The sequence below is a fragment of the Notolepis coatsorum genome (assembly GCF_963971535.1).
Source record: "Notolepis coatsorum genome assembly, chromosome: 7".
NCBI lineage: Eukaryota > Metazoa > Chordata > Actinopteri > Aulopiformes > Paralepididae > Notolepis > Notolepis coatsorum.
This window is the reverse complement of record NC_140171.1, coordinates 127,997,900-128,142,078: the sequence shown is the minus strand read 5'-3', so window position 1 is coordinate 128,142,078 and position 144,179 is coordinate 127,997,900. Positions and strand designations below refer to the sequence as shown.

General features: G+C 45.3%; 3 protein-coding genes across 3 annotated transcripts in view; all 3 read left to right on the top strand.

Moving 5' to 3' along the window:
* The window catches only part of LOC311232166 (TBC1 domain family member 24-like), a 14,826-nt gene extending 14,336 nt beyond the window's left edge, over positions 1–490 (top strand). The window contains exon 11 of the mRNA XM_084318866.1: positions 9–490. Coding sequence (XP_084174992.1) covers positions 9–181 — 173 coding nt within the window. The 3' untranslated portion in view covers positions 182–490. The remainder of the gene's footprint in view (positions 1–8) is intronic.
* Positions 491–45,393: 44,903 nt separating this feature from the next.
* LOC311232268 (uncharacterized protein) lies at positions 45,394–57,532 on the top strand. The gene is made up of 3 exons (XM_084319011.1): positions 45,394–45,482; positions 50,643–50,704; positions 53,374–57,532. The coding sequence occupies exons 2-3, from the start codon at positions 50,656–50,658 to the stop codon at positions 54,495–54,497; spliced, it is 1,173 nt and encodes a 390-aa protein (XP_084175137.1). The 5' UTR covers positions 45,394–45,482; positions 50,643–50,655; the 3' UTR covers positions 54,498–57,532.
* A 6,634-nt stretch (positions 57,533–64,166) lies between these two features.
* On the top strand, positions 64,167–116,973 carry LOC311231758 (cilia- and flagella-associated protein 52-like; the record flags this gene model as incomplete). Its single annotated transcript, XM_084318381.1, is given in 15 exon segments — positions 64,167–64,227; positions 64,596–64,795; positions 67,657–67,768; positions 67,771–67,792; positions 68,380–68,508; positions 68,676–68,775; positions 73,190–73,306; positions 77,323–77,423; positions 78,047–78,217; positions 84,688–84,830; positions 85,813–85,958; positions 86,823–86,974; positions 88,772–88,874; positions 105,193–105,304; positions 116,747–116,973. Coding segments are annotated over 15 exon segments (1,896 nt in total).
* Positions 116,974–144,179: the final 27,206 nt, after the last annotated feature.

Sequence of the window (144,179 nt, the reverse complement as noted above, 5' to 3'; positions counted from 1 at the left end):
TCCTGCAGGTGGCGCTGGGGGCCATGCACTCTGCCTACAAGCAGACCTACAGGAAGGATACACAGAGCGATGTGACACGTTTGAGAGCACCCCTCTCTGCAGGGGGCACTTCAAGATCCAGTCCCTGGAAGTGTGGGGTGTCCAGAACTCTATTTCATTCTCACACTACTTCTCTCGATAAAGACAGCGACTTTAGCTCAAGGTCGACGTTGAACAGTTTTCCTTTTCCTCGATATTGAAAATGTTAAGAATGGACTTCATTAAAATGTGTATCGTTCACATTGTACACTGTGCACACTTCATGGAGCACTTGAATAATAGGGTACCTTACCCAATTTATCTTGTGTGAGGAAAATTATATTTTATCAACTATAACTTTTGTAATTATTTTCTATGCCTTATACTGTCTTATGATATTGTTTCACAATTCACCACATATTTGTTAAATAAACGACATGCAATATTACATCATGATGATCATTGCATGCCTATTTCCATATTCTCGTCTGGTGTGATGTTCAGTTTTTTTACTTCATTCTGAGGGATTCTTACATGTTTATGTAAACATTTCATAAAGAATATTATTTCCCTGGGTAATGAAACAATAGAAATAATGAAACAGTTTTGTATTTTGCTCCATTGTGAACTCTTGTGCACAAGCACTCCTATTTGACGTTGCCCTCCTGGTTATCTGTGGTTTTATTACTTGCGTTAGTCTGTGTGTATGCCTGCACATACTGTATGTGGCTTAATTGTTTACATTAGCACAGGAAGGTACGATTTTTTGTAACATTCTATATATATAGGGAGGATAGAAGCCTTGCATCACGTGTCCCCTCCAGGCTCCGATACACGAGGAGGCAGCCTGTCACATCTTTTCACCTGCCAGCGCGGACTCTCATTGGCGAGGTGTAACGTGTGGGAGGCTCACACTACCCCCTCCATTTCCTGTCTCTGCTGTGCAGGCGTCCCCCAACCGACCCATAGGAGTCGCTGTCCACAACGTCCAGATTACCACCCATCGACTTCCACCCGCTAACTCTGCCAATTGAGTTAGTATGACGGCCGGCCCAAGCCGGAGGCAACGCCGACAGCCGGATTCGAACCCGGTGTCTCTTGCGTTGGTGACGAGCGCAATGTCCGCTGCGCCACCCAGCCGCTGCACTTGGGCGATTTTTAACCTTAATCCTATCGTTCTGTATTATGTGATGATCAGACATGCAACGTGTTCTGTGTCTCGAGAGCTCATCAGCACCCCAAGGAATTCCTCTGGGTGATGTCACAGAGCAGTGGTGTCGCGTGGGTAAAATAACAGGATGCCAAAAAAATTATTTATAAATGTATTTTTTATTAATACATTTTTTTTTATAATTTCTTTTCCATATTTAAGCCAAATAATATATATAATATATTTCTCCCTCCCTCGCTCTCTCTCTCCCTCTCTTTCTGAATATTACACACACAACACAAATATATATATACACACACACACACAGTGGTTGCCTGCAGGAGGTCTTGTTTGATTATGAATCAGAGAGAGAGAGAGAGAGAGAGAGACACAGAGAGAGAGAGGGACAGAGAGAGAGAGAGGGACAGAGAGAGAGAGAGATCATTTAGGTTCTAGGTTGAAATTAATGAATGGCCTGATGTCGCCGTCGGAGCGTTTCAGCGTCTTGCAAGATATTGCTGACATGGCAGAACATACATGTATACAGTAGCCTATGGCTCGGCCCATCAAACACAAGCAGACCAGTACAGTATGACACACACAGCGGCATCACTTATGAAAAGTTATTAGGTACTCACCATTGTTGCAGCTGACGCGCCTTGGTCCAAATTAAGTAAAGTAAAGCAACTCGTCCACAAAGTTCTCCAAGTCCTGTGGGTATTCAGGTATTCTCCTAAACTTTTCTGCAGCTGAGCGAATTTCAGGTCTCCTCAATGAATTAATCCGAGAGAGGAATCCGAATTGCTGTTTGTTTAGACATTAAGACTCACATAACGTTAGCTAGCTATCTCCGGGGTTCCCTCGTATTGTTGTTTTGATTCGAACGTGGCCTCGAGGCATGTATATTTTCCCCAACACAGTTTCACTTCTGCGTTCGGTTTACGCAGCCGCGAGGCCGAGGCGATGACGTCGTCACGTTTAGCTTTTAATGTGATTTGATTGGTCAATCAGTGGAAACGTTCTGGACTGGCCCGCCTCCAGAGCGGCAAATTTGAAGACGCTAGACTACTTGGCTGTCAGACTGCCCCATGTTAAGGCGTGGGAACCCCTTTATTAAGCACAAATCTTATTGGCTAATAATTGGTTGTGGAGTCCACAACCAACCACAATGTGGACGCTAGAAAAAGACACCTCCCCCTCTGCAAATGTTCTCTATTCTGCCTGAGCTGCAGTGACTGCCAGGCCCTGTCTCAGTGAGTCTGACAGAGTGTTAGAGAGAGTGAGAAGGTGTTATGGTTTGTAAACAACCCCAACAGCACGACACAGACAGGTAGTTCAGAGTTAGCCAAAAACTAAGGGCGTATTTATTCACAAACAGAAAGAGCGAAAAAACAACATAAAGCATTCAGGGGGAATGTCCTTGAGCAGAGTAGGCTCTGCGGCTCTGCAGCTCGGCCCAGAGCAGAGTTGGCTCTGTGGCGCTGAGGCCTCTGGCTCTGCAGCTTACTGTCTATCCACTCGGAGAGGAACAGAGAAACAGAGGAATGTCAATAACCGAACGCAGGGATTACGAGGCAGTCCAGTAACATAGCTGAATCCAGAAATAACAAAAGGCGATACCTCTTCAGTGTTAACGAAACACACAAAAAACAGAAAGGTCTTGAGTCCAGGAAAAACGAGGAAAAACAGAGCATCAAAAATATACTTCCAAACTCACCAAGGGGCAAAGTGAGATACGGGGCACGGGTCCAGTGAGATACGGGGCGCGGGTCCACGGGAGCAGAGAAGAGCAACAGCGGCAAACTCCAAGGCGTACTGGAGAAACAAATGGAGAACAACACGGGAGGAACAAGCTGCAGGCGGAGGTAAGCAAAACGACCCCACAATGAACCTTCAGAAACCCTGAGTATATAAGGGCTCCCTTCGAGCTGATTCGAAACTCCCTTCAGGTGTGTGGAGGTAATTGGTACCTGGAAGCGTGTGGTAATGGACCAATCCTCACAGAAGGAGAAGAGGGAGACATTTCAAAAAAAGAAATTATAACACAGAGATGAAAAATAATGATTTTTTTTTATTATAATTGTAAACTATATAACAAATATATATATTATTTGTATTTAAAAATGTATTTTTTTATTTTTTTACTGTTCATATTTTTGGGGAAGCCTGGCTTCCCTTGGCTTTCATGAATATTCGCCACAGAGGAGAGCAGACCTCTAGCGAACTGCAGACACTATTTCCTGAACCATTTCTTCAATTTCCCTTCAGTTTGGCCTCGACTACAGTTGGGTCCCGAGGAATTTCTCGGGTGCCAAATGCCAATGCGGCTGAGCTCTCGAGAGACAGAACATGTTGGTGAGTTATACCACAGGTCCTCCTCACAACAGAACAATAGCATTGTTAAAAGTCGACAAAGTGCCCCTTTAAAAGTTGGTTTGTACGTCTTGTTGTGTGGTAAACTGCCACAGGAAATCTCACAACCACCATGGGAGAAACCTCAACCTTTTCTCCACCTCCGTTCTTGTAGTTCTAGCTTCCCACCCACTTCCTGAGCCCTATAGACCACTGCACTTCCGCGTTACATTGAGCTCATGGAGGAGAGAGCGGGGGGAGAAAATGAATGAATGTGGATGAGAGCCTTGACATTAAGTGGTTGTAGCTACGGCTGTCGGGGTGCTGGAGACATGATCCAATAAACGTGTATACGCCTGAGTCTCCTGAACACGAAGAGACCAATCCCAAGTTGATCGGCACTTTCTCGGCTATAGTCACTTTTCCCACCTACTCCCGAACTCTGCATGCGCAGATTGATAAACCTAGATCTCTGGACAATCCAGAGAGACTCTGTGGACAATCTGCGCATGCGGAGTTCGGGAGTAAGTGTGGAAAAGTGACTATAGCTCAGCCGAGAAAGTGCTGATCGACTTGGGATTGGTCTCTCCGTGTTCAGGAGACTCAGGCGTACAGTATACAAGTCTATTGGATCATGTCTCCAGCACCCCTACAGCCGTAGGTACAACCACTGTTAAGCCCTAGCCCTATTTTCTGAAAATTCGCCTAAAGATACATACCTAAGTAAATGGAAGATTGCTCCACTTCTACAAGAACCATTAGCATGTTCTCTGTATCTAGGGACATCTATGGATCTCAGGGAATGTATTCCCAGTGTCAGAAATATTGTGTCTGTTACTAGGCTTGAGTAAATTGTGATGAAACAAAGGAGAATATAAATTATGATTTTTCTTTTAATCTTTGACAGTGAATAACACCATGCTAAAAATGACAAGACATGAAAAACTGCCACTGAGCTCATTCAGCACCTTCTTGAGATCACCTGTACAGAAAATCTAAGGAAAGTAATAAAGGGAATATGATTAAACAGAAGGTTTTGTAGATACAGTACTGAATTCTGCCATCCGGACGCAATTTGAAATATTTTATTTAACCTTTATTTTACCAGGTAGTGAATGAATGAATGAATGAAAACTTTATTTAACAGATTGCAGAATGGGTACAAAACAGTACGGCTCAATACATACAATTGTTAAGGGGATGCAGACCTGAGAAAGACGTTTGTCTTGTTTCCATCAGGGTCCCCCATTTTCAATTCATATAGACATTTATGACATACACAACATACATGACATTTATGGCATAGGGACATATAGGTATTTAGTACTGATACATTTGTGACATAAACGGTATTCCAATATACAGTACTGTTACCCCTAGATCCTGACAGAGTATATACATATGATGGGGAGGGGACTGTACATTAGGAGGGGGTGGGTGGGTGGGAGAGAAATATACATATGGCGGGGAGGGAATATATACATGCGGTGGGGAGGAGACTGTCTATTAGGAGGTGGTGGGGGTTTTGGGCATTTACGGTGGCCAGTTTCGAATTGCAGCCTCCCGTAGGTGCTCTTTAAGAGCGGTTTTGAATGTGGGCAGGGATTCACATTCCTTTACAGCTTTGGGTAGGGCGTTCCACATTGTTGTGGCATAATTGCGAAACGTGTTTAGTCCCTTGTTTGAGCCGAATCTGGGTTTAACATGATTTGTTGAGCTTCCTCTGGTGTAGTGGTTGTGGTATTCACTGACCTTTGGGAAGTATTTTGACATGTACATGGGCACCCCGGTCGTATAGTGTATCTTGTAGACCAGGCCCATTGCAAGTTGCTGTACTCTGTCGTCTACTCTAAGCCATTCTAGGTTGTCAAAGTGGGCAGGGGTGAGGTGGGTTCTGGGGTTCAGGTCAAGTAGTAGTCTGACCAGTTTGTTTTGTGATGTTTGTAATTTTGTTTTAAGCGCCTTTGAGGTGCTTTGGTACCATGAGGTGCACGCATAGTCATAGTACCCTTGAATGAGTGCTCCTGCCAGAGTCTTCAGGGTATTCTTGTTTACCAGAGAGGAGATCCGGTACAAGAATCTAGTTCGTTGGTTGACTTTTTTTATTACATTGGATGCCATTTTGTCACAGGAAAGATTTGCCTCTAGGATGGAACCCAGGTAGGTAATTTCGTCTTTCCTTGTGACAATATTGTCACCCACTGTAACTGAGAAGCCGTCGGTCTTGCTGAGTTTGTTATTTGAACCGAAGAGAATGGACTCTGTTTTGCCCATGTGTAATGATAGTTTGTTATCAGCGAGCCATATGCAGATTTTGCCTAGTTCCGAGCTGAGGGTTTTTTCAACCTGCAACTTGTTCTTGTCAGAGACCAGCAGGGCTGAGTCGTCCGCAAACAGGAACAAGTTGCAGTCACAGGCTGACGACATGTCATTTGCATAAATTAGGAAGAGTAGCGGTCCTAGTATGCTTCCTTGTGGAACACCACAGCTCACTGTGAGGGGGGGGGGGGGGGATAGAGTACCGTTTACCTCCACCATCTGTTCTCTCCCCTCCAGGTAGGATTGCATCCAGCTCACTGATAAGCTATCAAAACCAATTGCTTTTAGCTTGTCCATTAGAATGGAGTGATTGACAGTGTCGAAGGCCTTTTGTAGGTCCAGCATGACCATGCCGCAGTATTTGCCCGCGTCCACCTCTTGTTTGATGTGGTCGTTCAAATAGAGGAGGCATGTGTCAGTGGAGTGGGACGTTCTGAAGCCAGATTGGAATTATTTTCCGCCAGGTACTTTTCGACCTGTTCGTAGACTATTTTCTCCATGACTTTCGAGATGGAGGTAAGAATAGAAACAGGGCGGTAGTTGCCTGGGTCTAATTTGCTGCCCTTTTTGTGCAGAGGGGTCACTCTCGCAATTTTGAAGTCCTTGGGGACGTGCCCCTGTTTTATAGAGAGGTTTATTATGTGTGTGATGACTGGGGTGATGGCGGCTGCTGCGTCTCTGAGGAATTTGGAGGGGATGTTGTCATGGCCAGTGGCCTTGTTAGGTTGGAGGGCGCTCAATTTTTTGAGTACCTCATCGGTTGTTACCATTTCAAGTTTGAAGTCGTCTTTGTGGACCCCTAGGTTTTTGTAGTATGCTCATAGTCACTTGAGATCAATGATCTCTTTTTCGAGCAAGACCTGATAATTTTCAGCATAGCTTGACTTAAGCCAGACCTTTCGGTTCCCCGAAGTCGGATTTTCTAAATCACCATGGTAACAGATCAGAAAGTTTGAACCTGCTCCGGAGCAGGGTTAAGTTCAGTTAGCTGGATGAACCATAGCCACGCCCTCGCAAAAAAATGCCAGCTCGCTTCCTGAAATATTTCTCACAGTCTAGATCCCATTATACCATTCTGAATTATGTTTTTGTGCTTCGTTTTCCTAGAGGGGGCTTTTGAAATGTATAATAATAGAACTAAATGCTGATAATAAATCATATTCAGCCTATAGATTTACTTTGTCCTAAATAAAATAATGCACGTCATATACGGTGCTCGGAGTCGCGATACACGCTGCATGTGGTTATTTTAATAACGGCGCATTGCTGTGAATCCTGCGGGATTTTTAATGGATGAAACCTATCGGCCGTTTGGCTCTGATTAGTTTCATATATTCTCCGCTGTAGATTTGCTTAACGGAGCGCCTGGATTGTGTTTCATTCAAGCATAAAATTGAAGTGTCTATGCGTGGATTGTGGTTTTTGTGGATTATGAATTACGAGGAATCTGAGGATTGTTGAATTGTATCATCACTCACACGTTATTGTGATATTGTAACTGGGATTAAAATGTCTGATGAGATGCGCTGTTTGACGGATTTGAGCAATTGAATGAGCCGTTGACGTCACATTAATGCATTTGAGAATAAAGAGATAAAACTTCATTCAAAAGAAAAATATTCGAAACACGGGTCTCTTGTCCATTGACGGATACACAATTGATATATCCCGTCTGGCACAGTGGTGCAACGGCTAGTGCTCACTCCTGTCAAGTGGACGACCCTAGTTCGAAACCCCGTGTTTCCAATATAATTTTTTTGGAATATAATATTTGTTGTGAAGGGCCAGATTAAACTGAGAATCTACCTTTATTGTTTGATATACTTTGTATATTATTTATATATACACGGAATATCCCTTTACCTGCGTTCAAACCAGAGTAATATTCGCTCTCCTTATTGGACAGCGCCCCTAGGCGCCAGCTCGCAGGCCCCCAACGTCAGGTTCAAAGACAAGTTCAGGCATGTCAGAACATGCCCGGAGACAGCGGATTGATACCAGACAAAGACTGCGGTTTGGGACTAGATAGTCACTTAAGTATATATACAGCGCAAGGTGCGCGCAGCAGTACCTTACCCCACCTTACCCCGAGCACCTGCTTGTCCATCTAAAACAAGCCAACGTAGTTCATCGTGGTGAAGTGAGCAACTCGTGCGTTGAGAACATGTGCGAATAGAATAGTAAAGTGTCAGAGTTTAATGTGAAGTAAATAGTTGTTCATTTATTGTATATCGTGCGGCCACAGTTCGTTCGTGTGTAGCATTACCCAGCGGTTCGTCGTGTTTTAGCTAGTGTACTTAGCCAGGGTGTGTGGCCTAAATACGTCGCCCACACCCGAGGAGGCCTAGTCGGAGAACCGTTGGACATGTGCACAGGAGAACCGGCGTTGGCGATTGCAGAACCATTACCGGTTGGATTATATTGATTTGGAACGTGTTACCCGGAGAAGAGCATCATTGATTTCCACTATCGTTTGGGATTCAACCTCATGAGGATTACAACTCGGGCTGGCCTCGTGGACGGAGGCTGGCTAGCTGTCATCAATGCTATCGAGCATTTGGATTACAATTATTGCTTTGCTGCTGATCAAGGGATTTACAAGGACCGACTCCTGTACCTGGAGTCTCTTTATTCCTTATTGAATCAGACTGAGTATCCGAACATTCCTCTACCCTCCAGGCCTTACACCCCGGAGGGAACCCATTGTCTCCAGGCGGTACCAGCGTTGCCTTATATAGTTGCTATTATACGACAGGTGGTGTCAACTTAGACCCATCGTAGGATTCCTGCTATTCTTAGTGACTCATGCTATTGACTGACTTTACGCATATTCTTCGCCATACAAGCGCGACCCTAATTCTCATTCTGTAACCTAATGTTGCATAATAATAAAATACCCTCAAATACTATTTCTTTGTCAATGCCGTGTTCTTGTGGGTGTTCACCATCTATATTTGATGTACTGTCTGGCCAGTAATTAAAGTACATAACTAGCAGTGGTTTAATCTATCACAATCTTTAATACAGTCAGGGTTTTGTAACCCCTCAGTTACAATTGGTCCTTCGAGCCGGAGGGTATCAGTGTAATATTTAATATAATATTAATATTGACATGGCCAGCGGTGAACAATCTCCAAGCGGCTCCCCTAAGCTAGAACGCCCGCAGCGCAAACGTCAGCTACCTCCATATCTGGAGGACTTCGCTTTCGTTCTACCCCCTAGCTTATCTAAACAGACGTTAAATACGGATAAATCGGATAGTTTAAGCATGTTCAATCCTATCGACTTGGCGACCCTGCCAGTAGAGACCCCAGTGGGTTCAAACGAAACTGACTTAGCTCACGGGGGGGACCAAGTGGGACATGACGTGACTATACCTCCAGACAGCGTCACCGGGATAGACCCCGGAGCGCTCCAGGATAAAGAAAGCGCTCCAGGGATAGAACCCGACACACAACCAAGAGAAGAGTACCGCGCCCAGGAGATAGACCTCAGAGCGCGCCAGGAGAACAGATCTCCAACAAGCCCTGTCAGCACCCGATCACCTCCGTCAGTGTCATCCCCCAGCGAGGCGGACCAGAGACTGGCGCAAGCCTTGATCGCCACGCTGACAGCCTCAACCGAAAGAGACCGACTCCAGGGTGAGCGCGACCGGCTTCAAGCAAAGACGCTTAGTGAGCGCGAACACTCTGCCACGGAAAGAGAGCGCCTCCATGCGCAACTCCAAGCGCAAGCCCTTAGTGAGCGCGAACACTCTGCAGCGGAACGAGAGCGCCTCCGGGCGCAACAATTAAGTGAGCGCGAACACTCTGCCGTGGAACGAGAGCGCCTCCAGGCTCAACAAATGAGCGAGCGCGAACAACGAGATCGCCTCCAGGCGCAACAATTAAGCGAGCGCGAACACTCTGCAGCGGAACGAGAGCGCCTTCACGCGCAACTCCAAGCGCAAGCCCTTAGTGAGCGCGAACACTCTGCAACTGAACGAGAGCGCCTCCAGGCGCAACAATGGAGTGAGGATGACCGCATCAGACTGGAGGAGAGGCGCCTTCAGACGGAAGAGAACATCGAACGAGACCGCGCCAATGCACAGCGCGACGCCGCCGATGCACAGCGCGAAGCAGAGCGCGACGCCGCCAATGCGCAGCGCGAAGCAGAGCGCGACCGGCTGCAGGCGCAGATGATAGAACAATTGATCGCCAGGGCGACACCCCCTCTCTCCGCACGGAGCTCCCGGAGATCATCACGACAAGGGTCTAGGGCACCTTCCCCTACCCGACAAAGCTACCCGGGACCCGGCCAACAGGAGGAACCTGTCTACGTCTCCGAGCCCCCTCCCCGACCGGTCCATACGAGACCCAGCCAACGGGAAGAACCGGCCTACGTCGCCGAGAGACTAACTAGAAGACTCCAGGACCTAGAAGAGGAAGAGGAGGAATATCAAGCCCACCAGCACGAACATACTTTGGACCAGGAGGCCCAGTACAGCCCCGACTTCACTGCACTACAAACCCCCGACCCAACTCAAGGGTGAGTTTGACATACAGTCAGCACCGAGGAACAGCACCTGGGGACCCGGCCTCTGGTACCCACCAAGTACTAACCCACGACCACACGTACGGGGAGACTCGCCCAGGAGGCCTCTTCCCCTACGCTCACCAATGTACCAGCCATCCATGGCATCTTACCTTGGCACACCGACGTTCCCAGACTTTACGCGCGAGGACAGAGCACAGTACACGGAATTACGCATGTGTTTGGAGACTATGATGTCCGATGTCCACGACGAGTCGTACAAATATGCCATCCTCCTCAAGCATCTCAAGGTGCCCAGAGCGCATAACATAGCGCTGGCATATTCCAACTCAAGCACCCCATACTCCGCGGCTCTGGTGGCCCTCGACCAGCGCTATGGACGCATATGGGATTACGTGATCCAAGAAATACGGGATATCGACCGCCTCCCCCCAGCCAAAGACAATAGAGCACTGGATGACCTCTCTATCAAGGTACAATCCCTCGTGGGGATGCTGGGGTCCCAAAAGGAGAAGGGGAGATATGAACTGTATGCAAATTCTAATGTGGAGCGGATACTGGAGAAGCTCGCTCCAGCCCGCCAAGAGCGTTTTCGGCGGCAGAGAGACCACCGTGACCCCAACGGCCCAGAGCCATCCCTCCTAGACCTGGCTGCTTTCCTCGCAAGGGAAGTTAGCAGTCTACGACTGGACACATTCATGTGGAGTGGCTCTAGCCCAAGAGATGGACCTCGGAGGTCCAACGATAACCGCCGGTCAGTGACAGTTATGCACCAGGCCGAGTCAGTGCCGCAGCACAAGAACCACAGCACCCCCCAGACCAAGGGGAAGTGGAAGATTGTATGCCAGTACTGTGAAAATGAACATTGGCTGTCTCAATGTGACACCTTCAAGAAGCTGACCGCTGACGAGGTGAGTCAGTGGATCAAAGCCAACCGCCACTGCTTCCGCTGCGCGCGCAGCCATATGGCAGCTGAGTGCCGCCTAAAGAAAAGATGCAGCAAGTGCGACGGCGCCCACTTGGAGGTCCTACACGACGGCAACAAGAAGAAACCCGTACCCCCAAGCAGCTCGAGAGTGAACGTCATGTACATAGACCCTGCGAAGAGCGGGAGCTCCCGAGTGCTCTTGAAGGTGGTCCGAGTGCTCTTAAGCTACGAGGACAAGGTCATGGACACTTACGCCGTCCTAGACGATGGGTCAGAAAAGACTCTCCTCCTCGCATCCGCCGCAGCCCGGCTGGGTCTGCGGGGGAACGAAGAAACAATGACAATCCGTACCATTAGAAGAGACCTGAAGACCATAAAGGGTGAAAATGTCTCCTTCACGATAGCAGCGGTCGAGCAGCCCGAGAAGCAGTATAGCATCACTAACGCCTTCACCAGCCACGACATAGGCCTGTCACGGTACACCTACCCCATCCCAAAGCTGATGGAGAAATACGTGCACCTACGTCAACTACCTATACCGCTCATCGACGACGCCACCCCGACCCTGCTCATAGGATCCGACCACACACACCTCATCGTCCCAACGGACCGGGTCCACATCGGGCCCAGAGGCTGTCCAGCAGCGGTCGAGACCCGCCTGGGTTGGACACTACAAGGCCCCCTCTCCGGGTCTTCCAACCGACCGACAGCCCCTCGCTGCCTCTACACGAGGATAAACGAAGACGACACCACCCTCTTGCAGCACGTCGAGAGGCTATGGACATTAGACGCGATGCCCTTTAAGAATGAAAAGAAACTCGTTCGCTCAAAGGAAGACACTTATGCCATAGCCCTCCTCGAGCAGAAGACAAAGAGAGTCGAGGTCAGCGGAGTGATGAGATACGCAACTCCACTCTTGAGGCGAGAGGGTATGCCCACCCTCCACGCCTCAAGAGAAGCGACAGAGCGATATCTACTGAACACCGAGCGGCGTCTAGCCAAAGACCCCACTCAAGCCACTGTGTACTGCGCTGAGATTGACAAGCTGATCACAGCGGGACACATAAAGAAAATTGACATTCAAGAGGCCGACCAGACGACTGAATCCTGGTACGTGCCCCACCACAAGGTCCACCACAACGGCAAGGATCGCATTGTATTCAACTGCAGCTACCAGATCGGACTACAGAATCTGAATAAAGAACTCTTGCCCGGCCCGACACTCGGCCCCTCTCTCCTCGGCGTACTACTACGTTTCCGCCAAGACAAGGTGGCCATCAGCGGCGACTTCAAAGGGATGTTCCTGCAGGTGCGACTAGTGGAGGAGGACAAGCCCCTGCTGCGGTTCCTATGGAGAGAGAGGATCAACGATGAGCAACCATCCATCTACCAATGGGAGGTCCTCCCCTTCGGCACCACATGCAGCCCATGCTGTGCTACGTTCGCACTTCAAAAACATGTGACAGAAGACCCTGAAGCTGACGAGGAGGTCAGACAAAGTGTAGAGAGGAGTTTCTACGTGGACAACTGTCTGCAAAGCGTCTCGACGCCAGAAGAAGCCGAAGCCCTCCTACTCAAGCTCCGCGCCTCACTGATCAAAGGCGGCTTTGATCTCCGGCAGTGGGCCAGCAGTGACCCTCAAGTACTTCGCAGCCTCTCCCCAGAGACAAAGGCAGCAAGCAGCGAGACCTGGATGGCGACCACCCCAGGTGAAGCACAGGAAATGACATTGGGCCTAGTCTGGCGCTTCAAAACAGACTCGCTCCATTACAAATACACACCCCTGACCCCGGAGCAGGGAAGGTCGACCCCTCTACCGACCACCAGACGGAGCGTATACAGAACACTCGCAAGTCAATACGACCCGCTGGGGTGTATCCTACCTTACACCACTCGGGCGAAAATGATTGTACGAGAGCTGTGGGACAAGGAACAGGGCTGGGACGACCCCATACCCGACCACCTAGCTTCCACCTGGAGAGAGTGGGAGAGAGAACTCAGCTCGCTCCAAAATGTGAACATACGCCGGAGCTACTTCCCACCCACAGTGCGGCTGGAGATGTGCCAGATGGACCTGCACGTCTTCAGTGACGCCTCGGAAGTAGCCTACGGTTCGGTGGCCTACTTGCGGGCCCGAGAGGAGGGAGGAGAAATACACACAGCCTTCATCCTGGCTCGCTCAAGGATAGCCCCCCGCAAGCAACAATCGATCCCGCGTCTAGAGCTCTGCGCAGCTCTGGTAGGCGCGCAACTCGCCACGTTAATCCAACGTGAACTCACCATCCCGGTTGTAAAGTGTCACAGCCAACTAAGTGACACTGGGTAGTATGACATCCTGATCTTATATATGATTATGGGGAATGTCTGTAGATTCTTCCTGGACAATGGAATCATGTGATATGCCTTCTGGCTGGTAAACGCCCAGTCAGAAAGGAATTGAGTAGAAACACATTATGTGTAAACACATGTTAAGTGCCACAAGTCAACGAGTGACACTTTGTATAGTGTTCTTGTGTTTGTTGTGTATGATTGGAGCTATGTATGTGACCTGTATATTCTTTATACACTTTAAAACTATGTTACAGTTAAATGTGCAGTCAGAATGGAGGCAGAAGTGCAGTCTCTGTTAGAGGGGGGGGAATGGGCTTCCCTCTATCTGTGGCCTTGAGTGAAGAGCAGGCCTGAGCTGAGAGCAAGTCGGCACAGTTTAACCCTGTCCTGTCTGCACAGAATAAAACCAATGATTGGTACAGGTGTATTGTATATTTATATATATATATACAATATATACAATGCAATATACAATATATATTGTATGTTGTATATAGTACAGGTATATTGTGTATTGTAGGAACACAGGCCAGTTATTCCCTCTCGATAATGACTACAGCCCAGAGGAATGTACGGGGCCTCTCTGCTCCAGAAGGGACTTTCCACAGCAGAGACAAAGGGAGGAGTGCACCATATCGTACTCTGTTCCAGCAAAAATGTTACAATTACTTTTCAAGTTACGGCCCAGTGGAGTAGGATGGGAGGAGAGCTAGTCCCTACGTATTGTGCATTGACTGGCTAGTGAAATGACATCACAGTGACATCACTGTATTTGGACCAATAAGCAAAGAGATCTGGGGCCCTTTATAAAGGCCAACTTGCCAGATCACAGTCAGATTTTGGGATTTGAGATTTTGAAGACTTGCTTGCAGACACCAGGCACAAGCCGTGTTAGGCCTTTGATGTTTTTGTTTTATACTTCTTTTAACTGAGTTGGATATTTCCAATGAAGTCTCATTTGTAACTTGCTTTTTCTAAATAAAAACAGCTTTTTATAATATATCTTTTGAGTCCTTGGACTGATTTCCAATAGCAATGTGCCCCGATGCCAGCCGACGCCCTGAGTTCCAATGGAGGGTGACTATACATGTACTGTAACTTAATAACAGATTGAATCAACTGACTGGTTAATGCTTTTCAGCTAAAAGATATATATATATATATATATGCTATGTACTTTATAAATACTATACATGGAAATGTGTGTTGTTTGCACGTTCCGGTATCTCTGTGTCCAGACGGACTCTGTCGAGTTATGTGGGACCTCGACCGTCTGAATCACTGCAGGGTTAGACGGTCGGTTCCGCTGACGGAGGAGGAGGGGGGAGACAGGAGATGCTGGGGCGTGCAAACAATGATTACGAGTTAGTACAGTGGTAATACTTGTCAACAAAGTAGTAATACAACCAAGCTTTCAATTGAGCAGTATTACAAGCCCTTTCGTAAAATAATAATGATGATGATGATGATAATAACAAAATAATTGTTTTTATATGCTATAAGAGTTCTCCAAAGACATACATTCGGTTTATTTCAAACAAGAAGAGATTAACAACTCTTCATGATTACATTTCATATCAACTGGATATAACTAGACCAGTGACTTGAAGTAATCTAGACAAAAATAGTAATTGACTCGAGAACTTGGCGAGTTTAGCACCTCGCCGGGGGATATCGAGCGGCCACGGGTTTTATATCTCGAGTAGGTGATTGAGATATATAGAGACGACCTGTAGCTCTTTTCATGGCGTCCCTTGGGTTAGGGCTGAGATCGGTAAGATAACAGCCAAAATAAAATAAAATAGAAATATTGAAAAACGGAGAACCGAGCTTTAGAATACACCAGTCAAAGGATATTGATCTGTATGGCCCTCGGTGGAAGGCAGTGGCAAATTAAAGGCATCTGCATAGTGGGGGCATTGCTGTTGGAGCGGTCGAGGCTACGTGACGCTAGCTAAAACGGCGCGTTCACAGGAATGCAGGCTAATTAGCCACAAGCTAACTGAATGCTAACTGGATGGCTACCTAGCCCAAGGCTACGTGACACGCTGCCAAAACGGCGCGTTCACAGGAATGCAGGCTAATTAACCACAAGCTAACTGAATGCTAACTGGATGGCTACCTAGCCCAAGGCTACGTGACACGCTGCCAAAACGGCGCGTTCACAGGAATGCAGGCTAATTAGCCACAAGCTAACTGAATGCTAACTGGATGGCTACCTAGCCCAAGGCTACGTGACACGCTGCCAAAACGGCACGTTCACAGGAATGCAGGCTAATTAGCCACAAGCTAACTGAATGCTAACTGGATGGCTACCTAGCCCAAGGCTACGTGACACACTGCCAAAACGGCCGTTCACAGGAATGGAAGCTAACTAGCTCACCATCGGCTAACGAGCCAGTGCTAACACCCATGAGCTGGCCCCAGCCAGACGGAAGCTAACTAGCTCACCATCGGCTAACGAGCCAGTGCTAACACCCATGAGCTGGCCCCAGCCAGACGGGAGTTAACTAGCTCACCATCGGCTAACGAGCCAGTGCTAACACCCATGAGCTGGCCCCAGCCAGACGGGAGCTAACTAGCTCACCATCGGCTAATGAGCCAGTGCTAACACCCATGAGCTGGCCCCAGCCAGACGGAAGCTAACTAGCTCACCATGGGCTAACGAGCCAGTGCTAACACAAATGAACTGGCCCTAGCCAGACAGGAGCTCCCAACAGGCTAACAAAGCCAGGAGCTGATTGATGGCTAACTAGCCAAAAGCTAACTAGCTCACCACAGGCTAACAAAGCCAGGAGCTAACAGCAGGCTAAATAGCCGGAGCTAGCAACCAACGCTAGCTCAAGAGAAGCTAGCACAAGAGAAGCTAGCACAGCAGACGCTAGCTCAGAAGAAGATGGCGCAGAAGGAGTTAGCTCAAGAGAAGCTAGCACAACAGATGCTAGCACATCAGACACTAGCTCAAGAGGAGCTAGCACAACAGATGCTAGCACATCTGATGCTAGCTCAAGAGAAGCTAGCACAACAGATGCTAGCACGGAAGACGCTAGCACAGCAGATGCTAGTGCAAGAGACGCTAGCTCAGGAGGAGCTGGCGCAGCTGATGCTAGCTCAAGAGAAGCTAGCACAAGAAATGCTAGCACGGAAGACGCTAGCACAACAGATGCTAGAGACGCTAGCTCAGGAGGAGCTGGCGTACAGAAACCGGACAGTCTGTCCCTCGGGAACACCAAGGGAAGCAGTGAGTCACTCAGACCAGAGGGCTCAAATTACGTGGCCCCGGTCAGGACAAGGAAGGATATATGAGGAAACAGGCCGAACACTGCCCGCTCCCACTTCCATGTATATGGATAAGAGGGCTCCGCCCTCAATGAGAGCCCCCTCTGGACACGAAATGGGAGAATATACACTCAGGGGACACCTCCCGACACTGGGGGGATCAACCACACCAGGGCGAGATCACTCCCTGCAGTGCATAAGCCCAGGACCAAGTGTTCACGAGGAAGTAAGGCAAGCGAGAGCAACCTATATATCTCCCTGTGGTGAACACTCAGGGGTGAGAGTGACATCTACAAGGTCTCACAGACAATCACCAAACATAACAGTCACTAACTACCCAGTCTGGACCGATAACTCTGATACACCATGGTCAATCCTCACCTTCACTGGACCGTCATTGACGAACTATGGTAGATGGGAAACAAGCATGGTAACGGCAGGAGGCTCTTACTACCGGAACCTGAGGAAACAGGTAATGGAAAAAAGGACCAAAAAGCCCCTGAAACCAGGCAAGGCAGTAATCACAGAGTGTGATTATGAGGTGTTTCACGCGGAGAAAATTGTCCATGTGACACTAAGCCAAGACCAATACAAGGAGATAAAGTCCTCACACATAAACTGGGACAGACTGGTGTCCCGTATAAAGGAACTACTGCAGAAAAGGGAAATCTATGCTGGCCATGGTACTAAGGACATGCCCTACCGACTAGCCATAAACCTGATGTGGGGCAGGTCTCGAGGATATGGCCAAAGAGGCATATGGTTGGGGAAAGCCGTAATCAGCGCGATCTCAAGCCTAAAGAGTGCAGGGCACACGGAGATCCGTCTCATGGTGGAACCTAGGGACCATGAGGCAATAACCCTGGCCATGGATAGAGCCGGGGAGGGTGAGGAAGACGAGGACGATGAGCCTGCATTGGTACCTCTCACTCCCCCTCCGAACCCTAAGGGGTCGGGACCCGTACCCAGGAAAGAAAGGTCCAACTCCCAGAACTCCTCCCGAGCAGCGGAGAGAGGGAGATCATCCACACCCAGGAGACCGACAGTACAGTTCGAACCTGAAAAGGCGGAACCTGCGTGATCTCAGGCCAGGAGTATCCATAGACTTCTAGGCCGTCCCCCGGAGTCAGGGGACGACCCAGCAAGTAGCAAACAGGAGTATACTGATCTAGATCAGGACTCAGGAATGGAGGGAGACCGGGATAGGTCAAGCTCCAGAGCATCCTCCAGGTCTTCATCTCGATCAAGATCTAGGGAGAGAGTTCGGTACCCGAGGGGCGAACCTCCTAGACCTCGAAACAAGAGAGCGAAACCGGTCAAACTGAGACTTATAGGCAAGGGGCCTACTCTGAAAGGCACCACCTTTCAGTCACCCTCGGGCTTGACCTGGAGCTCAGGATTGGAGGACGTCTCCGAAGAGAGTGAAGGAGACTTGGAAGGAAAGGAAACAGGGGATATTATGCCAGCATATCCCGTGAGATGGGGAACGGCTCAGGCCTTAGCCAGGTCACCCGTGGCAGAAAAAGTGTTGTCTCACCCTGGAGTAACAGAACCATACGAGCATGCACACTTACATGCAGGCTATGACATACTACGTGAACAGGTGTACAAGCTAGACAGGGCCATGGCTGAAATAGCCAGGGGAGAAAGAAACTGGTTGAACGAGGCCCCGTCCATAAGCCCAATCCGAGCCCTGAGACACAGCACAGAGGAACACCGACCGGAAGTGAGCCCTCACTCCATACTAGCCCAATCTCCCAGAGACATTTACCGACCGAGAGGAAAGAGTTCACATACAGGCAGGAGTCTGCATGACAGCACCCAATATGGAGAAAGCAACAAAGCACAAGAATTGTTAAGCAAAACCCAAGTGCTCAAAAAACTAGCCCCAGAAATGCTTCGAGGGGAGACCCAGGCTGCTTATATCCATAAGTGTGCTCAGATTTTCCATGGGTCACCTCTCTATGATGACCCGGAGGCCGCTCGCATTTTGAGACACCTCAAAGGACTGGAGATCCCCGAAGGGGCTTCAATGGCCCAAATGATGGAAATGGAAGTAAGAATCCCCGGTCAAGATCCAGGGGACAATATGGTGGAGAAACTAATCCCACAGGTGCGAGACGGGAGCTTGTCTCTCACTGTTGCAGCAGAATCAGTCATACGTGGAACACCTAGGCAAAGATCAGGCTTACTGCTTGAAAAGCTATTCATAGGTGTACCAGGGGGTAACCGTCTTGCAGCCAAATGCGCAGCATGGTCCCGAGACCAGTTACGGACGGAATGCATGCTGTATGACCAAGTCAAAATGCTTTCTCAACACAAATACTGTAAAGATGTCCGTCTTTTCTCTAAACCAGAGTAAAGAGGACGAAAGAATTTGTAATCTATTTCATGCAAAGGGGATTTCCTGACAGCTACCATCTGGTAGGTTAGCACCTGTACCAACCATATCAGCTGCGTGAGATGTACACTCACCAGCGCCTATGGATAAAAATAGAGACTCTGCAAACTCTCATCAAGCTTAGCACCTTGACGCGGGGGGACAGAGCGAGCATCAGGGTCTCTATATCCGACGGGCCTATCAGATTTGTGGGGACTCGGAAGCTTCAGCATACAGGACGCTGTAGTGCTTGGGCGGCCGAGTCACTGGTTTATAGGTCTGTCAAAACGGATTGGAGGTTCTGGGGCTTAGAACATCCGTGAGTTGGGCTTTATACTAATTGAATAGGTATCAAAAGCCGAAAGAATATGAACTGAAATAACTGCGGTCAGGTGCCTCTGGAGTAAAATTTATTACAGATTTGAGTTAAAACCTTACTCAAGATTGATCTTATCAGCAAGCAATCCTCTCCAACCAAGACTCCTCCTAAGTGCTCGAGATCTGGAACAATGAGTGACGTAGAGGTCTGCAAAGCGCAGCAGACAGCCTAAGAGGTAAAAAATCTATCAGGAACAAGAGAGGGTTCATAAGAAACCACTTGAAGTGGCGTTTACTCGCGACTAACAGGGCTAGGGAGCCCTAAAGTCACTTGAACTTGAAGTAACTAAATGCTTACTTAAAGTCAGAACTTAAGTAGAAAAAACTCTACTTTGTGAATAGCAGGCTGAAATAGCCATTGCGAATAGGAGCGAATAGCAGGCTAACTAGCCATTGCTAACAGGACGAGGCTACTCACATGATCAGACAGGTATATGATAACCTTGGACATGCCGGAAGTAAGAGGATGTTGGTATACCTGAGAACTAACAACATTCTCATACCTAAAGCCAAACAAAGAGCGATAACAGTCCGAAAGGCCTGTGAACAATGTGCGCTGGTAAAGGGACAAAACCTGAACCAGTGCCACACTCTTAGACGGGGGGGCTGTCCCCCGGAGTCAGTGGACGACGCAGCGAATGGCAAGAAGGAATATACTGTCCCAGGTCAGAACTCGGAAATGGAGGAAGACCGGGATAGGTCAAGCTCCAGAGCATCCTCAAGGTCCTCATCTAGACCTCCCAGACCTCCCAGACCTCCTAGACCTCCCAGACCTCCCAGACCTCCCAGACCTCCTAGACCGGACAGAGGGACATCGGCCTGGACCCAGGTTACAGGGCGACGAGAGCCCTGAATGGACCTGAAAGAGAGAAAAGAAATGAGTCCTCTGTGGACGTATCTGTGATGTCCTGCGAGGCCTACGGACAGGGTCACACGACCAGGCCAACCACACTTCAATAGAGGACTGCTGCTACAATTCTCGGGGACCCGTGGGGTCGCCCGAGAAGTGACAATTCAACCTACCTCAAACTATGGGAGAGATCCAAGAGGTCAGAGGGGGTGACCCCAAGATGACCAAGATGACCAAGGTGACCACACGATGACCACCAGGTGTTGTCTTCAGGTGCGTTGGCCGGGAACAACAGATGCAAGTCTTCCCGCCGGATACCAAGCAACAACGTGACCCCTATCCTGTCGAGCCGTCCAGCCAGGGAACAACAGATGCAAGTCTTCCCGCCGGCTACCAGGGTAACAGGGAACCAAGATGGCAGAGGGGGTGTGGAGAGTCACAGCCACGTGACCCCACAATCGCCATCTCGTCCCCCAGTATAGACGCTACTAAGACAATGGAAAATGACCGACCAGGATGACAGAGGGGGTGTAAAGTGTCACAGCCAACTAAGTGACACTGGGTAGTATGACATCCTGATCTTATATATGATTATGGGGAATGTCTGTAGATTCTTCCTGGACAATGGAATCATGTGATATGCCTTCTGGCTGGTAAACGCCCAGTCAGAAAGGAATTGAGTAGAAACACGTTATGTGTAAACACATGTTAAGTGCCACAAGTCAACGAGTGACACTTTGTATAGTGTTCTTGTGTTTGTTGTGTATGATTGGAGCTATGTATGTGACCTGTATATTCTTTATCAGTGATGCCACAGATTACTTGTAAAAGTAATCCGATTACTGATTACTGATTACTCCTTTAAAAAGTAATCCAAGTTACTTTACTGATTACTTGATTATCAGAGTAACTTAGTTACTTTGAAAGTAACTAGGTTACGAAGTCGTCGTCGTTCCCCCAACAGTTTTTTTAAAGCGCTTTATTGAAAGTGCATAAATTGTTTTTAACTTGTTTCTCTGCACATAACGTAAATTGTTAAACTAGTGCTTCAGCTTCTGTACCATCAAGTATGGTAAAGCAACAGTCTATGATGCTCACAGCATTAGAGCAGCCAGCCAGTGGTTTTACAAAACCAGTGTATCCATTCACATCTAACAAATGCAGGCTGAACTATTCAATTATATCAACTGTAACTATTAAATTGTTTTTATAAATGTCTCTCTATAAACATACAATCAGTCTCTCTTTAACATGTAAATTAACTGTAAATCTGGCAAATAAGAGCTTTTGCTCTGCCACCATCAAATATACATTAATCAATAGGGAAAGAAACAATCTCTCTCTTTTGCTGTTTGGCTGGCCTTCGAGTCCTCCTGTACCTAGTCGAAGCGTCGTAGTGTTGTGATTCCAGATGCTTTCAATGCGATTGGATGTGCTGTTTTTAGCGGTAGACAGTATTTACGTTTAGGTCGCTTTCACATATAGTTTTGGTGGACTCGGTGCGGTTCTGGGGGTGAAGTTGCAACATTGTTGCATTCTTCATTTGGTTCGCCTGCTTTCACACAGAGGCGGACCGAGACCTTCTGAACAATGTCACGCGGTCGAAAAGGGCGCTTGTCTATTGGACAGTGGAAATGTGTGTGTGGCTGCTGCGATCCCGTGTGTGCGCGCGCGCGTGTGTGTGTGTCTGTGTGTGTACTGCGGAGCCCTTCAGATCAGCGGAGCCGAGTTTTGACATGGCATTGATCCATTGTTCTATTGAAGCACATTACCACCATCCTCTCGCTAAACAACTTGTAGACCACGGTGTTTTTATGAGTGCCCACAAGTAGCTGTTTTAATAATATAATAAGCCGCGCGCCTCGGTAATAATAATAAGCCGCGTTTTTTCTTCCTGTAAGCGTTTTGGGGTGGAATTCTCAGACGAATGCAACGGAGCCCTGCTGTCACACGATTGGCGCATATGTCACATGACGTGCTGTGAAGACCCGCCCTACTCTGCCTCTGATTCGCAGACTGTGGATGGGGAATGTGATTGGGCCAAAGCAGAGTCACTCACAGACACAGAGTCCAGTCACGCCGCGGGCCACATTCTTGTGTAACCCTTTCACTGCCACACCACGTCACTCCCAAATAAGAAAAACAGCTCAAAAATGTATTTTTGACTGTCGAAAACGAAATAAAATACTGCATACCGCCTGCATTATGAATTTATGATGAGATAGTAACGAAATAGTAATGCACAGCCACTTGGACAAGTAACTGCAATCAGATTACTGGCTTTTAAAGATTAATTACTATTTTCGGGGAAAAGTAATCAGATTACAATAACGCGTTACTTAGTAACGCGTTACCGGCATCACTGTTCTTTATACACTTTAAAACTATGTTACAGTTAAATGTGCAGTCAGAATGGAGGCAGAAGTGCAGTCCCTGTTAGAGGGGGGGAATGGGCTTCCCTCTATCTGTGGCCTTGAGTGAAGAGCAGGCCTGAGCTGAGAGCAAGTCGGCACAGTTTAACCCTGTCCTGTCTGCACAGAATAAAACCAATGATTGGTACAGGTGTATTGTATATTTATATATATATATACAATATATACAATGCAATATACAATATATATTGTATGTTGTATATAGTACAGGTATATTGTGTATTGTAGGAACACAGGCCAGTTATTCCCTCTCGATAATGACTACAGCCCAGAGGAATGTACGGGGCCTCTCTGCTCCAGAAGGGACTTTCCACAGCAGAGACAAAGGGAGGAGTGCACCATATCGTACTCTGTTCCAGCAAAAATGTTACAATTACTTTTCAAGTTACGGCCCAGTGGAGTAGGATGGGAGGAGAGCTAGTCCCTACGTATTGTGCATTGACTGGCTAGTGAAATGACATCACAGTGACATCACTGTATTTGGACCAATTAGCAAAGAGATCTGGGGCCCTTTATAAAGGCCAACTTGCCAGATCACAGTCAGATTTTGGGATTTGATATTTTGAAGACTTGCTTGCAGACACCAGGCACAAGCCGTGTTAGGCCTTTGATGTTTTTGTTTTATACTTCTTTTAACTGAGTTGGATATTTCCAATGAAGTCTCATTTGTAACTTGCTTTTTCTAAATAAAAACAGCTTTTTATAATATATCTTTTGAGTCCTTGGACTGATTTCCAATAGCAATGTGCCCCGATGCCAGCCGACGCCCTGAGTTCCAATGGAGGGTGACTATACATGTACTGTAACTTAATAACAGATTGAATCAACTGACTGGTTAATGCTTTTCAGCTAAAAGATATATATATATATATATATATATATATATATATATATATATATATATATATATATATATATATGCTATGTACTTTATAAATACTATACATGGAAATGTGTGTTGTTTGCACGTTCCGGTATCTCTGTGTCCAGACGGACTCCGTCGAGTTATGTGGGACCTCGACCGTCTGAATCACTGCAGGGTTAGACGGTCGGTTCCGCTGACGGAGGAGGAGGGGGGAGACAGGAGATGCTGGGGCGTGCAAACAATGATTACGAGTTAGTACAGTGGTAATACTTGTCAACAAAGTAGTAATACAACCAAGCTTTCAATTGAGCAGTATTACAAGCCCTTTCGTAAAATAATAATGATGATGATGATGATGATAACAACAAAATAATTGTTTTTATATGCTATAAGAGTTCTCCAAAGACATACATTCGGTTTATTTCAAACAAGAAGAGATTAACAACTCTTCATGATTACATTTCATATCAACTGGATATAACTAGACCAGTGACTTGAAGTAATCTAGACAGAAATAGTAATTGACTCGAGAACTTGGCGAGTTTAGCACCTCGCCGGGGGATATCAAGCGGCCACGGGTTTTATATCTCGAGTAGGTGATTGAGATATATAGAGACGACCTGTAGCTCTTTTCACCGGTGCAAAGAACAATCTTGTGGTCAGACTCCATGACCGTACTCACATGGATCCAGTCCGATTCTTGTAGATACAAGGTCTTCGTGGGAGTCAGAATCACAGAAATTCAAGACCTGGTAGGATCAGCGTGCTGGAGGTACGTGGACACGAAACAGAACCCAGCTGATGTCATCACACGGGGGATGTCCCTAGATGACCTCACACGTCACAATATCTACAGTGACGGTCCTGAGTTCCTCAAGCTCCCGGATGAAGAGTGGCCTACCCCCACCCCACAGGAGGCTAGTGAAGAGGAGGCAGAGATCAAGAAATCTATGTTCTGTGGACTGACGCACACCCCAGTCCCCACTGACCCTAACATAGACGACTGCCTCACCTTTGAGCATCGAACTACGCAGAGGCAGAACTCCTTCTGCTACAGCGAGCCCAAAGAAACTCGTTCCCCGACGAGCTAGACTGCCTGCAGGGAACAAAGCCAATCCCTTCAGACAGCAGACTGCTCCACTTGGCCCCTGAGCGCGACACCCATGGCCTCATCAGGGTGGGTGGTCGTCTGAGACGGGCCCCGGACTTAACGGATGACGTCAAGTTTCCTATAGTCCTCAACAGCCGACACAAGGTCACCGAGCTCATCATAAAGAAATACGACGAGGATGTGCACCACGCTGGCGCAGAGAGAGTCTTCGCTGAGATCCGACGTCGTTATTGGATACTGCAAGGAAGAGAAGCAGTACGACGCTTCCAGCGGACCTGTCTAGACTGTCGCAAGTGGCGAGCACAGCCCAGTATACCCATGATGGCCCAGCTGCCTCCCTGCTACACCCGACCCGTGGCGAGGCTGATAGAGTTGCCGAGGCTCCCTGACTCCCCTGATGACGATCATGACCCACTGACTTTGTAGATTGCCCTACTCCCCACAACAGACATTGAGCAGTTGACTGGACTATTAATCTGTCTCCCTTAACTAATTAGGTGCGGACTAATTAGGAGGCGGCTGTTGTGAAGGGCCAGATTAAACTGAGAATCTACCTTTATTGTTTGATATACTTTGTATATTATTTATATATACACGGAATATCCCTTTACCTGCGTTCAAACCAGAGTAATATTCGCTCTCCTTATTGGACAGCGCCCCTAGGCGCCAGCTCGCAGGCCCCCAACGTCAGGTTCAAAGACAAGTTCAGGCATGTCAGAACATGCCCGGAGACAGCGGATTGATACCAGACAAAGACTGCGGTTTGGGACTAGATAGTCAATTAAGTATATATACAGCGCAAGGTGCGCGCAGCAGTACCTTACCCCACCTTACCCCGAGCACCTGCTTGTCCATCTAAAACAAGCCAACGTAGTTCATCGTGGTGAAGTGAGCAACTCGTGCGTTGAGAACATGTGCAAATAGAATAGTAAAGTGTCAGAGTTTAATGTGAAGTAAATAGTCGTTCATTTATTGTATATCGTGCGGCCACAGTTCGTTCGTGTGTAGCATTACCCAGCGGTTCGTCGTGTTTTAGCTAGTGTACTTAGCCAGGGTGTGTGGCCTAAATACGTCGCCCACACCCGAGGAGGCCTAGTCGGAGAACCGTTGGACATGTGCACAGGAGAACCGGCGTTGGCGATTGCAGAACCATTACTGGTTGGATTATATTGATTTGGAACGTGTTACCCGGAGAAGAGCATCATTGATTTCCACTATCGTTTGGGATTCAACCTTGTGAGGATTACAACTCGGGCTGGGCTCGTGGACGGAGGCTGGCTAGCTGTCATCAATGCTATCGAGCATTTAGATTACAATTATTGCTTTGCTGCTGATCAAGGGATTTACAAGGACCGACTCCTGTACCTGGAGTCTCTTTATTCCTTATTGAATCAGACTGAGTATCCGAACATTCCTCTACCCTCCAGGCCTTACACCCCGGAGGGAACCCATTGTCTCCAGGCGGTACCAGCGTTGCCTTATATAGTTGCTATTATACGACAGGTGGTGTCAACTTAGACCCATCGTAGGATTCCTGCTATTCTTAGTGACTCATGCTATTGACTGACTTTACGCATATTCTTCGCCATACAAGCGCGACCCTAATTCTCATTCTGTAACCTAATGTTGCATAATAATAAAATACCCTCAAATACTATTTCTTTGTCAATGCCGTGTTCTTGTGGGTGTTCACCATCTATATTTGATGTACTGTCTGGCCAGTAATTAAAGTACATAACTAGCAGTGGTTTAATCTATCACAATCTTTAATACAGTCAGGGTTTTGTAACCCCTCAGTTACAATATTAATGAATATACGCAAAAGTAGCCTAGTTTTAAGTTAAAATATTATAAATCTACATGCATTGAGGATGTCATTCTTTATATAGCTCTCAACGTGCACCAAATTGAAGTATTTACATTGCAAAAAGAAAAAAGAAACTAGAAGAAGGGGGATTCGAACGCGGGTCGTCCGCGTGAAAGGCATAAGGACCAACCGTCACACCACAGTGCAGATAAGTAAAACATCCACCATACATCAATCAATGGATAAGAGAGCCGTATCGTTATTCTGAAAGAGTTGAACTAATTATTTTCGCTAGCAAGATCCCATTTGATTATTCAATCCATAAACCTACTGCCAGCAGGCACTTTTAAAGAAATATAATCTGATTGATTGGGGTAATGAGGGACTTAAAATTAGCCTATAGATTATGCATTTAACTTGTCGGCGAGGCTATTGAACATACTGCATTGTACCCATTCTGCAATCTGTTAATAAAGTTTTAAATCAATCAATCAATCAATGCCGTTAGAAAATCAGGATTTCTGCTATCGACATCTGCTGTCTTTTCAGCTGAAGCGGCCGCGCGCAATTATCCTGAGTCTCAAGTCTGGTTCAAATGAACGAGACTGAATCAGCGTTCGAGGAACAGGAAAATCCCAGATTCAAACATCGGGTTAATTGAATCTGGATAATGGGACTCTTGATCGACTTAGTTGAACCAGGTACGGGGAATAGGGCCCTGGCCAAAATGGCAGCAAAACAAAAACAAACATACAAATACACAAAACACAGACAGAGACATAAAAGGCAAAGTGGGGCAAACATACATTTGAACTGCAGCAAACAAGATTGAATGAATTGAAAATGGGGGACCCTGACGAAAGTCTTTCTCTGGTTTGCATCCCCTTAACAATTGTATGTATTGAGCTGTACTGTACTGTACCCATTCTGCAATCTGTTAATAAAGTTTTCAATCAATCAATAAATCAATGGGATTAGGGGAGATTGGAGGGTATGGTAAAAAGGTAGAAAGAGGAGGGAAGGTGAGGCTTTGCAGGAGGTTGCTCAGGAGTTAAAGTTACAAAATATTAAATATAACACCACATTATGCAGTGAAGCATTGACATTCTCCCATCTCATTCTTTAAAATGCCCGTAATTTGAACTTTAAAATCAGACATGGTAGTGATCGGGCCTGCAGTTTCAACGTTTTTTGAAGTCCATTCCAGGCAGAGGGAGCAGAGAACATGAGGGCCCTAGATTGTGCCAAATCTACTCTTTCCAATGCCAGAGTTCAATTTGTATTTAGTATCACCAGGCGTGCAGGAAGAACCGAGAATGAAATCTACTGTATGTACAGTTCCATTCTTATAATGGATATGGCTCCGCCATTTTCTTGCTAAATGTTTATTTTTTTGCTAAATGTTCACAGAAGGTAGACACACTAACTACGCTCCAATCTATGCCAATAACGTTCAGTTTTGTGGTAGATAATCCCGAGAAATAAGAGAAAGGTAGTTTTTCGAAATACCACTGCACTTCCGCGTTACATTGAAATCGGGGAGGAGATAGCGGGGGGAGCAAATTAATGAATGTGGATGAGAACCGTGATGTAAGTGGTTGCAGCTACGGCTGTCGAAGCTTTTAAATCCCTGCTTAAGACCCATCTTTTCTCTCTCTCCTTCAACCTACCCTGATCTCACCTGGTCGGGGACTGACCTTTAGATTAATCTGTCTAGTTTAGTTAGTGTAGCAGGGTGGATTATCCCTGCTTCGTGGGAACTGTGGTGCACGGTCACTAGGTGGCGAGACACAGTAGCACTCTGGCCAGCTGCACCTCCGTCTTTGGGGTCCGGAGCGTCAACTGGAGGCTGGCAGTGGGAGTGTATGAGGCCCAGGATTTACAAACCTGGTCCGGTACTCTGGTCTTCCTCCCTCTCTCTTGGGCAGTCAGCAGTACTCCCCAACACACCCTCACCCTCCACAATTGTCTCCTTAGCCCCCCCACACCTAATGACTGGATGATAAAGGAATAACTTGGTTCCCCCCGCAAGCAGTACCCTCTAGGGGTGGACGGTATGGTCTAAAATTTATATCACAGTATAATTTGAAGCATAGACGGTAACGGTATATATCACGGTATCAGTGTTTCCGTTAGAATAATTTTTTTTGCCTGATAGGCAGGCTATATAAAGAATGACATCCTCAAGGCATGTAGATTTATAATATTTTAACTTAAAACTAGGCTACTTTTGCGTATAAAGTCATTATATTCCAAATAAAATAAGTCCCGAGTCCGTGCTGCTCCCATTGCAAACAGCCGGGCTGGATGCTGGATTTTGCTAGAAGCATATGTAGCTGCAGAGCCGCAGAGCCAGCGGCGCTTTCAGGTCTGGTCACAGCTTTCAGCCGTTGGGTGGGGGGGCGCTGTTGAGCGGACCTGACCTGAAAGCGCCGCTGGCTCTGCGGCTCAGCAGCTGCATGCTATTCGCAAATCCACTGCTGCCGCCGTCCTCCCGGCTCCCGCTGCAGCTGTCGTTATCATAACACTACACGCATATCATAATGTTTACAGCAAACTGTAGTTGATCACCAGGTATGTTTTATTAACGTAGAATAATTCATATAAGAAAAACGATAGGGACATCTCTTACCTTTCTCCACTGGTTAAAAATGCCAGGAACTGAAATTGAAACTTGCTGTGCGCCGGGTGATATGTGTTTATTATGAAATGACAATTGCGTGTTGACACGCCCACTGCGCGAAGCCTCCTAAATAACTTTTTCCAGTTTGCACATATCTATTATCTATGACTAATTCTATCTATTTTTAGGGGCAAATGCGATTGAAATAGTCGCGCTGTGGTTACATGATGTCATTGCTATTTTAGAGCTGCTCTACCAGTTACACGGTATAGTCAAAATCCATACCGTAGAGCAAATTAATACCGTTTATACCGTATACCGTTTATACCGTCCACCCCTAGTACCCTCCCTCAGTAACACCAGAAACCTTACAGTGGGAAATGGAAGGTTGAATAGGAAGGGGTTAATAATGGATATATTACCCGCATCAAAGGGTTAGGGTTAGGGTTAGGCTCAATAAAAGACACACACACAGTGCTCCCGTTCTGGATGAGTGTTATTGTAACGTGGCCTAGTTACAACAATGCTACGTCTGGTGATTATTGCACCATGGGTATCAACACACAATGATTACACTGGCATAAATCAATTATATAATTACACCCAGGCACCAAGTGCTCTCACGGTACCCAGACTAAGTGCTGCCCACGTCTGGGCTGAACACAGTATCTACCTTCTCTAAGGGATTACATATACTGCTCCAGGTCGGTAATATGGGGAAGGAAGGGGGAACATAGGGGAGGAAAATAGAAGGATTCACTGAACGGGAAATATTATGAAACACACACCTTATCACGCTCAAAGAAAAGGAATGAAACAAAAGAGTGAGCCCACAAAATACCAGTAAAGTCCTATCTTAATGCCGGCATATATTGTTCGGGGTACCCCTATGGAATGGTAGTAGCAACGTTACTTTCGCCCGCAGGCTGCACCACACTGTGTATTGTATAAGGAATCGGGAGCATCAATGCTCATTTGTACTCATCCGAAATGGCCGCCTCGCCACTCCACTGTTGTCCGGGAGGCAAGATGGCGTCGAACGCTCTCGGCTAGGATGTTAGCAGGCGGAGCTGGGCAGAGAGGCAGCGCCGGCTGAGAGCGTGTGCTGAGCGATGACGACCCCTGCTGGATGGGAGGAACTCCCGTAAGCCGCAGGCAGCCTGGTGCAGGTCTGAGTGAAGTCCGCCGGAGCAGGCTGAATGCAGGCAGCTGGGTGCAGGTCTGGTCGAAGTCAGCCGGAGCAGAATGGTTGTTGGCCCACGCTCGTCCTGGTGCGCGCACTCTATACCGCACACTGTAACTACTATAACTCGGTGGTTAAAGACTTGGATACTTGGTTAACCGCACGTTACTTATACCGCACACAGTAACTATCATAACCCGATTGCTAGTGCCTGGCTCTGCACTAATTGTTCGTATACTATCGCTGGTACTGCTAGGATATCGTGTCCACTAGCCAGTACTTGTTATCACCCGTTGCTATCTCACGGGGCCCTCTGGCATAACGTCAGCAACAGGGCTCTCCAGAGCCCCCGTTAGCTGCGACTACTCGTTGTCCAAGTTCACTGCCGAAGAGAGCGTCTTCCGTTTCTCTCCTCCATTTATCTCCTCCCAACTCTCTCCGCCACTCTCTGCCTGCTACCGCCCCCTGCTGGTCCCGCCTGCCAGTCACAAGGGGAAACGCATTGTAGAATATGATCCAGTACTGTCATTTATAATCCATATTCCAGTGCTCTTCGGAAGGGGACGCTTGTGTCATTGTTCGTGTGAATATCAATGATGTCTTTGTGTACAAAGGGAATATAAAACACCAGTCAGCAGTCTCGAATAATATACAATATTTTCAGACTGCTACATTAGGATGTCTATTTTCTCCCATCTCTGCTTTTCCGCAGCACTACAAACATGGGAACTCTCTAACCCCTGCCCCCCCCCCCCCCCCCCCCATCTCTCTGAGTGCCTGTCTCGTAGTGCTGACCAAGGTGATGGATGTCTCGGGGTCTTGGCCAAGATTGCAGAGACTGCTCTACATGCACCACCGAGGCCACGGATCAGCTCCTTACCGTCTTCTGTCCGTGGTCTGTCAACATGGTTTGTGGTCTGTCAACATGGTTTGTGGTCTGTCAACGTGGTTTCATTGCTGGGTTAAGTACTTCTATTCTATTCACATAATATGCTTACTTCATATATCTACTCTATTCACATATATGCTTACCACTTGTATCTATTGCTATGTCCACCAACTACAATCACGCGAGCTGTCTAACGCCTGTCCCGTCTCCCTGTCTCCCTGTGAGTTGCTGTCCCGGAGTGTTGACCAGAGTGTCGGACGTCCCGTGATGAAGGCCGGGAGGATGCGACCCTCTCTGCGTGCCCTCCTGTCTCCCTGTCTCCGGCGGTCTCGTAGAGGTGACCAGAGTGCTGGACGTCCCGCGATGATGTCGGGGAGGTTGCGACCCTCTCTGCGCCACCCCCTATCTCCCTGTCTCCGGCTGTCTCGGAGCGATGACCGGAGTGTTGAACGTCCCGTGATTAAGACGGGGAGGACGCGACCCTCTTTGCGCCGCCCCTGTGCCTCAAATAGATTCGCTATCAGCTCTATCTTTAATCTTTCAAAATGTTCAGTTGCTATTGCATGCACTCATCTGTGTTTCACTACACAGATGAGTGCATGCTTACCAACTGTTAGTCTGCAACACTACTTTCACCGACATCTAAGAAGGGAGATCCCCCCTTGAATGGCCCTTCTAAGGTTTCTCTCCTCCACACTGCCTGTGGTGCATTTTTCCCTATTGTTAGGTTTTAGTGAGTTTTTCCTTACCTTCGCGTGGGGTATGTCTGGGAGGCGTGTATGCTTTCTACAACGCAGTTCGGCGATTTGTGAATCTGATTGGCCACTGACGTTTCTGGTCATGTGACATGTGCGCCCAATAGCGTGACGAGCTGTGTCTTTGCCCATTTCCGCGTCGAACAGCCTGCAAAGCACCTGGCGTTCTATCGCCATGCTCTAAGACAAACTCTAACCTTAACCAACTTCGAAAGAGTGCCTAAGCTTAACCGTCGAAAGAAGGGCAGGCGTTCTATCGCCATGCTCTAAGACAAACTCTAACCTTAACCAACTTCGAAAGAGCGCCTAAGCTTAACCAGTGTAGACACTTGCGGTCCCACGATTGGGCGTACATGTCACATGACCAGAAATGACCTGGCCAATCAGATTCGCAAATCGCCGAACTGCGTTGTAGAAAGCATACAAGCGTCTGGGAGTGCTTGCATTCATTCATTTATTTGCATTTATTTTAAATTTGTTGGACCTTATGGTGTTCTTGTTTTGTTCTTGACTTATTGTTATGTTTCTTCTTGACTTGTTTAAAGAAGACGTGTCCGGCCCATGGGGACATTAACGTGTGTTGTCTGGCCTTACAAATAAATTTGATTTGATTTGATTTGTGCTAGAGACATGATCCAATAGACTTTTATGCGCCTGAGTTTCCTGAACACGGCGCGACCCATTCCTAATCGATCAGAACTAAATCGGCCGAGATCAAGTCCCTTTTCCAGCACCTTACTCCCCATACACATGCGCAGATTGTCAACGGAGTCTGGACGACGCGAGATGACGCACGAATGAATGTGGACTGTTCCATCAGACGGGGGAGCTTCGGTGGCCAGTGTCCTTTCAGCCGAACAGGATAATGAAAAAATTATCCCACTAAATGGCCAGACGCGTCTTATGGCAACATCTACAATTACCTCATTGAGTCTCCAGCTAGACTAATGTTTATATTTAAGTGCAGTGGTCTGTAGCCACTCACACTACCACCGAAGCTCCCCCCTCTGATGGAACAGTCCACATTCATTTGTGCGTCATCTCGCTAAGGGAGAATTGAGCGTGACCTCATGCAAACGTGCATCCACAAATCCACCCCCAAAGCCCCGAACAACGACACCGGAATGCAAAGAAGAGTTCTCTGAAAACGGCAAAACCCCCTCCAGAATGAGGGACTGAAAAGCACCGGTATCCCTCCAAATTGTTATAGCCTGTTTGGACTCTAGTGCATTAGTCAGGGAAACAAATCCATCCATCATAAATCTTGAGGAACCCTCGAGCTCTTTGTCCACACGTTTGATACTTCCCCCATCACCATCTAACGCTGGCAAAGGTGTTCTGCATATGGTTTCTACCAGAGCCACCGTTCTGACATTTTTCTGCTCAAGCACCGGGCACCCAGCAACGATATGACCAGGTTCTTTACAGTAGAAACAGATAATCCCTTCTGGGAATGCACCAGCAGAACCACCCCGCCTAGGAGGTGAAGTTAACTGACCAGCAGACACAGGTTTTGGGAAACGGCCCCCCTGAACAGGACGCCTATCCCTGGACTCAACACGGTAGTCCTCCAAAAAAACGGACTTGCGTGTCAACACAAACTCATCAGCGAAGACAGCGGCGTTGCCTATCTTCGATACCCTACGCTCGTTTAGATGAGTGGAAACGGTATCAGGAACACATCTCTTAAACTCCTCTAGGAGAATCAACTGTCTAAGCTGCTCTCTTGACTCTGCTTTCTGAGAAGTGCACCACCTGTCAAACAGGTTCTCCTTCTCTCTTCCAAATTCAACATAAGACTGACCTTCCGACCTGCGATAGGCTCTAAAACGCTGACGATAGGCCTCGGGGACCAACTCATAAGCCCTCAATATGGAAGCTTTAACAAGCTCATAGTCAGCGCTTTGTTCAAGGGACAGAGCAGTATAGGCTTCTTGTGCCCTACTAATAAGAACACACTGCAGCAGCAGTGTCCAGGCTGTATCAGGCCACTTCAATGTGGTTGCCACCCGTTCAAAAAGGGGAAAATACTTATTGTAACTGAGGGGTACAATTCCCTGACTGTATTGATAAGTATGGTATCATTAAACCACTACCGCTTTATGTACTTTAATTACTGGCCATACAGTACATGATATATAAATATTAAGGCTGTCAAATATATCGCGTTAATATCGCGTTAACTCCCGATTCTATTAATGTCACTAATTTTTTTAACTCAAGATTAACTAAAAAAAAAAAAAAAAAAAAAAATTTTTTTTACTAGACTTCACTCAGGTGTATTATTGATGCTCTCATTGATACTATGTTTGTTTCTGAAGTGTGTGTGTGTGTGTGTGTGTGTGTGTGTGTGTGTGTGTGTGTGTGTGTGTGTGTGTGTGTGTGTGTGTGTGTGTGTGTGTGTGTGTGTGTGTGTGTGTGTGTGTGTGTGTGTGTGTGTGATATAGAGAGAGAGGGGGGTGAGAGAGATGAGGAAGGGGCAAAAGAGAAAGAGAGCTGGGAGAGTGTGTGTGATATAGAGAGAGAGGGGGGTGTGTGATTAATCAGCCCTTGTGTGTGTGAATGTAACGTTTTCTTTTCCCCTATTATTTCATGCACACTTTATTCATTGTTTTAAATTATTATTTTCTTTTAAGTTATTTTGTGCATCACTCTGTTTTGAATTTGATGCAAATTTGCAATGCATGAGGGTCATCCTTTTGTGTTAAATGGCTGCATAAAGCAAGCATTTGTTGACTCGCATGTTGATAAGAGTATTAAAACTTGGAACTTGAAAAAGATCTGTTTAAGGTAAAAAAAAAAATTTAAAAAAAAATGCGATTAATTTGCGATTAATCGCGAGTTAACTATGGACAATCATGCGATTAATCGAGTTAAATATTTTAATCGTTTGACAGCACTAATAAATATGATGAACACTTCCCACAATGAATCGGTTCCACACAAAGGTGTAATCAAGTATTTATTGCAGCAAAAGGTACATAATATACTTCTCTGTATTTTACTTTAGATGCGCTTATAAGGCAAAGGAATGTGCGTAGGCAAATCAATAATGAATGTCCATTCTCTGGTTACGCAGGAGGTAATTATACAACCTGAATCTTAGGGAATCACATCTATGGTACACTAGTAATATATAGCGGGAGATACTGGAAGGGTCCCCCCGGTTGTAAGCCAGCAGGGGTAGAGGATCTGTCGGTAGTAGAGAGTCTGGTCAACGATGACTAAGGAGACTCCAAGTACAGGAGACGGTGCAATAGTCTCTTGATCCACAGACGAATACAGCTGTTCTCCGTAGACTGTAGCTCCACAGTGAAGAAAGCTAGCCGGCCTCAGGCTCTCTGAGGCGCAGACTCGACTGGTCTCCTCACAGGGTAAATCCAACATGTGTAGGCGTTGGCGATTCTCCGCTCCATAAATAACAGGACCAAAACAAATATAATCCAGCCGCAAAGGGCTATGTAGTCGTCGGGTAGATTAATCCAGTGTACATGTCCACACGGTTCTCGTCTAGGTCTCCTCGGGTGAAAGCGTCATGAAAGCAGCCCAGCCTGGATAAGCACTCTAGCTGATACGAGGAAGCGTTGGTGATGCTGGTCACTGTAGAACTTTAGCCGCACGATACACTATACACAAATAGACTATTACTGACTTAATAGAAATATGTCGCACTCGACGGTATAGCGCCAAACTCTGACAATTCAGCTATTAATTCGCACGCGGTCTCAATGCTCTATTTTGGGGCCAAACAGGCCATACTTCACCGCACGGAGTATCGTGGGTGAGGCTTCAACTTATTGGGTAACTCTACTTCTGTATTCACCTGCGCCATATTTATATGCACGGCGAACAATCTAGTGCCAACCTCATTTCTGTCTCGTATCCCTGGGCAAGGCCGGGCATGCACAGACATGTCTTGACGGTGGCTTTGAACCTGACTCTGGAGGCACGGCTCTGGCGCCTGTGGACCGCTGTCCAATAGGAGAATGAAATATTATGGTCTGTACTAGGCTAAAGGGACATTCCGTGTATATGTACAAGGAATATACAAGGGATATCAAACGATATACAAATACTATGCAATATATATCAATCAATAAATATATATATTCGGTTTAATCTGATCCTTTGTAACAGCCGCCTCCTAATTAGTCCCACCTAATTAGCTAAGCAGAGACAGATTAACCGCCCTGTCCACTACTCAATGTCTGTTGTGAGGGGTCGGGCAGTTCACAAAGTCATGGGGTCATGGTCGTCATCGATAGTATCGGGGAGCCTTGGCAGTTCTATTAGCCTCGCCACGGGTCGGGTGTAGATCCGTCCTTGGACGAGCACTTCGGCTGCTCGGACCTTTCCGTCGGCACCGGTGATCACTTTGCTTACGCGGCCAGCCGGCCACATAGCTCGGGGTAGTGACTGGTCGATAATCATGACGACTGTTCCTTCTGTCAAATTGTCTCTCTCTTTCACCCATTTCTGGCGGGTCTGTAGAGACGGTAGATAGTGGAGTAGGAAGCTGTTCCAAAACTTGTCAGCCAATACTTGACTGTACCTCCACATTCTTCGGCCGTTCGCTTCTTCAGGCCTGTACATTGTCTGTGGTAGCGCGGGGTCCAGCCGCCCCATCAAGAGTGTGTTGGGGGTGACTGGGTCGACATCTGCTACATCACTTGAGACGTAACCGAGGGGCTTTGAGTTCAATACTCCCTCGATCTCCGTGAGGACTGTCATTAGGACTTCTTCCTCCACGGTCTGGGCCCCAAGCACGGCGTACAGGGCTGTCTTTATTGAACGTACTTCTCGTTCCCAAGTTCCACCGAAGTGAGGTGCGTTCGGGGGATTAAACTGGAAGTCAATCTGGGATGGAGCGAGGTGGGTCTTAAGTTCTGGGCCCATAGCTTGGAAGCTCTCTCTCAGCTCTCTTTCTCCGCCTTTGAAGTTTGTCCCGTGATCAGACAATAATATAGACGCCTTTCCGCGATGTGAATCTTCGGAACGCCATAAGGAATGAGTCTGTGCTCATGGTTGGAAGGAGTTCTATATGCATCGCTCGGGTGGTCATGCATTTGAATACAATACCCCACCGCTTCTCGGTTCCTCTTCCTTTCTTTATATACAGCGGGCCGAAACAGTCCATACCGGTGGAGTGAAAAGGCTTGTCGCCGAGTCGGAGGCGACAGGGAGGTAGGTCAGCCATCCGGGGTATACTGGTCTGCGCTCGCCACTTACGACAGTCTAGACAGGTTCGCTGGAAGCGCTGCACTGCTTCTCTCCCTTGCAGTATCCAATAACGACGTCTGATCTCCGGGAAGACTCTCTCTGCCCCGGCGTGATGCACATCCTCGTGGTATTTCTTTATGATCAGCTCTGTGACCTTGTGTCGGCTGTTTAAGACTATCGGGTACTTGACGTCATCCGGTAAGTCTGGAGCTCTCCGCAGACGACCACCCACTCTGATGAGACCATGGGCGTCGCTCTCGGGGGCTAGGTGGAGCAGTCTGCTGTCTGATGGGACGGGCTTTGCTCCCTGTAGACAGTCTAGCTCATCGGGGAACGAGTCTCTCTGGGCTCGTTGTAGGAGAAGAAGTTCTGCTTCTTCGTAGTCAGCTGCAGTAATGTCAGTAGTGAGCTGAACCTCTGGGTGGTGCCACAGGAATGTCTTTAGCTGCGCACTCTCTAGGGTGAGGCAATCGTCTATGTCGGGGTCTGTGGAGACGAGTGTGTTCAATCCACAGAACATAGATTTCTTGTTTTCGGCCTCCTCTTTACTCGCTTCCCGTGGGGTGGGTGTAGGCCACTCTTCTTCCGGGAGCTTGAGGAACTCTGGCCCATCACTGTATAGGTTGTGACGGGTGAGGTCATCCAGGGACATTCCCCGGGTGATGACGTCAGCTGGGTTGTGTTTTGTGTCCACATACCTCCAGCTTGCTACTTCTGTTAAATCTTGAATCTCTGTGACTCTGACTCCCACGAAGACCTTGTATCTGCACGAATCAGACCGGATCCATGTGAGTACTGTCGTGGAGTCTGACCACAAGATTGTTCTTTGCACCGGAATGGTGAGTTCACGTTGGATTAACGTGGCGAGTTGCGCTCCTGCTAGGGCTGCGCAGAGCTCTAGACGCGGGATAGATTGTTGCTTTCGTGGGGCTATTCTTGAGCGAGCCAGGATGTAAGCAGTATGTATTTCTCCTCCCTCCTCTCGGGCACGCAAGTAGGCCACCGAACCGTAGGCTACTTCGGAGGCGTCGCTGAAGACGTGCAGGTCCATCTGGCACGTCTCCGACCTCACTGTGGGTGGGAAGTAGCTGCGGCGTATGTTGACACCTGGGAGTGAGCTGAGTTCCGTCTCCCACTCTCTCCATGTGGGTGCAAGGTGTTCGGGTATGGGGTCGTCCCAGCCCTGGTCCTTGTCCCATAACGCTCTTACAATCATCTTTGCCCTGGTGGTGTAAGGTAGAATACATCCCAACGGGTCATATTGTCTGGCGAGTGTTCTGTATACACTCCGTCTGGTGGTCGGTAGTGCAGTCGACCTTCCCTGCTCCTTGGTCAGGGGTGTGTGTTTATAATGGAGCAAGTCTGTTTTGAAGCGCCAGACTAGTCCTAATGTCATTTCTTGGGCTTCTCCTGGGATGGTCGCCATCCAGGTCTCGCTGCTTGCTGCCTTGTCCTCGGGGGAGAGGCTGCGCAATACTTGCGGGTCGCTGCTGGCCCACTGCCTGAGATCAAAGCCGCCTTTGATCAGGGAGGCGCGGAGCTTGAGTAGAAGGGCCTCGGCTTCTTCTGGCGTCGAGACGCTTTGCAGACAGTTGTCCACGTAGAAACTATTTCCTACACTTTGTCGGACCTCTTCATCAGCTGCTGGGTCCTCTGCGACGTGTTTTTGCAGTGCAAACGTAGCACAGCATGGGCTGCATGTGGTTCCGAAAGGGAGGACTTCCCATTGATAGATGGCTGGTTGCTCATCCCCGATCCTCTCTCTCCATAGGAACCGCAGCAGGGGCTTGTCCTCCTCCACTAGTCTCACCTGCAGGAACATCCCTTTGATGTCGCCGCTGATGGCCACCTTGTCTTGGCGGAAACGTAGTAACACGCCTAGTAGAGAGGGGCCGAGTGTTGGGCCGGGCAAGAGCTCTTTATTCAGATTTTGTGATCCGATCTGGTAGCTGCAGTTGAACACAATACGATCCTTGCCGTTGTGGTGGACTTTGTGGTGCGGCACGTACCATGATTCGGTCGTCTGATCGGCCTCTTTAATGTCAATTTTCTTTATGTGTCCCGCTGTGATTAGCTTGTTAATCTCAGCGCGGTACACAGTCTCTTGAGCGGGGTCTCTGGCTAGGCGCCGCTCTGTGTTCAATAGATACCGCTCCGTCGCTTCTTTTGGGGCGTGGTAGGTAGGCATACCCTCTCGCCTCAGGAGTGGAGTTGCGTATCTCATCACTCCGTTGACTTTGACTCTCTTTGTCCCCTGCTCGAGGAGGGCTATAGCGTAAATGTCTTCCTTGGAACGAATGTCTTTCTTTTCGTTCTTAAAGGGCATTGTCTCTAGTGTCCATAGCCTCTCGACATGCTGTAGGAGGGTGGTGTCTTCTTCTGTCACTCTGGAGTGGAGGCAGTTAGTGGCTGCTGTTCGGTTAAGAGACTTAGCGAGGGGGCCTTGTAATGTCCATCCTAGGTGGGTCTCGACTGCTGCAGGACAGCCTCTGGGCCCTGTGTGGACCCGGTCTATCGGGACGATGAGGTCTGCATGGTCGGAGCCTATCAGCAGGGTCGGGGTGGCACCGTCTATGAGCGGTATAGGTAGTTGACGCAGGTGCACATATTTATCCATCAGCTTGGCGATGGGGTAGGTGTACTGCGACAGGCCTATTTCTTGGCTGGTGAAAGCGTTAGTAATCCTATACCGTCTCTCTGGCTGCCCGCTTGCTGCGATAGTGAAGGAGACATTCTCGCCCTTTATCGTCTTTAGATCTCTTCTTATTGTCCGAATCGTCATCTGGTTTTCGCTCCCCCGCAGCCCCAGCTGGGCCGCAGCGGACGCGAGGAGAAGGGTCTTCTCTGACCCGTCGTCAAGGACGGCGTAAGTGTCCATGACCTTATCTTGGTAACTCAGTGTTACGCGGACCACCTTTAAGAGCACCCGGGCGCCCCCGCTGCTGGCGAGGTCAATGTACATAACACTTGCCTTTGTGCTGCTTGAGGGTGCAGGCTTTCTTCTGTTACTGTCGTGTAGGACATCTAGGTGGGCTCCGTCACACCGACTACACCTCTTCTTTAAGCGGCAATCGGCTGCCATGTGACTGCGCACACATCGGTAACAGCGTCGGTTGGACTTTATCCATTGACTCACCTCGTCGGCGGTCATCTTCTTGAACGTGTCACATTGTGACAACCAGTGTTCCTTTTCGCAGTACGGGCACACCATCTTCCACTTCTCTTTCATCGAGGGGGTACTGTGGTTCTTGCTGCTCGGTACTGATTCTGATTGGTGCATGACGGTCACCAATCTTTGGCCATCGTTTGCTCTCCTAGGTCCCTCTCTGGAGCTTGGGGTGCTCCGCATGAACGTATCCAACCGTAGGCTGTTGACTTCTCTCGCCAGGAAGTCGGCTAGGTCTAGGAGGGATGGCTCGGGACCGTTAGGATCACGGTGGTCTCTTTGCCGCCTGAAGCGCTCTTGTCGGGCGGGCGGAAGCTTCTCTAAAATCCTCTCGACATTAGAGTTCGCGTACAGTTCGTGCATACCCTTTTCTCTTTGCGCCCCCAGCATCCCTACCAGGGATTGTACCTTGATAGACAGGTCATCTAGTGAGCGATTGTCTGTGGCTGGGGGTAGGCGGTCAATATGCCTTATCTCTTGTATTACGTAGTCCCATATGCGTCCATATCTTTGGTCGAGTGCTGCTAGAGCCGCTGTGTATGGGGTAGTAGAGGTGGCATAGGCCAGCGCTATATTGTGCGCTCGGGGCACCTTGAGGTGCTTCAGTAGGATAGCATACTTGTACGGTTCATCAGCTACATCGGACATCATTGTCTCTAAGCACATTCGTAGCTCCGTGTACTGTGCTCTGTTCTCGTGGGTGAAGTCCGGAAACGTCGGTGTGCCAATGTATGATGCCATGGATGGCTGGCACATCGGTGAGCGTTGGAAGAGAGGCCTCCTAGGCGAGTCTCCTCTTACGCCTCTTGGTGGGCTGGTACCTGCTGGGTACCATGGCCCGCGTATCCAGGTGCTGTTCCTCGGGGCTGGTCGTGCGTCAAGCTCACCCGTGAATTGAGTCGGGGGTCTGTAGCGCAGAGCCGCGGGGGTAGAGCCTGGGCTGTACTGGACCTCCTGGTCCTGTGGAGTACTGTGCTGCTGTCGGGCTTGACTCTCCTCCTCTCCCTCTTCTTCTTCCTCTGGCAGGTCCTCTAGATCCTGTAGTCGTCTATTTAGCCTCTCCGCGGTGTAGACCGTTTCTTCCTTGTAGCTGGGTCTCACTTGGACCGGTCGGGGAAGGGGTTCGGAGGGGGGTATAGGCTCTCTCTGGTGGTCGGGCTCAGGGTCGCTTGATCGGGTAGGGGAGGGTGCCCTTGACCCTTGTCTTGACGAGGCCCTGGAACCCCGTGCGGAGGGAGGGGGCGTTGCCCTGGTGATCAGCCGCTCCATTATCTGCGCTTGTAATCGGTCGCGCTCGGCTTCACGCTTGGTGAGAGCGAGGTCGCGCTCTGCTTCTCTTTGGGCACCGGCAGCGGCGCGCTGGGCTTCGGCGGTGGCGCGCTGGGCTTCGGCCCGGTCCCTTACCATATTCTCTTCCGTCTGAAGGCGTCTAATCTCTAGACGTATACGATCTTCTTCGCTCCGTTGCTGTGCCTGAAGGCGTTCTCTTTCCATGGAAGAATGTTCGCGCTCACTAAGCGTCTGTGCTTGGAGTCGATCGCGCTCTGTTGAGGCTGCTAGGCTGGCGAGGAATGCCTGTGCCAGCATCTTGTCCGCCTCGCTGGGGGAAGACGCTGGTTGAGGTGATCCGCTCCTGGCAGTACTCGTTGGAGATCTGTTCTCCTGTGGCGAGTCCTGGAGATCCATCTCCGGGGTGCTCTCCTCTTCTTGTAGCGGGTAGAGTTCCATCCCTGGAGAGCTGTCTTTATCCTGGAGCTCTCCGGGGACTACTTCTTCGGTCTTGGCGGGGGGTAAAGTCATGTCGGGTCCCTCCTGGTCCCTACCGTGAGCTTGGTCAGTTACGTTAGAACCCACTAGGGCCTCTATTGGCGGGGTAGCCTGGTCGATAGGGTCGGACATAATTTTACTATCTACTTTTTCCGCGTTTACCGTCTGTAGAAAGCTAGGTAGTATATTGGCAACGTAATCCTCTAAGTACTTAGGTGTCTGCCATCTACGCTGCGGGCGATCTACTTTAGGAGAACCATTTTGTGGAGTGTTCATCATAGGCCATGTCAATATTAATACCACTATATTAATATTACACTAGTTACCATCCGGCTCGAAGGACCAATTGTAACTGAGGGGTACAATTCCCTGACTGTATTGATAAGTATGGTATCATTAAACCACTACCGCTTTATGTACTTTAATTACTGGCCATACAGTACATGATATATAAATATGATGAACACTTCCCACAATGAATCGGTTCCACACAAAGAGGGCCTTCGACTCCAGCAGCACTCAGTTCGACCTTGGAGTCGTCCAGGAATTTGTGGTACATAACAATCTGTATGTCATAAATGTCATGATTAGATTATATTCTTATATATGTTGTGTATGCATATAAATGTTGAAAATGGGGGACCCTGATGTAAACAAGATGAAAGTCTTTCTCTGGTCTGCATCCCCTTAACAATTGTGTGTATTGAGCTGTACTGTACTGTACAGTGTTGTGTTGTGTTCCCAGCCGCCTGTTGCTTCTTCCCAATCCAACAGTGCAAAAATGCTTCCGCATTCGTCACCGCAGCTACCGTAGTGGCGTGCGGTAATGCGCCTTTCATTTTCCTTCACGCAGCGCCCAGCGGCGGCGTGCTCGCTCAGGTGCGTGCGTGCGCCGGCGTGCTCGCGAGGTGCTCGCGCATGCGCATGAGATCCCGCCTTAACAATATATATAAGTCACCGCCCCAAATTCAGTATCCAGAAATAGCTCAATTGGCAAGACGCCATGGCTGTGGATCCTACAGCTAGTTGCTGGTGAGTTCGAATCCCGTCAAATATATTTTTTTTAACGTGATTTTTTTTTAACGTGTATTCTTTCGCCGGTTAAGGTTAGGCATGGTTAAGGTTAAGGTTAAGGTTAGGCATTGTTTCGGAGTTGGTTAAGGTTAGAACGGTTAAGTTTAGGCGCTGTTAAGGAGCTGGTTAAGGTTAGAGTTTGTCAAAGAGAATGGCAATATTCTTTCTATGGTTAAGGTTAGGCATGGTTATGGTTAAGGTTAAGGTTAGGCATTGTTTCGGAGTTGGTTAAGGTTAGAACGGTTAAGTTTAGGCGCTGTTAAGGAGCTGGTTAAGGTTAGAGTTTGTCAAAGAGAATGGCAATAGACAGCCTATTTCCGCGCGACAGCTCCCAAAGCGGGCCTGAAAAGAAAGGCGCTTTACCGTAGTGGCGTGCGGTGACGAATGCTTCCGCATTTTTGCACTGTTGGATTGGGAAAAAGCCACACGCTTCCCAGCCTTCCCAGAGACAGTCGCATTTCTCTCCTCTCCCCAGGCTCCTCAAGGCCGTTCCTACCGCCGCCTCTACTGCCTCCATGAAGCCTGACGCTGCTGTGCTCTGTGCTTTGTGCCGGTTGTCGGACTATACTCAAATCAACTCGAAATGGATCTAATCAGTGGATTGCATATTTTCGTCAAGGAAGCAGAATAAGGCTAACACTCTCTGCCTCTGCGACATTTCAATCGGGCTACCAACTTGAAGTCGTGGACATTTGGATTATCGAAGCTTTTGGGATTGCAATAAGAAGATTTTGGATCTGTTTACCGCGCACAGGACCTACCAAAATGAACTGATTAAGACACTTGGACACTTGGACTAATGCATTCATTCATTTGGACGGAGTTGTTAAAACTCACTCCACTCAAACCAATAGAGTTATAATTCACTCTACTCAAAATCAAATTTAAATCGACGTGACTGGGGAAATGTTGCCAGTCAGTCAGCCAAAACAAATTCCTGGACGACTCCAAGGTCGAACTGAGTGCTGCTGGAGTCGAAGGCCCTCTTGGAGATAAGAGTGGCATGCGACCCCCCCTCCTACGTGTATGGCCCAGCGCCTCACGTTGGTGATGGCAGCTAACTCGTATGCGTGCTGGAGGGGGGAGCCAAGGCTGTCTCGTCAACCCCCACCCCCCGCCCTACCCCCCCCCCCCCCCCCCACCCCGGTTCTCCGCGCCAAACATGGCAGCGGTAATACGCATACGTCTGTCTCAAAGAGTCCTGCATGTATAACAAATGCGCATGTTGGTGAATTTATGACTGTGTGCCATTATTACTATCAATGTAATAATTGTGGAATATTACTATAATGAGCTGTATGTGTATGAACCAAGCATCCTTTGTGAAGCACTTTGGTTGACAAGTGTCATGTTTAAATGTGCTATATAAATAAATTTGATTGATTGATTGATTGATTGATTGATTGATTGATTGTACCCATTCTGCAATCTGACCATTAACATTTTCAATCAATCAATCAATCAAACAAGCTTGCCATCCAATATGGCGCAATACCACAACCAAAATGGCCACAGTTATCATTTAATGATAATTATGTATAATCACCTGTTGTTTGGCTACCAAGATGCCTGTGATGGAATACTATGAATAGAATAATTACAAGAGCCTTACAAACATCCAATGCAAATTTCAAATAATTATGGCAGGGCAGCAATATTACCATGTGTGAATTAATGTGGGGGGGGCCCAAATAACTGAACTGACCTAAATGAAATATGTTCCTCTCGCCTCGCCTCGGGTCACATCATGCATGCGATGGAGTCAGACCCACCAAAAATAGGCCCGCGACACATTTTGGGTCCCGACCCAGTTTCAGCACTGCCCTTCAGCAGAGTAGGGTCCAGCTGTAGCGCCGGAGAATCCTCTTCTATAGAAAGTAGGTTCGTGGCTGCCACAGGCTTGCCCAGTGAGAGGATTCCCGGGCGCTGCAGCTGGACCCTATTGCTTCACCAAGGCAGTGCAGCGAGCCACCACTCTGGAAGGAGCGAGGCTGCGAGCGGTTCACTGTAGTAACGTTAGCTTAGCTTGCTAACTTTGCGACTCCCCCAAGTCCCAAGCCTAAGAAAAAGAGGTATGGTAGGCTAAGTTAAATATATTTAACTGTAACGGGGAAAATATGCATTACGGTTTGCATGGACTAATTGTTGGAAAATGGAAAGTGACAACAACGTAAAGGTGGCTAGCTAGTCGATGCTAAGTTGCTAAGAGGGTGTGGGTGTCGGTCCAGACGTCTCCAGTTTGTTATTATGGGCCTCACGGTCAAGAACGTTAGCTAGAAACTAAAGCCAATGCTACGTAACGTTACCTGCATCGCTTTCTACAACAATGCTAGCTAACGTAAATATCTAACGTATAGTTAGCCTAACTCCGCTAAGCACAGCTAGAAAGGGCCAACAAGGGTCTATTTGGTGACGTTAACTTAGCTAACAATGTGGCGTTGTCCGTTAATGTTGTTATTACACGGGGACATCTGCCACAGCTAAACTGAAGTTCGGAGCACTAGTTTGAAGCGAGCTAGATAGCTTTGTAAACGATTAGCATAACGTTAACCTACGCACGTCGTTGGTTGCTACAGTGTTGCTTTTGATTGATTGATTGATTGAACATTTTATTAACAGATTGCAGAATGGGTACAATACAATACAGTACGGCTCAATACACACAATTGTTAAGGCGATGCAGACCAGAGAAAGACTTTCGTCTTGTTTACATCAGGGTCCCCCATTTTCAATTCATCATAACATATATAACATACAGTATTTGCAAATCTGGTGTCATAAATCATGTCTAGATGTAGCAGTACTGTCTATCTGTATGTCATGTATGTCATATATGTCCTGATGAATTGAAAATGGGGGACCTTGATGTAAACAAGACGAAAGTCTTTCTCTGGTCTGCATCCCCCTTAACAATTGTGTGTATTGAGTTGTACTGTATTGTACCCATTCTGCAATCTGTTAATAAATCAATCAATCAATCAATTACAGATAGACAGTACTGCTACATCTAGACATTTATGACATACCAGATGCATACCTTGCATGATTTCATTAGCCCACTCAAACCCAGAGATTGTTTATTGAGACAGCTCTGTGCCTTCTGAATCCGAGCCATTTATTACGGACTCTGTCTGAGAGGAGGCGAGAAGGCTAAATGAACGCCACTTGTCCGTATTGTCCAGTTGATGAAGTTGAAAGGGCAATGCCACCCACACCCACAGACACTCAATAGTAAACCCAAGAGAGTGAACCCTCCAATCTGTGACGTCATTTGGATGTAAAATGTCGGTTTGCTTCATAAGACAGACAGTGAATGGTCCACTGACTTTGAGAAGCCATAAAATGAGTTATCAATCAAAATGAGGCTTACTATGTATTCTACTATTGCAACAGGTCTGACCCAGGATTTAAACAGGTTTAAGGGCAGAACACAAATATTTCAAGAGCCCACAAATGTGGTGCCCCATCCATTCATCGCCTATGGAGCGGCTTTCACATCTCAGAATCAGAATGTTTTATTTGTCACACCATGGTATGTAGGGATGCCCCGATCGATCGGCCATCGATCGTTATCGGCCGATAATCAGTATAAATATGCGATCGGGGAATTCCGATAATGAGTCATATTCGCCGATCGCGGAAACTGATCAAGTGGATATCTCACTCGCTTGTCTCAGACGCACAGGACCTGCAAACTGCTCCTCCTCCCTAGCCCCGCCCGTACCCGTGTAGAGTTTGTAAACACGCTGAGTCTAGATAGTGCATTCGACCTGAGCTAACGTTAGCTACCTAGCTATCGTTACTGTTTTATTTTCTCCGATCGTCAAAACAGATCTCACTCGCTGAGTTCTGTCTCAGACACCGGGAGCTGCACACAGTGCTGCGCGTCTGCTCCTCCTCCAGCTCCTCCCGCACGCATGTAAACACGGGTCTAGTCTAGTCTAGTGGGACGGGACCTCCATGAGCTAACGTTAGCTACCGCTACAAAATGACCCAGTCAACTATTCACTTTTAGTTTAATACATGATGAGGCATTGTCTAACTGAACGGTATCTAGCCGGCTAGCTACTGATAGCTCCTGATATCAACAAATGCTCCAGCAATAGTCTAGTTATCTAGTACTAGTGTATGATACCTCTGTTAGCTCACGTTAGCTTAGCTCACTGTTCAAAACGAAATGTCCCATTCAACTAAATAGTTCACTGAGGCGTTGTCTTAACGTTATATTTCCGGCTAGCAGTAGCTACAGACAGCTCCTGATATCAATGTCTTATAACACTCATTCGATGCATATTCGAAGCCCGGCTTGCGTCGCAGTCATTAACGGGGATAGCTGAGGGAGTAGGGTATATCTGCAGAGCCTAGGGTAAATCTGCAGAGCCGAATGTGATTTGATCAAAGCAGAGTATGTACACACAGACAGTGGAGATAGCGAGCATTTTGACTTGTTGCGTGGTGGCGATGTCTCGCAGATAATACAAGTACAAGTCTAATTATATAATATATATATTTTATTAAAAAAAAAAAAAAAAATTATATAAAATAATTTTTAATTTCTTTTTAATCAAAAACGATCGGTATCGGATCGGTATCGGCCGATATGGCTCACGACGATCGGTGATCGGTATCGGTGGCAAAAAACGTGATCGGGGCATCCCTAATGGTATGTGTTACTGAGTGAAATAATTTTTGTCTTTTACTTTATCCACCATGCAGCAGCAATAGGATAAAAAAAATGCATAAAATAGAATACAAGTAGAATAAAGAAGAATACGATTGGGATGGATATAATGCCATGGAATAGCAGCTGGTCACAACAATAAAGTAGCTCTAAGTTATACTACAGTGGGCTATGCTAGTCTATATTATAATACAATAGTCACAGTGTATCGTGTGTGCAAAAAATTGCTCTGAATTTGAATACACTGATCACAGTGTGTGAGTAGGGGGTGCAAAATTGCAGTGTGCGTTGGTCTAGGCCTAGCCTTGTTGCAATGTGTGCATGTAGATTACTTATTTACTTGCATTGTTTGTGTGGGTCACGGCAGACAGGTGGCAGGCCGTTAACCCTTTCACTACCACACTACATAACGTTAACCTTTCACTACCACACTACAGACGGTTAATAGTGTGGTAGTGAAAGGGTTAACCTTCTGTAGTGTGGTTGTGAAAGGGTTAACCCTTTGTTGTGTGGCAGTGAAAGGGTTAACCCTCTGACCCGCCGGGGGGGGGGGACTGTCCCAGAGTCTGGTCGGGGCCTGGGGGGGTCTGTCCCAGAGTCTGGTCGGGGCCTGGAGGCTGCAGTACTGTTTGCCAGACGGCATCAGCTGAAACTGTTTGTGGTTGGCGGTCTTTAATAATCCTGCAGGCTTCGCTGACACACTGTCCGGGTGACAACAGGGTGACGTCACAAATTCAATGGTTCTCTGATTTTAGTTATAGGAGACAATGGTGCATGTTCTCAAATATTGACTAACCTTTCCTGGAAGACAAGAATGTGTGTAATCTTTCTTACCCCTGAAACGGACTGGAAGCGGAACTAATCTGGAATTCACGCACCCGTCTCACTTTGGCGCACATGTTGATGGTTAACCCTAACCCCAACCCATAATAATGGTTAACCCTAACCCATAATAATGGTTAACCTGGTTAACCCTAACCATAATAATTGTTAACCCTAACTAGGGATGCCACGGTTCTCAATATAATATTGTACAGTAGTACAGTACGCCAACCACGGTTCAATACGCACATGTGAATTGCAGCATTTTTGGTTTTGCAATTACATTTTGTGTTACTAGTTTCTATGCATTGTATTTCTCTCCCAATTGGCTCTGTGGGTGTGTGTGTCTTTGACCCCTCCCCATGAGTAAATATCCAATCACTGCTCAGATGTTGGGGTGACGGCAACACTGGAGTCAGATTTCACACAACAATTTAACATGGCGAGCAGAGTCGAGAGCATGTCAGGACACTACGGTTTTGGCTTGAATACAATGACGAGGGAACGAAAACACAAACAGTTACCAGAACAATGACTGTCTGCGAGCATTGCTTCACATGTGTCGCCTAAGTAAACACTTGAATATGAGCGCACATCTGCGCCGCCACCCGGCAATATCACTGTCTGGAAGCAGGACAGTCGAACAGGTAAGAACACAGTCGGTGAAAAAACAGCAGTCACTCTGATGCCTTCCAACAAGCCTCCTACCGATTCAGTAAAACACAAAAAAAAAGTGCAGTGGGAATGTTCATTGCAAAAGATTTGCAGCCATTTTCGTGGTTAGAGATGTGGGTTTTTGTCACCTAATGAAAATGCGATATCTGTGTTACACTGACTGCTCTCTCGTACATTCTTCAGCAGCATCAAAAGTAATTCCCAACTTCTATGAAACAAGGCATTGAAGTCGAATTGGCAAAATCACAGAGCCGGGCAACAGAGAGTTACCTCACTGTGACGGTGCACTATATGTCGCATTGGGAGATGAAGAGCGCAGTGCTCCAAACTCCTCCCATGTACGAAAGTGCTCACTCAGCAGAGGAATTGACTAATGCAGTGACTGAGTCTGACACTCACGGTAACCACCACAGATAACGTAGCAAATATTGTGACATATATAAAACAAAAATATAATTGAATTGTCGGCTAACTGTATTGTTGCATCCCTAGCCCTAACTCGTGTTGATGGTTATATAACCCTAATCCATGTCAATGGGTGCTGCTGTCCACACCAGACACACCTAGTGGGGAGTACAAGCACTGGAAGTGAATGCAGAATAGGCCAGATGCGAGAGGCATATGTTGAAGAACAGGGTTTTTGAATGTATTCTGGACTTGCTGCTTGAATCTCCCAGTGTATTTCAGGCTGAGAATAATAGCCTTAATGCAAATTGTATCTCCAGCCTTCTGCTCCGTGCCGGGCATGTCCAGTGTGTGGACTGCGGCGCCGCGGAGTGGGTACAATTTTGAGTCCTGCAGACATCACTCTCCCACTTATTTATCTAATTTACCATTTCAAGTAAATGGCATGAGCTCCATCTATTGCACATCATAGATGTGGTAAAGGACATTCTAAATCCTGTCGCATTACTTATTGCTCCATTGTGTCGATCTGTAATGTCTGTTTCCCTGCTCTCCACTGCCGACATGATTTTCTAATCTCTCTCTCTCTCTTCTCTCTCTCTCTCTCTCTCTCGCTCTCTCTCTCTCTCTTGCTGTATGTGTAAAATAGGTTACATCTAACCATGGGTCCAGACACTGAACCAGTTCTTAAAATAGAACCTTCAGATGAAAGTAAGTTGTGAAGATGATTCAGATATATCATGAAACATGGCTCCTCATTGTAAGACGGCCAGCCTCGCTGCATTATGAATGTTGAGCATGATGTTACAGTTGGAAAATAATGTAGTGTTTAGCTAAACACAGAGAACAATTAAATGTTTACTTGCATCGTGTTCTCACGTAGCACACATAATGCTGAATTACAGTCGGGCCATAAATGTTTTGACATTGACACAATTCTGGCTCTGTACACCACCACCACAACTTGAGGACTGCATACTCTTTTTGAAAAGCTTAGTTTTATAGTTATAGCACATGCATAATCCTGGTCTCTTTTGAAATATGACATTCTGAACAGGGGAGGAAATTAGGCCACTTTACTCGCCAAATGCGAGTATTTTTTACGTTTGGCGAGTGATTAATGAAGACCACTCGCCAGTCTGGCGAGTTGACAGTGCCACGAGAGCACTGCACAAGACCCGCGGACATATATAATGTTTAATAAAAGTTCCCGCAGTACTGGCCAACCCGCGGACATATATAATGTTTAATAAAAGTTCCCGCAGTACTGGCCAACCGGCCCAACCCGCGGACATATATAATGTTTAATAAAAGTTCCCGCAGTACTGGCCAACCCGCGGACATATATAATGTTTAATAAAAGTTCCCGCAGTACTGGCCAACCCGCGGACATATATAATGTTTAATAAAAGTTCCCGCAGTACTGGCCAACCCGCGGACATATATAATGTTTAATAAAAGTTCCTGCAGTACTGGCCAACCCGCGGAAATATAGAATGTTGAATAAAAGTCCCGTGGTACTGGCCATCAGTCAAGGAAGCACTCGCAAACAGATAACGTTAAACACAGAAGATGGAAAACAGACAGACTGAGCAACGGGGAACTGCATCCAACCCTAGTACAACTCTCGAGTCCAAGGCAAGGACACATTTAAATTACAGAGGTGTATGTTAGTCTATTGCGCACCCGACTACGACGTAAGGTTAGACATTTTATTTCATGCTCAAAAGCCCCTGGCTTGCACATCGCAGTCACGAAAGGGGCGAGCTCAACCAGTGCACAACAGCAGACCACTTGACGGTACTTCACAGCACTGTCGTAAGGCCACCGTGCCGTCTTAAAGGCACAGTGAACACTCGGATGCATACACAACATTGACGTGGCTTGACAACCGAGGTTCAAAGTTAACTTGATTGACTGATTGAAAACTTTATTAACAGATTGCAGAATGGGTACAATACAGTACGGCTCAATACACACAATTGTTAAGGGGATGCAGACCAGAGAAAGACTTTCGTCTTGTTTACATCAGGGTCCCCCATTTTCAATTCATCATAACATATGACATACACGACATACAGATAGACAGTACTGCTACATCTATACATTTCATATCTATCTATCTATACACTTCACAACATACTTCGGTTTTTTTCTTTCACTGCCCAACCCAGTCCAACCCAGCATCTTTCACTGCCCAGTTCAGCCCAACCCAGTCCAGAATAGATCCCTCTTTCATGTTAATATGTGTTATGCTAATATTGTGAAGAGTAGAGACTGTTATTAATGTTTTATGCTAATAAATATTTTAAAGAGTAGAGACACGGTGTGATTATTACTATGATTGAAAATCAATTTAGACGAAGACATACAAAGAAGTAATTATCACAATTAGCGATTTTTTTTGGCTGGTAAAAAATCAGTTTGTCTGGTAAAAAAAATCAGATACTCGCCAGTTGGCTGGTAAGCCAAAAAGTTAGTTTCCTCCCCTGATTCTGAAGTTACTAATGCAAAAAAGGAATATCACTTTTAGTGCTAATGAAATAGAGTAACATGGGTCTGAACTTGAGTTGAACTTGTTTACTCACATTTTTCTGTAGTGGTTGCAATATCCCCCTCAATTTTTTTTAACCATCTGTAGGGTGGTGGTAGTGAAAGGGTTAAGAGTTGATGCCGCAGCATGCCTAGAAGCCTGAGCATACTGATTCAGAGCACTAAATCACTATCTTTCTAGGGCACATCCCCATATTCATCCTAAATGCTCTTCTGTGATGCAAAGATGGGTATGTTTGTTATATTGAAGCCATTTCAAATTAGACATAAAGACACATAACACTGAAACGTATGAGCCTACAGTGTATATGCGTGCTCATTGCCTGTATGCAGGCTCAGATGAAGACCATACCTCTCTCTCTGTTACCTGCAGGAAGAACTGGGTAGTCTTAGTTTAGGATGCACTCCTTTTTAGTGTCTTGTTTATTTGAATCAAAATATTGTCCTTGCATACTATAGGTAGTAGGCTGTCATTATGGTATTAAGACTAGGCCAATACAGAATGTTTGTATTTGATACAGATATTGATATAGTTGAGCAGGTTGTAATCTATCTGCTGATAATTGGCCTATAGCCTATTTATTTGTGTGTAGTTTGACTCATAGATCATTGTTAGGAATTTTGTAATTGTTATTTTTCCTCAAGATTGTGCCAAAGGCTGGTCTTAATAATATTGATGCCAAAAATACATTTGAAAGGCCTATATTGGTGGACCAATATATACAACCAGTACACCTGGGTAACTCTTGTATGTTTAGATGTATTTGGGTCATTTTCCCAAAGTGGTTGTTATTAAATGTGATTTTTTAAATGTGATTGCTTCTCAGGTACCGGTGAAGTCGTAGTGAAGGTTATATCCGACTCGGACTCCGACTCGGACGACGCAACCGCGTCCGAGGACCCCACCCCCCCCGAGAGTGGCGCTTCAAACAGGTGCTATCCCTGCTCCGTCTGCGGCAAAGTGTTCGACAGACCGTCGAAGCTGGCGAGACACGAGCCCGTTCACACCAGGAAGCCCAAGACTCAGCACCAGTGCCAACACTGCGAGAAGAGCTTCTCGCAGCTGGACAAGCTGACCCGACACCAGAGTAACCACAGCAGGACGAACAAGCATCCCTGCCCCGACTGCGGGAAGGTGTTCAACAGGCCGTCGAAACTGGAGCGGCACAAGCACACGCACGCCAGGAAGCCCAAGGTCCCTCATCAGTGTTCCTACTGCATGAAGACCTTCAGTAAACTGAACAAACTCGTCCGACATGAAAGAATGCATACGGGAGAGAAACCTTTCCCCTGTTCGATCTGCGGGAAGTGCTTCTCCGACCCGGGCCACTGCAAGGCGCACGAGAAGACGCACGAAGAGCAGCCGGAGAAACCGCACAGCTGCACGGACTGCGGGATGTGTTTCTTCAAGGCCTCGGAGCTCCGTCGCCACTTCCGCTCTCACACGGGGGAGAAGCCCTTCAGCTGCACGCTGTGCGACAGCTGTTTCTCCCGGTCGGAGGGGCTCAAGAGACACATGCGGAGCCACACGGGGGAGAGACCCTACAAATGCCTCGACTGCGGGAAGGGTTTTTATTCGCGGCAGGATCTGAACATCCACGGCTTGACCCACTCGGGGGAGAAGCCGCACCTTTGTCCGGTGTGCGGTAAGGGCTTCTCGCAGTTGGGCAACATGAAGGAACATGAACAAAATGTACACGTTAAAGCGGAGAAATATATCTGCAACGAGTGCGGAGCGACGTTCACCAGGTACAAGTCATTGATAAAGCATCAGCGCACCCACACGGGAGAGAAACCCTACCTGTGCCTCACCTGTGGGCGGAGCTTTTCTTGGAGCCATTCCCTGAGTAGACACAGGCGGTCGCACACGCACAGACACAGGCTGATGTCTGTAGACTCATCCAAAGACTTGTTAAGTTTCGAAGGGCCCTCTGTGAGTTCTAGTTGTTGACACAAGAAATTAGGGATGCCCCGATCGATCGGCCAGCGATCGGTATCGGCCGATATTCAGTATAAATATGAGATTGGGGAATTCCGATAATGCTTTCTTGTCCCCGATTGCGAAAACCGATCGATGAAGCGCGCAAAAAACATGATCCAATTCTCAGCGGAGTTCTCGCTCGCCGTCTTCTCTCAGGCACGCACACGCTGCTGCTGCAGTGCACGCATTGCCCCTCCCCCTCACAGACCCGTCTTGTCAACAAACCCTCTGGCAAGAGTCGAGTGCAGCTCCTCTTTCAACATAACTGAAGCATTAAACAAAATGGCCCAGTAAACTCTTCACTTTAGTTTAATACATGAGGCGTTGTCTAACGTTATCTAGCTGGCTAGCTACTGATAGCTCCTGATATCAACCTCTGATATCATCATTGGCATTAGTTTTTCGCAGCTGGCTAGCATTGGCTAACTAGTTATCGTTCCGTTGGCTAACGTTAGCTACCTAGCTAGCGTTACTGTTTAAACAAAATGGCCCAGTAAACTATTCATTTTAGTTTAATACATGATGCGTTGTCTAACGTTATCTAGCTGGCTAGCTACTGATAGCTCCTGATATCAATGTCTGATATCATCATTGGCATTCGTTTTCGTAGCTGTTGGTCATAGCTGTAACTGAATGCCAATGATGCTAGCCTTATGTGATCTTATGAGTTTCAGTTTATAGGAAAATACTTTGACTATAATGGTCAGAAGTAAATTAACTTGGATACTGTTATGCTTAACACCCAATACTATTTACTTTGCTTAATTTCTAAGATTAGATTAGAATGCCTGTGTTAGACCTACAGTATAATACTGCCAGCTGCTATAAGAAAATCAAAAGCGATCGGTATCGGTATCGGCCGATATGGCTCATAGACAATCGGTGATCGGTATCGGTGGCAAAAAACGTGATCGGGGAATCCCTACTAGAAATTATATCTAAATGAAAACGGTTGATAATTTTGACTTCTAGTTATTTTACTGAAATAAATATCCTGAAGGGATGAACCCCAAACCCTTTACTGTTCACGGGATATTGGGCTGATACCAGGCTAAAATAGGGTATCAGTATTGATCATATTCACATGGTGTCCATTTTGTTCTTATGCCGTGCTGGGGTCCTTTCCACCCTGTTCCCACCCAAGGTAGAAACAGGGTGGAACCCAACCTCAGTATGACGTAAATGAAAAATAGCCGCTGCGTGATTTATGGTCAATTGAAAGAATTTCCTCAATACCAAATTGTCAGGAATCAAAGCAACTTGCTTTTTTCAGCATTCTTGACACATTAGATGTCGGCGCTCACTTATCATGAAAAATGTATTGGGTCTAATATCTAAATCATTTTGGTCCAATGACTCCAAAGTGGTCTTAACCCTTTCACTACCACACTACCAAAGGGTTAACCCTCTCACTGCGACAATACAGAAGGTTAACCCTTTCACAACCACACTACAGATGGATAACCGTCTGTAGTGTGGTAGTGAAATGTTAACCTTCTGTAGTGTGGTAGTGAAAGGGTTAAAACTGAGTGATATCTCATTTCAGAAGAACATAACCAGTGTCGGCAGTCTTACCCCCCATCTAAGTGAATCTACAAGTAAGCTCGCGACCACTGCTGTCCCTGACAACACCACTATTCCCCCCAGGTGTCGGGGCTCCTCATTCACTTCCATTCTTTTTTGGGGACCTAGTCGCCCAATATCTCTGAATTTGGTTCTACTAAAGTGAAATAACCCTTTTAAGTTGATTCTATTGATTAAAAGTCATGGATCACATCTGTACTTGTACGTTACTCTTATTAAAGTGTACTACTCATCAGTAATGGCAATGGAAGAAGTGGTATTGTTGTAGCATCTCTGTTATCGAGGCCTAATCTGAGTGACCTTTCACCCTAATCTGATTGACCGTTCACCCCGATCTTTCACCATTTGCTTTTGTTTTGTTTATTGTAAGCCAAAAGATTGTGAGATATGAAGAGTAGTAGTTACTCCATTACTTTCTACTGATGGAGAAGCGTAAAACTATCAACCATTCCAGCTTTATTCTAGGACAACATTGGTAAACGGAGGAGAAGAAGAAGCAGCCACCTCCAGCTGCTCTGTAATATCAGGTAGAGCAGATGAATAAGTATTGAATACTGTTGAAAAGCTTCCATTTAGGTGTTTATTGTTTTCCACCACAGATCATATTAAATCTGGATCAGTGTGGAAATGTGGATAACCTCACGATATATAAAACATTATTTCATGTTTTAAACTACCATAATGTGGATAACTTCAGGATATATAAAACATTCTTTCATATGTTTTAAATGACCATAATGTGGATAACTTCAGGATATATAAAACATTCTTTCATATGTTTTAAAGGACCATAATGTGGATAACTTCAGGATATATAAAACATTATTTAATATGTTTTAAACATCCATAATGTGGAGAAATCAAATAAAACCTAATTAAATCTATATGGATTGAATCGTTTGATCTGTGGTGAAAACAAACAAAACACCTAATGGGAGCTTATTAATGTCTCTTGATTATGTACGCTTCTGTATCAGCTCATGTATTTTCTATTTTTCACTTGATCTGTGTGTTGATACGGTCTCAACTCTTCAGTGGACTAAGTATATGATTTAATTGTTTAAATGTACTCAGTAACACAAAACAGCTGGTTGTAGTGTTTTTATGTACTGAACTGCACTTACAAAAATATAGAGGTTTAAACCCATTGATTTTTCTTTGTGATATATCTACTGGGTATCCCAACTTTTAATAAAAAGACAACCATGTATTCTGCTGAATGTAAATGTTGCTAATAATGAATAAAAGATACACGACGGTGTATCTAGATTAACTGGTGATTCATTGCTACGCTCGGATGTGTTTTAAGCTGTGCTGATGAAACCTAAATCAAACCAATAGATATAGTTGGTACACTATTATAGTCCTGCTAGGTTGTCATTTACAGAACATAATGCTGTTATACAGACTTCAGTCAATAAACTGGCTTCATGAAAGAACTTGTTGTCATTCATACCTCTTCTGGGTTCCCATACGGTCAAGGAAACCTATATGGAATTTGAAAATTGTAACGAACTATTCACATACGATTTGACCTATCTCAAGCTCCACCCTCTTTTCGTGGTCCTCCAATAACAACCGTTGCTCAAAGACGTTGGGATTTGTGACGGGTCAATCTATCAAGTGAACATCCACACTGACAAATATAGGTAATAGAAATTGTCATTTGTCATGGAATAGTGGAAAACTTTCACTTTACATGATGATGATGATATTCCTTTCCTCGCCCCAAGGTGTCAAACGAGGAGATGCCACTTGATACACAATTGACACAGAGGATTCACACTTTTTTTGTGGACACTACATTTACATTTACATTTAGTCATTTAGCTGACGCTTTTATCCAAAGTGACTTACAAGTTCTGTACGACAAGTCATCAGGAAGGGTACAACTCTATCAGCTGAGTAACAATGTTCATCAAAGTGTTGAGTGCTACAGTGTAGGTTAGTTTATTAGGACAAGTGCATGACAGTAAGGTTAGTTAGGGTTAGATTTGTCTTTTTTTTATTAATTAATACATTTTCAGATAATTGTTGAAGAAGTGCGTCTTTAGTCGACGGCGAAAGATTTGACGGGTTTCGGCTGTCCTAACTGGGGTGGGTAGTTCATTCCACCATTGTGGGGCAAGTACTGAGAAAAGGCAGGTTCTCCTTGATGACCCTCCCGGAGCTCGGATAGGAGTGGGTCTGAGACGGCCAGAAGATGCAGAGCGTAGGGGTCTTGAGGGTGTGTAGTTAGAGACCATTGACCGGAGGTAGGCGGGAGCGGTTCCCTTTGCAGCACGGTATGCCTTGAAGTGGATTCGTGCAGCAATGGGGAGCCAGTGCAGGTCCCTAAGAAGTGGGGTGACATGGGCCGACTTCGGTAGGTTTGAGATCAGGCGGGCCGCTGCGTTCTGAATGAGTTGAAGAGGCTTGGTGGCAGTGGCCGGGAGGCCAGCAAGCAGTGCATTGCAGTAGTCGAGGCGGGAGATGACTGTTGATTGGACGAGGAGTTGGGTGGCTTCTTTTGTCAGGAAGGGGTGGATCCTTCTGACGTTGCTCAGGAGGAATTTGCAGGTTGTCGCTGCGATGTGAGCGGAGAAGTTCAACCGGTCGTCGAGGACAACACCAATGTTCTTGGCGGTCGGAGACGTGGTCACAGCTGCATTCTCGACTGTGATGGAAAGGTCGGTCAGGGGGGATGATTTGGCCGGCAGGTGGAGCAATTCTGTTTTGCTTAGGTTCAGTTTGAGGTGGTTGGTCGTCATCCAGGCGGAGATGTCGGACAGACAGGCCGAGATCCACTCAGAGACGTGGATATCTGAGGGAGGGAAGGAGAGGAAGAGTTGAGTATCATCGGCATAACAATGATACGAGAAGGCATGAGACGTGATAATGTTACCCAGAGATTTAGTGTAGAGGGAGAAGAGAAGGCGTCCTAGGACCGAGCCCTGGGGGACACCCGTCCGCAGGGGGCGGGTGGCCGACAGGGTCCCTCTCCATGACACTTGGTAGGATCGGTCATTGAGGTATGATGTCAGCCATGTCAGCGCAGAGCCAGCCACTCTCATTCCTGCGAGGGACGCGAGGAGGATCTGTGTCGAAGGCTGCAGATAGATCTAGGAGAATCAGGACAGAGGAGAGGCCTTTCACTTTTGCTAAGTGAAGTGCCTCTGTGACCGCAATGAGGGCCGTTTCTGTGGAGTGGCCAGTCCGGAAGCCTGACTGATTAGGGTCTAGGAGGTCATTCTTTAAGAGATAAGCAGTAAGTTGGTTGGATACAGCATGTTCAAGTGTTTTAGAAACCTGCATTATAGCACTAATGCATGCAGATTATCATATGACCCATAATCTCATAAACTATTTTATTTTATTTGACATTTAAAAAAATTCAAGATTCCAGAAAACATCAATTATGAAACACAAAAAAGTCAAGACTTATTTCCATTGTGGTCCTTGGTCTCAGACAGATACGCCATACAAAACATGACCACAAATAACAATATGACAACTACATAGACATGTCAATTTTAAGTGCAGTACAAACGTAGCCACAGACAACAATTTATCACAACATTTTCATACATTTTTAAAAATCTAGTTTTTAACATTGTCGAGGAGCCATGATTTGGCTTTTTTCTTTAAATTGTGTCGGCTACTAATGCATTTTAGCTGTGAAGGTAGCAAATTCCAATTTGTGGCTCCCCAGAACATTTGCCCATATTTGTTTTGAACCTTGGAATACACAGGTCGGCAATGCTGGCTCTGGTGTTATTATAGAATAGATAGAAATACTTTTATTATCCCGTGGGAATGCATTATTATGGGTATGCATGTCCCTATTCCACTGAAAATAATTTATATAATAAAACTATATGTGAAGGAGCACTTTATCTATTTATACACAACTATATTTAGCCTATATTTAGGAGGTGGCAGGGAGTTAATTCAAGTATTTCCATGATGCTGTCAATTGGCCAAAAGGAATAAAAGAAGCACTAGACTAATCTGGTAAATAATCCACCTGCCTTCCCCAACGTTTGATGTTTGTACATTTTTTAATGGGGACTTTGTTTGGCTGGTGATCCTGCTGATAGGCATACTGTCTGTAACTTTATTTTATTTGTAAACGGTAAATCTGGTACACGCCTTGCCATCGTAATGATGGTGATTGTGAATTTGAAGTCTCAGGAAATGTGGTTGCCTTGCCAAGACAGCAGGAGCCTGAGTCGTTTGTGTCTTTCAGGTATGAATGAATTTATATTAAACAGATGTTAATCAAATACACACGATTTTGGAAAAACCCAATTGGGCCACAACCATCATATGCATTGCATTGTTTGAGGAATTATCACACAATAAAGTCAGAGACTTATTTCCATTGTGGTCCTCTAAACAATAACGCCATCTCTTTTACTGTACTGTATGTGTTGGACTCTATTCTATGCACTGATATGAAATGAATACATGGTGAAAAATAAACGACAATTGTATTATTCTGTTCACTAGATCTGTGGGGGGGGGGGGGGGCTGAGCCCAGGCTGGCCCTGTTCTCACTGGGTTCTGGTATGGCTATTGGGTGTTCCTGTTGCCAACCACTGCCAGAAGCCTGGTTGCAAATGCCACAGTTGGAACTGGCGAACAAACCTATAGAGTAAAGCTTATGCCCGCCAGGTCTGCTAGGATGCTGGACAGGAGGTCCTGTGCCCTAATCACACTCATGCCATGCACCCTAGAAGCTGAGCAGGAGTCCCTGTACCCTAATCACACTCACCCTATGTAGCCTGGATACTGGACAGGAGGTCCTGTGCCCTAATCACACTGACTCCATGCAGCCTGGCTTGTTTGCTGTCTCTGATCCAGGGCTTGCTCTGCCGGTGGGCTGAAGAGTGCCCGGAATGGCAGCTTCAGGAGGTCAAGTCAGATGTATTTGTGTCGCCCAACATCACATGACACATCTCAATGGGCTTCACAGGCCCACAATGTTGCGACGTCCCCTGGAATGAAGATAAGGAGTCATCAGACATCAGGCCCCGAGCAAACTATTCTTGGCAGTGTGCAAAGAGTTCTGTTGGTGTGGTTGCATAGCATGCTCCTTCATGTTGGAGACTCTTTCATTGTTGCCTATTCTCACTTCCATTTTAAGGCCAATGGCACTGTCTGACTCTTGGAGTGGCTAAACTGGGGGCTTGGTTGGGTGGTGTGACCCAGTCTGCCGAGTTCGCTGGTTTTATCAGACCAAGTGCAGCGTCATTAAAGGAACACTCCACCCAAAAAATAAAGCAGATTTATTATACCCATAGTTTCAAATATCCCAAAATGACATACCCTCTTGTACAAATAGATTTTTGAGTGAAAAAGTTGGGATGTGGTGCGGCTGGGTAGCGCAGTGGACTAAGCACTCGCCTACCACCGCAGATACTCTGGGATCGAATCCAGCTGTCAGCGGTACCTCCGGCTTGGTCAGTCGTCCCTACTAACACAGTGTTAGCGCCGGGTGGGAAGCTGGTGGGGTATGTGTCCTGGTCGTTGTAAACTGCGACTCCTACTGGTCGGTCGGGGCGCCTGTTCAGCAGGGAGGGGATCTGGGGGGAATAGTGTGAACCTCCGCACGCGTTACGTTCCCCCAGTGAAACTCCTTGCTGTCAGGTGAAAAGAAGCGGCTGGCGACTCCACATGTATCGGAGGAGACATGTGGTAGTTCTACACCCTCCCCAGGCCGACAGTGGGGCAATGCGCGCAACGACCAGGAAGGGAATTGGCATAAAAAAAATAAAAAAATTGGGATGTATGATGTCACATTTTCCTGAAAGTGTTTATAGCCTAGATCAATGCAATATGACTTTTCCCTGAAAGTGATATGCAAAGGGGTATAAAAAGAATATTTAATAAATGTGTTAGAATATGTCAAGAATTATAATCTTAGTATTCTAGGAATGTCAATGACAATGTGAACAATCAGCCTATATTGGATTTGCCTGCTGCTGTGTGACCAAAGCCTTGATGTTCTCATGATGTACAAAAACACTTTGCAAATGTGGTAATTGGTAACAGTAGAAAGGATTCACTAAAAACTTGGTATCTCATGGTACAGAGTCCAATAGGCAGTTAGGTTAAGGTGGTGCATGAGTTCCAATGATATTATGGTTATTGTTAAGACAGAGGCATTTAAATGGTTTATTAGTGTAGTTCATTTTAGGTAAGGGATATGTTTATAAACCTTTTTGGTGAACTGGCTAACAAGTGATGAACATAGATACCATGGAGGTATTATAGGACCAACCGACGATAGAATGGGCACACCCCTACGCAGAATTTGGTAAGATTATCCTTGATTTTGCCAAGGAAACTATTTTATGACAGCCAGTTGTTTTTTGTTTGTCAAACTATCTTGTATTTTCCTTGAACTTTGTCACTGTTTTGCTGTTTGATTCCTACAGACTACAGAGTATGTAAAATGCATAGAAATAAAAGGTAGAATGGATTATGTTAGATCCATTAAACAGAGTCCATTAATCCATTAAACAGAGTCCATTCTCTTGGATCAAATAACAAGCTCAGCAAGACCGACGGCTTCTCAGTTACAGTGGGTGACAATATTGTCACAAGGAAAGACGAAATTACATACCTAGGTTCCATCCTAGAGGCAAATCTTTCCTGTGACAAAATGGCATCCAATGTAATCAAAAAAGTCAACCAACGAACTAGATTCTTGTACCGGATCTCCTCTCTGGTAAACAAGAATACCCTGAAGACTCTGGCAGGAGCACTCATTCAAGGGTACTACGACTATGCTTGCACCTCATGGTACCAAAGTACCTCAAAGGCGCTAAAAACAAGATTACAAACATCACAAAACAAACTGGTCAGACTACTACTTGACCTTACTCCTAGAACCCACCTCACCCCTGCCCACTTTGACTACCTAGGATGGCTTAGAGTAGACAACAGAGTACAGCAACTTGCAATGGGCCTGGTCTACAAGATACACTACACGACTAAGATACTAAGAAAATACTTCCCAAAGGTCAGTGAATACCACGACCACAACACCAGAGGGAGCTCCACAAATCATGTTAAACCCAGATTCGGCTCAAACAAGGGACTAATACTATTATTGTTTTTCGTTTTTCTTTTTCTTTCCCAGTAGCATCTATGCTGTATGTTTGGATGTTTTGCAGATGTGTCTTCAAAAACCTCAGTGTGGGCGGGGGGGGGGGGGGGGGGGGGGGGGGGGGGGGGGGGGGGGGTGGCTATGAGGGAGGGGAAGGGGAAATGAAAGGGGAAGAAAAGAAGAAAAGATGGAGAATGTATAATATTGACGATTGTAAATGTATGTACTACTTTTCCTGCAATAAAGAAATTAAACAAAAAAAAACAAGGGACTAAACACGTTTCGCAATAATGCCACATCAATGTGGAACGCTCTACCTAATACAGCAATGGATTATGGGTAAATGCAACGTTAAAGCAGTGCCAATGTAAGACTGACTTTACATTAAACTAATGACAATAATATAGTATAAAGTAGGGTATTATTTGGACTAAAGAATGGTGTTGTCTCACCCTACTTGCATGTTGAGGGAGAGCACCATACATTATGTTGAGAAACCACGGCCGAGAGTGAGCTCTCCGGGAACAACCCCACTTTGCCTAACAGTTTTCTCGGCAACTGTCCTCCGGTCTGACTTCCTCTGCTAACGTTCTAATCTACACTGCTGCCACCTGTCGTCACACAGCGGAATTCCAGCCATTTTGTATAAATAAAAAAATAAGTGAAAATATTTTAACGGGAGGACGGCGGGAGATAAGGTTGAAATACGGGAGAATCCCGGGGAAAACGGCAGGGTTGACGCGTACCTAGCAACAGTCTGTTGCTAGGTACAATAAAGTATGGTGCTCTCCCTCAACATGCGAGTAGGGTGAGACACCAGTCTGTTGCTAGGTAACGTTTGTTTATTTGCAGAGGAGCAACCCAGTTAACGTTACTAGCTCGTGAACTCGGCTGTTAAGTTTGCATTTGTATTAAAAATAACTGTTTGTAGTGGGTAAAGCCAAGGATTTAAAGAAATTATGGCCGAGGATATTCAAGACATTCCACAACTTGAGTTGGAGGCTGTCATTGGATTCAATGGTAAGTTTAACAGAATTAACGTTAGCTGGCGTACAGTTTACGTTACGTTGATTGATTGATTGATTGATTGATTGATTGATTGATTGATTGATTGATTGATTGCAAAGTTTATTAACAGATTGCAGAATGGGTACAGTACAGTACAGCTCAATACACACAATTGTTAAGGGGATGCAGACCAGAGAACGACCTTCGTCTTGTTTACATCAGGGTCCCCCATTTTCAATTCATCAGGAATTGCAGAATACGTACATCACGTTAGCAGAATAATGACATGTTTGTTGGTCCAGGGCTGTTTATGAAAGCGTTAGCGTTAGCTAACAGTTATGGCATTTTATTGTCTAAAATACAACACTTTGTTTTATCAGGGCATGTCTATTATGGCCTGAGACTCCATCCAGACGGAAACCATCTGATTTATGCTCTCGGGTGCACCATCATCCTGAAGACAATCAATAATGGCAAGCAGGAGTTCCTGCATGGCCACGATAACAATGTGTCCTGTGTCGCAGTGTCCAAAAGTGGACATTATGTTGCTTCTGGACAGGTCACCCACATGGGCTTCAAGGTAAGCGATCAAGATAGGGAAGCCATGGGCATGGCACCACTGTAAAATACCTGGATTCTAACCCAAGGAGGACCTGATTGAAAACTTTATTAACAGATTGCAGAATGGGTACAGTACAGTACAGCTCAATACATACAATTGTTAAGGGGATGCAGACCAGAGAAAGACTTTCGTCTTGTTTACATCAGGGTCCCCCATTTTCAATTCATCGTAACATATATGACATACAGATAGACAGTACTGCTACATCTATACATTTATGACATACCAGATTTGCAAATACAGTACTGTTTGTGATACGAAAAGAGTCCAGAAAAAAATATATATACATTTGACGTAGAAACTGTACATTGGAGGGGCGGCTAGGTGGTGTAGTGGGCAAGGCACTCGCCAACAATGTGGAGACGCTGGGTTCGCGTGTTCGAATCCAGCTCTCCACATTGTTTTCAGTTTGGCTGGTCGTCCGTACTAATACAATTGGCAGTATTAGAGGGTGGGAAACTGATGGGTGGGGATCAGGCTTTGTGGACAGCGACTCCTACAGGTCGGTTGGTGCACCTGCGCAGTAGAATCAGGAAGTGTCGTTTACCAGGCGAGCTGCTGAGGGGAAGAAACTCAGTCTATGACGGGACCTAAGTGTCTTGGGCAGCATGAGCCTCCCACGCGTTACTCCTCGCCACTGAGAGATCGAGCTGCGCAGGTGAAAAGATGCGACTGCTGTTACCTCAAGTACCGGAGGGGACTTGTGCTATGTATGACTTAGTCCACATTGCAGCCGGCTTGTGGGAGGCAAGAAACAGCGTTCGTGACAGGGGAGGGTTGAATTGGATGATACGAAATTGGGATGGGAGAAAATATAGAAAATGGGAGAAAAAGTGGATAAAAAAAAAAGAAACTACATTGGAGGGGGTGGGGGGGACTGTACATTGGAGGTGGTTGGTTGGGGGGGGGCTGGGTAGGAGTGGGGGGGGGGTTGGGTAGGAGGGGTGGGTGGGGGACACCGTACAACTGTACAAGCAAAACTGTACATTGGAATATTGACAAGACCATACTTGGTAATTTACTGTACATTGGAGGGGGTTGTGTTAGGACATTTACAGGGGCCAGTTTCGAATTGCAGTCTCCCATAGGTGTTTTTTGAGAGTGTTTTTGAAAGTGGGTAGTGATTCACATTCCTTTACAGCTTTGGGTAGGGCGTTCCACATTGATGTGGCATAATTGCTAAACGTGTTTAGTCCCTTGTTTGAGCCGAATCTGGGTTTAACATGATTTGTGGAGCTCCCTCTGGTGTTGTGATCGTGGTATTCACTGACCTTTGGGAAGTATTTTGACATGTACATGGGTACCTTGGTCGTTTAGTGTATCTTGTAGACCAGGCCCATTGCAAGTTGCTGTACTCTGTCGTCTACTCTAAGCCATCCTAGGTTGTCAAAGTGGGCAGGGGTGAGGTGGGTTCTAGGAGTAAGGTCAAGCAGTAGTCTGACCAGTTTGTTTTGAGATGTTTGTAATTTTGTTTTTAGCGCCTTTGAGGTGCTTTGGTACCATGAGGTGCAAGCATAGTCGTAGTACCCTTGAATGAGTGCTCCTGCCAGAGTCTTCAGGGTATTTTTGTTTACCAGTGAGGAGATCCGGTACAAGAATCGAGTTTGTTGGTTGATTTTTTTTATTACATTGGATGCCATTTTGTCACAGGAAAGATTTGCCTCTAGGATGGAACCCAGGTATGTAATTTCATCTTTCCTTGTGACAATATTGTCACCCACTGTAACTGAGAAGCCGTCGGTCTTGCTGAGCTTGTTATTTGAACCGAAGAGAATGGACTCTGTTTTGCCCATGTGTAATGATAGTTTGTTATCAGCGAGCCATATGCAGATTTTGCCTAGTTCTGAGCTGAGGGTTTTTTCAACCTGTAACTTGTTCTTGTCAGAGACCAGCAGGTCTGAGTCGTCCGCAAACAGGAACAAGTTGCAGTCACAAGCTGACGACATGTCATTTGCATAAATTAGGAACAGTAGCGGACCTAGTATGCTTCCTTGTGGAACACTACAGCTTACTGTGAGGGGGGGGATATTATGAGGGTTATTATTAATACTAGGCTCCATACTCTGCTACACCAGCTCTAAACTTGTACATTTACATCCACTCAATAATGGACAAAGGGAGGATGTGTCTGTCCATGTTGTGCGCATCACTTTTCACACTGAATGAATGAAAGATAAAAACAAAAATATCTGTTCATTTGACATAGGCTACAAAAGATAATAATAAAAAAAGACAACAAAAAGAGAAACAGATAAACAAATTATAGTCTGCCTTGTTCGAAAAAGGAGTAGGAAGAAGTATACACTTTTTAAAATTCCTACCCCTTTTTAACTATTCATCACAAATTATATAATTTTATTCTATTGTTAATTATATGTATACACGATGTATTGATTGATTGATTGATTGATTGATTGATTGATTGATTGAAAACTTTACTAACAGATTGCAGAATGGGTACAGTACAGTACAGCTCAATACACACAATTGTTAAGGGGATGCAGACCAGAGAAAGACTTTCGTCTTGTTTACATCAGGGTCTGGGTCCCCCATTTTCAATTCATCATATATCTATACAATCCAATGCATTTATCTATAAATACATTTATATAAATATGCATATAATATATAATATATATATACTAAATAAATACCATATGATACATAATTTCTTCAATTTTTTTATTTACACCTTACACACACTCCCAATCAACACACTTCCTCTTCCAGATACCCAACCCAATTAAGAAAGATTTTTTTGTACATCTTTTTAAACTGATTTATGTTTACACATTACACTGAATTAAATGTGTTTCTAGGCTGATATAATAATCTGGGACTACGCCAAGCGGGCACTCTATGCCCGGCTGCAGCTGCACAAGGCCAAGGTGGAGGCGCTGTCCTTCTCTCCCAACGACAAATACCTGTTGTCCCTGGGGGTCAGGATGACTGCAGGTAAACAGATACAAACACCTGTTGTCCCTGGGGGGTCAGGACGACTGCAGGTAAACAGATACAAACACCTGTTGTCCCTGGGGGGTCAGGACGACTGCAGGTAAACAGATACAAACACCTGTTGTCCCTGGGGGGTCAGGACGACTGCAGGTAAACAGATACAAACAGAACAAAAAGGCAGACTGACTTCACCATCTCTGATACTCACATACTTATTTACAACATCTGCTATGTATATTATGGACAAGTTACGTTAGTCATTTATGTCCCATTCTACCTGACTGCTATTTTGGTCCTATACTAATAAGGATGTCCTCTGAATAAAATGCAAAGGAGTTAGTGATACATAGAAATTGCATAAAAAAATCTTAATTTGATTATCATGATATGATGAGGAAATCAAAACACCAGAACTGCCCTCTCCTTAGATCCAAACAAAACGCACTGTTGAAACAAAAGGGGTAAAGATTAATGATATATGCATTTGACAGCCAGTTGTTTGTCAGAGCAAACACCCACATCACTCATGCCAAATGCAGTAATAGTCTGTAATGAGACACGTGGTGTGGTGTGCGTTGCATTTTCAGCATCGTGGTGTGGAACATCGAGACCAAAGTGGCAATCTGTGGAAACCCTGCCTCCTCGCACCGGTCTGGCGACTGCCTCACCATAAAGTACTCCAACACCGACGACAACATGTTTATCTCGGCTGGAAAGTGAGTAAATGGCAACTGCTGGCATCAACTCATTATAACTCAAGCAAACAAATAAACGACAATACTCGCAGTCTACTGGCTTACTTAGATAGAGGTACGTTTTTAACATATTTGCCTGTTATGTTTGTTAACATGGTCGTTGTTGTCGTTGGCGTGTTCCCTTGCAGTGGCACATTGCGAGTTTGGGAGCTGGACCTCCCCAACAGGAAGATCAGACCCACCGACTGTCAGACAGGCATGCTGACGCGCGTTGTCAAGTGTATCGAGGTGAGAGACTATGAGTCACTTTCACTCCTGCCATTTAGCTTTCCCATTGAATTAAATGCTTTTTTTCTTTTTTTTTTTCTTTTTTTTTCCCCATCCCACTGTTTAGTCATTATGCCAATTCACAACCCCCTTCCTGGTTGTTGCGCACCCCCCCCTACTGTTGGTCCGGGAGGCCGGAGACTGTCACATGCTTTCCTCCGACGCTTGTGCAGCCAGCCGGCAGCCAGCCTGGCAGCGCAGATTCTCACGGGAGAGTGTAATGTGTGGAAGGTCACACTACCTCCCTCCAGATCCTACCCTCGCTGTGCAGGCGCCCCGACCGAACTGTAGGGGTCGCTGTCCACAACGCCCCTGACCCACCCATCAGCTTTCCCACCCCTAACACTGCCAATTGTGTTAGTATGAACGACCAGCCAAGCTGATAGCAACGCCGAGAGCTGGATTCGAACCCAGCGTCTCCAGCGTTGATGGCGAGCGCCTTGCCCACTACACCACCTAGCCGCCGAATTAAATGCTTAAAGGGGCACGTCACCAAAAATACAATGCTGATTTATTTCGCACATAATCACATGCATCCAAAAACTCAACAGTTTTGCACACATTAATTTAGTTTGACAGTTCTTGTGAGTAAATTAGTTTGAATATGACCACCAGTGATGTCATTGGGACTGAATCCTTGTGTTGTCGTGTTAATTACAGCACCATGAAATAATAAGGTAGCAGTGGGTCCTACTAATCACCCCAAAGTACCAGGAAATACCCCAAAATACCAGAAACTACCCCAAAATACCAGAAAATACCCCAAAGTATACCAGAAACTACCCCAAAATACCCCAAAATACCAGAAAATACCCCAAAATACCCCAAAGTGTACCCCAAAATACCAGAAAATACCCCAAAGTATACCCCAAAATACCAGAAACTACCCCAAAATACCAGAAACTACTCCAAAATACCCCAAAGTATACCCCAAAATACCAGAAACTACCCCAAAATACCAGAAAATACCAGAAACTACTCCAAAGTATACCCCAAAATACCAGAAACTACCCCAAAATACCAGAAAATACCAGAAAATACCAGAAACTACCCCAAAGTATACCCCAAAATACCAGAAACTACCCCAAAATACCAGAAACTACCCCAAAATACCCCAAAGTATACCCCAAAATACCAGAAACTACCCCAACATACCAGAAAATACCAGAAACTACCCCAAAATACCCCAAAGTATACCCCAAAATACCAGAAACTACCCCAAAATACCAAAAACTACCCCAAAATACTGCAAAATACCAGAAAATACCCCAAAGTATACCCCAAAATACCAGAAACTACCCCAAAATACCCCAACATACCAGAAAATACCAGAAACTACCCCAAAATACCCCAAAGTATACCACAAAATACCAGAAACTACCCCAAGTTATTACACTAAACTTAAGAGGGATACTAATTTCATGAGGAGGATAACATGGATTGAGAGGCCTCCAGGATATTTTCCAGTGAACAGGGCCGACATTGCAGTGTGGGAATATCTAGGCACATTCCCCATAACACTCAGTTATCATGCAAATGCTAAGAAAAATCCATCTCAGTTTATCAGAACACAAACAGAGGTGACTGAAAGAGTGGCTCAGGTGGTACAAACCCAGACACCTCGTGATGTATACGCACAGTTAGTTATGGAAGATGAGGAAAATGCACCTCGAGATTTAAAACAAGTCAGGAATATAAAAACATCAAGTATCAAAAGACCAGAGGCCTTCTGGTAATCGAACCAATACTGCTGATGAGCTTCAGACAGTTCTGAATATGTTGCAGGAAAATCATTATGTTCAGCAAAAAATGTCTAGGAAGGGAAAACCACCTTGTGTCATCCTTTACTTTGATGAACAATTAGAAGATGTTAGAAGATTTTGTTGTGGGCAGGATGCTACATCTGTTTTAGGAGTGGATCGTACATTTTATTTGGGGGCTTGCTTCTTAACAGTGACTGTGTTCAAAAACCCAAAACTTTTTAAGAAAGAGACTGGAGAGCCACCATTATTCATTGGGCCACTGTATTTGCACTGGGACGGCAGCTTTGAGACTTACCATGATTTCTTTGCCCATTTGAAATCAAAGTTGTCGGTGGCATATTTAGCAACAGAAATAAATATCAGTGAGGACATAGTTATTGGATCCGATCAGGAACGGGCAATTTTAAAGGCCATAGAGTCTTTGTTTCCTGAAGCGAGTCATATTTTGTGTTCAAAACATATTCGGGATAATGTGAAACATTATCTAACACATAAAGTGGGAATGGACGCAAAAAAGAGAGCAGTAATTGAGAATAAGCTGTTCCATAATGCTAATTCTCTTACCTACTGTAAAAACGAGTATGACTTTTGTGAAAAGGTACTTGAACTTGAAACATATATAGAATCAAATTGCCCAGAGTTCACTACATATTTCTCTAAGTTAATACCTACATTGAAAAAGAAAATAATGGAGACAAAGAACAGAAAGAAATGGATTCCTGATAATTGGACAAATAATAATTGTGAAGCAATGAATCATGTAATTAAGCTGGCTACTAATTGGAAAGCACAAAAGTTACCAGATCTGATATTAAAACTCCAACAAATTTCTCAACTTCAAAATATAGATGTGCGCAGATGCCTTCATGGCCAAGGTAATTATACTTTAAAGCCAGAATTTAAAAGATATGAGGTCCCCAATGTCATATGGGACACTATAACTAAAGATGAGCAGAATGAGCTATATTTAAAGTTCTTGAAAGTTAAGATGGTACCTAAGGCTAAAACAATAGAATCAAATGATGGTCAGTTGAGCATTCCAGTGGTACCCCAGCTAGCCAAAAAGCCTGGCCAAAAAATTTGCGAACAACTTCAAAAAGAAGAAAAGTGAAGACATAAGTATGTTCACTTCATGCATGCTCATAAGAGATTTGATTTCGTTTTTTATATTTTTTTTATATATGTGTGTTTTTTTTAGATGACAGCATTTTTTATTTATTTTGTATTTAACCAGGAAGTCCCATTGAGATACAAGATCTCTTTTGCAAGGGAGACCTGGCCAAGATGACAGCAATACCATTTGCAATATATCAGACAGCAATGTTTTTGTGTTTACATGTATTGTATATTGTATATATGCACTTTTATTATGTTCTTGTGTGATGTATACAATATACAATACATGTAAACACAAAAACACAAAACAGAATAGTCTACATAATAGTAAAGGTGTATGACAGTAAAATACAGGGTAATACAGTAATTTAGCAGTTTTGCAGTTGGGACCCGACTACAGAAAGCAGCAAAATTCTTTTTGTAGGAAGTTATGTAATACAGATTTAAATTTGTTGAGAGAGACCAGGGTATCTAAGTGGATATGGTCTTGTAGCCCATTCCATGACCAAGGTGTGAAGCTTGAAAAAGCTGTTCTTCCTAGTTCAGTGTGTATTCTAGTTTTTTAAGTAGCCATCTTGTGGACCTGAATGTAATGTAATGACACAGTTAGAATGTCCTGTTATGTTGTCATGTATAGCCTATAGTTGTCTCTTTTCTTCCGTCCTTACTGGAATTTGTTCAAACATTTTATACTGTTCTGTTATTATTGTTGTTGATGTTGTTTTGTTATTGTTGAACATTTAAAATAAAATTGATAAAAAAAAAGCACTTTCCTACCTGCACAAATAGCTTTATAATTGCCTCTCCTTCACCAATTCACACATGCACTCACAGAGCAATGGCAGCCAGATGCCATGCAAGGTGCTAGCCTGCTTATTGGAGTCATTTGGGGTTCAGTGTCTTGGTATTTTGGGGTATTTTCTGGTATTTTCTGGTATTTTGGGGTAAACTTTGGGGTATTTTGGGGTAGTTTCTGGTATTTTGGGGTATACTCTTGGGTATTTTGGGGTAGTTTCTGGTATTTTCTGGTATTTTGGGGTATTTTGGGGTAGTTTCTGGTATTTTGGGGTATACTTTGGGGTATTTTGGGGTAGTTTCTGGTATTTTCTGGTATTTTGGGGTATACTTTGGGGTATTTTGGGGTATTTTCTGGTATTTTGGGGTATACTTTGGGGTAGTTTCTGGTATTTTGGGGTATACTTTGGGGTATTTTGGGGTAGTTTCTGGTATTTTGGGGTAGTTTCTGGTATTTTGGGGTATACTTTGGGGTATTTTGGGGTAGTTTCTGGTATTTTCTGGTACTTTGGGGTGATTAGTAGGACCCGTAGCAGTCCCTATAAGACAATGTATTGCTATTTCTTCCATCTAGATCATTTCATGGAGCTGTAATTAACAATGGTGACGCTTGCTGCTGCTACACATTCCTCCCATCCTTCATTTCTTCATTCCCTTTATCCTCTTCTTCTTCTCCTCTTCTCCTCCACGTCGTTTCAAAGATTCCAGATGACGGTCTGTTCTTCTTCTGTGGTACGACTAGTGGAGACATCATGAAGTTCAACCTGAAGACGGGGCTCCTTAACGGCTGTGGTCCCGTTAAAAAGAAATTCCGCCAGGTCAGTCAGCAGCAATACACTCCTGCTTGAGTGCCCCCCCCCCCCCCTTTTTTTTTATCAAATCCTTTTATTTTAATTTTTTCATTTCACAACACAACAAAGCACAACACAATACAGTAACACAATAATACACAAGACACCACAGGACAGTACTTCAACAATAATAACTAACTACAATAACGACAAGACAATCAGAAATAATAAAAATAATAATAAATACAGAATATAAAAAAAAAAACATAAAAATATAAAGATATTCAAAATTTAATTAAATTAAATTATTACAGACACCATAAAATACTATTCCTCCCCCACTCCCACCCCTCAGGACCAGCACCCTGATCCTGCTTCGCTGCTGCTTGAGTGCTTTTCATACTGTTGTTTTATAGTAACCTGTTCTCTGATAGCCACATCTCAGCTGTCCCTCTGGCTGAACAGACTGACTGAGCTGTACTAGACTGCTCTTTGGGGAAAAGGTTCAGATTGTATCATACTACACAGGATAGACCGTATGACAAGTATGACAATCTGAAAAACATAGATATGGTGGCACTCTATCAATAAATGAAAATGTTACTGGTCTAATAGTGGTATATGTTATATACATACCTTATACATATATATTTATATATATAGAGAGAGAGAGTAGGACAGCACTCCAATTCGACTTTTCGATAAGTGTAATTGGAGTCCTGTCCTAGTCTCCCTTTTTTTTTTTTTTAATAATGTTTTTTTTTGGTAGATTTTTCTTTATTGGCTTTTTACTACCGGGCAGCCCGGTAGAGAGAGAGAGAGAGAGGAAGAATGGGAGACAGATGGGGGAAGACATTCGGCAAAGGTCGCCGGGTCCGGGAGTCGAACCCAGGACGGCCGTGTTGCGACGCAGCGCAGTACGTGGTGTGCTACTTGAGCACCCCTAGTCTCTTTTTTATTATTCATTACATTGAGGATCCATCATGCATTCTTCTAGATTTGTTGAGCATGTTGTGTATATATATTATGTCCACAAACATGGTTTAATATAAAAAAAAAATGAAATGAAAACTCACTAAAATTAAGACTTGATGTACCATGTCTGTCTGAGTACTGCCTTTTCTACTTTGTTGGAGATTGTCCTATATTATTTTTCGGGGCTGAGCGGCCAGCTAAGAACTCTGAGAAGCACATTTGCCCTTGATTTGAAATCTTTATTTAGAACATGTAAATACAAACAATATAAAACAAAAACAAATCATTGATCTATAGCAATGAAATGGATTTTTTTTTAAATAAAAAACAAAACATAACTCAATTTACATGTTCGAAAAGGAGTAGGAAGAAGTATACACTTATTTAATCCTACCCCTTTTCCACTACTCAAATGAATGTACTAATATAAATATATAAATATTTTAAATATTCCGTCTCTCGTCGATTCTGAAAATGGTGAGTATATGAAATGAATGCACTCAATAGCACCTAGTATCCAAATCCTTGTATCTGTAAAATTGCAACACTGAAGTGTATAGAATGTTGCAAGTCTCTCCAGTGATTAAATATTTTGTTTCTGGGATTAAATTGAGCTGCTAAACAATATTTCGCCCAAAACTGTAATGTGCCTTGCTGGGCCACACTAATTATACAGTACAGACACAGTAGATGACTGCTCTGCTCTGTTTCCACTGACCTAGATATGAGAGCTATATGAAGATGAAGTTTCTTTCATCAGGTCCTAGGACGATTTGCCGCCCTCTATGCACAGGGCATGCAGAATCTTTTTTGGACCATGTCTTTAGTATAGGATGCACCTATACTACTACTGCTATTGGATACCAGGTCGATACTAGGCTAAAACAGAAATACAATCAAATACCTACAGTAAGAGCCATGTGTAATACATTAGAAATCTAAATCTAATATGTTACATTTCTCTAATATATCAGTATCTAGCAATGATTGATTGATTGATTTTATTTGACATAATAAAATACAATACACATGTGCATACAGTATAATAATACATCAGGATAGTGCAAGAAAGTCCTTAGACCTATTTCCATTGCGGTCCCAAGATACGGCAGGCAGAGCAAAAAAAGGGACATGCACAGTATGCTGCTACTCCTACTTGACAACCCGGAGTCAATCACACACCTACTCAATTACAGTAACTATAACAATTACAATAATAATATAAAAAGTACATAAAAAACACATCATCTTAATATCAGACTAAAAGCTACAGCCTAAGTTGCTCAGCAACAATTTTTTCAGTTGGTTTTTGAACCCATTCAAGGACTGGGCAGATTTTATTTCACTGGGGATTTTGTTCCATTCCTCCCCCCCGATATAGAGGAATGTACTTCTTCCAGCTTTGCTTTTCAGGTTGGGTATTTTCAGATTAGCTACACTAGTCCTACCTTGTATTCAAGCTATGGGAGTCCCGCACATACAGAAAATAAATTTAAATTAAAAATAATTAGGATACAAGCCCTGTAAAAATCTTATATACCTATAAGACCATATAAATACTTATATGGTCAGTTTTAACTGTTTAATTCTACCTTCCACAGGGAGCCAATTCAGCTCTTTGAAGTGGACTGGGCTGGTGTGTGTTCTTGGACTTAACTTTAGGACGACCCTCATCAACTTATTCTGCACTGTCTGCAGCCTGTCTTTCGTTTTTTTTTTTCATTAAGCCACTGTACCAGGATAAGCAGGTGTAATCAAAATGGCACTGAATTAAAGAAATGGCTAATGTTCTCATAGTTTGCCTATCAAGGAACTTCGATATCCTTGCTAGATACTTGGTTCTTGCATGGACTTTACCAATAACGGAGAGGGCCATGGACTCGCTGGTCATACATTGATCTAATTCACATCCAAGATAAACAACAGACGTCCTTTCTTTTTTTTTAAACTTTGGCCATTCCCCTGGCTCTTTTATGTGTTTATCACATTTATACTGGTCAAGGATGACCGACAGAAACAGGCTGAAAGGGTTCAGATGGGGGGGAAGACACTCTGGGAAAGGCACGGCTGCAGTCGGGATTCGAACTCGCTAAGCCCCAGATCCGTGACGAGCACGGTTGTCCACGGCGCTGAAATAGCGCTCGCGGTACGTGGTGAGCTACTGGAGCTCCCCAACAGACGTCCTTTCTTGAAGCTTTACACCATTACATTCAACAGCAATTTGGTAGTGAAAACAGTGGTATCTGTGCATCTCTACAGTTTAGTTTATTGTTTAGTTTCTCAGGGAACATGTACAACACATTAATCTCACTTAATAAGAGATGTAGCTATCAGCTAATATCCATCTGCAGTCCCCAGGGGGAAATAATTCAGGCCGGGAAATATAGTGCGAAATATAGCCCCAGTCAGGCCACTTTTTAAGGGGGGGGTCTGGGGGTCCCCCACCATGAAATGTTTTGTTACAGAGACTTAATTTCCTGCATTCTGGTGCAGGATTTTTAGACATTTAACCCTTTACATGCCAGTGTTTGTGATGGCATCACAAATTATTGTTAAAAAAAACACACAAAGTTAAATATTTTACATAGATAAGATAAGATAAGATATTCCTTTATTGATCCCCTTGGGGAAATGCAGGCATCATAGCAGCAGGGGGGAGGGGAGGTACAGGTAGTAAAAAAGCAGTGTAAACATTATAACAAATCAATATAATTAACTTTGCATATGGGCAACAAGGTGCGAGATGAGGGTATGTATGCCCTCTCAGTTATATTTGCCCTACAATAGTTACAATATATAATCTAATAATCTAAATCTAATATAATATATAATCTAAAAAAACCTAAATGCTAAATATATGCAATATATAATCTAATAATCCAATAATCTAAATCTAATATAATCTAAAAATGCTAAAGGCTAAAAAGCTAAAAGCTAAATATATGATCTGAGGAAGTATACAGTATTCACATAAGGTGCGGTATGCATAAGGTAGTATATTGTCCTATAGTCCTCTAGATTTGTACATTATATACGTTGTAGCCTGTGTACCGTGCCCTTTTCTCCAGGGTGTGAGCGTGCTGAAGTCTGTGAAGTCTGGGGACATCCTGGTGGGCTCCGAGGCCGGCCTGGTGTCTCTCTGCTGTGCAGCCACCTTCAAGACCATCAGGTGAGTGCTGCTATTCAAGCAGTAGGTCACCCCTTGTTGCCTAAAGCTGCACTGTGTAAGGTTTTTTTAATGGGAAAAAAGGTACAGGTATGGGCATGGTAATAGCAGAGAGACATAAATATAGGCAATCAAATAATACAATTAGATCTGAATATGAAAAAATATTATGTGAAAGAAAAAAAACGGTGTAAAAAAAACCATCTAATTAACTAGCAGTGCAGTGCAAAGGTGCAGATGAGGGTCTGTGTTTGAATTTGAACGTGACATTTTTCACACACGCACGCACGCACGCACGCACGCACACACACACACACACATGATACAATACATGTCATCATCTTGAGAACATCATCAAAAGCTTTTGGAAGGGAGCCTGATCACAAACAAAGGCCTCCAAATATGGACAACATACAACATGTAGTCGTGGTAGTAGTATGGGTAAAAAATTTGAGGAACAAATTGTAAAGCGCTTTGGATAAAAGGGCTATATAAATAAATGCAGCCATTTACCATTTATATGGTAGAACAAATATGTAACTAATAATAGGCCTAGATATTATGTTCCATACATCAAACCATCCAGATTGTATTGCTTGTCATTGTTCCCCCTCCTCCTGTGTTAGACGTGTCCAGCTGGAGGGAGGGGTGACCTCCATTGCTATGATCGGAGAGGGGCAGCAGTTCTTTGCCGGGACGGACGCCTCGCAGATCTACCGCATCAACTTCGGGGACCTGCAGGCCGAGCTGGTGGCCAGCAGCCACAGCAGCGCTGTCATGGACGTGGCCATCCCCTTGTGAGTGACAGGCCGACACCTCAAACCAGTACCCACTTTCCCCCACTAGAGGGGGATGTATGCATGCTCAGTGAATGGATGAATGAATGAATGAATGAATGAATGAATGAATGAATGAATGAATGAATGAAAACTTTATTTAACAGATTGTAGAATGGGTACAATACAGTACGGCTCAATACACACAATTGTTAAGGGGATGCAGACCAGAGAAAGACGTTTGTCTTGTTTACCTCAGGGTCCCCCATTTTCAATTCACAGTGACATTTATGACATACACAACATACATGACATCATGACATTTATGGCATAGGGACATACATGACATACAGGTATATACAGTAGTACTGTTACATTTGTGACATATACAATATGCAAATATACAGTACTGTTACCCATAGATCCTAACAGAGATTATATACATATGATGGGGAGGAGACTGTACATAAGGGGGGGGGGGGGGGGGGGGGGGGGGGTTGGACCTTTACGGTGGCCAGGTTAGAATTGCAGCCTCCCGTAGGTGCTCTTTAAGAGCGGTTTTGACTGTGGGTAGGGATTCACATCTTTTTACGGCTGTGGGTAGGGCGTTCCACATTGTTGTGGCATAATAGCAAAATGTGTTTAGTCCCTTCTTTGTGCTGAATCTGGGTTGCACATGATTTGTGGAACTCCCTCTGGTTATTTGTTCCGAAGAGAATGGACTGTTTTACCCAGGTCACGTGTAATGATAGTTTGTTATCAGCGAGCCAGGTGCAGATTCTGCCGAGTTCTGAGCTGAGGGTTTTTTCAACCTGCAACTTGTTCTTGTCAGAGACCAGCAGGGCTGAGTCGTCCGCGAACAAGAACAAGTTGCAGTCACAAGCTGATGACATGTCATTTGCATAATTTAAGAACAGTAGCGATCCTAGTATGCTTCCTTGTGGAACACCACAGCTCACTGTGAGGGGGGGGGGGGGATAGAGTACCGTTTACCTCCACCATCTGTTCTCTCCCCTCAAGGTATTGCATCCAGCTCACTGATAAACTATCAAAACCAATAGCTTTTAGCTTGTCAATCAGAATGGAGTGATTGACAGTGTCGAAGGCCTTTTGTAGGTCCAGCATGACCATGCCGCAGTATTTGCCCGCGTCCACCTCTTGGTTGATGTGGTCGCTCAAATAGAGAGAAGGCATGTGTCAGTGGAGTGGGATGTTCTGAAGCCAGATTGGAATTCGTAGATTCGATTTTTTTCCGCTAGGTACTTTTCTACCTGTTCGTAGAAATTTTTTCCATGACTTTCGAGATGGAGGTAAGAATAGAAACAGGGCGGTAGTTGCCTGGGTCTAATTTGCTGCCCTTTTTGTGCAGGGGGGTCACTCGCAATTTTGAAGTCCTTGGGGACGTGTCCCTGTTTTATGGAGAGGTTTATTATGTGTGTGATGACTGGGGTGATGGCGGATGCTGAGTCTCTGAGGAATTTGGAGGGGATGTTGTCATGGCCAGTGGCCTTGTTAGGTTGGAGGGCGCTCAGTTTCTTGAGTACCTCATCTGTTACCATTTCCAGTTTGAAGTCGTCTTTGCAGACCCCTAGGTTTTTGTAGTATGCTACTATGTGTTCTACCCCATAATGCCCTGAGTGGGAGGGTAATTTATTAACCAGTGTTGTGGCTATGTTTGTAAAGAATATGTTTAGGTATTTGGCCACATCCAGTTTGTCTGTGATGAGAGTGTTTTCTGTCTTTATGTTTATGTTTCTAAATCTGGTTTTTGTTTTTTTGCAGCCTAATTGGTTGTTCAGTAATTTCCAAAGTTCGCAGGGTTTGTTTTTGTTTTCCTCCGATTTTCTCCCATCCCAATGTTAGTCGTATGCCAATTCCCAGTCCCTTCCTGGTCGCTGCGCACTTACCCCCCACAGTCAGATCATCTGGGAGAGTGGAGGCTACCACGTGCTTCCTCCGACACACGTCCAGCCAATCACCGCTTCTTTTCACCTGGCAGCGCGGATTCTCATCGAGAGGGCGTAGCGTGTGGGAGGATCACACTATCCCCCTCAAGTCCTATCCGCGCTTAGCAGGCGCCCCGACCGAACTGTAGGAGTCGCTGTTTACAACGACCCGGACCCACCCCGCCAGCTTCTCCCACCCTCTAATACAGCCAATTGTATTAGTGCAGACGGCCAGCCAAGCTGGTGACAACCCTGGAGCTGTGAGCTGGATTCGAACACAGCTCCGGGGTTGGTGACGAACGCAATCTCCGCTCGGCCACCTAACCGCTCTCTTTTTGCGGTTTTGATCATGGTGTTTACGTCATTTCTTAGTCTGTTTCTTTGAATTTTTAGTTCAACCACGTGGGATTGGAGTTCACTGTTTGAGCTTTTGGTAAGCTTTGTCTGACTTTTATGAAGTTCAGAGCATTTTTTGTCTCTGGTTTTCATAGCGGTCAGTATTTCAGTGTGCATCCATGGCTCAGCGTGATTTTTAACCCTGGTGGTTCTTAGGGGTGCCATGTTGTTAAGTATTGTTGTGAATTTGGTTTTGAATCCAAGCCATGTTTCTTCAACCAGTGTACCACTGAGCTCATCTGACCAGTCCATGCTCTCCAGTTCTTTGTTAAAGGCCTCTCTAGAGTAGGTTTTGAGGTCCCTAGATGTGACTGTTTTGTGACAGCCGGCCTTTTGTTTTAGCTTTTTGCGGGTACAGAATATCATATAATGATCACTTAACCCGCATGCTATCACCCCTTTGTTGGAGATCATGGACTTGTCAGAGGTCAGAATTAGATCAATGGTAGTTTGTGTTGAATCACATACTCTTGTGGGTTGGGTGATTAGCTGGCTGAAACCGTGCAGATCACAACCTACCGAAGGCCTTGAAGACGGGTGCTTCTTTACGTAGCATATCCGTGTTCCAGTCCCTGATAAGAATATTTTCTACACCTTCCACCCCAGCTAAACACCCATCCAGTGTGTCATAGAAGCCACTCTGCTCTGGTGGTCTATAGATTGTGCCTACTAGGGGTGTAAAGATACACATATCCGTACCGAACCGAACCGTTTCAGTGTGTACCGTACCGAACGGCTGTGTAGTGTACAGAGCGAATACAACGTTATGTTAACCACTAACGAACTGCTTATTATTATTTAAAAAAAGAAAAATTACAAGTCGATTATTAATTTCAATATAGAATATTCGTTGACAGCCCTACAAGTACAATTAGTTACTGCACACTACATCACCCCTGAGTGGAACATGGAAAGCCAAACTTTCCCCCACTGTACCGAAATCCCATACCGAACCTTGACTTCAAAACCGAGGTACGTACCGTACCGTTGTTTTTGTGTACCGTTACACCCCTAGTGCCTACTAGTACGGATTTCGCCCTTTCGAATAAGATTTCAACCCAAACAGTTTCAATTGCATCATGGTTCAGGTCAGTAGATTTATCATGGTGTTTGAAAAGTTAATTATCATGGTGTTTGAAAAGTTAATTATCATGGTGTTTGAAAAGTAGATTATCATGGTGTTTGAAGGTCTAAACCATTGCTGCAGTGGTACATTTCTCAATGCTAAAGATATCAGTGAGGATGGAATTTTTTTTAATATGGTCTGGGTTGAAAAATAGTGAACCTATTCTTTAAAAGCTATTTACAACATATATTTTACAGGATATAAAACAGTAGTTAAAGTTCATTCGAGTGCCGTTGAGCTTCTTCCTTTCTCTCTCCTTCTCTCCTCATGTCCTCTCCTCCTGCCCTCTCTCTCTGTCATATACTCCCCTTCTCTCCTCCTGTACTCTCCTCCTGTACTCCCCCTTCTCTCCTCCTGTCATCTCCTTCTCTCCTCATGTCCTCTCCTTCTCTCATCCTGTCCTCTCCTTCTCTCCTCTATCTCTCTCTCTCCCTCCCCCTCTCTATCTTCCCCATTCTCTCCATTAAAGTTAATATATTGTACCTGGATACTGGCTGGATCAGTGGGATATTTTAATGGCAACAGGAGAGTATTCAAGTTATTTGTTGTTGTGTCGTTTGAATCATTTCTCTCCCTATCATCATTTTCATCCTTGCTTTCTTTAGCATCTCCATGACCATCTTCATCATCATTTCTCTCCATAGCATCATCTGCATTCTCTTTCCTCAACTTCTTCATAATTTCTCTCAATATAATCATCTGCATTTTGTATTTCCTCCACTTCTTCATAATTTCTCTCCATAGAATCATCTGCATTTTCTCTTTCCTCCACTTCTTCACCATCTCTCTTCCTGATATCATCATTTCCTCTTGAATATCTCCATCTTCATTGTCCGTCTATCTAAGGTGGAGCAAATAATATTTGTTTTATAATAGTAATATAATTGTACTGTATATAATATTCGTACTGTAGCCTACAATGTTATAATTGTATTATAAAATAATATGTCATATAGCACTACCACTAGCCCTCTTGCCTTGATTGGAATAAAAAGGATCTATGGTTGGTCAATTTAAATGTTTAAGACACATTTTTCTGTCCAAAATAAGCATTATTGACCATGTTATAACCAGATTCTCAGTTATAATCCAAACTATTGGCTTTGTGCGACAAGCTTGTACACGTAGCTAGTAGTGAGGACTTACAAATACATCCTTATCTCCTCCCTTACTATTGTTGCTTTGGACCCAATTTTTCAAAGAGAAGCTGCCTCTTGCAGCATTTTTCAGCTGCTTTTTAATATTCTTCCGATTTCTTTCTCTCATTGGCATTCTGTAATCATAGAATATAGGCCAATGCTAAACCCACTTTTAAGTTTACTACCACTCTTAAGTTAGCTTTCAAAAGCAATTCACACTGAACTTTAAAGTGCTATGGGTATATTTTGTGCAAATCCTAAAATAATTTGTACACTTTATTTCTAAATTGAGAACACAGGTTAGCATAGAATCAGCTAAGCAAGGTACCTGTTTAGTTAGCTAGCTACAGTAGCCTACTGTAGGCTAAAACATACTGCCATCAATAAAAGCACTTGCAGTGTACACACATTAGTATTAGTAATGCATAATTGGTAAAACAAACTCAATCTTTGCAACTTCAAAGAAAGCTTGCTGTATTACCTACCTCACACACAGCAGTAGGATGCAGGGTTACAGCTCAGACTGCATTAAGCCCTCTGACATCTGAACATTCAAGAGGGGATGTGTCTAAAACTGAAAACTGAAATGGATGGAATATAGTGACGGGGCTGCTCAGAGTTGTAGCTAACACTTTTGCGTGACATTATTTAACCGTCGGGGCACATGGTCAAGTTTAGACCATTGGAAGGGCACCAATGGGCACGTCCTTTCATTTTCGCCACTCAAAAGGGCATTTTAGCGTGATGTTTTCAACTGTGGGGGCACATGGTCAAGTTTAACCATTGGAAAGGCACCAATGGGCACGTCCTCTAGTTGTTTCCACTCAAAAGGGCACTTTAGGTTTAGCGTGATGTTTTCAACTGTCAGATTCAGATTACTTTATTCACCATATTGTTTATACAAATGGAACGTGATTCGACATTACAGTGCATGATTTTTTTCACAAATAGGAATAACATAATAAATAAATAAGTGCAAAAACAGGACAGAACAGTGAGACAACAATAAGACAGTAAAAGTGCAGTGGTTGGGGACATGGATACAGTGCAGCACAGTTCAGAGGTCTGTGGGGGCACATGGTCAAATCTAGACCATTGGAGGGACACATCCTCTAGTTTTTTCACTCAAAGGGGCACTTTTGCGTGATGTTTTTCAACTGTGGGGGCACATGGTCAAGTTTAGACCATTGGAAGGGCACCAATGGGCACGTCCTCTAATTTTTGCCACTCAAAAGGGCACTTTAGCACGATGTTTTCAACTGTGGGGGCACATGGTCAAGTTTAGACCATTGGAAGGGCACCAATGGGCACGTCCTCTATAGTTTTTGCCACTCAAAGGGCACTTTAGTGCGATGTTTTCAACTGTGGGGGCACATGGTCAAGTTTAGACCATTGGAAGGGCACCAATGGGCACGTCCTCTATCATTTTTGCCACTCAAAAGGGCACTTTTGCATGACATTATTTAACCCACATACCGTGTAGGAAAACCAGTACCCACTTTCCCCCACTAGAGGGGGATGTATGCATGCTCAGTCTGTAGTAGTTCAACTCCCTGGATTCACATGAATTCAAGACCGTAATAATAATCATAATACAATATTTACGGTGTATCTATTCTATGAAACTGGATTCACTATTCCACTGATTTGTGTGTTGTACACATTATGCATTTGTTACAAATGAAAGATGCTGTTGATATACACTGCTGGTTGACTGTAGTCTACTACGTCCTCAACTTGTTTTGACTAACAGCACTGGGTGAACTAGCTGTGTGCCTTTATTTTAATGTAATGTCTCTTTCGTTCTATCTCTCCTTCTCTTTCTTTTTCTATCTTTCTCTCCCCCCATCTATCTATTTCTCTCTCTCTCTTTTTCTCTTGCAGTGGTGTGTCTGAGCTGTTTGGTACTTGCTCCCAGAATGACATCAGGGTGTGGTACCAGTCCAAGGAGGTGCTGCGTATCACCGTTCCAAACATGACCTGCAACGCCCTGGCCTTCATGCTCGACGGACATAGCATCATCAGTGGTGAGTGTTGGGGGGAGGGGCCTACACAGGGGCCTACACAGGGGCCTACACAGGGGCCTACACAGGGGCCTACACAGGCCCACAGAGGGGCCTACACAGGGGCCTGAAGAGGGGCCTACACAGGGGCCTACACAGGGGCCCACAGAGGGGCCTACACAGGGGCCTGAAGAGGGGGCCTACACAGGGGCCTACACAGGGGCCTACACAGGGGCCCACAGAGGGGCCTACACAGGGGCCTGAAGAGGGGGCCTACACAGGGGCCTACACAGGGGCCTACAGAGGGGCCTACACTGGGGCCCACAGAGGGGCCTACACAGGGGCCTATACAGGGGCCTACAGAGGGGCCTACACAGGGGCCTACAGAGGGGCCTGAAGAGGGGGCATACACAGGGGCCTACAGAGGGGCCTACACAGGGGCCTACAGAGGGGCCTACACAGGGGCCTACAGTACACAGGGGCCTACACAGGGGCCTACAGAGGGGCCTACAGTACACAGGGGCCTACACAGGGGCCTACACAGGGGCCTACACAGGGGCCTACAGTACACAGGGGCCTACACAGGGGCCTACAGAGGGGCCTACAGTACACAGGGGCCTACAGAGGGGCCTACACAGGGGCCTGAAGAGGGGGCCTACAGAGGGGCCTACACAGGGGCCTACACAGGCCTGAAGAGGGGCCTACACAGGGGCCTACAGAGGGGCCTACACAGGGGCCTGAAGAGGGACCTACACAGGGGCCTCAAGAGTCACTTTATTGTCCCATCAGCTGGGAGATTTGTCTTGGGCTTACACCCACACTACAGACACAGACACATACATACAGACATGACACAACACAACTGACTCCAAACAGAGGAGATAAACAATGTAAAAGATACAGTAGAGTACCTGCACAGCAGGATGTCTGGCAACACCACATATATATCATTCTAGATAACAACACATAGTAAGTGAGCTTCACGATTTGTCTCCACATTTCCCAGCCTGGAACGACGGTAAGATCCGCACATTCGCCCCGGAGAGCGGCCGGGTCATGCTGGTCATCAACAACGCACACAACACGGATGTGACCGCCATCGCTGGCACCAGCGACTGCAAGAGGATCATCAGTGGAGGGGGAGAGGGACAGGTCAGTCAATAGATATCGGTAGTGTCTAGATCCCATCTCCTGGGAAGACGTCGGCTGCAATGAAACATATAAACCTATCTCTCTTTTCATTTAACCCTAACCTTAACCGGTTAACCGTCTGTAGTGTAGTCGTGAAAGGTTAACCTTCTGTGGTGTGGTAGTGAAAGGGTTAACCCTTTGTCGTGTGGCAGTGAAAGGGTTAACCTTCTGTATTGTCGCAGTGAAAGGGTTAACCATTCCCATTACCTACAAATGCAAAATAAATGGATAAAACGCCTTCCTGTGTGATGTAATCTAGACATTAAAATATATTTTCATAGTAACGATGGGTATGAAAACTGTGGCATGTCTTAACCAAAGAGTAAGTAGACACAGAATGACACTGTGTCACATGCTATTTGTGATTATTTATTTAACCTGCTCTCTCACAAGAATGTGCTCGCAAAGAGAGACACGGCTTTGGAGTGAACACAGTCAGCTCACAATCAGCTGCAGCTCCCACTGAAGGACCGGGAGACGACAGACACACCAATCATTTGGCATAATTGAACATCTCTCCATTTGTGGAAACGGAAACAAAACGGTTGTCCGACTTGTGCTTTATGGTCGATTTCCCTATTATTATAATTATCTTTTTTGTATATACTATGGACTTTGGAGGCAAAGTAAGACCAAATAAACTCAAAGCCATTTGATTACATAGGCGTAAACCATAGAGTTTAAAACAGTTTGAGTAGTCAAGCATGTTGCACAGCGGATTGCTAATTAGTGACCGATTACATTTGAAAACAAACCTTCCCAGCCCCCCCTGATTGTTGTAGTGTTGTGTGGTGCTTGTGTGTGTGTGTGTTGTGTGTTGTGTAGGTGCGTGTGTGGGGGCTGGAAAACGGCTGCCACCAGCTGCTGGCGATCATGAAGGAGCACAAAGCCACCATCACCTGCATCATGATCAAGAGCAACGACAAGGAGTGCGTCACTGCCAGCGTTGACGGAGCCTGCATCATCTGGGACCTGGTGTGAGTACTGGCACTGTGTCCAGATACACAGACACACACACGGGGCGACAGTGGCTCAGGCGGTAGAGCAGTCGTCTGGTAATCCGGAGGTTCCCGGTTCGATTCCCACTCCTCCCGGGCAGCGTGTCGAAGTGTCCTTGAGCAAGACACTTAACCCCTAATTGCTCTCGATGTGCAGGTTGGCACCTTGCATGGTTACCTCTGCCATCAGTGTGTGAATGTGTGAGTGAATGGGTAATATGTGAGGAACAAATTGGATAGGAACAACCAAAGTGCTTTGGATAAAAGCGCTATATAAATGCAGCCATTTACCATTACACACACCATTACATACAAACACAGGCAATCATACACATGCCCACTCATACACATATACACATATACACACACACACACACACACACACTCATACAAAGTGTGTGTGTGTGTATACAAAAGTGAGCGTGTCTCCAGCTTCAAATTCCTGGGAGTCCACATCTCCGAGGACCTCTCTTGGAACCTCAACACTGTGTCACTGGTCAAGAAGGCTCACCAGCGCCTCCTCTTCCTGAGGAGACTGAGGAAAGCCCACCTGTCTCCTCAGATTCTGGTGAACTTTTATCAGTGCGCCATAGAACGCATAATCACCAACTGCATCACAGTCTGGTACGGCAACTGCACTGCAGAGGGTGGTGAAAACTGCCCAACGCATCGCCGGTACATCACTCCTTACTATAGAGTCTATCCATCACAAATGGTGCCGGAGGAAGGAAGGCACGCAGCAGTGTCAAGGACATCCTTCATCCCAATCATGGACTGTTTGCTCTCCTCCCCTCCGGGAGGCGCTACAGGAACCTCTGCTCCAAGTCAAGCAGACTCCGGAACAGCTTCTTTCCCTCCGCTGGCATCTCCCTGAACTCTGTGCCACGCTGACAACACCCCCCCCCCCCCCCCCCCCACACCATATAAACTATACTTTTTATATTTACCACATGTATATGTATCCATATTTGTCTGAATATACCTGCATAGGCCTATAACCCCTCTATATAGCCTACTTGCTTGTACACCTGCATATAACCCATAGCTCTGTATGATAGCATGTACAATAATGCTGTATATACCATATATATATATATATATATATATATATATATATATATATATATATATATATATATATATATATATATATATATACTGTATATTTATTCTCACTGCATACATACTATCCACACCTGTCTGTACTTACCTGCACATAGTCCTTTACTATATCTATATCTGTACATATTCTACTCTTACTAGTTACGCAGCTGGCCAGTATGACTATTACCACCAATATGTATCACTGTACATATTATAGCACACTTTTGTACATACATCTGATTAGCACTACACACAGTAGTATTAATTTGTATATTTTGTACCCAATTTAATCACCTGTACCAGTACATTGTATATTGCTGTTGCACTTTACTGCTACATTTGCACTCTGGTTGGATGCCAACCTTCCTTTTGTTGTACTGTACTGTACTGTACTGTACTGTACTGTACTGTAATACACATGTACACATACATACACACATCACCATTAACATACAATAGCTGTTAATTCAGTAAAGTTGAATGATTATATGAGCTAGCTATATGTTATCAGAAAGAAAGAGTATACAAAGTATAATATATGTTTTAAATTAAATGTATACCCTTTCTAGAAGCTAAGTTACACCATGGCCATTCATCTCTCTCTCTCTCTCTCCTATCCCTTTTCTTCCTTCCTTCGTCTCTCTCTCCCTCCTTCTCTGTCTCCTTCCCTAGGCGTAATGTGAGGAGTCAGATGGTGTTGTCTAGCACATTGTTCCGGTGTGTTTGTTACCACCCCGAGGAGTACCAGATCATCACCAGCGGCTCTGACAGAAAGGTGTGTTTATTATGGAACCATTCTGCGGCATGAGACTGGGTATGAGCTGCCATCGGCCGACTATTTCAGTTTGAATTCTCGTCCCCTTCCGCTATCTGCGACACTATTTTTGCTAGGGTACCGCCGCTGAATCCTGGGCGTAGCACCGTCCAGGATGATTGTGTTTGGTTCAAAGAAATACAAACTAGTGTTTTTTCCCCCTACACCAGAATGATAATAGGTTCAGCCAGACCCCTCTCTCCGTAGTGTGGAGAGAGGCCTGGACACGGCTCTAACGTAGTGTGGAGAGAGGCCTGGACACGGCTCTAACGTAGTGTGGAGAGAGGTCTGGACACGGCTCTAACGTAGTGTGGAGAGAGGTCTGGACACGGCTCTAACGTAGTGTGGAGAGAGAGAGGTCTGGACACGGCTCTAACGTAGTGTGGAGAGAGGCCTGGACACGGCTCTAACGTAGTGTGGAGAGGGGTCTGGACACGGCTCTAACGTAGTGTGGAGAGAGGCCTGGACACGGCTCTAACGTAGTGTGGAGAGAGGCCTGGACACGGCTCTAACGTAGTGTGGAGAGAGGCCTGGACACGGCTCTAACGTAGTGTGGAGAGGGGTCTGGACACGGCTCTAACGTAGTGTGGAGAGAGAGAGGTCTGGACACGGCTCTAACGTAGTGTGGAGAGAGGAGGTCTGGACACGGCTCTAACGTAGTGTGGAGAGAGGTCTGGACATGGCTCTAACGTAGTGTGGAGAGAGGTCTGGACACGGCTTTAACGTAGTGTGGAGAGAGGTCTGGACACGGCTCTAACGTAGTGTGGAGAGAGAGAGGTCTGGACACGGCTCTAACGTAGTGTGGAGAGAGGTCTGGACACGGCTCTAACGTAGTGTGGAGAGAGGCCTGGACACGGCTCTAACGTAGTGTGGAGAGAGAGAGGTCTGGACACGGCTCTAACGTAGTGTGGAGAGAGGTCTGGACACGGCTCTAACGGAGTGTGGAGAGAGGTCTGGACACGGCTCTAACGTAGTGTGGAGAGAGGTCTGGACACGGCTCTAACGTAGTGTGGAGAGAGGTCTGGACACGGCTCTAACGTAGTGTGGAGAGAGAGAGGTCTGGACACGGCTCTAACGTAGTGTGGAGAGAGAGAGGTCTGGACACGGCTCTAACGTAGTGTGGAGAGAGGTCTGGACACGGCTCTAACGTAGTGTGGAGAGAGAGAGGTCTGGACACGGCTCTAACGTAGTGTGGAGAGAGGTCTGGACACGGCTCTAACGTAGTGTGGAGAGAGAGGTCTGGACACGGCTCTAACGTAGTGTGGAGAGAGGTCTGGACACGGCTCTAACGTAGTGTGGAGAGAGGCCTGGACACGGCTCTAACGTAGTGTGGAGAGAGAGGCCTGGACACGGCTCTAACGTAGTGTGGAGAGAGAGAGGTCTGGACATGGCTCTAACGTAGTGTGGAGAGAGGCCTGGACACGGCTCTAACGTAGTGTGGAGAGAGGTCTGGACACGGCTCTAACGTAGTGTGGCGAGCGAGAGGTCTGGACACGGCTCTAACGTAGTGTGGAGAGAGGTCTGGACACGGCTCTAACGTAGTGTGGAAAGAGGTCTGGACACGGCTCTAAAGTAGTGTGGAGAGAGGTCTGGACACGGCTCTAACGTAGTGTGGAGAGAGAGAGGTCTGGACACGGCTCTAACGTAGTGTGGAGAGAGGAGGTCTGGACACGGCTCTAACGTGGTGTGGAGAGAGGTCTGGACACGGCTCTAACGTAGTGTGGAAAGAGGTCTGGACACGGCTCTAACGTGGTGTGGAGAGAGGTCTGGACACGGCTCTAACGTAGTGTGGAGAGAGGTCTGGACACGGCTCTAACATAGTGTGGAGAGAGGTCTGGACACGGCTCTAACGTAGTGTGGAGAGAGGAGGTCTGGACACGGCTCTAACGTAGTGTGGAGAGAGGTCTGGACACGGCTCTAACGGAGTGTGGAGAGAGGTCTGGACACGGCTCTAACGTATTGTGGAGAGAGGTCTGGACACGGCTCTAACGTAGTGTGGAGAGAGGAGGTCTGGACACGGCTCTAACGTAGTGTGGAGAGAGAGAGGTCTGGACACGGCTCTAACGTAGTGTGGAGAGAGAGAGGTCTGGACACGGCCCTAACGTAGTGTGGAGAGAGGTCTGGACACGGCTCTAACGTAGTGTGGAGAGAGGTCTGGACACGGCTCTAACGTAGTGTGGAGAGAGGTCTGGACACGGCTCTAACGTAGTGTGGAGAGAGGCCTGGACACGGCTCTAACGTAGTGTGGAGAGAGGTCTGGACACGGCTCTAACGTAGTGTGGAGAGAGGTCTGGACACGGCTCTAACGTAGTGTGGAGAGAGGCCTGGACACGGCTCTAACGTAGTGTGGAGAGAGAGAGGCCTGGACACGGCTCTAACGTAGTGTGGAGAGAGAGAGGTCTGGACATGGCTCTAACGTAGTGTGGAGAGAGAGAGGCCTGGACACGGCTCTAACGTAGTGTGGAGAGAGAGAGGTCTGGACACGGCTCTAACGTAGTGTGGAGAGAGAGAGGTCTGGACACGGCTCTAACGTAGTGTGGAGAGAGAGAGGTCTGGACACGGCTCTAACGTAGTGTGGAAAGAGGTCTGGACACGGCTCTAAAGTAGTGTGGAGAGAGGTCTGGACACGGCTCTAACGTAGTGTGGAGAGAGAGAGGTCTGGACACGGCTCTAACGTAGTGTGGAAAGAGGTCTGGACACGGCTCTAACGTGGTGTGGAGAGAGGTCTGGACACGGCTCTAACGTAGTGTGGAGAGAGGCCTGGACACGGCTCTAACGTAGTGTGGAGAGAGGTCTGGACACGGCTCTAACGTAGTGTGGAGAGAGGCCTGGACACGGCTCTAACGTAGTGTGGAGAGAGGTCTGGACACGGCTCTAACGTAGTGTGGAGAGAGGTCTGGACACGGCTCTAACGTAGTGTGGAGAGAGGTCTGGACACGGCTCTAACGTAGTGTGGAGAGAGAGAGGTCTGGACACGGCTCTAACGTAATGTGGAGAGAGGTCTGGACACGGCTCTAACGTAGTGTGGAGAGAGGCCTGGACACGGCTCTAACGTAGTGTGGAGAGAGAGAGGTCTGGACACGGCTCTAACGTAGTGTGGAGAGAGGTCTGGACACACGGCTCTAACGTAGTGTGGAGAGAGGCCTGGACACGGCTCTAACGTAGTGTGGAGAGAGGTCTGGCTACGCAAGACTAGCTACTCTACTATCGATGGATGTTCTCAAATAAAAAATGTTTTATCAATGAAGCTTTAACTGTATCGATAAAGATATTTTCTTTTAGAACATCCATCGGCCTCTAAGAGTAGCTGCATCTTTCTGCCTTACCACGTATTATTAAAATGCATCACAAGACAGCATTTCAAACCAGAGGAAACATGCAGGGGGAGGGGGGGGGGGTCCAATAAGCCCTCAAGGGTTTTAAAATGTGGAAATCCCCCCATGACAAGATGCATCATTTCAACATATTGTCATACACCGCACATCCGAGTCAATTTAAGATGATAATACACACATGCTCTCCACTTCTCCTATACCCCCCACTCTCCCGCCACGAGTGACAGTCATAGATGACTCATAGAAAGGAAAATGGAATGTGATAATCGAGGTTGATTATCCTCTCAGGGCTCAGTGGTCGTAAACGAGATGAGATCATCACGTTGTGTTTTTATTATCCTCTCATTTCAGTGAAGATGAGAGAAGCCTGCTGCTGCTGGGGTGCTAGAATCAATGCAGACCAGTGCAGTACAATCATGCACACGTGCAGCATGCCTCTCAACTAGGGATGTCCGATATTATCGGCCGATATTGGCATAAAAATATCGGTATCGGTTTAAAAAATATGTAATTTTTTATTTATCTATTTTTACATTTATTTAACCTTTATTTACCCAGGCAAGCAAGTAAGAACAAATTATTATTTAATTTATTGTCAAAGTATGCATAAAGTGTTAATTACACGACAAGAGATATGTAATGTTAACACTTTGATCGCCGGGGTTAAATTCATAATTTACCATCCCTCGCCAGCCCTATTTAACATGGAGAAGTTCCCCTTCTTTGCAGGGCTATAACTTTTTAAATTGTATTGCTAAATTGACATTACCATGGCCCATTCAAAGTCCTATATCTATTGTTCAGGGTGTAGCAACGTTATACTTTTTCATTCACATATTCATACTAAAATACGGTCTAAAGTATAAGTATGTTTTTATCGTTTTCTGCAGCTTTCTCCAGAACGTGATTTATAGCCCTAAATGCATTATATTGATGATTGTATACAGTTTGATAGCAATCGGCGCGAGATAAAAAATGTCAACTGCACGTACTTCTAGAAGTTACTACGTATGATCTGATGTTGACCGGATGGGCGGGGGATCGTTTATAATTCCGTGGGCAACGTTATATCATTCATCTAGTGTGGGTGATATGATCATTAGAGCAGTTGGTATAGAAGACATTAAAAAATAATGCTGAAACTCACCGTAGCTTCCTCCCGCCGTTGGGAGATGAGCGTGGAACAGATTTTTTTCTATTATGGGATGTAGAAATACCCGATCCATTTCCAGGTTGTATAATAGTATATACGTCCAAATCATGTTGTTTATCGAGTTATTGGCAACGGATCGCTATCCATTGTGTCGAGCTCGAGTCCCGGGACCTATAGCGAGTGATCGGACCAAATTGAAATGAGCACCAGCTTCCACTTCCTGTTTCTTCCCTGGGCGATCCGCCGATCGGCCACCAGATGGCGCTCTTGAACCGTTAGAGAGTTGACAGGGGCTCACCAGTACATATAATGTCTCCGGGGGAGAAATATGATTTCGATCACAGATTTTTGAAATATTGATATCAAAGACGCTGTCCAGCGTCATCGGCAGAATAAGCATGGCGGGGAATGACGTGTTCCAGCGTCTTCGGCGATTAAAGTGTTAATTACCTGAAATTATTCAGTTTTTTGGGGGGGGAAACCCTGCATATATCGGTTGATATCGGTATCGCAAATTAAGAGTTGGACAATATCGGTATATCGGTATCAGTAAAAAAGCCAATATCGAGCATCCCTACTCTCAACTCAACGTGATTAACCCTTTCACTCTACCCCACTACAGCAGGTTAACCCTTTCACTACCAGTGTGGTAGGGAAAGGGTTAACCCTTTGCTGTATGGCAGTGAAATGGTTAACCTTCCGTATTGTCGTAGTGAAAGGGGTTAACCCTTTGGTAGTGTGGCAGTGAAAGGGTTAAAACCTGTTATGTTAACACAGGTAATCACTCAACACTTCACACATTGGCTGTTTTGTGTGTAATATGGTGATTGTTCGTAATCAGCTCTGCAACACCGGTTTACAGCGTTTTACACTCTTTTACACCATTTTACACAGTTTTATACTCTTTTACACTGTTTTACAGTGTTTTACACCGTTTTACAGTGTTTTACACGGGGTGAGGAGTTCACAGTGAGCAAGATGTAACACGTTCTGTCTTGAATGTTCACTTCATCCACAGCCCTCAAACCCTGCAGTGCAGTAGACCTTTATGGTTGGCCCAACGCCACGCTTCGAGTTGGAGACAAGTTGCGCTGATTAGCATAGCGCAGTGATGGGCCTGAATGGAGAGAGTGAGAAAAAGAGAGCGTGAGGGACGGGGGTAGGAGAGAAAGATAGAAAGGAGTGCTCTCTGGCTTTGGCTCCTTCCTGCGGATGTGCCTGTGCCACCAGAGCGCCGGCGTTGCCAGGTCCACCATCTGCTCATCCCAGGACACGGGCACTCTGTCTGGGAGAGCAAAATGTCAACAACTCTCTCCCTTCCCTCCTCCCTAAGTTCCTCCTCCCACCGTTTGCCTACAGTATATGGAGAGAGAGAGAGAGAGAGAAAACTATGTAATGATGAATTTGTGGGTTGAGTGGACAGGTCTGTGGGGAGAGAGGTTGAGTGGAGGGGTATGTGGGGAGAGAGGTTGACTTGTTGGTGGGTTGAGTGGAGGGGTATGTGGGGCGAGAGGTTGACTTGTTGGTGGGTTGAGTGGAGGGGTATGTGGGGAGAGAGGTTGACTTGTTGGTGGGTTGAGTGGAGGGGTATGTGGGGCGAGAGGTTGACTTGTTGGTGGGTTGAGTGGAGGGGTATGTGGGGAGAGAGGTTGACTTGTTGGTGGGTTGAGTGGAGGGGTATGTGGGGAGAGAGGTTGACTTGTTGGTGGGTTGAGTGGAGGGGTATGTGGGGCGAGAGGTTGACTTGTTGGTGGGTTGAGTGGAGGGGTATGTGGGGCGAGAGGTTGACTTGTTGGTGGGTTGAGTGGAGGGGTATGTGGGGAGAGAGGTTGACTTGTTGGTGGGTTGAGTGGAGGGGTATGTGGGGAGAGAGGTTGACTTGTTGGTGGGTTGAGTGGAGGGGTATGTGGGGCGAGAGGTTGACTTGTTGGTGGGTTGAGTGGAGGGGTATGTGGGGAGAGAGGTTGACTTGTTGGTGGGTTGAGTGGAGGGGTATGTGGGGAGAGAGGTTGACTTGTTGGTGGGTTGAGTGGAGGGGTATGTGGGGAGAGAGGTTGACTTGTTGGTGGGTTGAGTGGAGGGGTATGTGGCGAGAGAGGTTGGTATTGTTTCCAAAATCCCCTTGTAGTTATTGTTATGGTGTCTGAATGGCGGCAAGGGAATGCAGCCTGGGAGGCTATTATGGTTGACTTTTAAAATGACAATAGGGAGACTTTGGAATATATTCAGTGAGGACTACAATACTAACTTTCTCCCTCTCTGCCTCTGGTGATCCAACAACACGAGAGTCCTCAAATGGAGAGAGCACAATGTGAATGTTTATCTATGAGAGACTCAGTTAGAAAAAGGGATTTTCTGAAGAGGTACATAAAGGGATGCGTGTGGGTGAGGGGTACATAAAGGGATGCGTGTGGGTGAGGGGTACATAAAGGTATGCATGTGGGTGAGGGGTACATAAAGGGATGCATGTGGGTGAGGGGTACATAAAGGGATGCATGTGGGTGAGGGGTACATAAAGGGATGCATGTGGGTGAGGGGTACATAAAGGGATGCGTGTGGGTGAGGGGTACATAAAGGGATGCGTGTGGGTGAGGGGTACATAAAGGGATGCGTGTGGGTGAGGGGTACATGTGCTATTGGATCCATGGTCATAGAATACACTATAAATGTGATAGCCTAAGCCATAATTGACTCAAAAACCTTTTATCTCCAAATTTGGTCATTTGCATGTTTCCACTTGAAGGCTCTAATGGGACCCTAAGGCCCATAAAACCCATTGAAAACAACTATTAGCTAACGTAGCTACAGTATGAGCATGGCTCAGAATGTCAGTAACGTTAGCTAACGTAGCTACAGTATAAACACTGTAAATGTCAGTCAAATGTAATGGTGTCTTCCTACCAGGAGCGTTCATACATGATACCCTGTGTCAATGCATGTGGAAGTGTGATTGACGTTGATGTGGGACGCCACTAGGGGGCAGAGCGGCTAAGTGTGAGTGACTGACTGTGAGTGAGTGAGTTAAGGTGCTTTTATAAAAACATACATCGGTGTCAACATAAAATGTAGACTGTTTTTCTTAATTCCTGAAAGGTTTACCCCTTTGGGGATACAAGGTTTTCCCCCGACACAAGCGATACGCTAATAGCAGCCCAGACATGATGCTGCCCTTGATGCTCGCTGGTCATAATTCATTTGCTGGTGGCCCTTGTGTCGTGGCCGCGGGCCAGGCTCCAGGTCTGAAGGGGACGGGACACAGATGGGCCAGGGCAATTGGCACAGGTGGAAGTCTCTAATAAACTGGTGTGATGCATCCAGAAAAGAGGGGCAATGTTGTGACTAAATCCCAGGAAATCCAGAGTTGATGACACTGAAATTGAAACTTAAAAATAAATTTTCTCTCAATGTCACTTTTACAGTTACTCTCAATGTGCATGTTCCAGATTCAAAATGACAAAATATTGCGACCAATATCACCATTGCTAATCCCACTCAGCCTTCACTGCATGACTTCTGAATCTGACTTGTAAACAAAAAGCCAAATTGACGAGAGCACCACTCATCTGTTGTAGCCTGTGTACTCCAACCATGCAGCCCTTTGCCTGCACCACTCATGCCTTCCAGAGAGTAAGCTTTTTAACTCTTTGACTGACATGCTGTTTTTCCATCTTTACTCCCTGGAGCCAGCTTTTTTGACCATTTTCATGATGTTTGCAGACCCATCGTATATTCTTTATTATAGCTATGGAGACAATAGTATGGCTCATTTGACAGGCACTATTTATACTCCCAACAGGGAAAAAAAGTTTATTTCTACATGCCTTCGTTCGTGTGCTATCCCATGCTAAAGATTGTCCCGTTTCAAAATAATCCATTCTCGTTTCCTGGAAGCGTGTTGCTTTTTAACAGCGGAGGAGTGCAAGAATGTGACCATGTGACCGCGGCAGCGCGAGAGAGCGGCAGTGCGGAAATAGGCTGTCTATTGCCATTCTCTAAGACAAACACTAACCTTAACCAGCTCCTTAACAGCGCCTAAACTTAACCTTTCTAACCTTAACCAACTCCGAAACAATGCCTAACCTTAACCTTAACCATGCCTAACCTTAACCATAGAAAGAATATTGCCATTCTCTAAGACAAACTCTAACCTTAACCAGCTCCTTAACAGCGCCTAAACTTAACCTTTCTAACCTTAACCAACTCCGAAACAATGCCTAACCTTAACCTTAACCATGCCTAACCTTAACCGGCGAAAGAATACACGTTAAAAAAAAAAAAATAAAAAAAATTGATGGGATTCGAACTTGAAACCAACGGACCGCAGGACCGCCGCGCTGCCAGGTGAGCTAAGCTTCGAATGAGAATCATGGCGGTTTACGGCTAAATAATGCCGCAAGCTCTGCCGCTCCGCTCTGCGGTTGCCGCGCCTGCCGCGGGGCGTGTCGCAGCCAATCAGGGAAAACGCGGAAGCATTCGGCGCACTCCTTCGCTGTTAATAAGCAATAGGCTTCCTGGAAAGGGAGATATGACGTGTTTTGTACAGAATGCGCATATTCGTGCAGGTTGCTTGCCTGAAACCTATATTATTTCCAGGTCAAAGGTAAACACGACCATATATAGATGTTTATATTCGGAAAGCCATCAAGGGGGGGGGGTCGTTTTCTGACGCTGGGATCGTTACAAAACCATGTTTTATGATGGGGTTCGGTAAAATAGACGTAAATAGACGTTAGCTTTGTCAGCAGGTACTCCACTCTTGCTCCAAGTGTCTTGGATCAGAACAGGATCAATAAATATAACGTTAGGTGGCCGGCCAGCAGCGCCAGGGTAACGTTAAATCCAGATAACAGCCAGCCAGGTAACATTACATCCAAACAGCCCGTCTGAAAATACTAGAATCCAACATAGTCTGGTGAAAACGCACCTTATCATCCATAAGTGCAGCTGGTGTCCCTATCACCGTAACAGGGGCATTGTTACTGACAAGTCCAGAGGACAGAGTGCCCCCTGCTGGACAACAACACCACTTTCCGACAGCTGCCTTGACTTTGAGTCATTCTACAATCTTGAAATTATAAGTACGAAGCCGAGGCTTTTGTTTCTCTTCCATCCTATTACAACAAAGTGCATTTGATATGTCTGTGTGAGATAACATTTCCCGTCCTATAATGCATTATAGTCTAGGTCCTGAGCTGAGAAATGTAATCCAGTCTCAAAGGCTATTCTCATAAATGCTCTGCCGATTGTGAGCAGCTCTTGCATGTAATCAAAAAGTTCTATTTTATATGCATGTAATAATACCAACAATTTTTTCCGCAATTCTCCACTAACCGACATTCTTCATTATGCACACATTTATTTACATTCTTTATTTAATTTGGCTTTGTCTGAAACAATACCTGTAGGTACCTTTTCTCATTTGTATGCAGGAAGAGAACACTGTTGATCATTACAGTAACACTATAAATAGATCGTTTTTTCCCCAGTAATTCGATTGTAACTTGGGTGCATAATTGCTTTCAAGTATCAGTTTACTTTGAAGTGCAATCTGTTAAGCCTGTGTTTCTATATGGAAATAAGTGAGCCTATATGGTGAGAGAGCCCGTCGTATTTTAATGATGTGCGTGCGTGCGTGTGTGTGTGTTGGTGTTGGGAGGGGTGTAGCATTGCTGCCACCTGCGTTATAAATAACTTCAAATAACAATTGCCTTTTGAGATCCTGATACCTTGACAGCTGCAAAGCCCCAAGGACTATTAACTCTCATTTAAAGCTGCAGACATGGTCGTGACAGTGGTGTACGACAACACGACGGGCTCTCTCATCATATAGGCTCACTTATTTCCATGTAGAGAGGTAATGAGGACAGACAACCTAAGTAAAGGATGAGTGTTGTGACGGATGCTGCTTGTGATCACAAAGTAGCAAAACGACATGATAACACTGAGGTATTGTCACACGATGCCATCATTGAACTAATTGAGAAACGTCTCCCACAAGAAGCGTAGCGAGCCTCCGTGGTAACTGGCCGTGTGCTTCATACAACATCACCCGCTGTACCAGGGAATAGATATACTAGGAATCCCACAGGGGGAAACATTATGGATGACGCACATGTGACACATAGGCCTGCTTATTTTTAATTGACACGTTCCCATGTACCTCCCACTGCTAGATTAGATTATGTGGTTTATATTATACAGTGATAAAGAGACTACATCATATATTTTAAGGATAGATTCAGATTCAGACAACTTTATTGATCCTGCGTGGGGCAATTCATATTTGCAGCTTCATACGCAACAAGCAACAAAGACAAACAAACAACAAAACAAAACATCTCAACGACAGCACAAAAAAAAATACACAATCCAGCAAAGTAAAAGTAAAAACAGACAACCAAGTGTAAAAGGCTACTTAAAATGACTACTGTCTGTGTTTAAAAGTCTGATAGCCGAGGGGACAAAAGATTTGGCGTAGCGGTTGGTCCTACTTGGTGGGACGTCATAACGGCGGCCAGAAGGCAACAGTGAAAACCACTGAGACAGAGCGTGGAGGGGTTGATTAGTGATGCTCGTCCCCTTCTTGACCACCTGGTCCATCCAGAGAGAACATAGGTCTCTCTGTTTTACTCCAATTATTTTGGAGCACACTTTCACTATGTACTGTAGGCTGTTCCTATCTTTAATAGACAGGCCACTGAACCAGCAGATAAAAGAAAAAGTTAGGAGGCTTTCAATAAAAGAACTATAAAAAGTGCTCAGGATCTTCGCACTAACATTAAAAGAGTTCAGCTTTCTCAGCAGGTAGATGACCTTTTTTAACAATAGACTGTATTTAAGTTGAACTTCAGTTTACAGTCAAACACAGTTCCCAGGTATTTGTACGATTCAACAATCTGGACGTCCTCGTCGTGAATTACACTAGCTACACTGGCTTGATGATCGGGGTTGTGTCTGAAGTCAATTATCATGTCCTTAGTCTTAGAGACATTGAGGTCCAAGTAATTCTCATCACACCAATTCACAAAGTCGTGAAGTACAGGTCCATGATCAGTTTCGGAGCGCTGCAGTAGGGATACCAGGACAGTGTCATCTGAGAACTTAACCAGATGCCTTTGGTCATGAAGCGATCTGCAGCTGTCCGTATACATAATAAATAAAAGGGGAGACAAAACGCAACCTTGGCGGGAGCCAGTGTTGGAAATCGACATGTTGGACATCTGCCCATTGACAAAGACCTGCTGGACCCTCTCAGTGAGTACATTTAAAATCAGCATGAGGGGGGGCAGGTGGCGCACGGATATTACGTTTGTCAGGGGGGCAGGTGGCGCACGGAGATTACGTTCGTCACCAACACCGGGAGACACTGGATTCGCCTGTTCGAATCCAGCTCCCGGCGTTGCTATCAGCTTGGCTGGCCTCTCACACTGATACAATTGGCTGTATCAGGGGGTGGGAAAGCTGAAGGGTGGGTCCTGGGCGTTGTGGACAGCGACCCCTACAGTTCGGTCGGGGCGCCTGCTCAGCAAGGGTTGGAACTAAGGAGAGATAGTGTGGCCTCCCACACGCTACACTCTCCCCGGTGAGAACCTGCGCGGCCAGGTTGGCCTGCCCCAGGCTGCACATGCGTCGGAGGAAAGCATGTGACAGTCTCCGGTCTCCGGTCTCCCGGACCAACAGTAGGGGAAAGTACGCAACAACCAGGAAGGGTGGGATGGGAGAAAAAACGGGAAAAAAGGAGGGGAAGAAAGAAAAAAAAAAAGAAAAAAATCAGCATGAGAAGCTGGTGTGGGAGATTAAAATAAGAGTCAAGCCTCTCAATTAAAATGTGGGGCTGCATTTTATTAAAAGCAGAGGGAGAAATCTGCAAATAAAAGTCTAGCATGAGCTCCAGGTGTTTCCAGGTGTTTGTACACAATGTCCAAGATGAAGAGCATAGCATCCTCCACCCCTTTACCTGGCTGATATGCGAATTGAAGGGGATCTAATTTACCCTCAATAAAAGACATAGTAGTGTTTTTTTTTAAACTTCTCAAAAACCTTCATTGCTAATGAGGTAAGCGCCACTGGTCTAAAGTCCTTCAATTCTTTTGAATCTTTTGACTTAGGGATGGGTATGATGGTTGACGTCTTCCATAATGTGGGGATCTGACCTAGATCTACACACATCTGGAAGAGTCTAGAAAACACCCAACCAAGCTGATCAGCACAGTGGTGCAGGGTGCGCCCGCATATCGAGTCTGGGCCAGCAGCAGCTTTTCTTGGTTTAACCTTTTTAAATGATGCTGTGACCCAATCTTGGGAAATAACCATTTCGTTTTGGGGTTCCAGGGAATCCATGCATGCAGAGATATTCTCTAAAAAGTCAGAACTTTCAAAGCGGGAGAAGGAGGAATTAAAAGTGTTTGGCAAGTCAGTGCTATTTACTCCTCTAATAGTAGTGGATTTATTCCTCCCAGTATTAGTATTTGTGTTTATGGAAGCCATGTTCTTTATACCTTGTCATGCGGCTCTGAGGTCTCCACTGCTATATTGAGCTTCTATCTTGTCCTTATACATTTGTTTGGCCTTCTTAATAGCGATACAAACGTCTCTAGAAGCAGCCTTTTTCTCTAGGGCATTACCCGTACAATAGGCCAGATTCTTTTGATTGATAACTGCTTTTAACTCCTTGGTTATCCAATGTTTATTATTTGGATAAATAACAACCACTTTACTCAGGATAATGGAATCTACACAAAATGTGATGTACAAAGAGATAGTGTCACAAAGTTCATTAATGTTATCGCCGCATGCGGCAAAGAAACAGTCCGAGTCCGTACATTCGAAGCAGGCCTGAAGGGAGGAGATGCTGTCCTCCGACCAGCATTTCACTGGTTTCTCCACCCGCGGAAGCCGCCTGAACGTGGGTGTGTACATGGGAATCAGATACACGCTATTGTGGTAGGAAGATCCCAGGGAAGGCAGTGTAAGCACCGCTCACTGAGCCATAACACAGGTCTATGATAGATGTTGCTTGAAATAATCTTTCCTTTTTTTGTTTGTCTGTATACACACACACACACACACACACACACACACACACATCGGGTACATCCATCATGTGTTTAACGTAATTTTGCTGTTGGAGGCGGTCCCAGTTACCACTGAGGAGGGGAAATAACAAGCACAGATGAGGTGTTGGGCCTCATCAAAAACAACGATGAGTCAGCCTACGGAGAGACGCTACAGGAACCTCCGCTCCAAGTCAAGCAGACTCAGGAGCAGCTTCTTTCCCTCAGCTGTCATCTCGTTGAACTCTGTGCCACGTTGACCCCCCCCCCCCCCCCCCCCCGTACTCTGAACTCGGTTGCCTATACTCAATCTATACCTACCTAGTGCTTTCACTGTCTACAACTGCCCTACACTGTAATCATAGTAATCATAATAATCTGAACTACCCACCTCATGCTAGTTTACCCATATACTCTGTATGATAGCATGTAAGACAGTGCTGTATATACTGCATATATATATTTATACATTACATTACATTCTTAAATATGAATATACCTGCATATAACCCCTCTATATACTTACTTATACACCTGCATATAACCCATAGCTCTGTATGATAGCATGTACAAATGCTGTATATACCATATATGTATTCTCACCGCATATGTATATCCACACCTGTCTGTATTTACCTGCATAGTCCTTTTATAAATATGTAGAGATATTATATCTATATCTATCTACCAAATGGTTTTAATAGTTTTTTTTCTTTTAATTCCGATGTTCATTCACATGTTACACGTCAGTCCAGGGACCTGCATATACCTTATTGTTGTACTTCACTTAGGCAGTTCTCAGTGAGGTATAGAGGGTCCAATCTTTGGAATGCAGCTGATCCTATGCTGAGGAAATCTCCATCTCTGCTTATTTTTTAAGTAAACTACAAAAAGATGCTCATATCCAAAAGTAGTAGATAGATAAATATATTTATTACATGGCGTTTTAACATTCGCAGAAATGCTTGATTGTGATTGGTCAATAGCGCTCGTCAGAGGTCCGTTATTACTCGATAACGGACCTCTGCCGAGCAATAATGACCGCTGTTCGCAGCTGTGCGCAATCAAGCCCACTGACACACACTGCAGCAGTGCAATCAGTCCACACACCTGCCGGCGATAATAATAACTTTATTTGGGCTGACAGCGGACGGAGCCACAGAACAACTGCGTCTGCATTTGATCTCGTCTTGTCGATGGTGTAAAATGAATTAGGTATATTGTTAGTAAGTTAGCCATGTAATAAGCGGGATAATGTATAGCTATACTCGGTCATTGTCGCAAAATAATTGACCTTCACTACGTTTAAAACACCTCGGCGAGGCACCTCTGTATTCTAAACTCCGTGTCAGTCAATTATTTTGCGACAATGACCTCGTAGCTATACATTATCCCTTACATATCCGCGGCGAATACTGCTGAAAGTTCAGAACGTTGAAGATTTTTCACTCCATAGATTAATTTATTTTAATGCTTTAAATTATTTAAATTAATCTCCAAAGTTAAAGCATTAATTTTGACAGCCTTAATAAATACAAATAAATACAAAATCTATATCTGTACATATCCTACTCTTACTAGTTACGCTGTTGTCCAGTATGACTACTACCATACTGTCTTTACACCTGTATCACTGTACATATTATACTACAAATATGTACATACATCTGATTAGCACTACACTAATTTATATATTTTAATCACCTGTACATTGTATATTGATGTTGCACTTTACTGCTACATTTTCACTCTGGTTGGATGCCAAACTTTTATTTTCGTTGTACTGTACTTGTGCTGTATAATAATAACAATACATTTTAATCTAATCTAATCTAAATACAAAATTCAAATTACCTAGCTACTGTAGCTGCCTTGTGTGTTAAGCGCAGAGCTCAATCGCATCGGCGACTGTGTATTCCAGTGTGTGTGTGCCGCTCCCATTGCATGTCCAGTTTGTTGCATGCCGAATAAAGACCTCAGAAGAGGTCCTGCATTATTATTATATTTATTTCTTGTGGACAATCTCATTAAGGTGAGACACAGTACCCCCTAATAGGCAAAAAAAATATATATATCACTATGAAACTTTCCCAGTTTGTTATGTAGCCCTACATAAAAACTAAGAAAATGTATGTTTATATATGCAAATGAGGCACTTCCTCATTAAATATGCGCACATTTGCATGTATCGCCAAGTCTCATCACCAACATGGATAATGCCAGATTCAAAAACTTGGTTTCATTTTGTTGATGCATTCAAAACGAAACTTTTTCCAGAAGGGATTGTGGCTATGTCCTCTTATCAGCCCATACATCAGGAAATACTGTACTGTCATAAAAAAATCTATTTTCGCCTAGTTTTGGTATAAAATGTACTATAAACCCGGCTATGATTGATATATCAACAAACCCTTCTGGAATTAGAAGCAGGATATGGATGGGAAGAAATGTGGACAGTTTGGTGTGTAGGTACTAGGGAAATGGAGTTCCAAGACTTTGTATAAGTCAAATGCATAAAAACTTGTTTTTGAGAAAACAACCTCAAAGTTTTGTATTGTAATTGTGATCTATGGACACAATCAGACAAAATGAAGTAAAATAAACAACTAATTGTGTGTTTTCGATATTTTATTGCCACTAGTTTGAAATAAGACATGTTAAGGAAGCAAAATATAACTAAATCTCAATATCGGGGTACTGTCTCGCCTTAACATGTTACATTTTCCCTTCCTGTTCAGATTGGCTACTGGGAAGTGTTTGACTGTTCAGCCATCAGAGAACTGGAAGGCTCCCTGTCTGGGGCCATCAACGGCATGTGCATATCACAGGACGGGGACCACTTTGTCACCGGTACAGTTGAATATAACATTTATTTTGTTGTAGGTAGAGGGTGTTATGCAGTAAAATCCCATGTTGTGACATTTAACATAATTATGAATTTGCATTGTGCTATTATTCCAATGATCCTGGACGGTTCAGTCAATAATATCTATAAACACAGAACTGTCTCCATAAGATGAAAATCCAGAGCATTAACACTTTGGGTGCCAATCACGTGTTAACACGTTCCTGGGCCCCGACCGGTAATCTTTCCTTTTTTTCGATATTTTTATTCATTATCCACCCAGGGAGCCTGTTGTTACCATAGGGCAGTGTTTCTCAAAGTGGGGGGCGCGCCCCCCAGGGGGGGCGCAGAGGCATGACAGACAACGTTTTTTTTTTTTTATTCCAGAAAATTATCACTAAAGTGCTATCTGTTGCAGCTGCACTGTTCTCCATGAAAATACCATTTCTCAAAATCTGAAAATCATTATTTAATAAAACACAGAAAAGGATCACCAAGTTACTCTGGATAAAAAAAACCTTTACAGACAACATTGAGACAAAGCTTCCTGACACATCCAAACTCTTGGAAGAACTCTTTGAAATCTCATCTGATACCACCTAGAGAGCTAGTTTCAGAGTGTGGTGCTGAGTACCATGTATCTCATCTCATGGCCCACCAAGTATCTCACGATGCAGCAGTTAAGGTGTTGATACCATTCAGCACCACATACAGTATCTGTGTGAAGCTGGCTTTTCATCCATGACAGCTCTGAAAACAAAATGTAGGGCCAATTTGAAAGGTCACGATATTGGTGTTATTTCAATAAATTTAAACATGGCCCATTTCATGACTATTTTGTTGGGGCGAGGGGGGGGGGGGCCCAAAATATTTTGGTCCGCCCAAGGGGGGCCCGACAGAAAAAGTTTGAGAAGCACTAGGGAACAGTGTTGGGACTAACGCGTTACAAAGTAACGCGTTACAGAAACGAAGTTACTTTTTGCCGCAACTAGTACTCTAACGCATTACTTTTGAAATTCAGTAACGCTACTTACGTTACTGAATGGTTCGTCACTGCGTTATTTGCGTTATATACGGCGTAGATTGATAGCGAGCGGTAGTGATTATTATTATCCTCATCCCCACCCGCGTAGAATGATACGAGGCGAGTCTGGCCACTGGCCAATCAGAAGTGCGCAAACCAGATGCGGCTACGGAAAGAAATAGACCCTCTCTATTGTAAACAAAACAAACGCTCGCTATGAATCCACATAAAAAGAACACAGTAACAAACTAACAAACCATTTAGCAACTACTTGGAGAGATAATTAATATACAACATGGAAACGAGATAAAGAACATGTTTGAGGCGCTGCTGGAGTCGACTAACGTAACGTTACTACATCTCGACCACCGCAGACTTTGGTGAGTGCAACTGAAACTCAAGTTGATCAACGGATTTTGACTGTACGAAATCTGCCAGGGAATCTCATAATACTAATCAAACAATATAAATAGTCCTTTCATGCACAATTGATATCCTAACTATTCTAACGTTGCAATGCTTTGATTGATATCTTAAACAACGTTGCAACTTGCAAGATGGTGAATGAATGAATGAATGAATGAAAACTTTATTTAACAGATTGCAGAATGGGTACAATACAGTACGGCTCAATACATACAATTGTTAAGGGGATGCAGACCTGAGAAAGACGTTTGTCTTGTTTCCATCAGGGTCCCCCATTTTCAATTCATATAGACATTTATGACATACACAACATACATGACATTTATGGCATAGGGACATATAGGTATTTAGTACTGATACATTTGTGACATAAACGGTATTCAAATATACAGTACTGTTACCCGTAGGGCGTTCCACATTGTTGTGGCATAATTGCGAAACGTGTTTAGTCCCTTGTTTGAGCCGAATCTGGGTTTTACATGATTTGTGGAGCTCCCTCTGGTGTAGTGGTTGTGGTATTCACTGACCTTTGGGAAGTATTTTGACATGTACATGGGTACCCCGGTCGTATAGTGTATCTTGTAGACCAGGCCCATTGCAAGTTGCTGTACTCTGTCGTCTACTCTAAGCCATCCTAGGTTGTCAAAGTGGGCAGGGGTGAGGTGGGTTCAGGTCAAGTAGTAGTCTGACCAGTTTGTTTTGTGATGTTTGTAATTTTGTTTTAAGCGCCTTTGAGGTGCTTTGGTACCATGAGGTGCAAGCATAGTCGTAGTATGAATGAATGAATGAATGAAAACTTTATTAACAGATTGCAGAATGGGTACAGTACAGTACAGCAGTACAGTTCAAATACCCTTGAATTATAATGGTTATAATGAAACGCTCCGGCGACATCAAGGCTGTTCCTTCAACCGCCGCACTTCTTATTATATCGACTCGGGACAACATTTGTTTGTGTCAGATTTGTGTTTGTATCTAGACCACATTGCTTAGCAGAGTTCGGTGATGTGAATGGAAACTGTCAAGTTGATCAACCGATTTTGAATACTATCTGGGGCATGGGACTCGGGAGCAATCTTTTTTTTTTATTTATTTTTTTAAATAACTAAATAGTTACTTTTCACAGTAACTCATTACTTTTGGGTGTAAGTAACTAGTACAGTAACGAAGTTACTTTGAAATGAAGTAACTAGTAAAGTAACTGAGTTACTATTTTTCAGTAACTAGCACAACACTGCTAGGGAATGAATCTGAGGTCGCCAAGGTGCAATACCGGCCGCATCCAGCTAGGGTTGCACGGTATACCGGTATTAGTATAGTACCGCGGTACTAGAGTGTTCGAAATTATACTGCGTTTGGAATTTTTTTTTATTTCTTTATTTTTTATTTATTCATTTATGCATGCAAATGCCTTCCTATTGAGGCACAGCGCTGCTGTCAGTGGTGACGTTGCGCTAGTTTACCGGAATCAATCTTCTGGAATGAAGAACAAACTGTAGTCACGAGAGCTAGCATAGCTCGTCCAACGAATGTTGGCATCAATGGCATGACTACAGTACTGATAGGAGCTACTGTAGCACGTAACGTTAAGTTATCATAACCATCGGCAATCGCAGTGAGGATCTTTATTGATTAACGTTAGCTAGCTAGCTTTAACTAGAATTATAGTTCGCTAGCTATATAAGCTAACGTTAGCCGAGTTTATTCTATGCAAAATGTGCTAGCTAGCTAACGTTAATCAATAAAGATCCTCACTGCGATTGCCGATGGTTATGATAACTAACGTTACGTGCTACAGTAGCTCCTATCAGTACTGTAGTCATGCCATTGATGCCAACATTCATTGGACGAGCTATGCTAGCTCTCGTGACTACAGTTCCTTATACGAGCATTAGAAAATGTCCACAATGCTATTCGCAAGAATAGAAAATAAATTGAAAAGCCTAATAATAAGCTATACATAGCCTAAACTGCCGTGCTGAAAGCTAGTAAACACAGCATCCCCTGTTGCCTACCCACAACAGAAATTAATTGATGCACACATGCATCATCTCTATGGCGTAGTCACAAACGTGATTTATACAGAGACATTTGACAATTGGCCATTTAATGGTTCATACTGTATAAAGACAACGGAAATCTATTTTTTATTTTTGTTAAACAGCCTACAATATGACATAACCTAGTTCTAGATTATGATACTATAATCAGTCTCACTCATCAAAAGGCTGATGACCCGCTGATGTGGCACAGCGGAACAACAACACAATCATCAAATTTGCTGACACAGTAGTGGTGGGCCTGATCTCTGCAAACGACGAGAGGGCCTACCTGGAAGAGGTCAAGGTCCTAGCGGGATGGTGTCAAGAGAACAGCCTCTCCCTGAACGTCAGCAAAACAAAGGAGATGATTGTGGACTTTAGGAGGTCGGGGGTCAGGGACTACAGCCCTCTCAGCATCGACGGGGCACAGGTTGAGAGAGTGAACAGTTTTAAGTACCTCAGAGTCTACATATCCGAGGACTTGACATGGCCCACACACATTGACAGTGTTGTGAAGAAGGCACGACAACGCCTCTACTTCCTCAGGCGCCTAAGGAAGTTCCAAGTCAGTCAGAAGATCCTTAAGAACTTCTACTCATGTACAATAGAGAGCATCCTGACTGGCAATATCACCTCCTGGTTTGGAAATAGCACCGCACAAGACCGTAGCAGACTACAGAGAGTGGCCCGTTCAGCCGAACGCACAATTGGAGGGGGGCTTCCCACTCTCCAGAACATTTACAACAAGCGGTGCATGGGTAAGGCTAAGAGAATTATCAAAGACTCCAGCCACCCAAACAACTGCCTCTTTGAACTGCTGCGGTCAGGCAAGCGATACCGGAGTCTCATGGCAAGCACAGAAAGACTCACACACTCACTTTAAACAAACAACTCACTGCAGAACCCACTTTACTCACTTTAGAACACCCAGGTATGCAGTGGTGGGCATACGCGGTCAAACGACGTTTAGGCTACGTCACTGAGGCAGAAGTGCGCGCATCCTATTATTATGCAAAGTAGGTGATAAGTGCCGGCCGGGGTGCCTATACGGCGCGACGACACAAAAATGACTCGTCGCGCCGTATACCCCGGCCGGCACTTATCACCTAGAGTGTGTGCGTGTGTGTGTGTGTGTGGAGTGTTGGGCGTGTGTTATGTGACAAAAGACCGCCCGTCTCGTCCCCAGCTCCGCCTCATGAAAGAGGAGAGATACATGTATGCGCGTGAGCGTGCGTGCACGTGGCGTTTGGCCTTGGCCCATATTACGACTGCACCACTGAGAACACCTAAACACACTTTATATTTATTGGTAAAGAATTTGCACTACAACCCATACCTCATTACACCTTACTGTAAATTGTACCTCATCCCATTTCTGCTTTGCACTATATAGTATATTGTATATTAGTATATTGTATGGTAACTCAGTTACTTCTACTCTGCATTGAACATTGTACATATGTACATACTGAACACTTGTGCCTACGTACGTGACTTCTATTTTATACTCGCTATACTTATTTTATTGTATTTTATACTTACCTATTTTTGTCTAGCACAGTGTCTGGAGCGTAACAGAAAGAAGCATTTTGTATAAAAGTATTCTGTACTTCGGTATGACAACTAATAAAGAAACTTGAAACTTGAAAAAAATTTCTAGGTTATGGTATCTCAAACTAATTAGGCCCTCTGCTATGACAAATGTATAATACAACCATACTTTTTCTACCCCTTGAATTTTTTTTAACTACAGAAGTTGTTGCATTTGGCTCACAGAGTGACTCCCCCCACTCAGAAGCAACCTAACCTCCGCGTTTTTTGAGCAGCATATTAAGTACACAAATTAGTCCAAAGATGATAAAAGGCTCAACAGGGCAGTCGCAGAGTTCATCTGTATCGTGTTACGACCCTGGCTCAAAGGGAAGCAACATTAGTGCACACAGACACCAATGGTCTGTTTAAACCAAAAAACTACTCTAATTATGATAACTAGCACAAAACTAAAGACCAAAGTGGTGAAAGGGTAAAAGACACTGTTTCAACAATCTCTTCTAGCAACCGTGACCCTGCATGTGTGAGTGAGGAAGTGCCTTTGAACCTCCCAGCCAGGTGTCCAATTAGCAGCAATCAGCCAATTAGCAGCAATCACCTGCATGCACAGTGACACAGGAGTAACCAAGATCATGGTACATAACACTTCCCCCACCAAAATGGTTGCCCAGGAGGCAACCACTACACATCAAATCACCAAACAGTGAGTCACTACCACAAAGCGGCAATGGGTTGGCCCCTGTCGAACACGACCATCAACGTTGTCGAATGCTCCCCACACGAGAACATTCGACAATGTTGTTTAATACAAACAACATCTCCCCGACTCTTGGGTAAATGAGCCCCCCCCAAAATGTATCCTGCTGGACCCAGATGGAGTGGATCTGGTGGGAACATCCGATCTGTCTTCACCACCACCTGTTCTACTGAGGTGCCAGGCCTAAAAGCCAATCCACCCATGAACAGATCATCCCAAAACAAAAACTTTGTTTGAACAGGCCGCTCCACCGATACCGACATGTCAAAAAGAGGCATCAAACTGGAAACAGCTATGACATTCTCACGATTCAAAATGGCGGCACATAAACCAACGTCATGACTCAAAATGGTGGCACACACATCAACTACGTCACGATCAAAATGGTTGCCTCTCATTAGACTAGGTCGTGAATCATCATTAGAATCATCAACTGACATACTGGGATCATCCCTGCCTACAAGTGAAACATCATGAACAGTAGAGCTACTGTGGGAAGGCTGGCAGCCTAAGTCAGGCCCTGTAGCCTCTTCAACCAGAACGGTGCATGAAACACCAGAAACATTTCTCATAGCATCCTTCCCACACTCATCCTCCAATTCGTCCGTGGCCTCAGCCACCGTACAGGCTGGGAAGACCTTGAGACACTGCGCTGCCAGATCATCTCCTGCCACATGCGTATCCGGCACGCATGTCACCTTCGGTTCCACCACCGGGCCCGACACTAGGGCACAAAGAAGAAAAGCACTATGCAGAGGTACATTCACAGTGTGCATTCCAAAACCTTCAACAACAACGCCTGCACCTGCATTACTTAAACTACGCTGCGCCATCTCACGGTTAAATGCGGCCACTTCAAAGAGGGACGACAAGGAGACATCTCTATTTTGCTCTAGCGCTAGCTCCTCATGAGACAGTATCACCTTCCCAAATCCCTCAACAGGGTCACTTTCCAAGTCAACAAAGAACGTGTCACCAAGTGTAATGTCACAATTTGAAGTATCAACAACATCACTTTCGTCCTTTGACATTGCCCGTGTCACAGCACACACAGGGAACACTCCTGGATGTTTCTGTGCCAGCTCATCAGGGACCTCAGAAACCACAGGAATGGGAATTACAACTGGAGTAGCCAGCACTTTGTCACCAGCCAAATCATTCCCTAGAATGAAGGACACACCTCTTATGGGAATGTGAGAACATACCCCCATGACAACATTGCCTGATAATAAGGGAGAGTTGAGTGTGACCTCCTCCAAAGCCTTGAACAACGGCACCGGAACGCAATGAAGACTTTTCTGAAAACGGCAAAACCCCCTCCAGAATGAGGGACTGAAAAGCTCCTGTATCTCTCCATATTGTTATAGCCTGCTTTGACTCTAGGGCATCAGTCAGGGAAACAAAGCCATCCATCATAAATCTTGAGGAGCCCTCGAGCTCTTTGTCCACACCTTTGATACCTTTTATATGTCCCCCATCACCCTCTAACGTTGGCATAGGTGTTCTGCATACGGTTTCTACCAGAGCCACAGTCTTGACATTTTTCTGTTCAAGCACAGGGCACCCAGCAACGATATGACCAGGCTCCTTACAGTAGAAACATATAATCCCCTCTGGGAATGCACTAGCAGAACCACCATGCCTAGGAGGTGAAGTAAGCTGACCAGCAGACACAGGTTTTGGGAAACGGCCCCCCTGAAAAGGACGCCTACCCCTGGACTCAACACGGTATTCCTCCACAAAGACGGACTTGTGTGTCAACACAAACTCATCAGCCAAGACCGCAGCGTCGCCTATCTTCAACACCTTACGCTCGTTTAGATGAGTGGAAACAGTATCAGGAACACATCTTTTAAATTCCTCTAGGAGAATCAACTGTCTAAGCTGCTCCCTTGACTCTGCCTTCTGAGAGGTGCACCATTTATCAAATAGGTTCTCCTTCTCTTTTCCAAATTCAACATACGACTGTCCCTCCGACCTGCGATAGCCTCTAAAACGCTGACGATAGGCCTCTGGGACTAATTCATAAGCCCTCAATATGGAAGCTTTAACAAGCTCATAGTCAGCACTTTGTTCAAGGGACAGAGCAGTATACGCCTCCTGTGCCTTACCAACGAGAACACACTGCAGTAGCAGTGTCCAGGCCGTATTAGGCCACTTCAACGTGGTTGCCACCCGTTCAAAAAGGGGAAAGTACCTATCCACATCCTTCTCAAAAAAAGGAGGCACCATCCTAATATTTTTGCCGACATTAAAACCGGAACGCGACTCTGAATGCAGAGTACCCGCCTACAAGGCAGAATGCTTAAATTCAAGCTCCTTCAGCGCACGTTTGTGCTCCCTCAGCGCACGTTCGTGCTCTAGCAACATTCGTTTCTCCTCAAGTGCACGCTCTTGAGGACGCTCTCTCATCTTGTTGTAGCTGTTTTTCCTTAAGCTCACGCTCTCTCTCATCTCCTCTCCTCTTGTCGTAGCTGTTGTTCCTTAAGCTCACGCTCTTGTTGTAGCTGTTTTTCCTTAAATGCTAACTCCCTAGGCCCCCAATCAATGGCAACACCTTCCGCCACACCAAAGAGTTGTGGAGACACCTCAGACAAAAGAGGCTCATCCACCTTTGCCACAAGCACCTGCTCCTCAATGAGTATAGCCCTCAAAGTCCCCAAGGCAGTCGTTTTTAACCGCTTCTCACTGGCAGTAAGCTCCACATTGTAGTGCACAGCAAGCTTCAGAAGCTGCTCTTTGGAAAACCTTTCCAACATCTCGTCAGAAGGGCTATCAACAAAATCCTTTATGGTAGCCATCCTCACTGTACCAGCGCCACAAACTACTCACTTTAGAGTTACCAAAAGCTGCCAAAAGCACCCTAGCATACACACAATTTACCTGAAGAACCACTAAAGAACCACTGAAGAACCACTGAAGAACCACTGAAGAACCACTGAAGAATCACGAAGAACCACTGAAGAACCACTAAAGAACCACTAAAGAGCCACTAAAGAACCACTGAAGAACCACTAAAGAACCACTGAAGAAACACTAAAGAACCACTGAAGAACCATGAATAACCACTGAAGAACCATGAAGAACCATGAAGAACCATAAAGAACCACTGAAGCACGCTGAAGCACCGCTGAAGCACCACTGAAGCACCACTGAAGCACCCCTTGTTAGTGTTAACATGCTAATGCTAATACTAATAACTATAAGGAGAGCAGTCCGTTTTTGTGCCTGTCCGCCTGTGTGTTCGGCGTGCGACCTGGTGGAGATGTGTGCTCTACTGAGCGCACTTTTCTAGTTTGCAAATAATTCAACCACCCTGAAATAAGCAGATGTGTCATATGCGCAGGAGGTCAGGTGCTAACAGGTAGGCTATTCAAACAAGCAGGAAACCGCAGACCCATGGCGCTACCTGCACATGCCTTCAACAAAACATCCCTGTGTTACACTCAAAAAGAAATAATAACAAACAAAGTCGAACAGGTGCCCCTTACAATCTGATATGACTACTCACAGCTTCTACATCTACACTGCAGTCAAACGAAGAACTGCCAGGCCCACCACATGTCTACCCTAAAAAAAACGTACATCAGGCCCTAACACACTACCTGTATTTCCTGGCGCCCCAACCTACCTACCCTGAAGCTAAAGCACTGTAGACCTAACCCTCTTCAACCACACCTGCTACCAGCCAAAGATCATATTGACCACCAACCCGTCAAGTATATGGTATGGTACAAGACAAGTAGATGGTACTAATCACTTCTATGACTGCTCCAGGAGTAAGTGGTACACAGGAAGCTGACAAACAACCAGAAAATAATGACACTACCTACATGTGGTGTCCACTAAACTATATATTTTAACAGCATACAAGTAGTCAAATCAAATCACAAAAATAAGGGCATACTCACCTGTTTGAAGACCGGCTCAAGCCCCCACGTTACACAACATGTAACGATCACTACCCAAACTACAGCACCAAGACACACCATGCAAAAAAAAACAACAACAAACATATTCTAGGGGTATCTGTTTTCCAAATTCACTCCCGGACGAGCGCCCAATTGTTACGACCCTGGCTCAAAGGGAAGCAACATTAGTGCACACACACACCAATGGTCTGTGTTTAAACCAAAAGACTACTCTAATTATGATAACTAGCACAAAACTAAAGACCAACGTGGTGGAAGGGTAAAAGACACTGTTTCAACAATCTCTTCTAGCAACCGTGACCCTGCATGAGTGGGTGAGGAAGTGCCTTTGAACCTCCCAGCCAGGTGTCCAATTAGCAGCAATCAGCCAATTAGCAGCAATCACCTGCATGCACAGTGACACAGGAGTAACCAAGATCATGGTACATAACAATGGACCAAGTTCCAATATATATACAGTTGAGAAAGCTGGGTTCAGAAACCTTGTACAGCAACTTTTTTGAGTGCAAAAAAAGTTCTCCAGCATTTTGAATGCCATTGCTTTTAATTTAATTTATTTATTCTTGTCATTGTTCATTGTTGTGTTTTAAAATAAAGAACAATAATGACATCTGAGAGTGTTTCCCTGATTTTGAGGAAAAGTATAGAAATTCATATTGGTATAGTATCGAAACAAAAATGTTGGTATCGTGACAACCCTAGCTAGACGGCGGTATTGAGCACCCTTTGAAACCTTGTATCTTGGCCTGTGCGTCGATCTAATGGGTCCGAGTCGTTTTTTTGTGTGCTCAAGCTCAGCGTTCATAACGGTCGGATTGAGAAGAATGGTGGAAAGTGTGGTGGATTATGTTGGCGACACGATGGACATCACTACTTGGAATCGCGATCAGATAATTGGAATATTCTTTTTGGGGTACATCCTAGTCAAGGTAAGGGCTATATGATATCAATCTTGCGTTGATCCAAGCATGTCTTCACCTCGATACGAACGTGTGTCTAACGTCAACAACGTATGCCGTTGGATCAAAGCATAAAAAAATTCATGATGAAACATAATACCTAATGATATAGATTTTATTTGAGAATAATAGCGGGTCCAGGCAAGAAACGACAATGGTTATAGTATAATACGGCAATAAGGCTATTCCTCAGCATTTCAGGAATTACCCCAGACCGATCTAAAAACATACTTATATTCACCACGGTATAACGCGCGAATGTATGCATGGAAGAATGATCTCTTTTTTTGCATCTTGACCGGAAGAAAGTCACTGGCAAATGACCATAGTATCGTATCCATAGCTATAATATAGAATATAGTTATAGCTCTACAAACAAGGTGATGGATTCCTATCTATCTAACGTTGGCATTGCTACAGACGGCTGCGTCTAATGGCTGAAAGTGTTAAGACTGATATCTGTGATGTCATAGAGTGACACTACTGACATTCAAGTGACAGTTGATCCACTGGTTGTTTCTATGGAAACATAGAAAGACACATCAGGCACATGTCACAGGAAAATTATTTCTTGCTCTTGTCCTTCAGTTTCTCCAAGATAACATGTTGGCATTTCCGCACTCCACTTTGAAACCACTACCAAGTGTTAAGTGTAAATTAAGGTGTCTGATGAAAAAAATTAAACAAAGCAAACTTAAAAAAAAAAATCCAAGTGTTCCTTTAACAAGGGGATGTCATCCTTTCGTCTCCTCCCAGGTGGAGATGACAAGCTGGTGAAGGTGTGGAACTACTCAGGCGGAACAGTGACCCACGTAGGCTTGGGCCACAGTGGCAGCATCACCAGTGTCAAGATCTGCACCAACAACCGCACCGTGATCAGCACCAGCAGCGATGGCGCCATCCTGCGGTGGAAGTACCCCCACCGCTCCCCCCTGAAGCCGTCCCTAGAAGACCAAGGCGACGAGACACGTGAACACCTTTGATCTACATACCCAAAAGTTTGGTCCGATTCCTCCAAAAAACTGTCCTCTCACAACATTCTCATCTTGAACAAATAAATAAATGCAATTGGTAACACTTTATAATAACACTCAGTTATAAGACCTTTATAAGGTATTTGTAGATAATACCTGGCCAGGGTACTCCTGGGTCCTAGTGCCCCCCACATTACACTATATCGCAAAAATAAAAACATTCCTCTCCCCCAGCGACCTTCAAAGGGTCATCCTCACTCTCATATTTTCAAGACTGGATTACTGCAACACCCTCTACTCTGGTGTTGCAGACAAATATATAAACCGCCTCCAACTCGTCCAGAACGCAGCCGCCAGGCTCGTGACGGGCACCAAGATGAGGGACCACATCTCCCCAGTCCTTGTATCCCTACACTGGCTCCCGGTAAAACAACGAATACATTTCAAAATCCTCATGTTCACATACAAAGCCATAAACGGTCTCTCCCCAGCCTACATAAAAGAACTCCTGGTCCAATCAACCAACTCCATATCCCTCCGTTCTAACAACCAAACCGGCCAAAAATCCCCCACACAAGACTGGTGACAAAGGGAAACCGGGCCTTCGCAGTCGCAGCACCGACCCTCTGGAACAAGCTCCCACTCAACCTGAAATCTGCAAGCACTCTACGGACCTTTAAGGCCATGCTCAAAACCCACCTTTTCGCCATAAACAATCCATGAGCCAGTTTTTTTTGTATTGTTGTATGCGTGGTGTATTATGTCTGTCTGTTTTCTATCTGCTTGGTTGGACTGCCTGTATTTTTCTCAGTTTTTTCGTATTGTTTCTGTCTTTTTGTTTATCTTTTCTCTCCCGGGATGCGCCCCGGGCCGATGTAACTATTGGTTGAGGGGCGCAATATAAATAAATGTATCATATCATATATGTCATGCACATGTATTTTATATGTTAATAAAATTGCATTTATCTATAGTCCTAATTCTGTCACTGTTTGATGTCACAAATAAGGGTGTATCCGAAAGCTGTCTACAACATTTGTAACAGGTGATGAAAAAGTAAACAAAGAATTAACTGTATTAGACATTTGTTAATGATGAATAGGCTTCACTTCAGATTAGGGCACACAATAGCATCTGCAAATGATTTATAGATGTTTTATGAATGTCTTAACAAATCATTTGTTGAACATGAACAAATAAATGGAGGTACAGTATAGTAGTTTTTTTCATATCCATTTTTTCAAAGCATGTTACTACACATTAAACAACATTATTTAATGATGAACAAATCAAGTACAAACAATGTTGATGATGAGTTATAAATAATGTAGAACTAATTTGTAAATGTTATACAAATATACTTATAAATTATTTTATAATAATTTACGAATGTATATAAATGATTTGTTCATGATTAGTTCATTATCTACAAATACCTTATAAAGGTCTTATAACTGAGTGTTATTATAAAGTGTTACCATGCAATTTTTATTACAGGGAAATTACTGTAATTAGTTTATTATTCCTTTAGTTTTTATTATTATTATAATAATTTCTTTCTCTGACAGGACATTATATAGGGGAGAACGGGGGACGTTGTCACACGGGTAGGTTGTCACATTCATTATATTTCACTACCAGAGGGTCCTGTCTCCCATACTTTGGTATTTAAATGTCCAGAATTGGGGTCAGAGTTCACCTACATTTGGCGGTCAGGTGGCGTAGCGGAGATTGCGCTCGTCACCAATGCAAGAGGCTGCGGTCTCGACTCCCGGAGTCAGCATTGCCTTGGCTTGGGCTGATCGCTATACTAACTCGTTTGGCTGGGTTAGGGGGAGGGAAGCCGTGGGTGGGAAACTGGCGTTGTGGACAGCGACACCTACAGGTCAGGTCTGGGCGCTTGCTCAGCGGAGGCAGGACTTGAGGAAGGCAGCATGACCTCCCACGCGTTACACTTCACCAATGAGGGCCCTCGCTGCCAGGTGAGAAAAGAGCCACTGGCTGTCGCCGCACGTGTCGGAGGAAGCGTGCAGATACTTCAGGGTTCCCTTGTACCGACCAGTAGGAGAACATGCACACAACAACCAGGTAGGGGAGGGGGGGAATTGGCACAACGACTAAAATTGGGACGGGGAGAAAACAGAAAAATCTGAGAAAGAATAAATAAAATAAAGAGTTCACCTACATTGTCATCTTTGGAGTGAAACAGCTGAATTTGAGGTGAGAGGACTTTTTGTGTTTTTCATGTCTAATTGTAAATATTCCGCTCCTCAGTATTTTTCTTCTAGGCTTTTACACAATTGGTTTATAATGAAACAATTATTACCCTTAAAAAGTGTGAAGTGATAGCTATAGTTTAGATTGTTGTTAGCTAGCTAACTAGTTAGATGGCTGTTAGCCTTGATGCAATCTAGACATTCCAGTTGGGGTTGGTCGTCACATTTTATTTGGGGTTGGTTGTCACATGTTGTGTAGGCTATTATTGTTAGGCCGATTTATTGTGTTCTTATTTTGTTATATAGGATTGCCTAAAGATGTGTTTCCTGTTTATGTTCATGTTAAGATGCATTAAGTTATGTATTTGTCAACTTGTCAATGCAATTAAACTTAAACATTTTGTTCTGCCTTCTTGTCTTCTTTTTAAGATTCTTCCCATTAAAACACATGGTGTGACAACCAACCCCATAGTCTGTGACAACCATCCCCATGATGGGGTTGGTTGTCACAATGTGTCAGAGTGTCTGATAGGTGATTCACTCTTTGTTACAATACGTTGGAAAATGAGAGGGATACACATTTCAAGCCAACATCTTAAGCTTCAATTTAATGTAGGAATGACTATTGAAAGATGTTTTGATGATGAGCAATTCACACTAGAGTAAAAAGTGTGACAACGTCCCCCGTTCTCCCCTACAGAGGGGATGTTTTGCTTCATGTGTGAAACTATAACGAAAGGTTATCCTATAACCTAGTTATATGAATACTGGCTGAGCGTCTCGCTCTTTGCCATTATGAGATATCTCTTATCTCCTAGCACCTACTGTGCTCACGAACAAACAAATGCACTCACATGCATGTGACCAGGCCACGCCCCCGCGTCCTACTATATGACACCGGACATGGTCACACTCTACCTTCCTCAGAAAAAGTTTCCAACACTGAAAACCCATCCAAGGGACCTCAGGGCGCTAAGAGCGAGACGCTCAGCCAGTATTCATATAACTAGGTTATAGGATGATAACCTTTCGTTATATTATCATACTGGCCAATCGCGTCTCGCTCTTCGCCATTATGAGATATGGGGCAGAGCAGACGCGTGACCCGACAAGTGTACCCACCGAGGGCCCGTAAGCCCCAACCATGGAGGAGGGGAGTCCCGTCCACCCACCCGTCCTAACGAAGGGGGGGAGGCAGTCAACCACCAAAGTGTGAAAAAAGGGAACCAGACACCCCTGAAAACGCACAGCACAGGCGGGACCACGTGTGACACAGCACCCTGTGGCACACACCCACACACCCCTGCTAGCCTACCAAATGGTGGGACGCAGGAGAGGTCCCAGACCTCAGAACCGCCTGGGAGACAGAACCCCCAGTCATATCCACGAGGTAAAACCTAACGAAGGGACCCGGGGAGGACCAGAAGGCCGCAGCACAGATGTCCTCCACCGAGGCCCCCCCTAACAGGGCAGCAGCCCGAGGGGGGACCTGTCCAGCCAACGTGCAACAAAAGGCAACGCCCCCCACAACCAATGTGACCGGTGCTGCTTGGACAGCGCCTCACCCGCGCAAGGGCCACCGTAACAAACAAACAGTTGAACGGAAGCCCTGAGAGCCAGAGTCCTTAGGTAAACCCCCAGTGCACGGACAGGACACGACAGGTGAAGGCCCGCCTCCAACTCACTAGCGTGAGGAGGCGGACAAATGCCTGAACCACAATATCCCTGGAGCGAAAAGAGCTCCGGACATTCTTCGGCACGAAGACTGGACTAGGCCTCAGAGTCACACCGTTATCGGCCGAATAGACAGGCACTCAGGCCGCACCGAGAGAGCACACAGCTCACCCACGCGCTAAGCGGAGGTGATGGCCAAAAAGAACGCGGTCTTCAAGACAGCCGATCCAATGGCGCCTGCTCAAGAGGCTCAAACGGGGCCTCTGACAACCGGCCCAGGACCAGTTGGAGGTCCCACTCTGAGACAGAGAACGTTCCACAGGCTCGAGACGCCGAGCGCCAAGCAGGAATGTTCCACGAGAGGGTGGCTGAACAATGTTCTGCCCCCACACTCGACCATACGGCACTCCGCGGTAGAGGACGGAGCGCGCGCGTACCGGATAGCGTTAACCACAGAATAGTCAAGACGCATCCCCACCAGATTCACACTGTCAGCAGTCAAACCTAGAGGCTGCCCCAGAACAGGAGGCAGAACAGAGTTCTGCGTGCCTGAGAGAGGGCCCGCGGTGACCACGGAACAGGCCACGGCGGGGCCACCAAGAGCTGAATCAGGGCCGGGGACCACACAGCTGAGCCCCGGCGCGATCAGGACCAAGTCCCACGCTCCCGACGTACCCGCCCCAACAGCTGAGCTATCAGGTGTAAGGGGGGGAATGCGTACAGAATCCCGGACGGCCACGGAATCGGTCCCAGACCTGCCCGACTATGTCTGAATGTAGTCCCCACTCGTCAGGGTGAGGACCGCCCCGCGACCTGCCGGATGTGGAGAGCCCTCAGGCAGAGCAGATGGAGAACGCCCATAGCCAGAGCCCGACCGCCGCCTGGTGCAGATGGGGAGAGCGCACTCCTTCCTGTCTGACAATATACGACGCTGACGTCGTGTTGTCCGTCCTGACCAAAACATGCTTGCCCACCACAAGGTGGCTGAGCCGTTTGAGGACCAGAAGGACTGCCTTCAATTCCAACACATTGAATGTAGCGCAGACCGGGCAGCATGGTCTTGCCAGCTGCCACCTACTGCGTTGGCCCGACACGTCCCCCCCATCCCATGAGGGAGGCATCGGTGAAGACTGTGACGTGTGACAGCCTGCTGCCCACAGGGACCCCGCTGGTGAGGGCACCAGGCCCTCCCCAGAGGACAAGGTCCCCCAGTACTGACATGGGAACCTTCAGCCGCTTCCATATGTCTCTTACCGGGTCCATTTCCATACTGGAAAAAACCACCTCTGTATCCTCCTCATGAAGAGGAGGCCAAGAGGGACCACAGCAGCAGGCGCATCATGGACAGCGCCGTAACCGTCCTAGGACGGAACCTCCCGAGCGTGCCGAGAACCATCCACTCACCGCCGCTCTGAGAGGGATGCCCATATAGACCTTGAGCTTAGAAAAAGCCCATGTACTCCACCCGTTGACTGGGAAGAGGAGAACTCTACTTCCAGTCCACAGCAAAACCCAGGCTGGTGAGGCACCACCTGCCTGGTATCAAACCTGGCGATCTACCCTGACCGGCCAAGGACCAGAACGTTGTCCAGGGTAGAATAAAATTTGTAAACCCCGACGACGCAGAAGCCCCAGTGCGGTCTCCACGCACTTGGTGAAGATGCGGGGAGCCAGAGAGTAGCCGAACGCAGCCTCTGGTACCCATACGCTAAGCCCTGCAAAGGAAGCATAGGTAAGCCCTAGGATGGAAGATCGGGATGCGGTCTATGGAGGTGAACCAGTCCCCCACCTGACAGTGTCTAACAGGTGGGAGACGGTCAACATTCTGAACCTTCCATGGGACAGGTCCAGTATGGGTCTGACACCCCCCTCCGATTTCTCGGGCACCAGAGAATACCAGGAGGAAACGCCACGCATTGTGTCCTCCTTTGGGACCACGACGATGGCTTGCTTCGCCAACAGAGATTGGATCTCGTCGGCCAGAGCTGTCACTGCTGTTGACCCTGACAATAGGGTCTGTACCAAACCTGAAAACGGAGGGTGGGGTTGTGCAAACTGCAACACAAGTCCCCGCCTCAGCGTTCTCTCCATCCACCTCGACATATGGCACTGTTGTAGCCATATGCGACGATAATCCCAAGCGCACCCGCCGCCACTTGCCGAGATATCGCACCCTGACACTACCAATGAGGCAATCGCACCCAAGGGGGGACCCCGACAGAAAGGGCCGGTTTGATACGGGGGAAGCTGACATCACACTGGGTGACATAAGCTCCCCCACTGAACATCTCCCCGGCATGGACTGCTGAGGATCTGTTCTGCAGCTGGACATGCAAGGCGTGTGGTCCCCACACTGCCCAATAGGGTGGGTTCCTACACACCGTAGCCCTGCAGTGATATTGCTACCACACAAATCACGCGTGCCTGACTGACCACCGCCGGTCTTCCGGCCGTGGGAGGCACTAACGTAATACCTGGCCTGGCGAGGGCGGGGCTGGGGGAACTCGCGCTGCGACCCCCTGGGCCTCGAGTTCCCCCGCTGACAACCTTCGTCGTTGACAGACACAACACCAGGCTCACCAAACACAGACGCAGAACGTGTGGCGTGGGAGCCGCTTGACAGCACAGCATTCTCACGGGCAGACCCAGGCCTAGCCAGCAACTGGGTGTCAGCCCCTGTCCCCATGAGAAGCGAAACGTGGGGCCGCTTGTGCTTCACTGAAGGCATGCGGCCCGCAGCCAAAGGGAACAAATCAGAGCCCGTATCCCGCTGGTGTTGGGGGGGGGGTGACCGGAGAGCGAGCTAGACACAGCTAGACGGCGACGGTTTTTTAGGGCGTGCTCATCTAATGTAGCCGATCCCTCGGCCGCCAAGGCTGTCGACCTTGTGATCACCTGTTGTCTTTGTGTCGAGGGTACCTCAGGCGGGGGAAACATGGCCGCTGGTCGGGCGCCTCGCCACAGCCGCTGGTGAGGCTGCGCCGTCACCTCTGGCTGCGCGGTGTGAGGCGGTGTGGGGCCTGGGTCAAATACCGCCCGCGCTCCCGCGGAAAGACCAAAAGTCCCTCTGCGGAGAGGGGAGCCCTGAGGAGGGAAAAACCTTCTCTCCTCCTCAAGGGGAGATTGTTCCAACCAAAGATGTCTGTGAACAAGCATCGACAGCATCCTAGCCCTCTCTGCGGTTATAGCTTGCAGCTAGGTCAAAAGCTGAATAACCTCAAAACCTTGCGCAATGTTTTGATGTCGGCTGGCCCTAAGGCCCCACCACCCGACACCATTTTTTACAGAAAAAATTGCAATTTTAACAATGTTGCCAGTTGCTGCTAATTCTATACCGCAGCGGTATAGGCTTTAACAGCCCACCAGCCACCTGCCGGGCCGACTCGCCTCATGGCGTCGGCCGGGCGGAACACCGTTCCACCATGTCAGAGGCAAAGGACTGATGCCACCTGCTTCACAAGCACGGAACACCAGTGGTGGCTGCAGACCAAAGTCTACTACTAGTGAAGCACTGCCTCACTAGTAGGCATGCAGCAACCTCCACTGTGGTGTGCACCCATCAAGGGGTAGATGAATAAATGAACGAAAACTCCACTAACACACTGCAGAATGGGCTAGCCCATACACACAATTGTTAAGGGGATGCAGACCAGAGAAAAACACCAGTCCCGTCCACACAATTCATAGATTCACAAAAGGCACAGCAGCCCTGAGCCTCAGCCCATCCACCCATGTAAATGGTAAACAAGCCCCTGTTAAACCCCCAACATTAGACACCGATTGACCGTCAGCATGCATAGTTAAGAGGAGGGAAGACCTTTTAGTAAAGACATCCCTCGGCGGGGAACAAAGGAACGGCGTCCTAACATTGTAGCATTAGCATTAGCCGTGCGCTCTAGGATAGCCAGGAAAACACCAAAAAACACGGGACAACGAGCAATATCACTCATGCTAGTATCAATGCCTGTTAGCGCAGGCCCTGCCTGTGCCCGACGTAGCTCGACTGCTAACCGTTGTCACGAAGTATCTATCTATCTATCTATCTACGAGATGAGGAAACCCCAGGACAGGCCCGATGCGCTGTTAGGATGTGCCGAAAAGATTCCAGGGGCTGGTGAACCTCCGGCGAAAACCCAACATGTGTAATTTCTCCCTGCGTTTCATAACAGCTAGTTCACGGAGTGCACTGCTACGTCCGTGTTGAAAACAAAAAAGAGTAAGGTAGAGTGTGACCATGTCCGGCGTCATATAGTAGGACGAGGGGGCGTGGCCTGGTCACGTGCATGTGAGTGCATTTGTTTGTTCGTGAGCACAGTAGGTGCTAGGAGATAAGAGATATCTCATAATGGCGAAGAGCGAGACGCGATTGGCCAGTATGATAATATAACAGTGGTTTATCCTCCACAAGTGATGAATAGATTGGAATTCACCCCATGTATAACTTTACCATCAATACCAGAAATGCTTCAAGGCAGCAGAAGCCTCCAGTGTTGAGAATATTCAGATCTTTTGGGAGCAACAGAAACCGTGATGTATTACATGCATTTTTGAATGTACATCTTTGAATATGTCAAAAAACTATATATATATGAAAATAGTACTACTGTATATAATACAGAACATTAAATGCATATTTCACCCAGATATGACTCCTGTGTGTCTGGTGCAGTAGAGGGAAACGGGGTAGACGAGGAGAAGGCCCAGATTCCTGGCCACTTCAGCACACGGCTGCTGTCAGCTAATCTATCACGGGAGGTTCCCCGGGGGGCATGTGTGGAGAGGGAGGGAGAGGACATACGTGAGACAGACTCTCTGAATGCTTCTCCTCAAAGCCCATTCCCTGCGCTATTGCTCAGAATGGCCAACCTCAATAATTAATAGCTTTCCCCTGCTACGCCACAAAGTAAAACACCAAACCAGTACACATCAAGTCCAGTGAAAAAACACCCCAGGTTCTGTAAAATACAGTTAACCTGGCTAAATGACATATATCTGTGATGTTTAACCCTTTCACTACCACACTACCAAAGGGTTAACCCTTTCACAGTGACAATACAGAAGGTTAACCCTTTCACAACCACACTACAGAAGGGTAACCCTTTCACTACCACACTACAGACGGTTAACCTTCTGTAGTGTGGTAGTGAAAGGGTTAAGTAAGAGAAAGGTTTACCCTGGAATGGGGTTTCTGTGTGTGCGTATGCGAGTCTTAGCATGCTGTTGTGTGTGTGTGTGTGTGTGTCTTGGACTACATAGATTATGATAGCATTACACCATAAGTTAGGTATAATAAAGCTGTGGTACCATGTATGCAGCAGAGTGTATGGCCCTACTCGAATAATAACATGGGGAAATTGTGAACATATTGGAAGAGATCGCTGACTATCTAGTAAAATAAGTCAGCACATCTAGCTCACTAAATTCAATCTTTGGTATTGGCGAGCTGTGAAATTAAAACTGAGCTGATTGAAAATCTGACTAGGCTGTAGTATAAAAACTGGTGCCCCATTGAAGACCAAGACTTCTCATAAAACAGCCAAGATTTTCTCTTATCATTTGTTTTCCAACTTGGGAGTGTTTTCCAGGTTGTCGGTATAGCTGTGTGAGAGTACAATAGCCAGATTTATTCATGGAGTAGGTGCTTGTTTGTGAAAACTGAATACGCCACAGTAGGTAGATGAGGCACTTCAGCAGAAGGTGTCGTGAAACATTAGTGGAGTGTAGCCTCCTCCGAGAACTGGCGGGACTAGAGAGCGTAGAGCAAAGGAATTCCATCGTCGACTTTAAAAATGTTCAGAGGGGTGCTGGCTGGACATCCTAGGGTCAAAAACAATATCTGCACTCACTATAAGATACATTTCAGTCCTTAAACCACGTGTTTTTGTGTGCGGACATTTCCCTTTTGTTCCTGAAAGCTAAATATCTTCAATGGTCAGGTTGTGGTTTGGTTTCCCGTGTGGGAGACCCATGATTCTGATCCAGTCTGTTAGGTCTACACTGGTTCAAATAAAATCAAATGTATTTGTAAAGCCTGCAATCACACTTTAATGTCCCCATGGGCTGGACAAGTATTAACCAAGTCAAGAAGAAACATCACAATAAATCAAGAACAAAAAAAAACATCATGAAATCCAAAACAACACTCCCAGACATACCCCAGCGAAGGTAAGGGAAAACTCACTAAAAACCTAGCAATAGGAAAAAAGCACCACAGGCAATGTGGAGGAGAGAAACCTTAGAAGGGCCGTTCAAGGGGGGATCCCCCTTCTTGGATGTCGGTGATAGTAGTGTTGCTAAGGATGATCAATGGGTGGAGAATAAAACAGACTAAATAGTTGGTATGTATGAACATATATACGTGTAATAAAACACAAATATTGGTTGGGCCTAAAGAGGCGATGTGGACTCATGCCTTCATCAAACCATCTTTGCATCAACAGCAGGGGGCTCTGACACACCTCTTGTCGACTTGCGAGAGCGGTCAGTTTCATGAACAAGTTGAGTGTGGTGCACATTCTGTGTTAACCCTTTCACTGCCGCACTACCAAAACGGTTAACCCTTTCACTGCGACAATACACAGAAGGTTAAATTTTTTTTTTTTATGGCCAATATCAGATTCCAGTGTGAACTGGTTATGCTCCTGAGTCCTGAACTGAATGCACAATGAACAATAACTAAGATGGAAGTAAATATGGAGGACACTGAATTCACAGTTTAATTTATAAGTTGATGTGTAGTGGAGGCCAGCTAATTTCATGAGCAGATGATAACGGCGGTGAGGAGGTGAAAGAGCCATTTATTCTTTCACTATGCTTTCAAACACAGACTGGTTATGATACGTGTCGTCCAATCAAGTTTTTGTTGTACAGAAGTATTACCCCAAATACTTATAAGGAAAACACCTCACCATCCCTCCACTGAACACCTCCATCACAGCTTTCTTCCATGTTGCTGGTATCAGGTTTGTATTTACTGAGTGACTCCCGCCACTGCCAGCACATAATTGTGACCATGGCCGCCTAGTTATACCTGAGTCTGCACAGTCACCATATCATTCTACATTAAGGAGAGCAATACACTTATGAATACACTGAACATCATTATGAAAATGTTTCAACTAGTCTAAGGGCGGGATCCACAAAGAATGGATTGCACGGTGCTAATTGCACCCTTACTTACAATTCATTATGAATTGAAAATGGGGGACCCTGATGTAAACAAGACGAAAGTCTTTCTCTGGTCTGCATCCCCTTAACAATCATGTGTATTGAGCCGTACTATACTGTACGCTGTACCCATTCTTAAATCTGTTATTGATTGATTAAAAATGTTATTACCAAATTGCAGAATGGGTACAATACAGTACGGCTCAATACACACAATTTTTTTTTTGTATCCACTTTTTCTCCCATTTTTCTATTTTTCTCCCATCCCAATTTCGTATCATCCAATTCAACCCTCCCCTGTCTCGAACGCTGTTTCTTGCCTCCCACAAGCCGGCTGCAATGTGGACTAAGTCATACATAGCACGAGTCCCCTCCGATACTCGAGGTAACAGCAGTCGCATCTTTTCACCTGCGCGGCGCGATCTTTCAGCGTCGGGTCTGCGCTTTGGAGGGGCGCCGCCCCCATCGCTTCCTGATTCTACTGCGCAGGTGCACCAACCGACCTGTAGGAGTCGCTGTCCACAACGCCCGATCCCCACCCATCAGTTTTCCACCCCCTAATACTGCCAATGTGTATTAGTACGGACGACCAGCTAAACTGAAAGTAATGTGGAGCGCTGGGCTCGAACAGGCGAACCCAGCATCTCCAATATTTGTGGTGAGCGCCTTGCCCACTGCACCACGTAGCCGCCCCCAATACACACAATTGTTAAGGGGGTGTAGACCAGAGAAAGACTTTCGTCTTGTTTACATCAGGGTCCCCCATTTTCAATTCATAATGAATTGAAGGCTGGCATCTGTAAATGCAGATATAAGTACTTTATTCTTATTTTATTATCATTATTATTATTATCATTATTTTCTTTCCAATGAAATGAAAATCAGAAAATAAGTGGTATTTGATGGAAAATATGAAAGTCAATGCTTGAAGGAAAATGGACTTCGGAAATCAGTTTTTTATCTACTGTTCTGTAAAAGTCTTGTAGAATGTAATGTTTTATGTTTTGTGTGGACCCCAGGGAGACTGGTTGTTGTCATGCAACAGCTAATGGGGATCCTAATCAACTCAAACTCTCATGGGCTTCGATCTACCAGGTAGCTAGCCCCTTCCGTGACTGTGATGCACAGAGTGAATACACAGTCACTTGCTCCTCAATAGCAAACCAACCGTCCTATGTTGACCATGAAGGACTGGTTCTGCCCGAACCGCTCGTTATACAAGTATCACAGAGACATTTTAAAGCTACTCACAGTTGCACGAGGGTTTCGGACAGAGATACGGGATGGTTTGAAAGCTCTGCGTTGCATGCACACTGACTGCTGGGGGAGGGAGGGGCCGTGGGAGGCACTGGATCAAACCATTCAAATGTGGGGGGCAGGGGGGGCACAATCTTTGGAAACTTAAAAACTCGCTATTAAGTGTCATTGCGTATTATTAATTTGATTGAAATTACGTAGTTATGTTTACAGTTATATATTGGGGGGGGACATATCATATTTTTCACATGATCAAAAAGTGGGGGTGCAAAAGCACACGTTTGCTCCCCTAAGTTCAATTGTGGGGGTGCAGCTGCTCCACTTGCTCCATTGCTCAGGCGCCCGTGATTGTGACGATTGTCAATCTAGAGTGATGTTAAACTTGCTATATGAATTTGCAAAAAATCAGACCTGTATCTGATTTAGGACAACATATTATGAAAGTGGTCCAAATCAGAATTGAAAAGATGTGATTTGTGCTGTTGCCTGCAGTGTAAACATAGCCATAGTCTACTCTCCACCCATGGGAGAAAACTGGCCACATGATGTTGGTCTCATTAAAGAGGGAGGTTTCGCTTTCACTTTTGACACATGCCTTACGAAATAGTCACCATGTTCCCACTCTTGTATTTAAACAATACCATGGTATAATCCACTTTTGTGGTAATATCATGGTATTTCCACCCACTACCACCATGACCAAAAACGATGGAAACCACATGATACTTTTTCGTAAGGGATACATGCATGCTGCTTGGGTAACATGGTAGTTATATACATACTTTTCTTGACAACATAATAAACATTTTAAATGTTTATTTAAATAATATTAAATTTAATATAAGTGAATTCCCTGTTGCAATGTTTGCTAATAAAATGGTATAAATAACATGTATAAATAATAAACTGGGCCGGGCCAAAGCTGTTACCCTAGCAACGAAATTATTCTGAAAGCCTGTTATTTCCGTGTAAAGAATATCATATCATCCTGTGAATAGGGTCCGTTTTCTGATTTTGACTATATTCATGTGTGTGTGTTGTGTTTTTATAATAAAATAAGCCAGGTTAATTACATTCATCGTGGGGGAGGGCGGGCATTAAACCGGGATTCGCCAAATAGAAACTTCTTAACACGCTCGGACTGAGAGGAGGGGAGGGAGGGAGAGAGAGAGAGAGAGAGAGAGAGAGAGAGAGAAGGAGGAAGTAGGCTGTTGAACCAGCGATGGGGGAGAGAAGGAAGGCAGCTCATCTCTTCTGTACAGGTGACCATAACTCGCGAACTAGTGACCATTGAGCGGGAATGATCGGAATGTCTGAGGAATAAATCACTAGTCGTCGTGTCACCATCACCACCTGAGCCCTCACCGGCAGCAGGGTTCCAGAGAGGAGACAGGCTGGCAGACAGGTGCGCGTATCGTCCTACAGCGCGACAGGTCTGTTCACACCACCAGTAACTATGGATGCCCACAAAGAGAATAAAGTAAGAAGACAACAACAACCGATCAAATCCAAATCGACAAAGAAGCGCAAAGAGAAGAAATACAAAGCCACCAAGCTGTTCAGGAGGAAATCGCTGCGGTCCGTTGGGAATTTCATGAGCAGGATCCTGAAAACTTTGGGAACTTTGAGACACTTTGGCGTCGACGTCGTCGAGACACCTGACGCCGAGGAGGAGGAGGAGGATGATGATGGCGGCTTCGGGGAAAGCGCGGCGTGTACGTCGAGTGTTTCCTCGCCGGGGAATCTCACGGATGAACCGCGGGCTTCGAGGCAGGAGAGTGCGCTGAAGAAGAAGAAGAGCGCCTCCGCGCTGCCGTCCCCCCGCGGCTCTGTGAAGGACCGGCTCTCGTGGTGCTATGGCGACAAGACACCCGGAGTGCTCGGCTTGAAGAACCACGGGAACACCTGTTTCATGAACGCCGTGGTCCAGTGCCTGAGCAACACGGACCTGCTGGCGGAGTATCTCGGGTTGGAACAGTACAAATCGGATTTGTGTTGTCCAAAACAACGAGTAAACGGGGTGGTAAAAAGCGAGGACGTCTTGCACAACAACCACAGCAGCAGCAGCAGCAGAGGCGAGGTGACCGATCAGTTGGCGTCGTTGGTGCGCGCGCTCTGGACCCTCGAATACACGCCACAGGTATCGGTGGACTTCAAGGTGAGTCACCGAGAGAAGAGAGCGGGAGGAGCGAGAAGAACATCACGTGCTGCCCCCCTCCACACACACACACACACACACACACACGTCGAGAACATCACATGCTGCCCCCCTCCACGCGCACACACACACACGTCGAGAACATCACCTGCCCCTCCACACTGTCCACACACACACGCACACACATACGCACACGCACGCACACACACACACACATTTGAAATGTTTATTTATGTCCACATGAACAGAAGTACAAGGAGGCCTCATACAAAGGACATAAACAATGCGAGTGCAGTCAGAAAATTATGAAAGAACAGCCAGGTACAAGGTGCATGGACGGCAGAATCATGGGAAAAGGAAACAATGCCTCTTCCAAATTGAGCGCCTTCCTTTTGGGGAGACCGGCTATTTGTAGGCCCCTCACAACCAACTTGTGCACATGCCCTAGGCTGCCAAAGATAAAAACCAGGAGTTTACATCTGTAGCCTAGCTGTGAGATGGTCTGCTGTAGCTGTTGGTATTTCAGCATTTTGGTTAGGAAGGCTTCTTCTAAGCTGTAGTCAAAAGTACAGCCAACCTCAAGAATGGACACCTCCCTAAGGTGTTCATTTACCACAAATACATCAGGGGTGTTACTGTTAGCTGTAATATTAGAGAACACGGAATCATCATTGCACAGGTTGAACATGCTTGGCTTCACAGTAGACTGCTTAAACAGCGTGATGGAGGACCTAAAAATAAAAGAGATATCTTTCGCTATCCAATCTACTATTCTGTCATGCCTACTTATGTAGAGGCCCCTGTGGCAACCATTTAAGATGTGGGACATGGTTTCAGCTATTTGTTTATTGTCATGATGATGTACACAAACACTCTCACACACACACACACACACACACACACACACCGTTTCATCTATCGGTTACTACTACTAGTTACTATACAGTCATAATGCCTTCAAGCTATAGGCTCGAGGGGGACGTCACATGCGTTGGACTACTACGCACTCCGCTGTATCAAATCCAGCGCAGCACTGAACGTAAGAGGTTTTGGGATTTGCGACCCGGATTTTCCAAACCTTCCAAACTATATTGGCGAAACATATTTAAATGAAAGGGAACGTGTTGCTTTTAGGTTGAATCATAGCAGTTACAGAACAACTGGCGAACCCTGGTAGCCTGGCCTACCATATTTCAGGGGTGGAGTCGACCAAAGGTCAAATAGGTGAGGCAAACCTGAAACCAGCAAGTGCAACAAAAGCTCGCCATTGTTTACTCGGGCGTTAGCGTTTGAAATATTTTAATAGTATGTTTGTGCTTGTAGTTAAGTGTGTGTGTGCACTGCACTCCTGTGTCCAACACTCGCAGGTGGCTTGTTGGCATTCCCTCGCTCTTTGAGCCTGCTGGTGTTCTCAGGGTTCTCTGTCTACTGTACCCTCTGGTTCTCAGGGTTCTCTGTCTACTGCACCCTCTGGGGTTCTCAGGGTTCTCTGTCTACTGTACCCTCTGGGGTTCTCAGAGTCTACTGCACCCTCTGGGGTTCTCTGTCTACTGCACCCTCTGGGGTTCTCTGTCTATCTACTGTACCCTCTGGGGTTCTCAGAGTCTACTGTACCCTCTGGGATTCTCAGAGTGACAGAGTCTACTGCACCCTCTGGGGTTCTCTGGGTTCTCTGTCTACTGTACCCTCTGGGGTTCTCAGAGTCTACTGCACCCTCTGGGGTTCTCAGGGTTCTCTGTCTACTGCACCCTCTGGGGTTCTCGGGGTTCTCTGTCTACTGTACCCTCTGGGGTTCTCAGAGTCTACTGTACCCTCTGGGGTTCTCAGGGTTCACTGTCTACTGTACCCTCTGGCTCAGGGTTCTCTGTCTACTGCACCCTCTGGGGTTCTCAAATGACTCAACCAGGCTAAGTTGACTGAGAGGCAGCAATGGCCTCAGGGACGTTTTTGTGAATAGGACACACACAGGGGAGGAAACTAACTTTTTGGCTTACCAGCCAACTGGCGGGTATCTGATTTTTTTTACCAGCCAAATAGATTTTTTACCAGACAAAAAAAATCGCTAATTGTGATAATTACTTCTTTGTACGTCTTCGTCTAAATTGATTTTCAATCATAGTAAATTAATCACACTGTCTCTACTCTTCAAAATATTACATCATTAAATCACATATTAACATGAAAGAGGGAACTATTCTGGACTGGGTTGGGCTGAACTGGGCAGTGAAAGATGCTGGGTTGGGCTGGTCTAGGTTATACTGAATGATGAATTGAAAATGGGGGACCCTGATGTAAACAAGACTAAAGTCCTTCTCTGGTCTGCATCCCCTTAACAATTGTGTGTATTGAGCTGTACTGTATTGTACCCATTCTGCAATCTGTTAATAAAGTTTTCAATCAATCAATCAATACTGGGTTGGGCAGTGAAAGAACCAAGCATTTCACTGTAATGTAATAGCTAAATAAAACAACTTGAACTTGACTTGTTACATTTGCACTCTGGTTGTATGCCAAATGTATTCTGGTTGTACTGTACTTGTGCTGTAAGATGACAATACATTGGAACCGAATCGACAACGCTAGGGGTTCAGCAGGTGTGTTCTGAATGCCAAATATGACAACATCACCGTTGTGAAGGGCATATGGGCGAGTGGTGATATGCTGGGAAACCCGGTAATAATAAAATGTCACTCGGCTGCATTTAAGCAAAGCCGCTCAGTATAGTCGTCCACTATGTTGAACGCGCGTTATGGTAGCTTGTTACATGCTAGGTAGCTAGCCGGCTAATGCCGGTTGACTTGTCATTCTCATCCGACTCGAAGGAGACGCGTCGCGTGCTGTTGTTCGCCCCCATGTCAGACCGCACCGATATCCGAAAGCGACGACTCTACATGCAATTATTTTCATCCACTCATGTGTTTTTGTAAGTTTGTCTACGTTGTCAAGCCGGCTGCCGGTGGCAGGAGTTTGTAGGTCTGCGCGCAGTGGTCTGTCCACTTCCCCTAGATGGGCGGCATCTTCTAGAAAACGAGTGTTCATTGGAGGAGCTTAGAGCGCATCTGTACAACGATGATGTTCATTGGTTATGGTCTGATTATTATGTGGCGCAAATGGGAGGAATCAAGGGGGGAGTCAGAGTTCGGTTTGTGTCAGTGAGCGAATCAGCAGATTGCAGAATGCTTTTTTTGTTTTGTTTTGTAATTACTAGTACTCGCCAGACTGGCGAGTGCTCTTCATGAATTACTCGCCAAACGTAAAAAATACTCGCAATTGGCGAGTAAAGTGGCCTAATTTCCCCCCCTGGACACACACACACACACACACACATATGCATATTCTTGGCATTCTTGTGTGTGCCCCCTATTCACAAAAACGTCCCTGAAATTCTTCCATGTACACACACGCACACACACACACACACACACACACACACACACACACACACACACACACACACACACACAGGAGCTACTTGACATAGTACTGCCCATCATATATTAGGAGCCAGAGGAATTCCACTTGAGCAGTTTAGTCAATAATGAGGGCAATTACATGACAGTAATACCTGGATGAGTTAGAATGACCACACAATGAGAAGGGGAGAATATAATAAGTAACTTGATAATTTCTCATCAAGGACAACGAGTTAGTTAGCAGCAGTAACGCCTTATTAATTTCATCACCTCAAAAGCCCTGTTTTCTTTTTTTTAAACAGGGCTTTTGAGGTGATGAAATCACTGCGCCCAGGCAACAGTGGTTCGGCAAAAAATTATTCCGAGTATATATCTGCTTAGAAAACGAAGATTTTTTTTAAATGTATTTCTCCATGTGGTAAATAAATACACAGGTCACAACCTGTTTACAGGAACGTTTTGGAGTTGTATTTGGAGTGTATTTCGTGACTGTTGGGAACTAGGCTACACTGGCACACCTACTTCTAGGGAATGACGCTAAGCTAGGCTAACAGTGCGGCTGTTCCCTAAGCCTAATGCATGCACAGAGAAGAAAAGGGTATGTATCTGCTTGCCTAACTCCAGGGTAGATGGCAAATAAGCGAATTCCCCAAAAAGTTGGCGTGTTCCTTTAAGTGACAACCATATCATCAGGAGCAAGCCAAGATCTCAGTTGTTTTTCTGTGACATGCTTGTGCCGCTTGCAATGGATTGAAGAGTGGATGTTGAACTCTTGACACGTGCCTTGCCCGAAGGGCTCCTACTGGCCTTGATGTTCTTTGAATTTGAGAAAAATAAAACACAGTCCTAAGGTTCTTGAATGAAGCCCTGGGAGAATTAATTTAGAATCTGAATTCATGAGAAAGTGTGCAGTGTGGTATTATTCAGTCACTCATTCATTAGCACTTAGTTAGCAGGGCACGTAAACATGATGGAATTTAATCTTCTAGATCAGGGGTTGGTTCTCAAACTTTTTTATACCACAACCCCATTTTATTTAGGATTTTTTTTGGCGACCCCACACTTAATGTATTGCGTAATTTCAACGTGGAAATAAGGAATATCAAAATAAAAACACATGTTGTTTAGAAAATGAAATTACAGCACTATGTTATCAATGAAATGAATGAATATTATCAACAAAAGCAATGTAATTGTTTCTGTATACACATTTATAAAACTAGGCATATTTAGCCAAAATATGTTGCCAGAACATGAAAAGAAAATGCGCTCACGTGCGCTTTGGCAGAGATCCGCTTCTACTCTGAAAATCCGCCCTCACAGAGATATGTTGATGCGAAGGGGACACGCTTTATCAGCGCAGCATTACACAACACTGGGTACTCGTTCCGGACTGATATCCAGAACTTTGCGAGGGCCTGTCCAGTGAACTTGACATTCAGTAGCTAGCTTGTCACACAAAAGATCATTGAGCGCCTCCTGCATTCTGTCCCTACAACAAGCCATCAAGCTGAGTAAATACCCCCAAATCTCTGCTGATTATCCTGGAGTGCCACTAACGGAGTTTCCAGCTCATTATCAGCACATTTCTCTGCCAATGTGTTGTTTTTGTCTGCAAGGAAAACCTGCGCTTCTTCTCAGAGTTAACAAAGGCGAATACTCTGCCACACAATTAAAGCGCTATTTGTTGCCGTTCTAATGCCATCTGAATCGCCAACATCCGTGCCTCGGTTCTCGAGTTACATGCCGATATGTCAGGGGTGCGACTTTTTACATGGCGCGCCAGATTATCACCCCGGACTCCCGGAGAATCATGCAGCTGCAGAGCCGCAGAGCCAGCGGCGCTCTCAGGGCCGCACGCTGACGGCCGCGCTGTGAGGGCCGCTCAGCAGCGCCACCCACCCAATGGCTGAATTGCCAATGGCTGAATTGGAGTATTGCACTGTGCGGGCACAGCTGCAAGATTCGCGTGGGGCCAGACTCGAGGGAGTAAATTAACTATACTTTTGCTCACACAATATCTTGAATGAATGCGTTTATTTATTTCGAACATAAATTGAAAATAAATAATAATAAAAAAACAAATAATAAACAGATTAAAAAACAAACAAGCAGGAGTATAGAATGAAGTGTAAACGTATGTATTCCTACCCCCTTGATTGATTGATTGATTGATTGATTGATTGATTGAAAACTTTATTAACAGATTGCAGAATGGGTACAATAGAGTACGGCTCAATACACACAATTGTTAAGGGGATGCAGACCAGAGAAAGACTTTCGTCTTGTTTACATCAGGGTCCCCCATTTTCAATTCATCATAACATATGACATACAGATAGACAGTATTCAGTATACCTTCACACACTATTATCTTATGCAACTCATATTCACTCCACAAACTGAAATATACATACATTGTTGAATGAACAGCCTGTTTCTTGAAGTTAGACTCTCCTCTAAATTGTAACCCCCCTCTCTATAACAGAATTTTTGGATGTTACCCGGGAGTGAATTGTTTCGTGCTTTAAACATGATTTGTGCAGTCTTAAATTCAGCCAGGTCCCAGAGTTTCATGGCATGTGATTTAAAAAATAGTGTGTTTGTGTGTTCCAGATATCCTACCTTATTGATAATCAAATCAAAATCAAATGTATTTGTAAGGCCCGACAACACACGTTAATGTCCCTTCAGGCCCATGTCCCTTCAGGCTATGGATTTGCGGTGTTTTCCAGCTTATACAAAAATATATATATTATTTTGGAATATTGCAACTATACTACACAAAAACGTGAGTACACAAGTTCAACTCATGTTCAGCCCTATGTTACTCATTAGCACTAAAAGTGATTTTTCTTTATTGTGTACGAAACTTCAGAATGTTATCTTTCAAAAGAGACCAGGCTTATGCATGTGCTATAAACATAAAGTATAAAGATAAGCTTTGCAAAAAAAGTATGCAGTCCTCAAGTTCAAGTATTAAAAAAAAATTGCCACTTTTCTGGGTGCATGTTTCCAAGCATATGTTAAAACAATAAAGGCATCTTTGAGTAAACTGAGTAGAGATTCAAGATTCAAGAGGTTTATTCATCACATACAGTACAGTACATACACAAGACATAGTGAAATGAAGGTGGCCATGCCCGCTTCGATTGTGCAAAGTATCATTAAGTACCCCGAGGCTGGGGCCAGCATGTCCTCTTTTTTGGAAATCAAAATATGGTCACCCTATAATACATACACTTATTAGTATGTGTTAAAAACAAGATGGACAAGTACACAGGGATAAAATAGCTAAAATAGGACTAAAAATAACCACTGTGTTTGCCATGTATTTCTTTTTGATTTGGAGCAATGGAAATAGTTGTAATCATCTTTGGAACGGTATGAGATAGAAAAAAGTTACATGCGATTCAGCGCATTTCCTGAAAGGGAAACCGAAACCTAAGTCCTTTACGTTCTCCCTCTACCCCCTCTGTTTTGTGTCAGCATCTGAAAACACTCCGTTTGGAGGTCTAGTCAGGGCTAGATGACCACTTCCCTTAGACCCACAAAGTCTGGTCACCCTATAATACATACACTTGTTAGTATGTGTTAAAAACAAGATGGACAAGTACACAGCTAAATAGCTAAAATAGGACTAAAAATAACCACTGTGTTTGCCATGTGGCCACGTGCAAAATGAGTGGTAGGACCAAAGCTAAGGCCGGGTATGGGGATCGGCCCTTAGTACTTAACCTCAGAGCAGTAATCAGAGCAGCATAACTGGACCACATACCACTTTAACCTCTTAAGCCCTAGCCATATTTTCAGAAAAAGTACATACCTATGTAAAATTGTTACTATGCTTGAGTAAATTGTAATGAACCAAAGGAGAATATAAATATATTATATATTATATTATTATTATTTTCTTTTTCCATCTTTGATGGTGAATAACACCATGCTAACATTGACCAGACGTGAAACATTGCCACTGAGCTCATTCAGCACCTTCTTGAGATCAAGTGTACTAAAAATCTAAGCAAATTAATAAAGGGCAGATGATTTACAGGGGTTTTTGTATACAGTACAGAATTTTGCCACCCGGACACGTGCAATTTGAAATATGAATATATAATATATAATATCAGGCCTATAAATGACCGTATTATGGTCAAGTCATACATCTATGGATCGGGCCAAATCTCCTCTTTCCAATGGCAGAGTTAAATCTGGATTTAGTACCACCAGTAGGGATGGGTACCGAATCCGGTACTTTTAACACTTTGAGTGCCGGGACCCGTCTTTAGACGTCTTTCCTGGCCATGCTAAAGTTGCCGGGGGACGCTGTACAGCGTCCTTATATCAATATTTCAAAAATCTGCGATCGGATTCATATCTCCCCTCCGCTGGCCTGAGATCCACCAGCAGGACCCACTGAGCTCTCTGGCGGTTCAGGAGCGCCATCTGGTGGCCGATCGGCGCAATCGCCAAACAGGATGTTGAATAGAGGTTGTCCTAGATGACCGTAGTACTTCCGGCGCTCGCTATAGGTCCCACGACTCTGGCTCGTCACACTACACAGTGATCGATTGCCAATAACTCGATAAACAACATGATTTGGACGTATATACCATTATACAAGCTGGAGATGGACCGGGTAAATTTACATCCCATAATGATAAGATTTCAACTCGACGATGATCGCCCAACGGCGCGCGGAGACTGGGGTGAGTTTCAGCGTGTAACGTTACCCTCTTCGATACTAACTGCTATTATCAACATTTGACCCACATTAGATGATTGGTATAACGCTGCCCACGGAATTATAAACGCCCCCTAGCCCATCCGGTCAACATCAGATGACGTGTAGTAACTTCTAGAAGTACGTCTAGTTGGAATTTTTTATATCGCGCTGATTGCCATAAAACTGTATTGCATCATCAATATAATGCATTTGGGGCTATAGATCACGTTCTGGAGAAAGCTGCAGAAAGAGATGAAAACATACTTATACATTAGACCAGGGGTGGGCAACTTTGTATATGGTGAGGGCCACAAAATGTCCACAATCAATCTGGGGGGCCGCATTGTTTATTGGCAGTCCCGCCAGTAGTACCCCATCACTCAAATAGCCCTAATAGTCACAAGGTATATAAACAATTATAATTTGTTGTAACTTTGTTTTTATTCCATTTCAAATGCATTCAGTAATGCAATTTCAACTTTATGAATTTATAAACAGCTGAATTTAAAAGTATTGCTGTGTAACCCCATATATATACAAAAATTATCAATTATAATTAAGGCTTCTAATAAAATAAATGTATGAACTTAAAGCCCACTGCTCAACAAACACAAAGCAGCATTCCTGCTGCATTTCACTACAACAGTAAATCAAAAGTGCAATAATAAATGATTTTGTTAAATGTATAAACTTTTATCCTGCTACTAAACAAAACATTATAACACTGAAATGCATGTTATGGATATGAAGCACTCAGGAATGTTTTGTTTAGTAGCAGGATAAAAGTGTATACATTTAACAAAATCATTTATTATTGCACTTTTGATTTACTGTTGTAGTGAAATGCAGCAGGAATGCTGCTTTGTGTTTGTGTTATTAGTGTTTTCTGAACACTACAAAAGTAAACAAGTAAAGTGCAAGTAAAGTAAAGTGCAATACTACATGCCTCCCATTGACCCTTTATCAAACTGGCATGACATTCACCCTCGCCCCACAGTGGGTCAATAATGGTTATAATAATAATAATAATAATAATAATAATAATAATAATAATAATAATAATAATAATAATAATAATAATAATAATAATAATAATAATAAAAATAATAATAATAATAATGGTCCCCTCTCTACACCTCTCCATCATCTCCCCCCCCTCTCTACATCTCTTCATCATCTCTTCCCCCCTCTCTACACCTCTTCATCATCTCCTTCCCCCCCTCTACACCTCTTCATCATCTCCTCCCCCCCTGTCTTTAATGAGACACTTGTGGTCTCTCCATTTGGCGCACAATAGCAGGAATGTCAACTTCAATGTTTGTGCATGCAATCTGCATCAGATGAAATAATGTTTCATCCGACAGCCTGTTTCTCTACTTTGACTTGATGTGCTTCATGTTTGAGAAATTGCTCTCACATATGTATGTGCTCCCAAACATACTGGCCATAGAGAGGGCAAAGTCCCTGAGGAGTGGGAAGCGGGGCTCAGGTAGCAGTTTCCAAAACGAAATTCCCCGCTCATTTCTCTTTGCTTGAAAAAAAGGATCTGACTGTAGCTCGCACAGTTCAAGCTGCAACGGTGGGGGCTGCTCTGACACCGTAGCGGTGAGGGGGCCGGCAAACAGCGCTATCCGTGACTGCATGCCGTTGAAATCTTCAAACCGATCATTGAATTGCATTTGCAGTGTTTCAATGTCGCTCCTGTACTTTCCGACGGCTCAGCCATTGGATTTCTGTGTGTAGCTGCAAGTCGCCATAATCAGTGTCCATCTCTTCCAAAAAGGAGACAAACTTTCTATGGTTTAGTGACCTGTTGCCTCCACGAATTAGATTGGTAACCTTGGTAACCAAATCCATAACATGGCTGTAGTAGTCAAGCTTCTTGGCACAGAGAGCCTCCTATATCAGATGAAAAAAAAGAAAAACGATTTAACGACTCTCGCATATAATTTGACTACACTCGACTCGCATTGGTCATTATAGTGACCCACAATAGATGGAAATTATGTTAGCGAACTTACCTGATGTATAATGCAGTGCAGCATTGGACACTCAACGCCACTCTGCCATAGAAGCCCGGCGAATCCTGTGTGTTTTCCTTTCATTGCCGGTGCTCCATCGGTAACAACAGCCGACAGTTTATCAAAACCCCCATATTGCTGCACGGCACTTTCAACAGCGTTTCATATGTCCACACTAGGGCTGACCCCTATTAGTCAAATAGTCGACTAATCGATCGAAAGGAGCCATAGTCGACTGCCAACTCTTCTTAGTCGAATACAATACAAAAAAATAAAAAAAATAAAAAAAATAAAAAAATATTATAATTTTTTTTTTTTTTTATATATTGGCCTGGGGCCGCATGGAACGTCGGTGAGGGCCGCATGCGGCCCGCGGGCCGCCAGTTGCCCCTCCCTGCATTAGACCATACTTTACTATGAATATGTGAATGAAAAAGTTTAACGTTGCTACACAATGAACAATACATATAGGACTTTGAATGGGCCCTAATAATGGCAATGTAGCAATAGAATTTAAAAAGTTATAGCCATGCAAAGAAGGGGTACTTCTCCATAGACAAATAGAGCCGGCAACCTACGGTATATCATTAATTTAACCCAAGGCAACCAAAGTGTTAAGGGTATCGACCGAATCACGTCGGTACTACCGAGTACCGATTCACGTGAGATCCACCGGTGCCACATTTCAGTAATGCGGTAATTTCTTCTTCTTCTTTTTTTTTTAGTCTGATGACATCAACGTTTCGTTTACCGCAAAACGAAACCTATGAAGTGTGCCACGCGTTCACGTCAACGTTCACACACACAATACCCGCTTACTCAGGATTTTACTTGACTTGAACAGCAAAGCAGTCGGGGCAATGGCAAGCCGAAAACGGTTGCAAGTGTTGTTACAAAGCTAGATGCAGACAACGCTCACTGTAATATTATATATTATATATATATTAACAAATTGTTAAAAATAAATAATAATGATAATAAATTATTTGAGGTTTTGAATATTTTTTTTTTTACAACTGAGGTAGGTAGATACAATTTTTAGACACTAAAGTACAGACAAACGGTACCGTCGGGTACCGGTATCGATTCACAGGTACCGGTATCGGTTCAAATGTGAAAGGTACCCAAACCTAACCACCAGGCTCCCGTTACAGGGCAGCAAAGACTGTGAATGAAATCTTCTGTAAGTACAGTTACTTTTTTATAATGTCCAATGTTGTCCATAGCTCTGCCATTTTCACCGGATTGTGATTTTTTTTTCCTAGACATTCACAGAAAGGTAAAGAAATAATATACGTTGTATTTTATGGCAATAACGTTGAGGTTTGTTCGACCTGTGAGATATAAACACGAAAAGGCACGTCAAAATGCCTTAAGCCCGAGCGGTCCGGTACCGGTTGATATCACGCCATAAATAAATCAATACAGAACGTATTAAAATGTTCACGTCTGGTCAATGTTAGCATGGTGTTATTCACCATCAAAGATGGAAAAAGAAATTCTCCTTTTGGTTCATTACAATTTACTCAAGCCTAGTAACAGACACAATATTGCTGACACTGGGAATACATTCCCTGAGATCCATAGATGTCCCTAGATACCAAGAACATGCAAATGGACCTTGTAGAAGTGGAGCAATCTAACATTTACTTAGGTATGTATGTATTTAAGAGGCTAAGTAAGAGGTTAACAAATGATCACATAGCAATTTAGTAATTAGTAATGATTTTACTTAAATCTGTTGGCCCCGCCTAACAAAATTACTTTCATATCATAGTAGTTGTATCCAATCAGTGTGGTCTCCACTCTCCACCCCTAAAAATACATGTATTTTCAGTCATTGGACGTTGCTGCTTGAGTCGGCGCCGGGGGCCGTGTGTTGTCACTCTTTGTGACATCACTCCTCACGCCTCTCCTCACACTTGAGACCGAGAGTGGCACAAAGAAAACACGTCCTTCACTCCTCCCTCCCGCTCTGCTTCACCACCATTCCCTCAGCGGCGCGGTGGTTTCTGTCTGGCCGCTCATCTCAGGGTGAGGCGAGGGAGGGGAGCATGTTGTTTACTGGTGCAGCTTGAGCCTGGGAAAGGAGGAGCCCCCCTGCCGAGACGGCTCCACTGGTGCGCACTGAGAGAGAGAGAGAGACGGAGAGAGGCAGGCAGAGAGAGAGAGAGTTCCAGATTTGGAGAGAAAGGGGTTGTTCCAAGTAAACAAACACCATCATCCCTCCCGTGATCTTCCCAAGTAAAGACTCCCTTAGTATCTGATGGGAAGGAGGGACAGACAACATTCACAACTAATCCTTTATTGACAAATCTGTGTGGGCTTTTAAAGAGGGAAGGCGTTGGCCTGCGAAAATAGTTTTCTCTTTTTTTGTACTTAAGTTGCTGAACTGTGAGAACTTTTTTTGGGGGTGTTTTTGGTGGGAGTAGAAAGAGGAGTGAGTAGGAGTCGTGAGTGTGATATAGGAGTGAGTAGGAGTTAGTGTTGTCACGATACTGGAATTTCTAACTTCGATACGATACCTTGAAAAGTATCGATATTCGATACCATTTTCGATACCACAGGGAAAAGATTTTA

What these genes read in the sequence shown, in the direction of transcription:
- LOC311232268 (XM_084319011.1), top strand. Translation starts at nt 50,656, where the DNA reads ATGGGTCCAGACACTGAACCAGTTCTTAAAATAGAACCTTCAGATGAA. An exon ending in AATAGAACCTTCAGATGAAA is followed by an intron (nt 50,705 to 53,373) that starts GTAAGTTGTGAA and finishes ATTGCTTCTCAG; the next exon opens with GTACCGGTGAAGTCGTAGTG.